Consider the following 144,179-nt stretch of genomic DNA (forward strand, 5'->3'; position numbering starts at 1 on the left):
ATACTTCTGTAGGGTAACCTCCTAAATTGCAGTCTGAAAAACTGTTTGAGGCCAGCAGAGCCTCTTCTTTGAAACTATTCAACAGAATTTCCACTGCAGAAATATAAACTCAACTTGGTTTTATTAACCATTAACCTATAAAGATAAAACTACAACAAAACACACAGTCTATAAATATATATATGCTGTTGGGAGGAACGCTAATCCCAGGCCTCCCTAGTATGAAAACCACTGTACAAATCCTGTGCATTTGGCAGTATTGTTTGAGGACAGAGGGGCCAAGGTGTTTTTTAGCTTTAGGGGTGGCATGGTCTGTTGTCAAGCCCCTCTTGCAAGGGCACCTGCCCCACCACCAGGCTTCTGTCTGTGATGGCTTTCCCTGGCAGGCCCCTGCCAGGAGCTGCTGAGGAGTGTGACACAAGCACTGATTCATTGCCACCTGAAGGCTCTTTCGAGCACCTTCTGCTTCTCCTGCTCAAGAACAGGCAGGGTGAGATTTCCAAGTGATAAAGGGTGATGTTGGCAGAAAGGCTGAGTAACACTGAAAACCCCCAGCGCGATGGTGAAGCCGAGGCTTACCCTGCCTCTCAGGAAAGCTGCTCCAAATCCACTTTAACACAAATAAGTGAAGAAGCATCAAACCTGTGAGCTTTGTGCTGTTGTGTGGCATTTAAAAGACCTTTTGATTGATTTAAGTCCCTCTTAGGAGTGAATCAAGATAATTAAATGCACAGAGGCCCCGGCAGCTTCGCTCTGCAGAGTCTGGGACTACCTTATGCAGCCGGGATCCATGACCACTGGCTGCAGAAAAGGGGCAGCAGATGGGAGAGGTCCTCACATCTCTGCAACCCATCTTGGGCAACATTTGTCCTCCAGCAATGGTGGAGGGTGGCACCACAGATTGATCTTGTGGTGGTACCCATGGACGTGTCCCCATTACACAGGGCAACACTCCATGGATGGGCAAGCAGGGCAAGTGAGACCATAACCTCTCATCCCCTTTAAAGTCCTGGTTTAAGTGACTGTCCCAGCAAAACAAAGGTGGGCAGTGCCTGCATCTTACTCCTATGGAGATTTTTGAAAAATGTCAGCCACCCCACCAACTGGAAGCACAGGCCATGGAGAAAAAAAAGAGGCAAATTAAAAAGCCAGGTTCCCTCTGTGTTCCTCAGGGCTAACAGAACAGATGATGGCATCGCTGGAAGCTGCGTTTGCTTTTAATTGTCCTTGTTCCACTGAATAACTAATTCTCTCCTCCTCCCACACAACAGAAAAAAAAAAGCAGCACGGGTTTTTTGGAAAGGATGAGTTGACTCAATTCCTTTCCTACAGCGCATGACAGCAAGCTGCAGTTTTTAGCTTTGCATCCAGGCAAGTTTAGAATATCTCTGCATGCATTTATTTTGTTTAAAATCTTCTGGGATCAGCTAAAAATAATATTTTGGAGAGAAGAGGATATGGAAGTACTAAAGGCTTCATGTTCATTTAGCTCTTGAATTGCAGCCAACTGAAGGGAATAGCACGGGTAGATCCCATTTGTAGGGCAGTCATACTTAAAAGTTATTTGGAGTGCTGAGACATGAGAGGTGCTGAGACTCTGTGAGATCTGAGCATCACCCAGGGAAAGAAGTGGATCTCCTCAGCCCAGAGATGAAATGCTCATCTTTCATGTGGCTGTTCTCTAGGAGTCCAGGAAAGCCATTGCTCTCCCCTCCAGCATTTTCCAGGACAGACTCAAGGGGAACCCTAGTGTGAAGAATAGATGAGCAAAAAAACCCCAAAACACATTCTGCAGGGCCTAAGCCCAGCCAGTATGTTTCAGTGCATTAAAAAAAATCACCTATTTCAACAGAAACACTTGAAAAATCGTAACCATGGCAAACACAACTGAGAAACTGTCAGACAAAACAACTGAAGAGGAAAGCAAATCTGATTTTTAAATTTTTTTTAAGCTGTGGAGGGGAAACTTTTTAATGAAACATTTCCATTAGGAAAAGAAACTGATGCTGACTGTCAATCATTACACCAAAGTCCTTTTCTGCCAGGCAGCTTTCCAGCCACCCCTCTTCTCCAAGCCTGTAGTGTTACCTGGGGTTGTTGTGACCAAAATGCAAGACCTGGCACTTGGCCTTATTGAATTTCATACAAATGGTCTCAGCCCAATGATCCAGTCTGTCCAGGTCCCTCTGTAAAGCCCTTCTACCATCCAGAGGATCAATACTCCCTCCCAACTTGGTGTCATCTGTGAACTTCCTAAGGGTGCATTCAATCCCCTCATCAAGATCATTAATGTTAAGCAGGAGTGGCCCCAGCACTGAGCCCTGGGGAACACCACTCGTGTCTGACTGACAGCTGGATTGACCATTGACCACTCTTTGGGCTCAGCCATCCAGCTGATGGTTTAACTCAGCAGAGTATATTCCCATCCAAGCCTTGGGCTGCCAGATTTTCCATGAGGATGTTACGGGGGACAACGTCAAAGGCTTTAGTGAAGTCCAGGTAGAACACATCAACAGTGTTTCCCTCATGCTCTAAGCAGGCCACATTGTCATAGAACAAGATCAGGTTTGTCAAGCAGGATCTGCCTTCCATAAACCCATGCTGACTGGGCCTGTTGTCTGGTTGACTGCTCTATGATGGCTCTTGAGATTATCAATTCCACGACCTTCCCTGGCATCAAGGTGAGACTGACAAGGTAGGTACTGGGATCTTCTTTCCAGCCTTTCTTGAATATGGGTGTCACATTTGCCAGTCTCCAGTCCAATGGGACATCCCCAGTTAGCCAGGACTTCTGAAAGATGATGGATAGAGGCTTGGCAATCACATCTGCCAATTCTCTTAGCTCCCTAGGGTGTAAACCCTCTGGCCCCATTGACTTGTGAGTGTCTATCTTATGAAGCAGGTCCATATCCATTTCCTCATGGATTGGCCTAATCTGTTCCCCATCTCCGTCTTCTATCTTAAGAGACTGTGTGCCCAGTGAACAACCAGTCCTACTATTAAAGACTGAGGCAAAGAAAGCATTAAGCACCTCAGCCTTTTCTTGATCCTTGCTCACTGTTTCCCTCTACATCTAATAAAGGATGGAGATTCTCCCTAGCCTTCCTCTTGCTGTTGATACATTTATAGCAACATTTATTGTTATTTTTCACCACAAGTTTTGTTCCACTTGGGCCTTGGCCTTCCAATTTTCTTTTGGACAGATTCATCCTTGCAAGTTGCCTCTCTTTCATGGACCATAAACTTTCTTTTTGTTTATGAGTTACAGCCAAAGCTTTCTGTTCAGACAGGCTGGTCTCCTTCCTTGTTGGCTTGTCTTCCATGCCTTGAGGACGGTCATATCTCTAAAATTACCTCCTTAAAGGACGCCCAGACTTCCTGGGCTCCTACATCCTCCAGAACTGCCTTCTCCTAAGGGACTCTCTCAACAATGGTCCAGAAGAGACCAAAGTCTGCTCTCCTGAAGTCCAAGGTGGCAGTTCAGAAGACTCCCCTCCTTGCTTCACTAAAAATTGAAAAATTTATCATCTCATAGTCACTTGAGCCAAGACAGCCTCCAACCATTACATCCCCCACAAGATCATCATGGGAGTTTGCTACAGATAACCCAAGCAGGATGGAGGGGTGGATAAGGTACTTTATAGGCACTTGGGTAAGGGTATGATGATGTCCATCTTATTGACCTTTCCCTTGATTCTAACCTGTAAGAAGCTCCCAACCTTGCCATCACCATCATTAATAACAATATTGCAGGCATTGCTATATTATCAAGCACTTGCCTCTGCCAGCAGGAAAGTGCTTTCCTAGCTGATCCATAAAGTCATTCCTGCCCACACAGAGGATGTGAGATGTCTCAGCCCTCTGCATGGTGGTGCTGGGCCTTTGGCAGGGATGCCAGAACAATTATTTGCTGGTGCCTTTGCTGCTGCCACAAATCCATCCTCACCAGCGGAGCCAGGCAAACACTACAGGCCAGAAAATAGGGTGATGCTGGTGCTGGTTCCCATTTGCTGCTGTCCAGCCCTGCAAGAGGGGCAGTTGGATAAGGACAGAGAGGTGGGAGCACAAGCAGCAGAACAAGGAGTGGCAGGGAGTGAGCAGACAGCTCCTGACTGCCAGAGCTGACACTTCACCTCCAGTTGCTCGTCTTCCCCCAAGCTCAGCCTCGGGGGACACAGCCCTAGCTTGATGTCTAACCTGATCTCACAAGAGCTTGTGCCAGGCAAGGCAAACACCATCTGCTTCTGTAAAATCTCCTTCCTGCTGGCCACAGACACAGAAACTACTGTAACTGCTGGGGCTGAAGAGAGGAGGAGAGGATGGGCAGCAGCTCACAGTGGGAACAAGGATTCAGGCACTGGGTTTTATGGCTAACATTGTTCCCTAGCACTGCACTGCTGCACAGCCTCAGGCACCTCTGAAGCCACTGGTCCTGCTGCAGGCTTTGCAGTCTCCCAAGGTTGCATTGAGGCTGGCTGCTCTCACAGGGGCAGCTGAGGTTGGAGGGAATATTAGCACTATTCTTCTCCTCTTTAACTCTGCCACCCCTTTGCTTTCAGGAGGGAGACAGGACGAGGCCAATGACCAGAAGCACCCTGTGCAGCTGAAGCAGCTGGCTCTTCACTGTGCAGCAGCACTCATTGGTGTTTCCCCTGCTCAGCTCGTGTCACTGGGTATGTTACCATGGGATACCACATCCCAGCAGCACACTTTGTCACAGTGCTGTTCTCTGCAAAAAAAAAAAAACACCAAACAAAAAACAAACCAAACACACACACACACACACACACAAAAACAAAACCCAGCAAAAAACCCCTACAACAACAAAAAACAACCACCAAAAAAACCCAGGGGCCTGATCTGCTGCTGCTGCTGCCCTGGAAGCAGCAGGCTTGCTGTTGCCTGTGCAGAGCCCATACTTGCCAAAAAGCCCAACCCCACAAGCCACAGGCAACATCACAGCTCCCGCAGAGATGCTTTCCCAGTTCTTTTTCACAGGGTGCACGACAGCACGTGTACAAGTGACCTCCTATAGCCACAGAAGATCACAGCCCTTATGTTAAAGCAGAGTACTACAATTAAAAATAGATGAGCTCTGCCAGTGTTTTTACAGAAAAGGAAGCAGGGATTACACGAGCCAAGACTAGGACCAGGAAATTTAGTCTAATTCAGAAGCAAGCAGACCTAATCCAGGCTGAAAGACAGCATACAAGTAGGTAGCTGTAGTCATCATGACATCATGCCAAATGATGCCAAATTAGAAATGTATTTTTTGAATTGGGCCTGGAAAGTGTCTCTTCAGAAGGAGATCAAGCATATTACAGCAGGGTCATGATGGGATTTTTGCAGAGCACCTTCAAATACATAAGGCCTGCTGGGGCAACTTTATCATGTCTTCAAACCTTTCAGTATAACAGCCTTATTCTTGCAGGTGAAACAAGGCTGGCACAGACAGAGTTGGAAAACCTCCTCCCCAGCCTCCATGACGTGTTCCAGAGCTGCACCACGCGCTTGTGATGCTGCTTGAACCCCGTGGCTGAGTCAGCAAAGGGAAGGGAGGACGCTCCATCTGTGCTGGGCTATCCACTGCCTTTCCCAGGAAAAGCCCCCAGCAGCTTCCCCCGTGAAGATGCCTCCTGCCTGGCTGTTAGACAACAACATACCAAGCTGCCCCACTTCTGCTTCAGGGAAGAAAAAAAAAAAAAAAAAGAAAAGGCTTCATTAGACAGCTGCTGTGCCAAGCTGCTGCCTTTTACCAGTGTTAAACTCATGCAGTTTCCTACAGCTGAAAGGCAAAGCAGCTCATTAAATCACCTGTACTACACACGGAACAGCCATGCATGTACCAACTGCGGAAAGCTATCTGTCTATCTGCAGATTTCCAGGCACGCTTCTGCAGATTTTCATAAAACCTTAGGGTTAGAAAAGGGCCTAGACTTACCTCATTTCCACATGCATTCCTTCATCAGTGCCATATACCTGTGGTGACCTCCCAGGGAATAGTCCTCTCCCCTCTGCCTGTTGCATTATCGATGCCTCTTTCCAACAAACCTTTCAGAGCACACATGAAGGCCACAGATCTCACTTGGAGCTGGTTTTTTGCAACTACAAAGGGTTGAGTTAGGCTGCACACAAATGGAGCTGAACTTGTCTCAAAGGCAGCACGGTGCAACCTCTTGCACTCCTCGCGGCTCCCAAATTTGCTCAGAAGCACAGGCATTCAAGTTCAGAGCGCTTCAGTCAGCTGGTCGGGTCAAAGGGATAATTTTCCTTTTAATCTGACATTCATTTTACAGAGTACAAGACCTTCTTATTTAAATTGTTTACTAAAGAACAGAAGGTGAGCTCAAATGAGGAACCACAGCCAAAGCTACTGCTTTGTTAACTTGTATCTTGTATGGAAAACTGTTCCTCAAACTGCTCGACCGCTGCTATCCTGCTTTTGACAGTGGGATTTCCATGTCTCATGCATTTGAAAGCCCTTTTCTGCCCTTTTAAAAATGGCATTAACAAACCCAGCTTGGGTCAAGGAAAGCATAAAACAGGCAGAGACCATAGGGTAGACTCCAAAGGATTATCTTAGAATAATGGTAACCAGAGAACAGCTAGTTCACCTACTACGGTCTTCTGAGGTGGGTTTTTTTTTTGTTTGCTTCTTGGGGATTTTTGGAAGTGCTGGGTGTGGCAGGGAAGGAGAAGCATAATGAAAACAATGAATAACCCCAGTGGGGTAGAGACTTGACTTAATGACATATGTTGGGTATGAACCTCTCTTTTCCCCTCTAAAGTCAGATGTGCATGCACCCAACACTGCACTATGGGCTCCACACCAGCACCCAGCTGTGCCTCCAACATGGAGCACTTTCCACGTCTGCTACCATCCAGTTATCGTCTGTTTTCACAATTTATGTTGCTCACACTGCCTTGTAGCTTTCACTATGTCCATTTCTGATTTTTCACATCTCCAGTCATTAAGATCAGGACCAGACAAGCAGCGCCAATCAGATTTTGTGGAAGATAGAATCAAGAGCTCCAGATGTTTTATGAGCACAGCCATTTAGCTAAAGTTTTTGCTTACATTTACTTATTTGTAACTTACTCGGGGAAGAAATCATTTTACAAACAGCAATCTTGCTTTTGTTCATGTGTTAAATATAAAACACATTGAAAGGTCACATCTGAAAGGAGCCATTCAATCCATGACCAGGATGACATGCAAACTCTTTACAGTTGCTTTTTTTTTTTATCTTAATCCACATGTGCAGAACAAACACCTTAAATGACATCAGAAGTGTCATCTCCATCCAATTTTCCCATCTCTTGGAAACAAAGCCACAACAATCCCAGAATTTCTATTTTTGAGAAGTGTTTACTCACGTAGTTTGAATAAATTAATTTGCAAATAAAAATTAAACTACAGTATAATATTGTTTGAATAAAATGATTAGAACAACTACAATACAGGGTTTTCTTGATGCATAAGCTTCATTACTTGATGCATATAATCTGGGAAATGTCAAAATCAGTTATATTTCTATGGAAAGGGAGTAACAGCAGTTACTTGTACATGACAGCTAACTGAACTTATAATACAGGTTTCCTGACACATGCATTTCCTGAGTGAACCAAACAATATACATAATTTCTTTTTAAAAATGGAGAAACGATTGACAAAGCAAATAATTCATGACATCTAAGCAACACAGGTCTCCTCTTTAAACCAAGAAAATTTCAGAACAGCTTTGAAAGAAAAACTAAAGCTATGCTATAAACTACAGAAATTTGCTACTGTCAATTATACAGTACATATTTTTGAGGGGGGAAAAAAAAAAGTACGAAGCTGGCCAAAAAAGCTCAACTTAATCCTAAAAAGGTCAGGCTGTGTATTTGCCATGAAGCACGTTGAGTTAGCAGCAAAGCTGGACGTAGTGCACTGGCCTTTTCTGGTGGATACAGAAGGGGAAGGAATGGTAGGGAGGGGGGAGAGCAGGGAGACCATGACCTAGAGCCCACCAGATGGTGAGGAGACCTTGCACAAGCATCCTACACTGAGATCTGCAAGTCCAGTCCCCACTCAAGCTCTCCCCTAAGAGAATGCCAATTGTGCCAAGTTGCACAAGGATGCCAGGGCGCAGGCACGCATCCCCTGGGTACCAGGGTACAGCTTTGTTCTGTGTGGGGCCTAGATGAGTATTTGTACCTTGCAGCAGGGTCAAGGCAAGCATGTGGAGCCCGTGGCTCCCACACACCAGACAGAAGGCAGAACATCCGACTGACAAGCCCAGCACACACTGGGGCTGGGGCTGATTGGATGCATCTGCCCCTCCCCTCACCCCCTGCCCCAAACAGCAAGGAACAAAACTGGCCTCATCTTTCAGTTTTGTTAATGTTTAACATCGGAAAAACCCTCACAAATGTCACTAATGCTAAATAAAGAGAAGTGTTAGCATGAAGGGAGAAAAAATCCTTAATCTAGACTAAGTTGCATATTCAAAGTCTGGTAAATATTCTCCTCATAACCAGACCTTAAGTACAGTCCTACCAAAAAGACATTTTAAGAAGTCCTTCTTAGCTACCTTTCAACATGGTTAAAGCAACACCTTTATGCCACCGTAATTTGCATTAGCTTTGTTTAAAAAGCCTTTTAACTACTCTAAGAACTCTGTATTTTAGATTAAAAAAGATTTTTCTACCATTTCCATCTCATGTCCTTCTCCATCCAGAGCTACTCTACACATCCAATTGCTGGATGCAACACACTACGACCATGCTACTCTCTACACATTCTATGTATTTTCAATAATAAAGATAAATAGAAAAGAGTTAATATACATGTTATATTTTACAACGTTTGCATCCAAGCTGTAAACTAATGTTCTTTGAACTATTTACCCTCCATATACAAAAAGAATGAAACAACTTTCAAACACTGTGGGCATGTGATTGAAAACCATTAAATGGAAAGCATTGAAGTTCACTCTACAACACTTCCTTCACCCCTTCAGTAGTAGTTATTGATTAAAAAAAAAAAACAAAACCCAGGAGTTTTCCCCCTTCTCCCCATTTGTTCCATTTCCAGACTTTTCTCATTAAAGAGGGATTTAGCTGTTGTAACAAAAAAAAACCCCACAAAAAAACAAACCCAACAAAAAAAATTCTTCATCTTAATGCAAACCAGCAAAGCCCAGAGAATACGAAAAAGAGTTGGTTTAAAAATGAGAATCGCTTAGCTTATCAGTTTACTGCAGTCCTCAGTAACCCATGTGTTAGTCAAGAGGTCCTTGGAAAATGAGTCTGATGTAACCCTGCTCACCAGCCAGCTGATGCGCACAGAAGGGACAGGCTGCGTGAAAAGTGTGAGTACCATGAGGAAGAGGGATTTGGGACCAATATGCAGTTGTCTTTTCCGAGCACACGTGTCCACAAGGGCTGAATGCATGAGTTGGAGGTCCTGCATCCACATAAAATCCTGCTTCACACCCAAGCCACAGAGGCACATAGGGGCCGACAGAGCGGCACATGGGACACTCGCGATCCTTGCCGTCTCTCTCCTCCTTGTTTCCCCAGTTGTGATAGCCGTGGACGTGGCCGCAGTTCAGATACACCCACGGCTGCTTTTCATCTACAACATCTTTCCTCTTCATGCTGGGGAACGCCAAGGTGTTAAACCCCACGGGACACTGGGGCCTCGCTGCGTTGATTTCCTGCCTCAGTGCCTCCAGGTGCTTGACTGTCGGGGTGCGCGCAAGCCCTTCCGCAGTGCGCCACAGCAGCGTTGCTCCACACAGGTCAATGAGAGAGCCATCCTGGAGCTGGTTTGTTTCATTCTCGACCTTGTGATGGACAAAGAGAAAGAGAGGTGTCACCCAGGGTTACCTCGAAGAGTAACGTAATGAACTTTCCTAATACAAATCCGCCTGGAAGACCCAGACAAAAAATTCCAAGTAGCTACCAGCTGTCCTCTACAAGATACCCACAGAGAGCCCAGCATCAGTATCTCCCTCCTCTTTTAAAAAACAAACCCAAAACCAACCAAACCCAAAATCTGACAAGTCTTCTTTACTCCTCCAGCATATTTTGTACTGTTTTCCTCAAACACACCTTTGTACACAGCTCCCCGCTCCTCCACAAAAAAAAAAAATCAGCCGTCAGCATTTCTACCTAAACTCTTAAAGTAAGTGTTAATGTAGCACTTCCTTTTGGTAAGAGATCCCAAAGGAAATAATCTCCTGGAAATGTCACCAATGCTTTGGAAACAAAAGGAAAACTCAGAATATCAAGGTGGAAACAGATAGCCAGGTATTTAGGCATGTGCCAATAAAACTACAATTATTCCTAATTATTCCAGAAAAAAGTAGGAAAACCTTAAAAGCATAAATTCAAGAGAGATAATCAGAAAAGCCCACTTTACAATGCGTGCACGACTATGACAGTTTGCAGAAGAGCACAACGGACTGGCAACTCTATTTGGGAGAGCTGTCTAGATCTACAGCTAAGTACTAGCTTGCTGATAAATTTTATCAGTTATTCAGGTTGAGTAAGAAATCTTCATATATGAACACAGAGACATCAGAAGTCAGCACAACGAATTACAGAGGTGACATCCACACTGACCGAGGAAGATCCCAGCCTCTGCTGAAGCCCAAGCTGTGCCATTTACAGTTGCACCCATTCTAAAAGGGCTGCATAAAATATTGGTCACTTCTCTTACCATTTTTCCCCTCTGCTGAGCTGATCTGGTTTCACGGAGGCTGAATACATTCCCACACACAGATATCTCTCTCCACACCCCTGGCTTGGAGTCTTCTGTAAATCCATTACGAGGATGCATAACAAGAACTCCATTTGTGGTGAGTCCATCCATTTGCCCGTCTGATGTCTTCCACTTTGCAGCTTTCTCCTAAGAGAAATTAGAGTTACATCAATGAAAACTCTAATTTGGCTGAAGTGCAGCTACAAATTAGTTAAAGAATAAGCTTTCACTGAACTTAGAGGAAAAAAAAAAAAAAAAAGAAAAAAATGAGCTCCCTTACCCCAAGAAAGATATTTTTTGAGGAGTCAAATCCTGCAGCATATATTCTTGCTGTGAAAGGAGGGTTACGTTCACATATGATTCTGCAGGCAAACCTTGATATAGTGCTCTGCACAGACTGCGTGTCTGAATTACTCTGACTTCCAGGAACTGTGTCTGTCACAACAAAGTCTATAGGACTCTCCGTTGAGCGACCAATCTGGAAAGGGATTTAAAAAAAAAAACAAAAAAACAAAACACCAAACCTGTTTAGAAGTCTGCCTATGGGTCTATGAATATTCAAACATTTGAAAGTGATCAAGAAAAGATCATGACATTCCAGTCTGAAATATTTCTCTCCACCAATCTAAATTTAGGTTTCTAAACCCTAATCTGAATTGATGAATTATTCCACCTCCATGCGATCCAAGTTATTCTGAAGGCTGAGCACAGCCAACTGGAGGAAGGGGAAGTAAAATGATGTAATTAAGTCAATTCTGAGATGATTTCCCATTGAAGGCCTTCTCATCAGAAAGGTTACACTTGGGTCAGCTGGACCAGCTGCAGTAGCGGCAAAAGAGCCAGGAAACAGCAGTTAGCTGGAAGAAGAGAGACATTCCACCACTCTGCATGCCCAGAATATTCTGAACAATGCCAGACTAGGTGGAGATGGAGACGTAGGAAAATTAGATTACGTGAGCTGACTCTCCAGCTCCAGTGAGGCACTGAGAAGCAGCAAATCTGTCAGGAAAGACCAGCTTTGTGGCAGGGAGGGTTTTCATTAACATGCACAGAACACAACAAGAATGCAATGTCTGACTGCAACCAGATTTTTCTAGTAGGGGCATTGCCTTTTCTGGTTGCATGGGAGAAAGAGTTTTGCAGTCCCACACAACTCCACTGGGTTTGATCAAATTGCATGGGTTTCACAGCTTTTGCAGTCAAGCCATCTTATCCTTTTGATATCATAGAATCATAGAATTGGCTGGGTTGGAAAGGACCTCAGAGATCATCGAGTCCAACCCTTGAACCACCGTTGCGGTTGCTAGACTATGGCACTGAGTGCCACATCCAGTCTCTTTTTAAATATCTCCAGGGATGGAGAATCCACTACTTCCCTGGGCAGCCCATTCCAATGCCTGATCACTCTCTCCGTAAAGAAATTCTAATATCTAACCTAAGCTTCCCCTGGCACAACTTAAGACCATGCCCTCTTGTCTTGTTGAAAATCGTTTGGCAGAAGAGCCCAACCCCCACCTGGCTACACCCTCCTTTCAGGGAGTTGTAGAGAGCGATATATAAAGCATGAAGTTATATTCCTTTTACAAATATCCACACAGTCAGGCTTAAAGCCTGCTTACACATTACTACCTTAAACTCACTCCCAGGGCTCTCAACAACCTCTTATAGAACAGCTGGTTAGCTTAAGACTGATTAACTGCTGGGCAGGATACCCAAAAAAGCCTGAGGTGCATTTTGGTGACAGCTGGATGGAGAGCTTGCATGAGACTGAAACTGCTTTGTCAGTGTGTATTTTTTCTATTGCCTCTTAGGCAAGATAACCCATCAGGACACAGGGATTGCCACTGGCAATTTGAGAGCAGCGTGCAGGCCACAGCATGCCTGAAGAGACAACGCTTACACAAACAATAGCTTATGCTGCAGCTAGTTCATCACAGCCCTTTTGCTCTCTTGTAGGTATTTGCAAGTTGCACAGCAGCTTTCTCCACCACTTACCAAGACCTGCCACCTCCCTTAGGTCCTGCAGTGGCGTCACAGCTAAGTGCTGTGACAGCAAAACTCCATAAATTAGTTTGCCATAAATTAGCAACAACAGAACCAACTATAGCAACAAAAATCAATGCCAGATCAATCCAGGAATCAGAAGGAACAAAGCAAAAAACAAACCAAACCAAACAAGCAAACAAAAAGAAACAATCAACAAAAAAACCCAAACAAACCCCAAACCAAAAACCAAACAAAACCTTTTAAGAAGAACAGGAAACAATTGCAAGACATGAGTGCACACTACAGCAGCATAAGTGTTTGTGGTTCCTTCAGATACACAGAGGAACTGCAGCAAAGTTGCTCTGAACTGTGAAGCACATCCCCACATTTTTCATTGCTTTAGACTTATTTCTGGGTTTGCTTATAGCAGTTAGGGATATTTTTCGTATTAGTTGTATCAGTAGGTTTTCTGTATTTTCGCACTGTGTTTCTTATACCATGTCTCCAACTGGCTGATCCCAAAACCCTCTGTAAATTCTAGAAGCAAAGTTCCAAGTGCTTAAAGGGAAGAGCGTACTTGATTCTTATTTTAGCAAGGAGTGATCAGGAGAGAAGTTATGTGACTTGTAGACCAGCAGTCAAAGGCACAATCATAATCCTGTCCATTAGTCACCAAAAAAGCCCTTTCACCTCTGACCAAGCCTAAAAAAGATGCACGGCCATACAGCCTTGTTCATATTGTGGCCTTGGGAATGAGGAGAATTAAACAGTTCTGCATAATGAGGTGTAGGAAGGGTCACATACAAATTTTTGGGTCTGAGGGAAAAAGACTGAAAAGATGTCTTGTTAGAAACCACCAAAAGCAAGAGTACATTCATATATATATATATATATCAAATCATATTTACTTTACATACCTGGAACATATCTGTGTTGCTGTCATGTGTATATTCAACTACTACTGTCTGGGCCCGAGACAAAGTGTAAGATATGCTGTGTTGGTCCTTATTGCTTATTGCCTATGGAAAAAATGCCAAAAGATTATTGGACCAGTGAACAATGTCTCTACTGAATACAGCAGCAAAGCAGACAATATATATAACCAGGCTCCTCTTCTCCATAAACACACTAAGGCAGATGGTTGTTAGTGACATACCTGTAGTTAAACTTCACAAAAACCAGTCCTGGCTATTAAAAAAGCTGCAGGACTGATTCAGCAACAGACCAGACTGGTCTCTTTACCACACACTGCAACAAAATACATGTAACCGAGACATACTATTAGTCATACTTTGTGTTAAAGCAATGCTGGCCTTGACACAAAAAGAGCAAAACAACTGAGTGCAAAGGCTAAAACTCAATGTAACGCCATCATGTCCTTCTCAGCCTGAACTTTGCCAATAGCCAAGTGATAACAATAACTTAGGGACTTCACTCTAAAAACAGGACTTGAGTTCATACTACAAATCAGTGATGATTGATGAGATACACAGACAAAAACCTGCAAAAAGTAGTGGTGGTAAACAGGGTAAAATGGAGAAACTGAGCATAGGTTGCAGCAGTTGTAGTGAAGTAATCTAGATTTCAGTTTGTTAGTCTAGATTTTCATTCTTGCTACTACCTACCAGCAACTGAAAACACACTTTTAGAAAAGTGCTTCTAAATAGAGTTTACTTGAATACCATAAAGAATTAGCAAAAATAAATGTTTTCTTCACAGATCACCTATAGATGTAGTTCTGTCACAATATCTTTGGTTAGCAGAATGGTTTTGATTTCAGAATATTTTATGCCATTCTCTGAATTCAGGAATCAATATTCTGAAGTGCTAAGGTATTTAGGGAGTTAAAAACTTAACGCTACTGTATTTGCTCAAGAATCTGATCTCAACACTGAAGATTTCTAAAAAAACACTTTGCATTCTCAAATTCCACTGTTTCTTAATAGAAATGCTCTGTTTATTGTGAAACATAATTACACATACTCAGAAATCAACACAATACATAAGTATCTTATGGTAATACCTTAGCTATATTAGTTTTGATATGAAATACTATTTAACTTCAGGACCTAAGGTTTTCCTTTACTGCATCTTAATAGGAACTCCTAACTTGATTACAAGCAGTACAAAATGTGCCCTGCAAAACCCACCTGTCCTTGCCCTTGGGAAACACCCACCCACTGGACAGAGAGCTCTGGCAAAGGATCATTTAAAAGTCAGTTTTATGTAAAGCAAAGTTAGCCTTAAAGCACAAATGAGAGCAAAACCAGGAAGGCTAGAACAGATGTTTGTAGCAAGTTTAAAGGAAAACAAAACGTGAAGTGTTTTACATGACTAACCTGTGCCCTGAACTTTCATGTTTAAAAAATAAACATTTTTCTTTCTGGACAAGGCAAGGACTGGGCACCAGATTTGTTTTGATGAATGGTTTCTTGCTAACCCTGACAGGTACCAAGACACCCTGGATAAACATGAGCCATTCTTTTTGCAGCCAGGACTTCATGCTTTTGACATAATTTCATCTCAGCACAACAGCACTGACTTCACTGAACTCTTTAGATAGCACCAGGAGAAATAAGACTTAACTAGAAGAACTGAACTTACCTTTGCTGCTTGAGGGGTACAGGCAATATGCACAGTGCTAGGTTTCACCCCATTTGCCTTGGGCCTTTTAAATAATGCAAACCTACTTTTTCTTCTTCCTCTATCTCCATTTGGGAGAGACCCATTGTACCTACCAAAAAGCACAGAAAAAGAACAAAATTCATCTTCCTGTATTACTTAGTTTCTCATGAGATCCAGACCTACAAGAAATTTCATTCAAAGCACAAGGTCTTCTTAATTACCACAGTAATAATAGCTACAGACTTCCAATTAATCACATTTATTCAAATCTAAGAATAGATAAACACAATACAGAAATATGCCCACAGAATTACAGTGTATACACTCAAAGACTGTAGAGCAAGGAGCATTATTCAGATTAATTTCAAAGCTACTATCCAGAAGCAAAAGAGACTTGGGTCTCAAATACAAGTCACAAAATCACAGGATGTTTGAGGTTGGAAAGGACCTCAAAAGATCATCAAGTTCCCAAGTGGGTTTATCTGTTGCTTCATCTCTAAATGATGTGTTCACACTGTAAATGAAAGATTCTAAATACTTATCAACCCTGGTGGACAGCTAGCATTCTAGAGAATTTAGGTTGAAATAAAAACCCATAGGAAAGAGATACACTGTCCTCTGACACTCCTATTTAACTCATTAGAAAATCCTCAGACCTTTACTTTGAACATGTCAAAATAAAAAGTCCACCCAGCAAACTTTCTTTATTAAAATCTTCTGTTTGCACTTGGATATTATAGCATCAGTGACCATGTTCTTACAAAACTTTTTTTCATTTTACTTGAAATCTTATGGAACGTCTCCTTCCACATTATCACATTAGTCATCTATCTTGGTACAAACTGGAATCAACCTGGAAAGCATTCCCAAATTGGCTGCCTTCGTCATAAAATGCTTACCTGGGAAGAACAAGGGCCAAAAATAAACTTACATCTAACTCAACTGTTTAGAGCTCCACACCAATGCTCCCACTGCCACAAAAAAGTGTGCATACTGCAGTGCCCTTTTCCAATATATCACGTTATGTGATATATTGGTTACCACTGAAAAAGGCAGCCCCCTCCCTCCTTACACAAGATCAGCTACCAAAGAAAACCTGATCAACTTACTATTCAGTTATATGTTTGCTAGATACACAGCAAAAGCAAAGCAGTCCAAGTGAGAGGCTGTGAGACCATCTCTCACAGCAACCAGCATTTGATCTGCTTTAAGTCCACTAAGAAATCCTACCCTTATTCTCACTTCCAACCAAGTCAGAAACACTTACCCTAATACAATCAATTCACCATATTTTACTGGTGCTTTTGATGGATGATTTTCTTGATCAGGAGAAAACATGAGCTTAGCTAATGAATTCTTCTCAAATTTCAGGTCTCTGATCAAGAGCTGTGGCACACTTTTTTCATTATTTCCTGGAAGAACAAAAGATATAATTAAATGTAAGAGAAAAGACTCAAATCCAGCAACTACACAAACCTTCACACTGGCATGATACAGTAGATATATTTTTCATTTTTGTATTTTGGGTTTCCTTGAAATAATCTTAAGAACATACACAAAAAGCTATATCAGTTAAGGGTGAATGGCCTGCAAGATCCTCCACAAAACCACACAGTATTGCCTTGATATAACATCCACAGCTTTTTCCCTTCATGCTACTTCTTAGCTTAAGTTATAGAGAGCTTCATTTAGTATATTTTGTTCCACTATCAAGAAGCAGAGCCAGATAGGGATTAAATTTAAAGAAAATAAAATAAAATAATAATAAAAAAAAAATGAGGACCAGAGAAGTAGATTTTTTCATGGAAAGTGTCTGACTAACATCCTCCCAAGAAATTTCTGGATTTGCAGATGGAAGTTGCATGACAATTTGATACTGAGTCTACCATCCAGGTTTGGGGTGTGCAGCATGACTGCATATTTAACCAGCATCAGAAGTCATATAAACAGTTCTGAAGAACAGTTCACACTATCTTTTACAGCTTATCATCAGTAACATTTCCTGATACTTCTGGCCTACCCAACCCTCCCCTGAACTTTCTATAGAGCAAGCCCACCCAACAGAGCACTTGCTCAATAAATATTAAAACTGATGCAAGACTATTTGACACCTCCTTTAACAGAAAAAAGAACATTCCCTTGGTTCTTCCAAGCAAGTTTTCATACCAACTCAAAAAGATAATGTTTTTTTTAGTACCAGTGGTTAACATTGTCTTCTTTTCAAATACACATTTTGACCCACATAGTATTTCTTGTTTCCTGTCATCTACTTTGATTATGACTACAATGCTGTGTCTTAGTTTTCTTTTACCTTCTATTTATCTAGACTGTAGATACTAGCAGAAGACATCAATGTGAGGATTTTATCTACCCTCGCCTTATGTCCTAACAAAGAAAAGGATAATGCATAGAAGATAATACAGAAGATAATTCTTTCACTGACCTCATCTCTACTCTCTCCCAGTCTTCTCTCCTCCTTCACAGAGAAGACTGGCTTTCAGCATCTCCTCTCAATCTACCAATTTCCTCATCTCCACCTTCAGTCACCTCACTGTACCATGTGAAAATTCTGTTTACTTCTCCATTGCCTTATGTGCCATCCCATCTATCTGGGAGACTTAAATCAAACCCTTTCATTTTTCTTTAATTTCTCATTATTTTCCAAATTTCCTTCACTCTCAAATCTGAGTACTGTGGATTTCAGTGCTTGGAATATGTAGTTAGCTGAAGACTGTCTCTGTGATCAACGCAGGTGTAAGATTATCACAGTGGTATCCTGCACCAGTGCACTATAACAAATCTGACATGCACAACACTACTGGGAAGTGCCTGTGTCCTGCCTATGTAACAGCTACAGGGATGTTTTTCTTGCAGAGGAAGCAGTGTGCATGTTCACTACACAGCTACCCTGGTTCAAGTTTTATGGTATCCCATCACTTAACTGGTGTAGAAAGTGCCTTGTACTGACCCAGAGGTCCCACCAGGAAGAACGACAGCAGCACGGGAGAGAGCAGAGCAGTACAGTTTGTTCAGAAGCATTTCTAAATTGCTGACCCATGTCTAGCAATGAATTAACTGGGATGGCAAGGGCACTTATTGCTTGTTGTAAGTGGGGTCCAAGGTTTTGTCTTCAAAATTCTAAAATGAAGATTATAAAGCAAACTGATATGCACACGTGACCTCAAACTCCTATCATGCCACTAGCCACAACACACCAAAATGCATGTTGCCCCATTTGATAAGTGGAGCCCACAACATTATTGTGCTCACAGTTTCCATGTTTGCTGTGGCCACATATGGGGTCTTGCCTCCTGGTACCACAACCCTCCTTGGACCACCCCATCAGCAATCCTCTGAAACTCTTCTGAAGACACTGCCAGGGTGGTTAACTGAAACCAGACCTATCTAGCTCTTAGTGCCTAACAGTGCTTGCTTCTCTAGCCAAAGAGAAGCCTTCCTGAAATGTTTTTACTTGAGTATAAATCTTAAATATTTATCTGTATGTAGATATACATGCATACATAATTACCATGAAGTATTACTAACCACTTGGTTTATTTTAAAATCTTCTGGCATTATATTTGCCTATACATTGTCTTCCTAAACCAGCTCCTAATGTTTTAATCTCCTCCCCAAATGATTACCTATTTTCTACTTGAGTATTGATCTCCTCAGCAATCTCCTCCCTGCATTTCAGTCTTCTCCACATACAACTCATTTCACCTTGGCCCTTGCATTTCACATGGAATGACACATTTATTTGCTAGAATACATACTGGCTGTCCTTTGAATCAGCATTTAAAAATTCAGAAGAAATACTGCTATGAAATTTATAGCCTTACCCATTAGGAAATAGCATAGGAGTAGTAAATACCATGATAACATAAAAAAAAGTAATTTAATAGCATCCACTCAACACTATGGTGTTTGAAAAAGGAGCTAATCCATTCATTTAGAGAAAGTGGGAATAGCAGCATTAAGAATAACTAACTTTTGTCACTAATAAAAGAAAAAGTTTGGCATAACTTCTCTTCTGTTTACTCAAGTGAACAAATTTCATGGAAAGCTAAAAAATGCATGTCCCAATTAAAGAGTCAGCTTCTGAGTCTCATTAAAAGTAACTACACATGAACAGTTAGAGGAGACTCTGAAGAGGTGTCCAAAAACCTCCTCTTAGGAAATAACTGAGCAGAAATCATAAAAGGGACCAGCAGTTGCAAGTGACAAACTTCTGCAATACAAGAGGTTAACTTGAACATCATATGCACTATAAGGAAAAGCATCCAATATTTAATAGTTAGCTCTCCCTTAATACATTTTTTGTTTCACATTTGAAGAAATCCAGAAATTTATTTTGGGACCAGCACATAGGATGGAAACTCACTTCCTATTTGACTTAAGGAAGGTTCAAGAGTTAGCAATCTAGAGCTACCATTAAGTAAAACAGCTTGTTCCTGCATTTTTGAAGGCATGGGTTGAATGTTTGAACTTAGCTTTTTAAATATGTCTCAGAACCTTTATGAGCTGCTCACATCACTTTCATAGCTACTGATACCCAGTAGCTTCAACTCAAGCACATACAAAATTCAGTGCCCCTAAAAAAACCCTGACAGTGCTACTTGCATGCTGCTTCTCACCCAGTATGATCTGCCTGATCCACTGCAACCAACAGGAAGCCTCATTTTGTTCCCAGAAATAACAAATATTCTTCCAATGAGGTCCTAAAGACTAATCAAAGTAAGTTTTGATGTCTGCAAGTAAGACTTGAGTGCTCTCCCAATGAAGAGCAGTCTTACAGGCCATGAGATGACATTTTCACTTCTTAAAAAGAGCACATTTACAGATCATTTAAAGCTAGATAAAGAATTTTAAGAACTTACAGGAGGAAATGCTCCTGAGCAGAGGGGAAGGATCCACTGACTTGTATAATAAGCCTTCTCTTGTAGAATAACCTGTCCGGTTTTTATTTCTAGAATACTAAAAGAGACTTATTAAAAGAGTTAGGAAAGGCTAATTAAGTTACAAAAGGTGACGTGGGCTTGTAATGCCAGTATACAACTCAGCAACTGACTGCTTAATCACAACCTTTTTTGCAGCCACAGCAGCATCTCTGGCCGCCGATGGAGAAGGCTTCACTGAAGCAGGATCTGAACAACTGACTGTTCCAAAACTCCTCCAAGACCCTTTCACACTGATGGAGTAACAAGTTATTAATTGTAAAATCCCACTATCCTACACTCTTCCAAAATCATAGCACTGACAGCAGCAATTTTTCACCTCAAGGTCTCTGCGTCTGATACAGAGAAGAAACCAAAGCCTGAAAACCCCTACCTGTGCAGAGTCCTATACTGTGGAAACTAATATAGCAGATTTTGTGAATAATTCAACTTTCACACAGAGAAACAGTTTCAGAAATGCAATACTTGTTTGGATAAGAGGTACAGACAACTATTAGCAGTTAGCACAAAAAATCACAGGTACCAACCAGTTAGCACCTTTTTGTCTCAAAAATAAGGAACTGAACAGAAAGAACTCTCGAACAAGTAACACTCATTCCTCTGAAGCCAGGAGAAAGCTAATGGAAGGCAACTTGCACAATACTGTCACGTGGAACTGTTTGGAATGTCTGGAAAGAGATCTAAACTAAACTAAAAGTATATTTTAAAATAACTGTTTTAAGAATGGAAATGGAGTTTCTTGCAAGCTTTTGTGTTCAATATTCACTTGAATAACAGAAGGCAAAGATTGCTATGACAGAAAGCAAGCCACAGATCTCTGATTACATTCAAGTCGAAGGAAAAGCTGTATTATTTTACATATTTGTAAAATTGTATTATTTTGCATATTTGACATCCTCAGTCATCCAGCTGCCTTTTTTGGCCATAAGACTCGTACACAATTAGACTTTGGTGGCTTCTACAAAAAGTCCTCACATCTTTTCTGCACTGAGGTGCAGCACCTTGTGAATAAGCCCTCTATTTAGTAGACTAAGTACATCATTTGGAATCACAGCAAGAACAGCAGTATCTTAATGGTTAAAACGGGGCAGGGGGAAGGGAGAACATAAATTCAATGAGCCCAGGCAGAAATTCATTAAACACTCGGCTGCAAGCTAAAAATACTAGAATAAAAGTCTCTTTGTAATAAATTACCATCATTTTCTAAACACAGAGCCAGCATTATAGGCTGCTAGCAACTGTAGCTAGTGCCAGACTAGCCCTTTTCTAAAATACTGCATAAAAACCTCACTTTCACAGTATAAAAAGAAGTCCTCTGTCAATGAGTATATTAAAGTCAAAACATGCTGATTCACATGCAAAAATTGGATTTCCCTCCGTTTTTATTATATCGCCTTTTTTGTGTTCTCTATCTACATATTCTAAGGTTTGGATTTGTTGAGGTTTTTCTTCTAGAAATAAAGCTTTTAGAAAGAGACAGCTTATCTAGTGATGGTTTTACTTTTACGCAATTTGCTATCAGCAGTTCTCCACTTACTATCCTTGCAATTCTCATATCCAGCTTTTCCCTTGGCAACTCTGTGTTAAATCAGGGGTAACATGGACAAAACATAATCCATCCCTTCTGACAAGTATGCAGTGACAAGACAAGAGAAAATAAACAAGCTGCAACACACAGAATCTTGATTAGCTTTTAAGAGGAAAAAAATAAACCCAGAGAAACTGAGGGATCTCCACCCTTGGAGATATTCAGACCTCAAGAAGTTTTTCTGTGAGAGACTGGACAAGACAATCTCCCAGCAACATTTTTTCTACAAATACAATTAATTTTAAGAATAAAATGTTCTTATCAACTGAAACACACACCTTAGGTGCACTTTTGATCAGTTAGATGTGAACTATGAGCAACTCCTTTGACAATGAAACAAATTTTTAGCCTCATCCTCCTGAGACTTACCTATTACCATCTACAGCTTTATTTGGATTTAAAACTCCATACGGCCCTTTAAGGAAAGAATTAACTTTGAATAGTGCGGTTACCTGACAAAACACAAGTAGGACCCAAGTCTGCCAACATCCATTTACACATTTAAGCCCTTTAGCACTCCAATTTCCACTAGGCAATCATGCACAGCTGCAAGATCAGAAAGCAAAATTCTCTGAATGCACATACAGTAATTCAGAGCTGCATATTCTCTTCTATGGTTATTTGTCATCCATTCAAAGGCAGTCTTTACTTCCAGATTAAAAGCACCAGAATATCACAGCTAGAGTCACTGTGAAACACAAAGGATCCACGCAGCATAGCAATCTCTTAAAATGAAGATATTTGCAAGCATGGAAGCAGGAAGAGGCAATAAATAATGAGAGAAATAAAAAACCCCAAAGTAATTCCCAGCAGACTGCCTTCTTGTTTGATGATGAGTCCCCATCAACTCCAGGCTGCCAGATTTCACAACCAATTACAGTAGATCTACACTGATGCAAGCAAAAAGGAATCAGCTCCTTGCATCTTTATGTTTCTGAAAGCTGAGACAAAGATTGAAAAATCACTTTCTTCTAACATAATGGTTAAATCACTACTGGAGAATTACTCTTAATTGTTTTGTTGTTTTTGGTTTTTTCCCCCAGCAAGCTTTTGGGAAACTTTTAAAAACAGTTTTTACTATATACTATAGGAATAGTTTTTACACCTGGGTAAGAGAATATAGAGACAAGCATGTGCTTATCAGCCGCCATTCTCACACTTCTCCCAGTTTCCAGTTTAAAAAACAAGTTCACATATCCTTCACTCGCATACCTTGAACTTTATGTTTACCAGGTTTTCTATTCCACTTTCAAGATTAGTCAGATTCTGTCTACAGTGTGCATCCTCCACAAGAGGTGCACAGGAAAGGTACAGCTATGCAGCTGTTATGTACACAAATTGCATTGTCACCTCAGATCAGTAGCCCTACTTGACCTTTCTAAGGAAGGATAACTTCTTTTCTCCTTTATAGAAAAGGAAGCTTTTCAGCACCAGAAAAAAAACAAACAAAACCCAAGCCTTGAGAGTATGGAAAATGAGTCCAGACTTTTGCTTTTGTATGGCTTATTCTTTCCTTAGTCTACACTCTTCACCTGCTCCTTTATAACCTCTGAATAAGCTTAGTCATCCACACAAGAGTGTCTTATGACATGAAAACACTGAAAAATAAGACAAAGGGCGAAGCTCGAAAATGACCAAGCAGTCTATCCTGCACAGGACACCAGGCATAAAACAATACAAAACACTATCTGCTGCTGTGCCTTGAAATCATTTATAGAATCTCCATATAGGGGTTTTCTATTCTCAAACACAATGAAAGCATCTTCTTACCACTGACATCTGCCATCAGTAGGGTTGTCATCCTGGAGAGAAGTTCTGCAAGAGTCACAGCACACATTAAAAAAAACAAAAAAACCCACGTTGCCTTGTAGACACTTTCAAAGGGGCATTAACTTGAGACAGAAGAGCAAGCCTTCTGCTTTGCACCAAGGCTGCAGCTAACGTTTCAATCTGAGAAACAGCAGTTTGAGTCAGGTTAGCATCCCCTGTTCTGCTTCAAGTTCTGATTCAGTCTCAGAAGCAAGTCTGAGCAGGTCTGAGCAATTTTAGTGAAATTATGAACAGTGCTGTGAGGACAAGCACCCTTGTTCAATGAACAAGGAAAGTGTTTTAAAGCAAGGCTTCTACTATAGGCACCTATATGAGAATCCGTACTCCATGACAGTACTCAAAAATATGATTTCTGTTCCGAGATGGGGAAAAAACATCTAAGAGCAGGTGCCTCATTTCAGTCTGAGATTTGCTAATTTCAGTCCTGCTATTCTGAACTGACATGGATGGGGTAACAACATGGCTGAGCATATTAAGCCTGAAAGATTTATGTAATCACTAATGATCTGCTCCAACAGATTGACAAAAATCAATTCTGAAAATATTCCCCAGGGGAGGGGGAAAAAAAAAAAAATCAATTTTTTTCAGTTACAGAAAGTAACAGCTGATCCTCCCCTGAGGAAACCACGATAGCCTCCTACAGGTTACAAATGATGTAAGTCAGTCTGTGTGTGGGAAGCTGAAAACATTTGTCTTTTAGCACAAGGTGTCTATTTTAAAGCTGTCACTGCAATTTTATCTATAACCTTAATTAGCTGAGAAAAAACTCTTCATCAGTTAAACCACTACATGTACATATGAACAACACCCCCTTACCACCCCTGTCCTCCGCATCAGCTTTCAGGTGTAGCAGTGATGAAGCACAAACCTTGCAGGAGGCAAAGCTCCCCCACTGCCTACCCCTGCAGCACAAAGGCCAAATGCTACAGGTGGTACTTGCTTAATCAGCTGAGCTACCTGTGAAAGTTATTCACACAAGCTACTTAAGATTAATTTGCAGCTTTCTACATGTTTGGGGGTTTTTTTGGCTGTACTTGCTGAAGTTACTGGCTATTACTACAACCTTTGTGCTTTGTTAAAAAAGGGATAGTTTAAGTTTCAGATTATCAGAGAGAGATTATTTAAACAAACTGTACTGTGAGAAGCCATAAAATGATAGAATAGCAGATAACACAGTGATATTTTCATTAGCCAGAGTACTACCTATTTGTATCCTACCTATTTGAGTGCCCTGCCAAAGCAGAAGCAGGACAACAAAAAACTTTTGCCACACTGTACTACTACAATGTGTAGAGAATTTTACAGTCAGGATCCTCTGAGGTTTATCCTCGTTAGTGCCTTCTGATAAATTACACAGTATTTCCTCAAATATAAGCAGTCCCAACTTTCATTGCAAGTCAGTGACCGTAGCACAACTTCCATATATAGATTAAGGGTTTATAACAAAACAGAGGCATCCTATTTTTAAAACAGTCATTAGGCAAATAGATGGAGCTTTTTATGCCTTGATGACTGAGCCCAGGGAGATCTACTGTGTGATGTACCTGAACACAGAGGAGAACCCTGTGCTTGCAGAAAACTACAGTGATTTCTTTTACAGACCTAAACATTACCATTTTGCTTTTTATAACCCTCTGAACTTCTTGATGAGGCAAGTTTATGTAACAAAGTATCAGCTAAATAGGTGTTTGTGTTCTACTAAAGGCCTTTCACATAGCATAGCAGATCAGCTTGCAAAAACAGGCGTTGGAATTATATTTAAAGCCTTTTATTTTGTTTAGAAACCATAAATATTTAACAACTCTAAGAGAAAGTCCCCTTGGTATATAGTTTTAGATAATGCTGACATTTAGATAATGCTGAGGCAGCTCGCTCTGCACCCTAAGAACAAGAAGCAACTGACACTTCTTAAAACCAAGCAGCATTTATTATTCTGTGTCTCTTTGAACATCTCTTCTTATTTTCACAGAATTACAGAACCATCCGGGTTGGAAAGGACCTCTGAGATCATCAATTCCAACCCTTAATCTACTACCACTGTGCTTACCAGACCATGACACCGAGTGCCTCACCAGTCTCTTCTTAAAAACCTCTAGGGACACAGAATCCACCTCCTTCCAGGGCAGCTGATTCCAATGCCTGATCACCCTCTCTATAAAGGATTTTTTTCCCAATATCCAACCTAAACTTCCCTTGGCAGAACTTAAGTCCATGCCCTCTTGTCTTACTGAGAGCTGCCTGGGAGAAGAGATTGACACCCCCCTGGCTACCCCCTCCTTTCAGGGAGTTGTAGAGAGTGATGAGGTCTCCCCTGAGCCTCCTCTTCTCCAGACTGAACACCCCCAGCTCTCTCAGCCCTTCCTCACAGGACTTGTGCTGGATCCCTTCACAGCCTCCTTGCTCTTCTCTGGACCTGCTCCAGGACCTCAATCTCCTTCCTGAACTGAGGGGCCCAGAACTGGACACAGGACTCAAGCTGTGGCCTCACCAGGGCTGAGTACAGGAGAAGAATCCCTTCCCTGGACCTGCTGTCCATGCTGTTCCTGATACAGGCCAGGATGCCATTGGCCTTCTTGGCCACCTGGGCACACTGCTGGCTCATGTTCAGCTTCCTGTCAATCCAGACTCCCAGGTCCCTTTCTGCCTGGCTGCTCTCCAGCCACTCTGTGCCCAGCCTGTAACGCTGTGTAAGGGCAGCCCAGACACGCTGCCTGTTCTGAACCATCTTTCAACTTCCCACTGAAAAACACTGCAACTGAGGCAGCTTTAGGAAGAGAGACTGAAATGATGCAACACTAGAAAGGAAAAGCGATGGCATGCAGAGCACTTACCAGTAGCTTTTCGTCCTTCCAGTACTTCAGCACAGCAGAGAAGAAAAAAAATAACAAACCAAAGCCAAAAAAACCAAAAAACACTCCTTCAATCTTGTTTAAGACCAGACAAAATCCACCAACTCCTTCAAACCCCAGCAACTGCCAGACTGAGTGCCTCTGCTCTGTGTGCTTTCACTTAAGCCGTGGGTAGCCCCTTCTGACTGAAGAGGGGCCGGCTCTGCCTCCGTAAGCTAGGTAAACACCACCGTGCCACGCTCCATTGGCTGGAGTCAGAGCCTGTATCCTGCTTGCTGCTCCATAAATTCATCCACTTCTGGCCCCAAAAAGGAAAAAAGGAAGCACAGGGTGTGTTGAGAACGATGCTGCAGCCCGGTTCCCCGGCAGCTCTGTGGATGAGTTTCTGGGAGAAACACTGATCTATTTCCTTCTCTGCTTCTCTTACATAACTGTACCCGTGCATGCTATACCTTCTTTCTTCCTTCCTCCAAGCTCTCCCCCCCCCCCTTTTTTTTTTCTTCTCTTTAAGTCATCGCTTATTAGCCCATCTAGCTTTCCTCACCTCCCACACAAAAGGTGATTTCTTAATACAATGAGAAGTAAACCAGCAGAAACTCTTTGGGCATTGCTACCCCCATTTTTGCTGATGCTATAGGATCAGACACTTGCAGACACCAGTGGCGTGTTCTGGACTCTCACGGCCAACCATGCTATCACAGCTGATTCCCCTAGGATGCACGTTTAGAAAGGCAAACCTGCACGTGCCAGACCAAGCTCTGAGCTCAATTCTTTTTCCACTAACACGAAAAATCACCTCACCGAGCCAGTGGGTGGGATCATTCAATTGTCTGAGCCATGAAACAGTGATGAAGTTACTACAGCTTCCAAGTTACCGCCTCTTAGAATTGATCACGCAAATGTTCCAGGGCTGCTGCAAGCGTGGGGTAGTAGCTTAACCTTTGAATCAACTTTTGCATCACAGTTGTAGTGGGCTAAGGAAGCGTGCACAGCTACCCTGGCTCAAGCAATGTGTACTCAGGCTGATGTTTGACAGCTCCAAGTCCCACAGGTGACTATTGCTCTGCTTCCTGCTGCTCTTCCCCCAGCTTGCCAACTCACTTTTGGAAGCACAGCTTCATGGACTTCCCCCATCCGCCCATGTTTTTACAAGTTGCTTTTCCTCTCTCAGCTGTTTCTCAGCTGGATCTATTTCCCAGTTCAGCTCACGGCATAGCTGTGCAGTTGTGCCAATAGAACTGAAGGCAGGAAGGGCATGCTCAGAGCAAAGTAAGCACTGTCAAACAAGCTTTCTGATCACATACCCATAAACCACAACAAAAGCTGCAACTCCACCCAAGTCACCTTCACTGCTGAGAACAAGGTGAATGCATACCTGTTTTCTCTTTCCTTGACCTCTGCTCCATAGACAACCTTCCCTCAAGCAATACTGTAAGGCTGCCCTATTGCAGGATCTTGTCACCTACTCGATAAACTCAACAGCAAAACACCTTGCCAGAAGATATTCTGGGTAATAAAGCTGTACATAGGCTCAAAAATAAACACCTCTTATCATAGATTTCTAAGCACAAAGATACCATTTTGCTCCACAGAAGCAACTGGGCCACAGCTGCTGAACACTAAGTGCTTTTAGAAACATTAATGTACTGGTGCTCTCTTGTTCCCATTCACTTCTGGCCACCAGAAAGGGTCTGCTACTAAATACGGATCTGAGGTACTGTGGTCATTATCACAGCTGTCAAATTACTAAACTGGTAAGGGGCCTAGGGAAAAACCAAAACACAAAACCTCAACTATTTAAACCCAAATAATTTTGCTCATCTGTTTGTGAGCTTATTGTGTAAGCCCGCTATCTAAAAGCAAGTGAAGGGACAGGAACCTTCTGAATCAATCTCATCCATAAAGCCACACACCCACCAAGCTACATCTTGAGATTGAAGTTGAATAATCCTCCCTTCCACAAATCAATGGTCTCACTCTATTGGCACATGAACCTAGCTTTCCCAGTGGTACCAGCAGAACCTGAAAATAGCACCAGTCACTGCGGTAGAAGAGTCGCCCTACCCCATCTGCCACATCACCTTCAAGTATTATATTATACTTCATCCTAGCCTATACACATTTGGCAGCTTTTTTTTTTTTTAATCAGAGCTATAGGTTGGTTTTTTGGTCATTTTGGTGTTGTTTTTTTTTTTCTTAAAAAAATTAAAAATGCATTGGTATCATTTAATACAGATACCACAACAGGAGTATAAAAAAGTGTTCTTCTGTATTTCAGTATTTAACTGTATTAAGTTACACTGGTATAACCACTCCCAAGTTGCACTACTTCTGACACAAGCCTCTGCACTTGTGTTGCACTGCTTCAAAAAGCATTCAGTCTGAAAATCAGGACTTAACACTAATTTGCTTTTAAGAGCTCCTTTATTTTCTCTTATTAGATATGCCACTGTCAGAGTCCAGGTTAATAAGCTTGTGGATTACTTTATGCTGCAGACACATAAGAAATACTGAATGAGGAACTGTAGGTGGATATATGCCTTCTACTGCCTGACCCAGCCTGCCACAGCAATTCTTATCTCCACGTCCTCACCTGCCTTCATATTAGTGACCCCCAGTAATCTGGAGTGTAGTCTTCTGCTATCTTCTACTACACAATCCCCTTTTCTTGGTTAACCATGCCTCACCTTAAAGCCAGACATTTCGGGGTTTGTTTTGCCCCTAGCAGAACTGCTAAGTGGCTGCCTCACCCTACAGACTTTAAACCACTTTGATTCCCTGCCCGTGTTTACTCATAGCCACGCTCTAACTCATCTGTTCCTGTATTAACACTGTCCCTCACTTTTATTAAGAGGAGGTTTTAATGATTTCCACTCCACAGAAGAACCGTGTCTGCCCTGAAAACTCTCAAAAGCCTCAAGCATGCTGTCACTGGGCAAGCTATTTAACTTTCCCTGTGACAGAGACGGTGCTGACCATGCCAGACTGAAACAATGAAATCTGTAGCTCAAGATATTGCTGCTAATTTCATGAAGTGATGAACTGCAGGGGAGGTTTTTCCCTTGGAGTTGTTAAAAAAAAAAAAAAATAAAGGGCTGTATCGTCATGTTCTTCTATCTGACTCACAAGCAGATGCTGTACAGTTTGATATAATTACGTGATTTCACATGACATTCAAAATGAGCTTTGAAAAGAAATGCATTTCTGGCTGTATCAGTTAAAGAGACAGCCTTGAAGATACCCACAAAGGGCAGGCAATGCTATGTCCCCTAGCATGCAGACAGCCAAGAAGCCTGAGCAGCAAACTCTTCATCTAGATTTCAGCTGACCAGTATATTACCGCTAAATTTCAGGTGGACATTTTAAACACAGTTCTGTGGATAAATACATTTAACAAACCAGAAAGGGAGAGAAATAAAAAATCCACACAAGTGGTCTAAATTAAAGGAGACCATAGAAAACCCTGAGAACAGGGAGCAAAAACATGGTAGAACAGGATTTGTAATGGTCCCAAGGGGAAGTATATTAGTATACTCAATACACATGCGCTACACACCACCTTAACTCTGCTTCCTGGGAAGTCAGTGGCTGAACTCTGATGAAAGCCAATGATACCCAAAAAAAGACAAATATTTCATGCGTTGGAAAGTGTGAATGCTGTAAAGGGGTTCCCAGAAATCTAACCCCAGGTGCACAGGGTAAAGGAGTGAAAGATTACTGACCTGCCAGACCCATTTATCTTTCACTGTGTTATGTCACCTGTAATCTTTGAGCAAGGAGTTCCCATGTTACACAGTTAATAAAATCACACTACAGTGTTTTAAGGAGATTATGGGGGGAGGAGGAGTGGGGGAAAGCAGCCTGAAGCCAAGAACATGCTAATTAGAGTATACAATAGAAATGTTAATCAAATAATCTGCAGGAAGAGGAGGGGGGAAGGAAATGACCTAATCCCCTGCACTACTGTGTGGTGCCTTGTGGCAAGAAGAAAGAAAATTCTTGTAAGGGCCAAGCAGACAAAGGTCCATTGTTAAAGCTACAGCTTTCAGAGACCCCTTTGCTGCATCTCAAGTTGCTGCAACATGAAGAGTAGATGGTACTTTATGAACTCTTCCACACAGACCACTTCTGGAAGGGGTGGGAGGGGCTAATTAGATTTGCAGGACAACTGAATAAAAGAGATCACTGTAGAATCTCAAGTTCTTAAGGCACAGCAAAGATATTTGCCAACTGTAAAATGCCTGTCATCCAACAGCCATGGTGATCCTTAGGCAACCGTGGAGCAATTAATCACTGAAGGTGCAGTAGCCTAGTTACAGAGCAGCAACAAATCACCACGCTCCAGAGGCATTTCCCGTGACACCAGTCACCCTTTGCCAACAGACAAACCTAACAAGCATTTCTTATGAAGTCCTCATTCCACCCATAGATACTTGTTTACCTGCTCTTCAGGTACACCCTTCTACTCAAGGATAGCAGGCCACCATCAGTGTACATCCTGTTCTGTAGACTGAAAAACAGCTGTCCCTCTGTCTCCAGCTTGATCTCTGCTTTAGTAGGCACACGTAGCTTTTAGCACTGTACCAACCCAGTAATTCCTATAGGAGGGAGACCCCACTAGGAAAAGTGTATGCAAGATTCCTGGTCCTTGCCCCAGGTACGTATTTCATAGTTAAGCTTAATATGAGCTGGAGGAATTTCAGGCAGGAATAAAGAAATACCTACAGAAGAGCAGAACTACTTTTATTTGCTTATGTGCTGTCAAGAGGCTGAACCAACTCCTTTCGTGATAAGGGACTTGACAGAACCAACCACAGGATAACTCAGGAGGTCATTTAGTCCAACCTCCTGCTCAAAGCAGGAGTTGGCTTCCCAGATTTTGAACTATTACTACAAGAGACTGGGAGATGCAAGTATGAAATGGCCTCTCAAGACATGCATTCTCTCAGTAAATAGGATGCTGGAGAACTTGAGGACAAGCAGTCTTTCGGACCAGTCTGGGGCTTCATGTTTTGTTCACAGACATCCTATGATTGCTTGATACAACATTTGCTTAAAATAAAACAATTGGCAAAAAAAATACAGCAGAGAACTTGCTGTAGCCACACCAAAGATTGTTTGGGCTGATTAAATGCTTGGAAGGGTGAGAGCCACAACATACCCTGCATTTTACATTCTTCAAGAGAAATATGTCCCAATGAGCAGTTCAGCACTGACACTGTGTTACTCTATTTACAACCATCATTGCCCAAGTAAGACTTTCTAGAACTGTGCTCCTTTTAGGATGGTCCTTTGACTGACTGATCAAGAACAGTCTGAAGCATAAGCCATGCTGGATTCTTAAAAATCCGAGACTTAAAGGATGATTGGTAAGGCACCACTCTGAAAAAAACACATTAGTTTCCCAGAAGGTTAAACTGATGTAAGTCATCTGCTAAGTCAGAAACATGCAGATGTGGTAGCACCAGGCTTCTGTCCAAGATAGTAAACTTGAGTTTCCCAGATACCTGGAAACAGCTACTGTGAAAGATTTTAAGTTGTCCAGGAACATTTCTAGATCTTGAAAACTCTGCAAGACAAATACTGTATCTGCAAGTTCAATTAACCCAGGCTATGCCTAAGCACTTCCTCAAACAACTTTTTAGCTGTATATTTGCATTCTTTGAACAGTAGAATTCAGATTCACTGATCTTCAGGCATTACGGTTTTCACTAAATAAAGGGAGGTCCCATCTGAATCGTTTTCCTGCTTGCAAAACTTTTCAGGTACCTTCCAGCAGAACTAGGTGAACCTGCACTGCCTGAAAGATTTCATTCTCATGAAGCTAGATTGTTTGACCATGGATGACTTCAGAGAAAGCGAAGGCAGAGTCACTGGAATTAACACATCTTTGCCTCACTTTCACTGATGAGATTAGCAAAAAAAGGACAGAGAAAGTATTCGGTTATAGAAATTCAGCTACAATTGGCTGGATTCCCACACTCACATTCTAGGATTAAAAATCTTGAGATAAAAGTTAAAAAACTATTCAGTACAGTTTCTATTCAACTCCCACATCACACAGATGGATATCTTAAAATAAGGCAAGAACCTTTTTACTTGGAGAGGTCGTGAAGTGCAGAAGACAAGTTTATCCAATAGATTCCCTCTGCTTTATCCTTAATTCCTCACCACATTGTTACTACACTCTCAACACTCACCGTTTCGACTGTAGTTCATCAGTAATTCCAGTAAAAAACTGCTGGATCACCTCCACACTGCTCTCCTCACCCCTGCACGTGAATGTCTGAAGTCTGTGGTTCATACCTGGTAAGTCACTGCTAACAAATGTACCGTCTTACTATATACCACCTAACTTCAAACTTCAGACGGTCCTTTCCAGCCTTTGGACAGGAAAACCTGGCCCTTTCTAAACATATCACCTCCAGTATTTACATATAAAAGCATATGACCTACATACCTCTGGGTAGCTGTCAGAGATCTGCCTACTCTCTGCAGGCCAAGTGTCACATTTTTATAGTGGCCTGATAGGATACATTACAGCCCCAAACATAAATGTTTGGTTTGGCACCTCACTTGCCTCTATTTCTGACACTCAAGCATGTCTTTTGAGGAATATGTTAAATAGTGAGGTATGAGCTCAGGTACAGAACAAAGGTTAGTTTAGGCAACAACCCAAGAAAACAACAGTTGATTACTTTGCATATGCAATAGGTTTCTAATGGAGGTATACTGAAGTATGTCAAGAAGCTGTCTCTTAATAAGTGAACCAGCTTTTATGCTAATACAACTTGTATTTATACATAAACACAAAAGTAACTTTTTGAACATTTTTCTGTGTCAATCACCTCCTACAGCCAGCAATTCAAAGGGGACAGCATGCAAGTGTCTCCTCCACCTCCTCATGTTAGATCACCTATGTGTTCCCAGCTTGTTACTGCTCAAAGAAAAAACATCCCATGCTATGGGAAAAAGATTGTATCTTTTTCCTTCCTTTATAATCCTATGGCCAACGTGTGAATTAGGGTATCTAGAAAGGAGAAATACTTTACTTCCTACACATCTAATCCAATTTGGATAAGAGGTTTGCTGCTTATAAAAATAGACAAGCAGTTCCACTTTTCCTTTACCTCTGTGCAGTCACTAATACCTAACAACAAAAAGGTCATTCCCAGAGAGTGGCAAGAATTCAGTGCTAGGGATGCCATCCCTAAATTTTAACCCCTGGTTGAGAAAGGAACCCAGTTTCTTGTATACAGGTACGAGGTGAGAGCTGGTAGGTACTCTTGGCTCTTGTCACATAGGACATTTGGCATTATTGCACGAAATATAGCTCATCAAAAAAAAGCCAAGAATGGAATACCTCAACCATTAAGATGGAGCTGAACTACTTTTATAGGGACCCAGGGGATTCTGGTTTGGCCATATGGTCCAGTTTTAGGTAGCATTTAAGAAACTGTTATGCTTAGCATTTGACTTATAGTGGGAAGCTTTCAAGAAGTCACTAATTCCAAGTTTTCAATTTGCTACGTACACAGGAAAATGTTACCTTCAAACAAGAGAAATCATCCAGTTCAATATGACAACTTTAAGTTAGTTTAGTCTTCCAGTTACAGCCAGAAGAACTCTGATGGAAAAATATTTTCAGGCTTGTGGGTCATGTAAGATACATTTTTGAAAAACACCAGAAAGTGTTTTTGTAGCAAGATAGTCTCATGGTCCTTATTTTAAAATAACCACGCTCTTCAGAATCTGTATTTGTTTTTTACTCTCTCAGAGTATGCCACCAAGGAAAGAAAAATCAGAATAAAATCTAGCGTATGAAAATAACAGTAATTTTAAATCAGTACAGTACAGGCATACTGACAGTCACTGTGGCAGAGCACTTTTTCAGCACTAGTCAAAACGTGCACCAATTGCTAGACAGCATTAACATGTTCTCCTGGTAGCATCATGGACTGCTCTTGCTTTTGCAATGATGCTAAGTCGTATCACTAACTCTAATGAAATTACATTAACAAGACAGCAATTTGACTCTTAGTAATTCCACCAGTGAAGAATGTGTTCCCAGTGACAAAAAAACAAATTTCTTCCTTGATGCACTGATCAGAATTCTGTCTGACTGCAAGCCTTCAAGATTTGGCCTAGAAATTGGTAAGAATCCTAAAACTGAGGTGTGGGGTCACAAGCTCAGAGTATTTCTCAACATCCAATGCAAGTTTACTCATTTCCCACATAAAGTTCTGAAGAAAAATAGCTCAGTAATGTATTCTGAAAAAGCACATGCTTGAAGCTGTACCCTGGCTAGGCCTCTGGTTCTCTTCAGATACCATCTCATATTTCAAAGTTACCTGAAGAAGCCCCAAAACCATGTGCAGCTGAACAGTTACAGATTGGGCTAAATTTGAATTAGCACACTTGTAAAAGTAAATCTACATCTCTTTCCCATTTCAGGTATTTCTCTGACATGCAAAGATAAATGCAAAAGTATCTTAACACTTGCAAACTAATTTCTATCAATTGCCTTGGCTTTGAACTCTCTACCTGCATGCATTGAGAGGCGAGATTTAAGCAGCAAAGAATTACTCATTTTCTCTCAAAGAAAAATTTTTCCATTCAGGAAACATGGTTGGGTAAAGACCAGAGTCACAAAAAGTTGCAGTTTTGACAGCACCATGACCAAGTAATTTTTTAACAGCACCAATACAGTTCAGAACACAGAAGTTCAACAGTTTTGAAATCAGTTTCACATGATTTACAGCACACATTTATTAACCAAAGTGACTGGTTAATATAATACAGATTTCTTTCCTTCTAAACCTTTGGAAAGAGGTTGAGAGAACCCTTGACTTTAACCCCTGGTGTGCACTCCAGATACCTGCACAGGCTACCAACAGAATACTGGCTGGGTATCTTCAAGTGCACCACAGAAACATTAGGTCCCGGTTTTCTAGTACAGGGAATTTAACAGCAATAATCTAGTATGGAGGAGCTGTTTCACTTCCCTTTTTTTGTCAGCTGCTCAGTGCAGACTGATTCATCCCAAGAAATCCTGCCCTCCAGAAGTAAACTTTGCAGGTTTTTGGGGGTAGACTGGCCCTCTCAGGGCTGACATTGTTTATGAACATGTCTTCAAATTACTAACAGCTGCTCATGCTGAGCACTGTGGTGCCTCGCTCACACACATCCATAAACATTTGTAGAAATCCTGCTCACATTCAATCTGCTGCTTGTCATTAGTTACCCTCCTGCTCAAGGATGTCTTATGTCATTCAGCTGTGGAGCAGAAGACGACCTTACAGCTGCAGAGGGTATGAACAGTCACAAGCAGCCAAGTTGCCACACATTAAGCAATTGCTACCCAGACTCAGCAGAGATGCCTGACCACATTCAAGCTCCTGGACCAACGCGAATTCAAAGTCAAGGAAGCATTTAAGGAAGCCCATCCAAGGAATTAACCACACCACAGATATACCAAATAAACCAGAGAACTACCAGTACTGCAAAATCAGTGCCACAAATTTGACACTAAACAACCAGAATGAGTTTATGAAGGATCAGGCAAGCGGGACAAAGGCTACAAGTCTGTCAGGCTGATCAGCTGAGAAAACTTACACAGAAGCTGCTGCCTTAGCAACATGTATTGCTTTGATGGAACTTTGTGGCTGGGTTGTTGTTTTGGGTTTTTTTAATACAGAAAAAAAAAAATACAAGCATGCTCAGTCTCACTTTAGCAACTTCAATACTAGCTGTGGAAGTAATATATATATTTTCTCTAAACACAGAGGAAAGAAAAGACTTTCTCTGGCTTTGCAGCCACTGTTGCACTTAAGCTCTTTAAAACTCTGAAATCATTCTGTACTTACAGCATTTCACTTACAGAAGTGTGTGAACTGCGTGTCCCCAAAATAAACTCTGAACTATGCAAATAAATACAGCACTGTCACAAGCTCACTCTCTTCTCGCCTCTCTTTTTAAAAAAACTTATTCCTTGCCTTTAAACATGACTGCTAGGACAAAAAGATGCAAGATCAGCAGCATCAAGTAACTCAAATGCTATCAACAGTGAAGAGCATTACCATAAAAATGTAATGGGGGGTGTACAAGCTCCAATTTCATTAGTTTCTGAGATGAAATATTTTTCTTGTAATAACCACTTCCAAGATGACTGAAGCTTTTTTCCTTGTTAGAAGAGAAGCACTTGGTTTTAATTTCAGGAAAAAAAACAACACCCAAATTTCACCCCAAAACCCAAATTAAAATCCCAATAAAACTAGACAAATGCAAAAAACCCTTTCTTCTAAAAAAAAGCCTTCACTTCAAAGCCAACCTGTGACCAGATATACAATTATATCATTTCATCGCACTGTAAATCTAAATAAGTTATAGAACTTTTTGTTAAGTTATAAATGAGAAACAGAAAGAATGATTCCAAGTAGCTTTAAAACAAAACACTTGAGAAAGATACAAACATCATAGCCAAAGTGCAGGAGTGCAACAGTTTAGACAAAGCTTCAGTCTCGAAACCCGCCGGACCAGAACTGTGGGTTGGAGCTCAGTTCCAGACTGCAGTGCCCGTGGAGCAAGGCACCACTCCTGGGAATAATTGCAAGTTCTTAGTTTTGCTAGAGAGAGCTATTTTTTTACTGCTTCTGGTATTAAAAGTAAGCATGCTCCTATCTGCTGGGCTGGGGTTTGCAGAAGTCCAAATGTGGGAGTAACTGTGTTTGTACTTGTTCTAAGTCCTTCTTTTAAGAACAGGAGTTTAACATCAAAGGGTGCAAGTTTAGGAATTGTATCTAGACCTGTCTTTTCAAGTAATCCTCACTCAGCAAAATGAAAAGGTTAATAGAATCACCAAAAAAAAAAGTGTTTCCATCCTAACATCCTCATGCAGGTTACTACATTTTTTATTAACAGATCTAAATACCGAAGTTACAACACAGTGCCTATTCCTTTTGATACAGAAGTCTACCTAAAATCTAAAAACTGGATAAAAAGAAAAAGACAGGCTGCAATCCTCACCCCCAAAACCAATACCACTGTAGTTGTATACACTGAAGCAACAAAACTTGCCTTTATGTGCAAAAGTAAAGGTCCAGTTAAGCAAAGGCAACAGAAGACCTAGCACAAATACTGAAATATTACAAAGTGAAACTGAGTGAAGTGACAGCCACCTGAAATCAAAGATCCTAGGAAAAGCTCTCATTAACTGGAAGCAATGTGGAATCTCTTTCCGAAAAGAAAAACATAGAATAATCTGAAACAGCTCCAGTGTACAAAAGACTATGTCTTTCAGCCTTTCAGATAATGGCTTGCAAAGTCAACATGCTCCAAAAATGGTTCTCACTATGGCACAAACGAAGACTCCCTAATGAAATAAAAAAATAAAAAATACTTGCAGCCTCCCAGTTTAGCTCAGACTGGAATACTGCAACAAGATCCTCTTCCTTAAGTGTCTTTTTAAAGTGTGCCAAAAACATTAGTTAGAAGGATAATCTAAATAAAGCCATTGTTAAAAAAATAAACCTACATCATACCATGGCTGGAACAGCTAAGGAACTGGTCAGGGAGGAAGGATTATTTCCTGGCACAGCAATGCAGCAACAGACTGAGTTCTCTCTCTCTATTAAGTTCTCTCTCTATATTAAGCCTTCACAATGTTTCACAAAAAATAAAACTGAGGTTTGTAGCTCATCTGCTTAACAGATGAGCAATTGTATTGAGCAGCAGGACTTTGCTTCTAGGGGTAATGTGCAAGGAAAAAGAAAAAGCAGTTAGCTGATCAGCAACATCAAACAACTCAAATGCTATCAACAGTGAAGGAAAAGTATACTTAGCAAGGAAAGGAAACAAAGTGTAGTTCAAATTCTGCTTTTGTTCACCTACCAGGCCATCTCGTCAAACCTGATACCCAAGCTCAATTAATGCAGGTGCAAGTGAAGCCAACTGAATTAATCAGTCTAAGCAAGATCACTATCAGCCTACCTAAGCAAGACTGTACTAGAGCAGATCTGGTCTGCATGTGTAATTTAATTCACCACTGATTTTGGATAAGCCCCAGACATTCAGAATAATTACAGTGCCATCAGAGACAATGCTAAATGCCAGTTATAGTATTTAAGTTGGTTACTGCTTGTCTGAAGAGATGAAGCACTCAAATGCCAGGTACCCACCAGCTTCTCAAACCATCAGCTTCAATTGTGTTCTACAACTCTTCAGGAATGACACTATTACTAGGAGTCTGTTGCAAATACTTTGGCTTACACACAAGTACTTGAACACAGTTAAGTCCTCTCTGACCCACAGCATTTCATCACATAGGAACTTCTTCCTAACAGATGAGACTCTGGAGTTGAAAATACAAAGCTCTAACAGCTCCACGACTACTAAAGATCCAGACCATAGTGTACTACTATCTGCTGAGCTTCCTTGAAATGCACTGGCAGAGCTAAGTAATTTTGAAGTAAGAATTCACTCGTGATAGACACTTGACAGAAAACCCAGAAGCACAGTGGAATGTACAGCTGATTAGAAACTAGGAGGAAATATGCAGCATGATTCCAAGTCAGCAAACCCATGTGAAATAAATAATGGAGTCTTCTACACTTAAGATGTTTCAGGCTCTTAACCACCAATACTGAATGCTCATAACCTGTTTTAGGACTTTGGCAGTTTAAACAATAACATCAGCCATGGAAGTACTAATCTCTTTGATGACAAAAAATATTATTATGATTAGTATCTCATGCCTATTTGCTGAAATCCTTCAAGATGCAAAATGAACCTGTAAACTTTTTCAAAGTTGTATGCCAAAAGTCTTCTCACTATTAACCACTCCCATTGTACTGGAGGTTATACTCTCAATTTTACTAGCATTAACTTGGTATGAAAACTGGTCCAACCAAGGGAAAGTTAACGTCCTCACAACACCACAGTATTTCTATTTCTTTGGTGTAGAGCAATAGGAGGCAGCAGCTGTTGTCCTCAAAACAGAGGGCTAAGGAAAAATAACAAGCCTCAGATACATCCACAAAGATACAGAAAGCAATGCAACAGCCTACCACATCAGAAGGATATATATATAGTCAGTCTAATAACAAAACTTGAGACAGCTCCCTCAACCTCTTAGAAAACCCCTGTTATTAGATTTGTTTCTCTTGGGTTAGTGAGAAAAGACAGCTCATGGACAAACACTGCTCAGCAGGTCTGGAGCAAAGAAGGGTGCAGGGCTCAACAACTCTGATGTGGTGAGGGGGGGGCTGTGTGTGTGGAAAGGCCACCGGGGATGAGGAAAAACCATTACTCTCAGCAGGCAGTAAATATATGAGTTCAGAGCCTCTGGAAACAACCTTCAATGCTAATCCAACATTATGGCATGTGAAAGTACAATTTGGTACAGGTTAGCATCCATCTTTCTAATACAATTATCTGCAGTTTAATAACAGCTGGGGTAGTTGCTCTAAAGAGACAGTGTCCGAAGAACAACTTAAAGCATAAAAAAAGACAATATTGAGACAACAAATACCATTATGGACAATACCAGCAAGACAATACCAATAGTTTGTATTGTTCTACACTTGTACTTCTTGCAACTACTCTCAATCAAAATCCTAAAGAGGTAAAGAAAACACCTGTCTTGCGGGAATTCTACATGTAGTTACTGAATTTTCAGGTTGGTGTTTTCTGGTTTTTTGTTGTGGGTTTTTTTTTTTTTTTTTGGTATAGAGAAATTTAGGAGCAAGTACAAAAGTTTGTTCTCTTATAGCAACCGTGTAGAAGTAAACTCACCGTGTCCAAGAACCGCAAGATTGTAACCGCACTTCCACTTGGATTTACGATACATAATCAAAAGCCACACTCGCAGAGGGAAAATGACCTGTTGATGATGGTGGCTGTCAACAATGGGTTCAGATCAGTTAGCTGCTAGTGCAGACAGGACAACATTTTTCAACACTGCGAGAGAAAGCGAGAGCAAGACCATATGGTTAAGCCCCATCCACATGAGCACCAAACGGCATCAGCAATTGAGAACTGTCAGCTGGGAGAGGCAGAGGTGGGAAGTCTACCTGTTGCTCACTGCTCCTGTTAAGAGTGATTCTGCAGAGCTTTATCAGTGGAGCTTTACCAGCATTGGCTCAGTCTACTGGAATAAATCCAATTTGAGGAAAAAAAATAAAAATAAAAAAAATAAAAATCACAAACGACACGGCATAGGCTTGAGTCCAGACAGTACTCCTAGCACAGAGGAACTCAAATACTGTTGCTCAAAGTTATTCAAGGAATTCAGATACCAGTCAGTTTGCTTCAGCATAGTCCAGATTCACTGAAACTTAAACATGTGTTCTGGAATTACATGGGGTAAGTCTAAGTTTTACATGCACAGAAGACTTAGAGTTAAGAGTTGGAGGTAAGCATGAAAATAGTACTGTCAGCAGACACCTTGCCTGTATGCAAAAATAAAGGGATGCAAAAGCTGTCTTTAACTTCAAAAGTTTCTGAGTAGGGTGAGCTGGTCCAGATCTCCCGAGTTCCCATTCAAAATATATGTTTTCAGTGACAAACCTCACCACTAACACAGAGGCACGAGCTTTGCATACAAAGGCAGAAGCACCGCATCACAGAACTATTATTTATCACCTCACAACCTGCAGGAATGCCTGAACTTGGTTATTACCACTCATATAGGAGGAGCACATTCTGTGGGTAAACAATTTTAAGGCAGCATAAAATACCACTGCCTGCAAAAGCAGCAGTCCCACCTGCTGCCCTGTATTTACAAAAGGTTTTTGTACAATCACGGTGTCCGCAGATTTGTACCCCAATCTGTTCCTCAATTTGATGTACAATGTTCCATGTGTGTACTGGAACACAAAAGAGGAACACAGAGGTGGGCCCATCTTTCAGCCAGTAGACTCCGTGTCCAAAGAAAGAGCTAAATCATGGTATTTTTTTTTAATGTATGGACATATATTAAATTAACAGGGAGATGACAGGAAACAAGGTTTGTTCCTCAGCAGCTCTTAAAAGCTGTGTTTAGCCTTGAAAAACAAGAGAACATAACCACTCCTATCTTAACTTCAGAGATAATTTTTGCTTTCTTTATACTCACTCTTCTACTCAATTTACCTGTTCCTTTAGGTAACAAAAGCTACATTCATCAGCAAAAGACAGCTCAGCACAGCAATAATCTTAGAAGCATGCACATTGAGTTAATACTAAGCTTATATCAAGGATGCTAGAAAATGAAGTTGAAAACAAGCACAATAACAGCAATAAACTAAGAATTTCAAATTCTGTCTCTGTTACAAAAGCAGACTTGCAACAACCCTTTATTCTGTCTTCATCAGGTTTAGTCATTTCCTGTGCATTTCTCCTTAGGACAAGCTTTCTATTACAGTTTTTGCTATGCCAGGAGGTCTAGGACTTGAGACAACTGAGAGACAAAAGGAAGATGAGTGCCATTAGCCTGCTCAGTTCCGCAGAAAGGCATAGTATCAATTCCTCTCAGGAGGAATGACATCAAGATAAAAATTACCAAAATAACTTAGGGAGGCAAAAATAAGGCAGTTTGTCTGCTAACATTAGTGCAACTTACCTCCACAACCAGTTGCTATAATAAAATTTAAGGTATACTAACATTAATACATCTTGGGGTCCAGTTTCAAAAACTCTTCTACCGATAATTATTGGTAGAACTCTTATATCAATAATTATTCCAGGCAAGCTGGGAAAGCATCTTCCAGCACTGCCTGGAAAAATTAAACTGCAGAAACTAAACGGGCCACAGCAGAAACTCCAGCGCACGTGTGCTGAGTTGCAATGAGAAGGCAGGAGGTGGACAGAAAATACAGCCTCCGAAAACTCTTGGATGTTATCTGAAGACTGTAAAAGCTTAAGTGATGCTTCCCAAAGACTAATCAGCATCCTTAAGCTGAAGTAAAATTGAACTATGGCTGAGGATCGAACAACTGAAGTTTAGACTTAAAACCATGCTCAAGCCTTCGGTGTAAGCATTAATACAAAAAAGCACTGTGTGCCATGGTTAAGCCTACAATGAAGGCTAACTAGAAATTCCCATGTACTTCAGCTCCAGTAATGACTGTTAACAGGGAGTGCAGAACTCCTTGTGGTTTTCAAGTCTTTCTGTAGCAAGGGATGCCTCTCTGCCACACTTAGATGCATGTCCCTGAAGAACTGAGCACTGTAGCATTAGTTAAAGACACAAAGCAGAAACCGAACCCCAGGTTTCATCACATGCCATGCTCTTCCACACCAGTACAATGGAAGGGAATCCTGCACCACTCTTGAGGGCTGTGAGCCACCTGGCCAGAAGCCATGGTTATGCACAGCTACTTGGCCCTGAGGGTTGAAAATAAAAGATGAACAGCCAAAATATGAGGCCAGCAGACACAGCTGTCAGGCAGGGATCAGCAGACCTGACGACTGTGACTGTAGCATTATGAATGCTCCAGCCCATGTTGGTTTGCTCTTTTGTGCTATACCCTATTCTTTCCCTCAGTCACTTCCTTCCTCTCTTTGTCTACCTACTCTAACTCGTTCTCTCTCACTCCCCTGCCTCTGCCCATTTTCTGTCTCTTCAGAATCTAACATCTTTCAGGCAGACTTCTACTCATACAGCACACAGGCACAGCAAAATGAAAGTTAACAGGTTTTAGTATGTTTAGCTGACTGTAATAGTCCTTTCCCATCTCAAGTTTTCATAAAATTCAAATTTCTTGAAAGACAGTTGATGGACGCCATCCTTAGTCACAGCATACCAGTCAGTATTAAAGGTAGGAATTCACAAATAATGCAGTGTGATGATTTAGCTTCATAAATGGAGTCTGTCCACTGCAGGAGACGTCTGAACTACAGCTTTCACTCACATAAACAGTCCCTAGCCACACAAAGATAGACTGTCAAGCTCCTTCCACAAATTCCTGCAGGAAAAACAAATTAAAAAGATAGCAGATTGGATGGAACAGCTCTAAGAAAAATCAATAGTGGTAGCTGTAAAATCTAAAATTAAAGTAAGTCTGGTTTTGATGTTTTCAGTACACACAGTACATTAAATTTGGCATAAGCCCAATGGAACATGAAGTACATGTGGACAATGTCTGCCAAGTGCTAGAAATATAGCACTTAAAGTCTTTAAAGAACAGAGACTCAGACCATTTCTACTTTATGCATCAGAAAATAAATTAAATCAAGGTGATCTGAGGGAACATTTGAATTAAATCTAATTAGTGTGCTTTTTGCAATGCTGAATTGAGCATGTGCCGATTGGCAAACAATCAGCATTCGTCATTTTTTAATCTGTTCCACTTGTGACAAAGGTTACAAACAGATGTTCTACCTCCTCATATTCCAAATTGCTGTGCTTTCCTCCTTAGCATCAGGCTTGTGTCTCTGGTAAGGTCTGGACCTGGTCTTTTGTCATGCTAGTGCTTCTAAACATCTGACACAGGAGAAGCAGAAGAAAGAAATGGGAAGCGTGAACTCAGGGAAACTGCACTGCACAATCAGTTTTTTCACCCACCTCCACATTTGTTGGTACTTCATTAGTTTACATGCCTCAGAGCAGAGCAAGATTTGATTAGTAACTGAATGCTAATTTGCATCTCTGCAGCAGCCCCCAAATATTAGCAAATTAAGCATCAACACACCTGGGAGTTCCTTACCAATAAAGGCAAAAAGAAAAGAGTGAGACAAGCCTCATGGTTAAGCCCACATGGCTTTTTTACCAGACATCATCCACCATACCAGCCCATTCTCCCTACTATCTCCCATTCACTGCATTCCTTTGGAGTTGGACAGAAGTGAAGAGCCATTCTAGCTTCGTTAGGTTTTCTGCTATTATTTGTGGGAGGACTTGCACATCCTTCCCCACATCTCCCAAGGATTCTGGAAGGAACACACCCCTCCTTGTCTTTAAGACCATATGAGGTCCATGCTTCTCCCTGTGATTGGTCTCCCTTGGCTTTAAAGTAAACATTAACTCTTCTCTCATTGCTTGGATCAGGCTCCTATCTCTGCTCCTGTTTAGAATCTTAGAAAGTTTTTGGGTCAGAAGGGATTTTTCCTATAGCCCCTTCTGTACTGGAAGGCACTGGAAAGCTGCTTTAAGGTCTCTCTGAAGCCTTATCTTCTCCAGGCTGAAAAGCCACAACTCTCAGCCTGTCATCACAGAAGAGATTCTTCAGCCCCCTGATGATCTTTGTGGCCCTCCTCTGGACTTGATCCAACAGCTCCACATCCTTCTTGTGTAAAGGGCTCCAAAAATGGACAGTACTCGAGGTGGGGTTTCAAGAGAGCAGAACAGAGGGAGAATCACCTCCCTTGACCTGCTGGACATGCTGCTTTTAATGCAGCACAGGATATGGTTGGCTTTCTGGGGTGTAAGGACACACTGCTGGCTTGTGTTGAGCTTCTTATCAACCAGCACCCTCCTCCAAGTGCTTCTCTTCAGGGCTGTGCTCAATTCATTCTCTGCCCAGCCTGTATTTGTGCTTGGGATTGCCCTGGCCCAATGTGCAAGACTTTACACTTGCCTTTGTTGAACTTCATGAGGTTTGCACAGGTCCACCTCTCAAGCCTGTCAAGGTTCCTCTGGGTGGCAATCCTTCCCTCTAGAGTGTTGACCCCACCACACGGTTTGGTGTCATTGGCAAACATGATGAGGGTGCCCTCAATCCCACCATCCACATCATGGAAAAAGATGATAAACAGCAGTGGTCCTGGTGCCAAGCCCTGAGATATGCCATTTGTCACTGATCTCCAGTTGGACATCAAGCCATTAACCACGATTCTTTGAGTGTGACTTAAATTAGGTCCTCCCCAAAGTTAGATTAAGGGAAATACTACAGGAAAAATGCTTGTTAATACTTGTCCTCTAGAGCTAGGAGTTTCCCTTGATAACTTTGCATATCTCAGAACAGTAAAATACTGTCAATGAGCAAAAAAGTTATACAGCGTGTATACACTGGCATAAAAACTCAAAAGCAGTTGCTATACCTAAGTCACAGGTGGCTTATAAGTGGCTAATAAGCCCTCACATTTTACTACAGCATCCTGGCCTTTCTCAGCCAGCAGTGAGAGAGGTAAAAGGACCTACTCTATGTTCACATCTGCTACTCAGAAAGCCTTGGACAAAGCTAATATACTGGCCACAGTACCGACTGTAAAAATATGCATACATACAAAAAAAAAATATAATAAAAGCTACTTGTGAATTTATCTGTTTGAATGATCAAGCTGAGTTCCTCAACTTCAGCAGGTGGACAACCACCTTCATGGAGTAATTCATTGCATCTTTTAAAAAACAAAAGACAAAACCCATGTAGCTGCCCCCTGCTACAGCCCTGAGTAGCTTACAGAAATCTTAACCAACAGTTCATGCTGCAACACAAGGGAAAGCTCTACTGGAATGATATTTCACATCCACCACATACAGCACCAAATGAATGTTAAAACAACAGATGTGGGCTATCAGCAGCATAGTAATTACCTTATTAAAGGGAAAAAAAATTTAAAAATCAAAGAGCAAAGATCCAGCATACGGATCCACCTACCACAGGAATCAAGAGAAGATTACTTGGCTATGAAAGTCATCTAAGCACAAAGGTGTGATCAACTGTCTTCAGATTAAGATGAATTACAATATAATTAGTCAAACTTCATTAATCTCAGCCTTTGAAGTACACAGTTATATATACACACTTCAATATATCTGGCTTACATATATACATATACTAATCTGATGGTTTAAATACAAGGTGCAGGGACAGCATATTGGATGAAAAAAGCAGTCTTCATCTGAAGCATCTAGCACCATTATTACAAATTTGCCAAAAACATTATCACACAAGAAAAAGGACAAACAAAACACCTCAGAGGCTACACTTTTGGGCCATCTCATTCTCTGTACTACCTATCTGAAAAACTGAGTACACGGTTAAATCTTCTACTGGTTACCCCCGTAAGTTTCAAGAATTTGAACTGGATCTCTCCCAGCCCTTTGTGGAAGGCATAGTCAACAAATACCCCTGTAACACACACAAATAGCAAGTGTTTAAGCTGGGTGTTACCAAAATGACATGTTTTACACTTTTACTATTCTCCCCTCTTAACTATTCAACTTTTGATCATCACTACTAACGTTCATTAAGCAACTTTTACCATTACAATGCAAATTAAACCAAACCCAATATCAAATGTGAGAACAAGCTGGAAACATTTATTGGGTAAAAATAGAAATGGCTTCACACGTGGCTTTAATTCCTTCTTTTAGAGTAGAAAAAGAGGAAAAAAGCATGAAGTCACTTGAACATACCAAATTTTTAACAAGCATACAGCAAGCTGTCTTCTCTCCAGTCTCATATGGGTTGACCATTCAAGCTTAAGTTGCATTCTAGGGCCAAGGTCAGGTCACCCACCACTCAAGAACAGAAAATAAATTATAACAGAGTGCATCTTGTTTAAGAAAGCCATACACTGCCAGCACACACACACACACACACACACACACACACACACACACACACCACTTGTGGGCATCATAATGCTTTTTGTGAAGTTCTGAAAGCAACATTCCTAAATCTGAAAATTAATTATCACCAAGGTTTGATCATGCAGATGGGAATAATATTGACTGAGCAGTCAGTCCATAATCTTAGTTTCCCATACAACTAGTCAACAGCTCTGGTTTCCTATATCAAATGAACTGCCAGTTTCTACCAGAAGATTTTCATCCTTAGCAGCATTTTATATTGTCTTCCCTAAATTCAGAACAGAGAACTTGCCCAGCAGAAAGGAGCCAGATCCAAGAGGAAGCAGATACACCACCTGAGACATTACCAAAGGGTTGAGGCCTCTGTACTCCCTTTGACTCCAGAACTGAAGTTCCAAGTTATCTTCCGCTAGCCTTGAAATACATCAGCAATCTAAGTACCTATTTGCATTTATTTTCTTCCATGTTGAGCATTCCTCAGAGTAAAGTGGCTCAGGGAAGAAGCAAACCAAAGCAAAAAAATAATTAGCAGGAAATGGCGTAACCAACTTATTTTTAGAATTAGCCAGCTTTTCCCAAGAGGTGCATTACAGAAGGAAAATGAGCAACAAGTTCTTTAAAAGGAAGTTAACTACTTTATAGTAGGCTCCATATGTGATGCATTTTGGATTTTCCCCCTTAACTTCCTACCAAATAGTTCAGCCATATTATATGACAAAAGAACCATTACTTATTTTCTCAGCTGAACCTTGCATTAAACAACTAGTAAGGCAATATTTATTCTTGTAAAAATACTTCACTGAACTACATCTGCTTCAGATAAGTGGAAAAGATATCAAGGTAGCATCAAAAAAATCTCAGTATACATATCAACACTTAAAGAGAAAAGGAGCCTTGAGATTTCTTACCAGGAAATCTCAGGGACCACGTTTTCATACAACGTGAAAAATTTGTCTTAAGCCAAAGAAAATACAGATGAAGTGTTTAAGTCTGTATGATTTTAAAAAAAAAAAAAAGTTGTAACTATTTAATACTGCTTAGTCATTAAAAGCAGAAGAAACTGAGGGAAAGCAGGCACTTTGGGGCAGATTTGTAACCATGAGAGAGGCATGGTCTTAACAGAAGGAAAGGAACAGCAAACACATGTAACCCAATGTCTGGTTTTGCTGGCAGTTCAACATTGTCTTACAATGTCCCAATGGACTGCATGGTCCAGTGGGCCAGATGTGCAAGCTACACAAGCACAGTAGTTCCCACACCTTAAGCCCACGGTTCTGCTCCAGCCACTGCTGGGCAAAGAACCAGCAGTTCTTCTTGGGCAAAGCTGACCAGCTGGACAGAAACATTTCAAACAACACCTAACCCAGAGATGCCAGTTTGGCTGCCCTGACCCAAAGAGTAATCAAGTCATTTGTGTTGTTGGACTATGCTGAGGGGTGACCATCCCAGAACACAAGCTAGCAGAAGGGAGGAAGAAACTATCAACACAGCTGCTACTTCCCAGTTGTTTGCTGCTCCATTCAGATGAACCCTCAGACAAGTAAGCAGGAGCACTGAAGATGCAAGCAGGCCAGATCACTAAAATCAAACCAGATCACTTAAGTTTGCTCTCACCATGCATCCAGAAACTCCTGCAGGCCTTGAGCTCCACCAATGCCACAGGCAAACCTCAACAGTCATCTTAACAGAAAACAAACCAGTCCCTTCAAATTTCATCTCTATCCCCCACCCTGCCCATAAAGTAAGGAAAATCCCAGCTCGGGAAAGAGTAATTTAATTGTTTGTAATGAAGCCAAAAGGCTTATATAATTGCAGAAACTTGAAATACAAGCAGGTAAGTATGTCCAGGCAGATCAATTGGCAGTGGAAAAAAAAAATCATCCATGGTGGTCTGCTTAGAAACTATTTTGGCTAGGCAGGGATTTGTGTTTTGTTTTTTGGTTTTCTGGTTTTGGGGGGATTTTGCTTGGGTTCTCCCCCCTCCCCATCATCAACTTTTCAAGTCCTAGCTCCAATAAACTATCTTCCAAAGAATCTTACCCTGACCATATCTTGCAAGCATCTACAAAATATTTTTGTTCTATCTCACTCATCAAATCAGCATTCTCCTATGGCTATCACCTATGAAAATAATAATAAAATCTTCCGTAGTTCACTCCTTTTTTAAGTCTATTTAACTTAAGCATTTTCCTACCTTCCTTGCTGTTCATTTCCCTACTACACTGTAGATTTGTCTAGAGCCTCAGTCATGACAGCAAATGACACAGACCCAATAATGGAAATCCAGCATTTAGTGACAAAGGTTTTTCTGCCAAAGATGGCATGCTTATCTCTCTGAACAACGAATATGTAAACTAACAGCCTGACAAAAACACTCCATCAGCAAAAGTGTACCTACATCTGGGATGTTTATTAACTTTTATCAATAGATGGTGCAATTGCTTCCACCAACACAAACATGCCCACTGTATCTAGTATAGCCAGACCAGCACCTCTCTGGCCCATATATCTCTGTACAATTAAATAACTTCCCCTCAAAAGAACCCTTTCGCCCCTTCCAGCAGAAACACATTAATGCAATTTACCTGCTGCAAGCAGGGTCAGCACAGAAAAACATCTGGTGGGCATAACTGTATAGGTAACATCAAGAGTATTTTGGGCCAGGATATCCAAAGTCTCCTACAAGATACTGAACTGGTGAACACGGAAAGTACTTCAATGTGAGTGTGAAAGCAACAAGACTTCTCCCTGACAGGAATACAATTACAGAGCCAGCGTACAAACTTTTGACTGCTTCTTGACAACTGCCATATACCCTAAATTAGGATAGTAAAATTACAGGACACTCCTGATCCTGAAACCACAGCCGGAAATACACTGTGAAGATCAGTCCTCTTCACTCTCAAGTAGGTGAGATTTGAGCCCAAAATTCAACATTTACATAAGTAGGTACCAGAGGTGACAGTCAAGTCACTAGAATTGAATGCAGCAGCAAGGATTAAGAAACAAGGTCATCAGATTAACTTTTATTACCTATTCACAAACTGGACTGTGCTCCTGCATAGCAGGGGCTGGAGAACATCATCAATCTTTAACCAAACACTTCCACCAAAGTGCTGTGTCCAGTCTGAACCAAACAAGCTGCTGACTAGTTCATGTCCTGAAACACCATCTTCACCACATTTATACCTAGGTATGCCAGCCAGGACACATTGCAGGGGCAAGAGTGATAGTGATGACCACCTACCTTCAAGCACAGGGTTCTAGCAGAGGACAACTGACTTCTCCTGTAGAGTCTGTGGTTTCCAGTCAACTATTTTACATTCATGACTGCAGGTTTATTGCAGAAAGGTCATTTTTAGCAGCTAACAACATGAGGTGCTCCCAATCACATGACAAAGGTCAGAAAAAGAAGTCCATGGCATAGGGTTCATCTAGGTAGCCAAATAAGCTGTGCACTTCCTCATGCAAAGCATCAAAGCACCTCTTCCTGCCTGAATCAAGATCTCTTTTCCAAATCAATATAAATGCAGGACACTATAGGGCAAAGATCCAATTTTTCTGCAAATGAAGTAACTGTCAATAGTTTTTACTGCTTTTAGAAGGCAGCAGCAACAGGGGACAGCTTGCTTTTTTTGTAGTTTCAGAATGCTTTCTAACATGACAAAGAAGTTTCTTGGGTTTTTTAACCTGGAAGGCAGGTTTTTGACTACCTTAATTTAAACATTTTAAACAAAACCCACAATCAAGTGCCACATCCACTGCAAAACATTAAGGCCACAAAGAACGCACCATGATGCTACCATATTGCTCCAGCCCACCTCCAGCCTCCCACTGCAGAACCCACAGCAGCACAGAGGGAAACCCATCCCAGGGGCTGCCCACAACATCCTGGGAGATACACACTTGAGCTTGGCCCAAGAGGTAGGATTTGCACCTCACTGGATCAGAACTAAATTGCTATTTTACTTCCTTCCCCGTGAGCTTTCCCATCCAGGTAGACTAACTGGACCTGACTGGGGATGCAGTATTAAAAATTAATACTGGGAGTTCTACAGTAGGCCTATGAGATGCACTGGTGCTTCCTGATAACCAGCAGATTGAGAGGAATCAGAAACTAGATCAGATGGAAACATGCTTACTTTTTTCCACTGAAACTCTCAGTATTTAGTGGCGCTCGACCTACTTCCTACACCATCTCTTTGCTGTCGCTTCCTTTGACAGTTTGTCGGCTCACCCATGAATCTGGAGATTAAGGAATGAACCTCTGGGAATCAAAAGAGCTGGACTTTTTCCTCTTGATGCCACCTACAGTCAAGACTTTTACGATCTAATCAGCAAGGCACCCACTGACCAGCTAGCAACAAGTACCTCCAATAATTGTCATCCTGCAGGAATTCCTAATCAACTGTGTAATTTTGCTATAAGTATGCACTTAAAGGTGACTTAGACTTCTCATGAAACACCCTCATTCTTCCTTTTTTAGCTCAAGGAATGGATTAGCATTTACAAACGGCTTCAGGTTTCTTGTTTTCCTGTATTCCCAAGTTCCTGTCTGAGAAGACATTTTATATTAAATATACTTGTAATTAGTTCCTTCCAAAGGAATAAGAGCTTTAAATATCACTGGCTCCAAGCAGATGATGCTCTATTTTGCATCTACAAACACACAGTCCCTAGCTATAAATCCTGAAGTGAAAGGACCCTGTTGTTTTCCATGCCTGGTTTCTTAATAGAAACTACTATTGATACCAAAATACAAAACGGTTGTAGCAGACAGGCTCTGTACTAATATCTAAGAAATACTGAAATACAAGGAGTTACTCAAAAATTTAATTTCCGAGATGAACACTAGCACGGTGACCTGCTGTGTTGAGAAATACCTTTCAGTGTTTAGCAAGAATGGAAACATTCATTAGGCACACTTCATAAGACTACTCAGCATTATCGTAGGTGCTCCTACAAGTTTAATTCATTTGCAATATAAGACGTTTTAAGCTTAAGGTACCCAGTAGGTGCCTATATACAACTGAAATGCATTCCTAAAGCTTCCTGCCTGGCCATTCATCCCACTACCAAAGGAGTTAGGGCACTCATCTTACCCAACCCGGTCTGATTTTCCAACTCGAAGTGCTCAACTTTCTACAAACCCTGCTTTTTCTCAGGGGGGAGGGGGGTAGGGGAGAGGAGATGGGATCGGGGGGGGGGGGGGGGGGGGGAGGAAGTGTTCTGAAATCTGAACTTTTACACTACATCACTCACTCTGAAATCACTGGCCTAAAACATTACAAAGCCACATGGACCACACAATGATGCAACATGCAAACAAAAATCTGGGCAGCTTGTTCACTGAAGCTTTCATCTCCACTAACCTACAGGTGCCTTTCGGCATAAAAAGTGACAGAACATGTATCATCAACAGGTCACCTGGCTGCTTCTTTAAAAAAAAAAATAAATATACATATATATGTGTGTGTGTGTCTGTATAAAGCTGCTGAACAGAAACCGGAAACAGCCTTTTCCCCCCAAGCTCTCCCCCTGCCCCCTACACACGTTCAAAATGGGAAAAAAAATAAACCCTTTGGATGCAGAACTGCCAGCTCTGTCTGGTTGAAATATTTTGTAATTTTACTCTCCAAGTAGCGTGCTTTCAAGGCAGAGGAGTCCCAGCAAAAGCAAATGGGTGGCCTTTAAAAGGTAAGGCCAGAAACATGAGCATTACAGTTAGACTGCTTTTTTCTTGCATGTGTTCTAGAAGCTGCATTTTGCAGAGGTGAAATAGCTGCAGTTTTGGAGCGGGTAGTTAAATCACATACAAAAGGAAAAAGAAAAAAAGCTTTCAGTATAAACATATAATAACTGTTTTAAAAGTATCTTTATCCCTTTCAAGAAGCAAAGAAATTGCTTCAGTTGAAAACACAACCGCTGCTCCTCTCCCCTGCCTTTTAAAAATCTTTTCTATGGCTGTTACAGGCAGAAATGTCCCCCCGCCATTAGCTCTTGTGAAACCGCATTGTTTAACTACGTGAAAAAAAAAAAAAAAAAAAAAAAGTGAAAAGAAAAACCCGACTAAAGTTGCGCCAGGTCGCAGTCAGCTCACAAGACAGCCAAGACTGAGGATACAGGAGAGAAAACCTTGTCATCCCCCCCCCCCCCCCTCCTTCTCCTCGAAGCTTAAAATTAAAAAGAGACAACTTATCTCTCTGGATTCTTCCAGAGTAAATCAACATGAAATTTAGAAGAGCTAGAGGAAGAAAAAAAAAAGAAAAAAAAGAAACAAACAAAAAACAAGCATCAAACCCAGAAAACAACAACAAAAAAACCCCAACAAACAACAAACCCACCAAAGCCACACACACACACAAAAAAACAAAACAGAAAAAAAAACCCCCACGAAGCTTTCCCAAGATTTTTGCTTTGTTAACAGCAGTAAAACCAAATGCCCCTTTGTTTTGTTTTCAGCCGGCTGCGTGCTGCTCCCATTCAGCGCCCAGGCACTGGGGGCTGCGATCGATGGAGCCTGGACCTCAGGCGCACTCCCTCCTCCGCGAGAAAAAAAAAAAATAATAAAACAACAGAACCGCAAAAAGCCCACCTTCCCACGCCACCCCGAATCATCGGAGTCCAAAGACTTTTTTTTCGTTATTTTTTTTTTTCTAAAGTGATGTTTTTCCCCAGGGCAGGCGGCCCGGCAGCCGCTCCATGACAAAGAGCCTCCCCAGCACATCCAGCCCCGCAGCGGGGCTCGGCCAACTCCGGGTTGTTGGGAGGGGAAAAAAACCCCAAAAAACCCAACCGAACAAAAAAAAAAAAAAAAAAACACACCACACCAGCCAAAAAAACCCAGCCCCTAAACCAAAAAAAAAACCCAAACAAGATCACAAACCCCCCGAATCCTCCCCCAAAAAAAAGAAAAAAAAAAAGAGAAAAGAAAGAAGAAGAGGAAGAAAAAAAGGATTATCTCAAAACCAGCAACAATAAGGCAGCGCTGCGGAGGAGCAGCACAAAGCGCGCAGGGCGGCGGGGGGAAGGGGGGGTGATGAGGGGGGCGAGCAGCCCGACGAAGCGGGCAACCCCCCGGCCAGGCCCCCCAGCCCGCCTCCCCCCTCCTGCCACGGGCGTGCGGATGGGGCTCTGTCGCGACAGGCGCGATACTCACCCCAGGGAGGAAGGAAACCGGCGGAAGAAGCACCCCGCGCCGGCAGCCGCAACACCCCGAGGCGGAGGGAGGGAGGCTGATAGCGGGGAGAAAGGGAAGGAAGGGGCTGCCTCTCGTCCCCGTCTCCTCACGGCCGCAGGGCGGGCGACAGCCCCGGTTGGGCGAGAGGGGAAGGAGCCTCCTCAGCGCTCCCCCCCTCTCCCGCGGACTCCGGCGTGCCGGGACGGCGAGCGACAGGCCGGGAATAAACGGGAAAACGGCGGCACTTCTTCTGCCGAAGAAGAACAAACCCGATGGACGCCGGTTCCGCCGCCTCCCTTACCACAGCCCCCGCCTCTCCCGCTCCAGCCGCCGCGCCGCGCCTCACCGCCCGCCCTAATGGCTCGGCGGCCGCTCCGCGCTCGCGCACCCCACCGGCGGGGGCGGGGCCGGGGCGGGGCAGGGCCCGTCAAGGGGACGCTCCCACCCCCGCCCCCGAGGTTCCCCCCCCTCCCCTCATGGCATGCCGGGAGTTGTAGTCCCGCCCCGCGGCATGGCGGGAGTTGTAGTGCCGCCCGCTCTCTAGTGCGGGCACGGAGGGGGTATGCGGGGGGATGCGGAGGGATGCGGGGGGATGCGACGGGATGCGGGGGGATGCGACGGGATGCGGGGGGGGGCCGCGGGGGGCCGTGGGCCCGCGTACGTCAGTGTGAATACGCACATTTATTTATGTGCCTACCGCAGAAACGCAGAGTGGTTTCGTTTCGGGGGGGGGCCCATCTCGTTCCAGCTGCCCCGGATGGGCAGAGACACCTCCCACCAGATAAGGTTGCTCGGTGCCCCATCCAACCTTGCCCTGAGCACTTTTAGAGACCGGGGCATCCACAACCTCTCTGGACAATCTGTGCCAGTGTCTCGTCACCCTCATAGCGAAGAATTTCTTCCCAATGTCCAACATAAATCTCCCCTCTTCCAGTTTAAAGCCATTCCCCCTTACCCTATCACTATGTGCCCTTGTAAAAAGTCCCTCTCCAGCTTTTCTGGAGCCCCTCCAGACACTGGAAGGCCTCTGTAAGGTCTCCCCAAGACCTTCTCTTCTCCAGGATGAACAACCCCAACTCTCAGCCTATTTTGTAGAAGAAGTGCTCCAGTTCCCTGGTTACCTTTGTGGCCCTCCTCACTTCAACAGCTTTGTGTCCCTATTATTTTGGGAACTCCAGAACTGAACACAGGTGGAGTCTCACAACAGCATATATATATGTATGTATGCATATATATGCATATATGTATGTACATGTGTCTACATATGTATAAGTCTATGTGTGTGAACATATTCATGTCTATATGTATGCATACCCTTATGCATAAATGCACATTTGTGTATATATAACACATACAAATATATGGCTGTATTATATCTATGGTGGGGTGCCACCATTTTCACAGGGTTTCAATGAGGTACCTGCCATCAACAAGCCAAGCTCCAGCAAGGAACACCCAAAACTCAGCCTTTTACCCACCATAGTGCAGCTGGGCCATGCTGGGAGCTGCAGCTCATCCCCAGGGCAGGGACACAGAAAGTGTTCTTCCTTCCCCCAGTAAAAAAAAAAAAAACTGAATACAAACTGGATGAAGTGGCTGATTCCCAGTGTGAAGGCCCAAAGCCACCCAGTCCTTTGCTCAGTGCTGCTTTGAAGGTTTTTAGCTTCATTTCTTATAGCATGAGAAAGAATAAAGAATTACAACCCATGAGTTGCCCTGATCTTGTCCAGATACGCCTGTTATATGCATGGGGGTGCTTAAATAAACATATAAGAATGTATCTCAAGCAAGACAGAGAGATCACTCTGTATTATAGGCTGTTCCAGCAGTGCTGTCAACGATGATTATTCTAGTGGCTTTCCAAGAGCACTTATTTGGACAAAATCTATTTGTGAAATAAATACCTTGAAAAAGTATTTCAGCTGAATGAGCCTTCTAGCCATGGAAAGAAAAGCTATGTGAATTGATTTTGTTCTGTGTTTTCTGTAGCTTAAGGAAAATCACAGCCTGGATGTAACCTTCAAGTTTCTTTTTTTTTTTTTTTTTTCTTTTTCTTGTACATGGGGAGAAAAATTAAAATGAAGCAGGTTTTTAAGGTAAAGAGAGGCTTTTACCACCACATCATTCAGAAAACAACATGATCCTGCCCTAGCATGACACACAAAGTCAACGGTGATGTTTTCCTTGCCATCACACCCGGAAGTGCTGAAGAATTAGCAAGGGTTAGAAATAATTAGTGGTGCCAAGCTGTGTAAGCACAGCTCTACTAGTAAGCACAGCTCTAGTCGTTAACCTGAGTTTCATTGGCCATGGGATTTTAAAAGAGAGATTAAGAGATATAACTCGCAGCACCCAGATTATAAGAACGAAAGGTACACGGTGATCATCTCCTCTGACCTCCTTCCTGTAACCTGGGGCATCCTGAAAATAGCTTTCACCTCAAAGGTGGTATTTCTTTCAAAGCAGCTTTGACACCTGAGATAAAAATTGTGATGTAAATCCACCCCTGCCCTTGGCAACTGCTGCAAACAAAGCCCAGTGCTGAGGCAGAGCTCTCTGCCTAGTGAGCGAGTGCCTATTGGTTTGCCTTTGGATTTGCTGTATCTTTGTTTTCTGTGCTGGGCAACACATTAACTCTTCTTTGTTTCCAGCCTAGGTCTTTATAACCCTGTGGCTGAGGCATCCTCTAATCTCTTTGCTGAGCTACCAATGCCCGCATCCCCTAATCCTTTGCTACCGGGCAAGTCTTGTGGTCTGCCTCCAGCAGGAGCATAGCCTGCATCTCCCATAGCTGCTGGAGGCATCACTTCCCAGAGGACTTGGCCATGAGGGAGCAAGGGACATGTGTGCAGGCACGTGGAATATGAGTGGCGTGTGACAGCGGTGCGGGGGAGTGGGTGGAGAAGCTCCTGGCATGAATACTCACACCCAAAACCCGCTGGATCCTGCCTGGGGTGAAGCTGTGTCTCTCCTCCCAGGGTCCCAGGCACTTCATTCACTGGGATGGGAAGTGAAAGCTGAGGGAGATGGGATGGGGTAGAAGGCGAGGGATAGGTAGAAAGATGCTGCAGTCACGGAAAGGCATCGTGCAGGGATGAGCCCAGCACTGCATGACCCTTGCCCGCTGCCTTATGTTCTGAGAACGTTGCGTGTGCTGAATCACTTGCCACACATGTGATGTAACATGACAGTGCTAATAGATCTCATTATTATCCAATTTACAAGGGGAAACTGAGGTGTGAAGAGGTGAATATTGCGCCTGGGGCATACTGGGGCTAGATTGCAGGAGGCCTCGTGCTGCAGTCTCATGTTTGCTATACTAATCCGTATAGGAATTAGGTGCAGCTGCCAGAAGCACTCAAGAAGGATACTGGAGAGAGCTTGGAGGAAGAGGATAATCTTGGGGTTCACTGTACCAAGTCTTGCCCCTAGCATTCATGCCCGGATACAGCACATAACCCATCTTGCCATGTTGAAGGGGATCCTGTTTGGCTCCCAAGAGCTGCTTCATGTTGCTCTCACCCACTGTACTCTTCTGTAGTAGCTGGTGGGTCTGTCGATTTGACCCTTGGGAAGCTCTTTTCCAATTTTGCCCAGCTTTGCTGCCCTCCCACAAATGCCAAAGCACTGCTAAGGGATTTCCAGTATCCCAGCATCCCCACCTCAATCTCTTCCCTGCTGCCTTTGGGACAAGTCTTGGTTTCCAGCAGTGCCAAAGCTGAGCCTGGCCCTGTCACAGGAAAGAATCTGCAGCATCCTCAGCAGGACCAGGGTTCTTGTCCCATCTTTAATTTAACTCTGAATTGACACCTTCATGATGAAAAAGCCTGATGGACATCTGTTTCATTTATTGGCCCAATCCCTTCTTAAATCTATGCAAGCATTTATCCTTCACACAAATGCCTGGCTCAGCACCACTTGCAGTTTCCTTTCCGACCTCCATCCTGCCTCAGGGTTAATTTCTTTCTCAAACACAGTTCAGAGGAAGCTGAAGAGACAAAGCAGCTTTACAAAGCATTCCTCTTGTAGGAGGAACAATTTTCAAAAGCTTTTCTTTTCCCACTTGAAAAAGAAAAAAATAATGAGGAAACAGCTGAATTTCGTGTCTGCTTCTGGTATTTCCTTACATTTCCTTGCTATGGAAAAAAGAGCAACCACGACTCAAGGCTGACAGTCCTCTGTGACATGCCCAGAGGTCTGGAGAAGCTGGTGCTAAAAACTGGACTTCACAACACAGCTACTTGCTGGCAGCAAGCCTGGGGGTTGGTTTTCTCTCTGATCTTTCTACATCCCCTTGTCCCATAAGATTGTACCACTCTGTGGTGAGACAGCAGGGATCTAAAACATAAAAGACTGGGCTCTTTGGGGGGAGCCAAGCTGGCCTGAGTTGACCCAGCACCATGCATATTTGCTTGGGGAAGGGAGGGTGGCTACGTAGAGCATTCCCTCTGCTGATCCATCTCTTTTCAGACTATTTTTTCCCTCTCAGCACTGAAACGTGGAGCTGCCTCCCAGAGAAGCAGAGCTCTGAAATCATCTTTGATATTTAAACAACTATTTTCTGTTTTCTGACAGCCACACACTGTTCCAGTGTTCGTGTAGAACAGCCTTTCTGAGTCATATGCAAAATAAAATGACACATGGTCCCCTCTAATGTTCCCATCAGAGCACGTATGGTCCTGTGATGTCTCCGCAGCAACAAAGAAACACTAGAGGCTCTTGGCTGGGTTTCTGTGCTGCTCTAAACTTATATGGCCCCAACAGCCATGGCACATCCACATTGCACTGCCCAGCCTATATTATTAAATAAAATTACTTGGCTGGGCTCATGGCCGTGCTGCTTAACACCCCAAAAACACATGGCCTGTCCAAAACTCCCACTCTGGCTATGGACAGACCACCTTGTAGGCCTGGGATGCCAAGTTCAGCCTGCCAGGATACTTTGCCAAGTGCTCCCCAAACCCTTGGAAATGCCCCTCCTTCCTGGGGGGGAACCTGTGTCCCCAAGGGGCATCTTTTAAACCAGCCATCTTCCCAGTCTGTAAAACAGAGGTTAGCATCTCCTTTCTCATCCAGACTGAAGATTTAGAGGAATTCAGACCTACAGCTTTCAAACAGAATTCATGGACGACCTAAGATGCTTGGACCAGGTGGGATGACAGGGTGACTGGCAGGTGCCAATGCCACAGTGTGCTGCCATGCGTGCCTGCAGGGGTAATCACTGTGGCACAGTGCCACGAGCTGTGATTAAGTCATTAGTCAGACTTCAGTCCCGTGGGAATATTTGAGATTACAAGTCAATGCTGAATTTCTTCTTTCAAGGGTTAAGCAGATCAATATTTGGTGCTGGTTGATGGGAGGTCATAGGATGTCAAACATAAGATATGCTGCTGTAACCCATAGCAAGGTCATCGCCCCAATCAACAGATCTTGGGTTTTTCAAAAGGAGCATGCTAATTCCTCCAGCTTGTTAAAAACTCAAGCTTTGATCCAGTAGGGACTCAGTGTTAAATCACTCTGGATAAAAATGAACAACCTTGAGCCTGGCAGTGGGTTCCTTCTTCTCTATGCCCAGCAATGGGATCGTGTGCCTGCACCTGCTCTGCCCCGAGGCAGAGCAAAGGGGTGGCTGTGCAATCGCTCACAATCAATCAGGCTGATCATGTACGACGATTAAATTATGTTCTTCCACCAGTTCTTTGAAATGTAATTTGCTTTAAGTTAATAAGCAAACATCTATCCTCTCAAAGCATATTTGCAGATATGTAAAATCAAGGGGCACTTGATCACGGCAGAGAAGAGGGAGGGATGGAGCTGTTGTACCATCACAGCATTTAGTGAGGATGCTGCTAGCACTTGCATCGCCGTCAGCCATCTGGATGGACACATCAGTGCTGCTGATGTACATTAATTAACAATGAGGGACAAAGACTGCAGTCCTTTCAGAGGACCTCTCCTTGAAGACAACTGCAAAAGAGGACCTTAAGCAGCACATGACGTCTTTTGATGTCCCTCTGCTGAGGATGGAACTGCACCCTGTGGGCTCTGGTGTGTATTTTGTTGCTTTGCCTGGCACATGGATCTACAGGGCAAGTTTGTTCAGCGTTTGCTGTGATTTCCCCACCAACAGTGCCCCAGTAGGTACAGTCAGCTCTCCACCAGCAGCACCCCAGGAGCATCTTGTGGGTTGCTCAGATGGGAGAAGGCTGCTGCTCAGCCTCAGAGGTCCTACCATAAACAATGCAAATACGTCTCAGCTTTTCCAGATGCCCACTCTCAAAATTTAAGGGTGGTTTGGTTTTTTTTATCTTCTTTTTCTTTTGTTCTTCTCTAAAACACAGTCTCTGAAGCTGTTGACTGTAAGGACATCAGCCTCATGCATGTTCCCAGAGAGAAGGATGTGGTGGCATCTCCCCCTCACCCAGCCCATGACACAATTAGCAAAATGGGGGAGGCAGGAGTTACTTCAGCGAGGCAGATTTAAATACATAATTAGGTGAAATGAAAACACCACACGTTGCTCATTAGAGCTAGTCTATCAGACTGGAGGGTGAAGTAATGTGAAAACTAGCACATAAACATCAGCTTGTGAGTGCTCCTGGTGCCCATAGGATGGGTCCATTTCAAAGGTGACCTCCATTGCTGCTTTTACACAAGGAAACTCATAGAATGGTTTGGGTTGGAAGGGACCTTAAAACCATCTAGCCCCAATTCACCTTCCATGGGCAGGGACACCTCCCACTAGACCAATTGCTCCAAGCCTCATTCAACCTGGCCTTGAACACTTCCAGGGGTGAGGGCAAAGGTCCTCAAATCAAAGGTCCTGGCCCAGAACATTATCAGCATCGTGGCCAGCACAGGAGCATGAGTCAAGGATGTACTGATATCGCACCTTGCTCATATTTTAAAAGGATTGGAAAGAAGTGGGGACATTCATAGTACCCATCTGCCATCCAGATGATTAAGCTTTCTCTCTTTTACTTTCCTTTGAGAGGAGCAGCCACCCTTTCTGTGCTGATTTAAATACCAGTCCACCCCACATCCGAACCCATGCTGTCAAACCACAGGTTAGTTGAAGAGACAAAGCAGCTTTTGAGTCCTTGAATCCCATGGAAACACACAAAACCGCAGATGTCTATATATTTTTGTTTGCATTCAACATGGGCAGCCAATATGATTTTTTTTTTCCCCCTCCTTTATGGTATGGAAAAAATCCCGTGCTTTCTGTCTGAGAACTCATATGCCAGAAGGCCTGTTGTAGTTATGATTTAAGCCACATGAGCTGGCTGCGTGGTAACAGACTAATACTCTTTCCTTGGCTTTCCCACTCAAAAATTGTGATTAACATGGTGTCTTCTTGCTGGCTGAAGGCTGACAGACAAGGAGAAAGTTAAAGAGAAGTCTGCCACCACTGCCTCTGTCAAAATAAAGTTTGTTTAATTATTGCTAAAGGGGAATTTGCATCTAGAACCTGATTAAAAGTTCCCTAGGGCCAGCCCAGCGCTGCCATCTCCAACATTTCCACCCATTTTAAGGGTGGTGAGATATATACAGAAAGAACCATTGTGGTTTAACTGGGACCAGACCTCCCAGGTCTCCTCTGAGGATCTTCAGCACTACCTGAACAGAGGCTCAGATACCACCACTGATATGGGTACTGTGTTTGGGGGAGGAACTAAAATGCTCTCACCAGCTGCAGAAGTGCAGAGCAAAGATCTTTCAGGGCTTTTATGCTGAATATGTCATATCCCTCATTTTCTTTGCTGGACTAAAGGCTTCTGTGGGATGGGGTCAGCAGCAGCTCTTGATCTTTCTTCTCTAGATCATGCAATGGTCATTGTGTTTGCCCCTTCCCTAGGATCCAGGGATCCCTGGATCCTACTACTTGTTTGGGTTTTCTTTTTGCTTTTAGGGGCACTGCTGGTTTTTGGAGCCAAGACTCAGATGTTCATAGCCATGTTTCATTTCTGAATTGATACAGCTCATACCAAATCCCCTTGTATTCACCTAAAAGGTCAAAATGTTTCCTGCCATTGTACTTTAATTAGCATTTGCCATCACTGAACTTCATTTGATGTGATCTTGTCCTTCCACCTGGGAAAACTTCCCTTCTGTAACCCCTTCAGTTTTACGTGGTCATCAGAAGCGAGACACTGTGATATTGGTGAGGAAAAAGCCTTGTTCTGAATATTATCCGGGAGATGAAGAACACTATGTCCCAGACTGGTGTCTGCAGGCTCAGGGTATGGCAGCTTGATGCAACCCAGAATGAATCAGAGCTGTGAAAGCACAGCCTCACAAACAGGAGTCAGCATCTCCCACCTCCTCAGCAAACACTCAGCTCTGCTTGCCCACCAGCCCAGGCTTTGGTGGCTCCATCATCATTGTCCTGCGTGAATCCCGAGGAATTAAATTATTTCACCCAGCACTGCTGGTCTTTGCTAGGACCCTGTTACCAGATAGTCTCTAATGACTTGGTGATAAATGACCCCTAGAACATGTTGGCTGTGTCTGTGACAATAAAATAAGCTGTGCCAGAGCTTCAGAATCCTTTTGGAACAGGCCAACAAGACTGAACATTGCTTAAGCATGGTTAGGAAATTGCATGAGCTGGGGACGACTCAGTGGAAGTAGCTTGGTTGAGGCCACCTTGCCTGGAGCTGCAGGAAACTTTGACAGCTCTGGTACATTGCCCCCTGACCTCAGGACCAGGAAACCACTCAGGACACACTTGCTTTGTCAAGTGTGACAAAGTTTGATCTCTTGTCTTGGAGGCTTGATGCTGGTTTGAGAGCCACTGGTGTAGCTTCAGCTCACCCTGCTTCCTCTCTGCCGGCAACACCAGTGCTCCCTCAGGGAATGCAACTGGGAGTGACCAGAGTGATGCCCACCAAACCAGCATTCACAGCCACGGTAAACAAGGCTTTGTCAGCAGGAAACTAGGAAACGGGGGGGTGTGGGTGTGGTGGGGGAGGGAGGGAAATGCTATTTTTAAGAAATTCATACCCCCGTTTTGAGAAAAGGGGGAGAGAAATGAAACTCTGCTTGTGGAGTGCCTCGTGAGTCACTCAGATACTAAGGTGTGGTATCACAGCCTGCAGAGCTCGGCAGGTCCACCCTTGTTTCACTGTCTCTGTGGCAGGAGCCAAGCAGTTTTTCAGGGATGGGTGTTGACACTCTTTCTGGGTACAGCTGATCACCCAAGGAAGATGGCCTTGCTCTGGGGCCATCCAGCATCGGGGGCCCAGTAAATCCCAATGGGACTGAGCCATGCTGTAATGCATGCTTAACCATGCCAGAACCAGCTGCTGCCCAAGCTCCAATACTGGTAGAAACCATCTCTTGTGTTGCTTTGGGATGGAGCACACACAGACACATCTGACAGCCCTGCCTTGCACCACCCAGTATAGCGAAGGGAGAAACAAAAGCCGCAGAAGCAACATGAGCAAAGCACCAGAGAGGTCAAAAGAAGGATTTTTACTGGCTGCGTGCTCATAGCCAAGCTCAGCTTTGACCTCTGCAAGGCCAGGAAATGTAGGTGCGGTGTCCACGCCTGGATCTGGCAGCAGGAATTTTCCCTACGTAGCAACAGTTGTTATGTAGCAATAATACTTGGCAATATTTGAGGCACTTGAGAAATATTAATTAATCTGCACATCAGCCTTGTCAGGTAGGCAAGCTAAGTATTTTCATCTGTGCCTTACAACTCGGGAAGTGAGACTCAGGAAAAAAAATGAAGCTTCTTGTCCATGGTCATGGCAGGAGCAGCTGCCAAGATGCAGGCAGCAAACGACTGCATCAGGAGGAGAGGAACGATGCAAAGAAAAGCCAAAGGAAAAGCAGCACACCCACAGGTGTGCATCAGGATATTCAAAGGAAGCACCTGGTTTTCAGTCCAGAGAAGAACCCATCAGAAGGACTTTTCTGCTGCTTGTGCGCGCATCTCACAGTTTGGTTTAATTATACTAATCACCTTGATGATGACTCCTGACATTCACCTTCATTAGCCACCGGCGGCCATGCTCAGCTGCCTCGACTTCAGAGATATCAATGTCTGCTTTAAATAACCCATGAGTAAAATCAGCTGGGAGACAGTGTGTCTGAGCTCTCCTCTGGCATAGCCCACATGGAGGTGGCTGGGAATGCAAGACCGAAGCCAAAACCGCAGTTTAACTCTGGCTGAGCTTGGGCATGACCTTTTTGTAGGCATCTTGGAGTGGGGAGAGCTTTTCTCTTTGGCACTGAGGGTGATTATTGAGTGGAAGTGTAGATGGGGGATGTCATGCAGGGAAGACCAGGTGTAGTCAAGAGGTTCAGACCATAGAACTGTCTTCCCAGCTGGCTTGGGAATGGTGTCATTGCTACACCTCCGGTTGCACAAACACGTGGCTGATGCCATAACCAGACTTCAGCCAAAGGGTATTTTTGCCCCAGTGACTCTTTTCCCCAAGCAAACAGAAATTCAGGTCACGCTGGGGGTAGCAGCATCCTAGAAGCAGGCGGTGTGACAGATGGAAGGGCAAAGTAAAAGTCAGGAGGACGTGTGGTGTCACTTCTCAAAGTGCAGGGCTTCATGGACAGAGAGCAAAATGTCAGGCAGATCACAAAGACAATTAGGTGATGAAGCTGCTTCATTTTTCCTTTCTTAGGGTTTAATGTGGTGTTTGCAGTTTGTGATTCCCATTTTACTGGTTATGCTGCTCAAGGAACACACAAACAAAACTTTCAGTGATGGCATTTGTCAAAGCAGAGGAATTTGAGGTCTGCAAAATAGAAGGAGATAGAGAGGTGAGGTATTGCTGCTTTGTAGTTAAAGATGCTGCAGCCATACTCAGTGCGGTTTGTCACTTCTGCCTGAGGGATCCCAACTAAAATCCCCCAAAAGCTGAAGAAGAGGATGATTTCAGCCTGCTGGCAAGTGACATCTCCCAATACTGACTGAACTCCAAAAACCTTTTGCTGCAATGTTTCTTTACAAAGGTATTATTTTGCAAACTAATGCCCACAATAAATCCACTCGTGCAGATTTAATTAGCAGGGACCAGTCACTCATTAACTGCTATGGCATGCAACACTTGTTTAAAATATGGCAAGGCACCTGTTTATAATTAAGAATAAATAAAAAGCATGAGGGTTTTACATTGTGAAAGCAGGATCATTTTAGTATGAGTAGAGCTGGTCAAGATATCAGGCATGAATAACACTCTTTGTGCCTGTGGCTCTCTTGAATGCTTGGTGGTATGCTGCATTTAGGAACGATGCACTTGGTATGGTACTACTGCCATGGGCTAGCTAAACACTTAACTCTCATTGTATCTTTTGTGCTTTGCCATGAGATGACTGTTGCTTAAAAAGAAAAAAACCAACAACAAAACCAAAAGAAAGTAAGGAAGAAGTGAGAAAGTTCCACTATGAAGGATGTGATTTAAGTATTTCTGCAAGTCATTCAGCCTTTCTAATTGGCTTTTTGCTGACTGTGAAAAAATGGTAATGTTAAGATTGTGTTCTTTGGGAAAGAGATGGCCCAGGGGAGGTCCTGAGTTCTCATCTCCACTTGAAAGTCCTTACTTTGTATCAAGTTAAATTTCTTGGTGCTGGCTTTAACATGCTGTATCTGCTGTATATTTTGGCTGGCTTCTCTGTTGTGTGCCTTATTTTTTACTGTGACATGCAACACAAGGACTCTTAGGAACACAATGGACTTTTGCACTCTTATCGAGAAGGATGTTGTCACTGCAAAACCCTCCCATGTAGCCACAGGAGTGTCACTGAAGGCTCCTCTCAGGGGAGCACACTCCCTCCTTCCCAAAAAAGACCATTCATGCCCCATTCCTGCGGTGAAACTACACAAACACAGCTCCCTCTGCTTCAAAGGTGACCTTTAATTGCTGGAACAGATGCTGCCCGTGACCACACTGGTGGGCAAAAGCCACAAGAGAAAGGGATATGGGACCCTGGGCCAGGTGGCCATGAGAGGAGACACATCTGCCCCTGAGAGGGTCCTGCTTTGCAGAGCAACCAGCTTCCTGAGCTGCTTTAAGTGCTCTTCCAGAGGCAAGACAGATAAAAACTCTTTCAGTTTCTAAACACGTAGGAGCCTGCACCCCACTGCCACTGCCCTCCACACCCTGCAGCAGCGACTGCACAGTGGGAAGGGAAGGGGTGTGGGACAAACATGATGTACGTGATCCCTCAGCCCCCTTCAGCACTGCCAGTAGAAACCAGCAGTGGTTCTGGTGTTCAGACAGCAGCAGAGGTGGTGGCAGAGCAGTGGACACATCCAGGCGTTGCTCTCAAACAGGTGCCAATGGGGACAGATTGGAAAGGAGAAAAATGGCTTTCACTTTGGATGCTGGCTGGTGGCTCTGTTTATGCCAGGATGGGGAGGAGAGGACACAGCATCCTCTCAGCTTGGCTCTGGCTGGGGAGGCCCAGGAGGGGACCACCAGTACCAGGCTCATCCTCTCCAGCATGTTGCTGCTTAATCCAGCAGCCTCCTCCCAGTTCCCCTTCAAAAAAAGGGGGAAAAAAGGGGGGGGAGAGGGGGAACGCTGATGGAGTCTTACAAACTCTGAGTTTCTGTATGTCTTCCTGAATATGTATACAGATTTTGATAGAACAGACACACTATTTTTAGTTTCCTTTGGGGTATGTTTGGGAGCAAGCCCTTAACTGTTGCTGTGCTGCTATAGAAACTGTATCCATGTACACTGACATGTTTACAATTGTTTTAAACACCATAAACTTTCAAGGGCAAAGTCAAGCAGCTTATTTCCATTAAAGTCACTGCCTTGGTGTGGGTTTCTTTTACTATTAGATTTGTTAATTTAGGACCCTTTTCAGCTTTATCCAGCCCCACAGAACTTTCTTTTCGAGAAAGGCTCTACAGCTCTCACTGCAAACCCACAGCAGAGCGGCTGCAAATCTGGCTTCAGGAAGAGAAGATGTTTTTGTTAGCTCTCCCTGACCTCAGCTATAAGAGAAGTGCTTAGCAGATACCAGGGCACTTGTGAAAATCCTGCTCTGCAGCTTGCCTGCTGCTTCCCTGTACTCTGTCCTGGAGCTGGAGAGCCACCACAAAGGGTTACTCAGCACTTGTGGCCAGCTCACACCTACCTGGGACAGAAGAGCAGTGGCCTGATTTTTTTTTTAATTGATTTTTTTTTTTAATGTGAAAGAAAAAGGCACTAACAAAACCTTTTAGGTTTGGCTTTGGGAAGAAGGAAAAAAAAAAAGCACTTTTAAAATTTATTTTTAAAGATATCCTGAAGTTAGTTTTCCCCATCCCTATTTGCTTTGAAGCTACAATCTTTCTCCAACAAGATTAGAAAAGGGGAGAGAAAAAGTCTTTTTTTTTTGTCCAGATTCTAGGTGGGCATCAGATTCGACAGGGTGGAATACCACATCCTTTTCTGAACTCGAGATAAGTAATTTAAACTGGATGAGGAGTGAAGCTTTCACCCCATACTCCTTGCACCCCTGGAAGTCACAGCCATCACCTACAGGGTGGGTCAAGGGTGCAGATGGAGCTTCCCGTGGAGCACCAGCCCCAAAATCACCATGGCAGGACAAGGCAGCTCCATATGTTGCCAGGGCAAGGATGGATGGCATGGGACACCTTGGGGTGGCTCAACACTCACTGGAGCACCCATGCACCTATCTCTAACCCCCTGAATGCTGCTTGAGCCCCATTGCTTTGCCACACTGAGCTCAATACCCCAGTACAGGGAGACTCTCACAGGCTCAATTGTAGCAAACTGTTTTTCTCTCTCCAAAAGCATCCACAGGAGAGCCTGAAGTTGGATTTGGCCTCCAAGGTCTGTGTCTGCATTAAGTGCTGCCTGGTTTTGGAGGTGTGAACTTTGGAACTGGCTCTGTAGAGCTCTGTAAGAGCTTTTCTAAGCCTAAGCCAGGTTTTCCTGAGTTACTCAAGATCAGTGGGAATCAGGTCTACATTGAAGCAAACAAATGAGGCTTTGTGCTGATTTTCTTCTAACTCAATTTAATGTCTCCTGTGTCGGCACCACCTACTTTGCCTCTTTCTTGTGCAAATATGCCTGCACTTACCTAGTTATTATTTGTCATTTCATCCCTGCCACAGTCAATTATTTGTTTACTAGGTCATGCAATACAGAACAAAAATGACAACCAAATAATTAGCATTCGCAGTAACACCCAAAGAGGTAAATAGAAGCCAGTGTGAATGCTTAGCTGTGGGTTGCCATTTTCCTGAGACAGCAGTTTCACCTTCCACATGTCTGCAGAGAGTGAGAAAGTGGCCATTTGACCCAATATCTGCCTCGGTGAAACGTCCTCCACGGTGTTGTGCTATGCAGAAAACCCTGGGATGAACCAGCTGACCCTTGTTTGATGCTCATGGGAAAGAGGCAGTTGTGTGATGATGCTCTGACCCCCACGAGTTAAAAAACACAGCAACCAAAACTCAGCCCAATGAGTGGCTGAATAATGGCAGTTTCTCCCTTGTTGATGTGCTCACCACAAAGCAATTAAAAGTTGGCAGCTGGAAAAAAAAAACCCAGAGCTTGTTGTCTGAAGAAAATATTTGCCTGCAGCTGGAGTTTGTATCCCCACCAAAGTCCAGGCTGAGGAGGGTTGTAAAGCCTGTCAGGCCATGGGATATGCCACCAAACCCATCCTGGGAGCTGCGTAGAGGGGAAAAAAGGCATGAAGAAGGGGATGACTCCAGAGGTCCCATTCCCAGCAGTCTCACTGTGGGAGCCCCCTGATGCCAAGCAATGATCCCAGTGTCACCATCAGGACAAGACCTGCCTCTACCTCCTTTCAACCCAACTTCAATGGCCCAGCAACAGATCCTACATGATGGTGCTCTGCTGCTGCCTGATAAGGGCTCAGGACAACCTCAGGTAAAACAGCCTCAACTCAGAGACTTTTGACTTTATTTATTTTACTGCCAGTTAACACAAACTTCTCATCACCCTTTCTGACACAGAACTGATTGTGTGCTCAAGCATGAACTGGTCCGGTGATCATGCATAAATTAATTTGATGTGCATGCATAAATTAATTGGGTGCCCATGCATGAGCTAATCAGGGGCTCATGCACGAGCCATTTGGGTACTCATGCATCAACAGAAAGAGTACTCATGTGTAAACTAATCAGGCACTCAAGGGTGGATTAATTGGCTACCCAGGCATGGATCATCTGGGTTCTTGTGCAGGCACTAACTGGGTGTCATGCATGAATTAATAGGGTGCTCATACATGCACTAATCAGGTGCTCTTGCATGAGCCTATTGGGTGCTCCTGTGTGAGCTAATTAGTGCCTGTGGGTGAATGCAGTAATGCCTGCAGTTCATGCCCAACTTGTTCCTCTTCTTGAAGCTCACCTTAAAGCCATTCAAACACAAATCCACTATCAAGTCTACTTTCAATATCATAATCTTAGTACACATCAACCACAAGCTTCACTATTCCTGCAGACCAGACAGAGGGAGCAGCACTAAAGAAACACCTGCATACACTCTCTAAAGTTTCACTCCTTGCTCTCAGGAATCAGACTGCGGGTTATCCTCATCACAGGCAGAACCTTTATCTGTTACAAGGTCCACCTCTTGCACATTGGACTGCATCACCACGGTCAACATTGTCAAATTCCAAATATTCCTGTTTGGGATTACTTCATCTCTTATCCCCAGGAGTCAGGCTGAGGGGTTAACATTGTCAAAACCTGAATACAATACCACAGACTTTGTACCTTGCTTCTGCAAAACACTAAGCCAGGAAGGCCACAGTGGTCTGAGCATATATCCATTGCAAACTCCACCTCCTGCACTTGTGATGGATGTCAGGCCTTGTCCCTGAAAGACAAAACCAAGGTCATTATGGCAATTCCAATATGTGCCCATTACAAATATGTTCCCAGATCCATGCTCTCCCAAGTCCCCAACCTCATTTGTCCTGCCTCAGCACTACAAGATGCTCACTGCCCACCAAGGTCCTCCCTTTTGCACAGAGTGCTTGTTAACACATCTGCTCTCATGCATAAGTTGTTCAAGTGTTAGTGCATAAGTTAATCGAGCACTTAGGCATGAATTATTATGGATTCAAAAGCACAAATTCACTGGTCACTCATGCATAAATTAATAGGGTGCTCCTGTATGGGCGCCCTGAAATTTATACCCAGCATGGGCAGAGGTTGCATGGCAGCCAGCCTTGCACAGCTGTTCACATCATCAGCAGTTCTGCTGTCCAGATTGGACTATTTGGCTTCTTCTCCCATCTTCTCACAATGCTACAACTAAAAGCACAGGACTGGCATCTCCTAATTTGCATTTTAAGTCATGCTATTGGTTTTTCACCATCTGCTTCTGGGCCTCAGTGCACATGGACAAGTGAGAGGGGGACAAAAAGGGAATGAGGTATCAGATCTTGGATGGTATTTTCCATGGCCACAAGATATTAGTAAAAACCACTATGCATTTCTAGTCAAAGGCAGATATTTGGAAAACCCCAGGACCAGCTCTGGATTCCTTAGTTACTGTAGTTAGCACTTTGCTTGTCAAGCATCAGTGCAGACACTTGGAGTTATAGCATGGCTCCTCATTGGAAGCACAGGGGCACTGAAGCAATGCCAAAAAAATGGAAGGGGATGGAAGCCGAATCTGTTCACATTGAGCTGCACAATTCATGCACTCCTTCCTTTTGGAGCCTGATCCACAGCCAGTTCTCCATTCAGGGGGCTTAATATCCAAGAACCCCAGTCGGTGTGACCCAAGAACACAGATGTTCGGTGGCTTCTCAGCTGCTGGCTTTCCAAGAGCAGAAGTGTTGGGGTTGGGATTCCCAGTCACCACTGGGCTTCAAAGGTGAGGAACAGTCTCACTGACCCAGAGATGTCTCTGGTCTAGATCTGCTTGACTTATGAGGTTGAGTGACCCAGGGACTTGGCCTGTTAACAAAAAGCTGGTGTCCTTCCAGAAGGTCAAGCCAGTTAAACTGCAGCAGGTCATCATTGGTACAAGACAAAGTCAGGGCTGCAGGCTGGAATCTTCTCAAGGCTTGGGCTGCATCTTCTTGTGAACTGCACGTGATGCTGAACATGGTGTTCTAGGTGAAGAACGCAATGCAACAGCTAATTCCCTTAATCCCTGGGCTGTGTGTGAGTTAAGCCCTTCTCCAAAGGGCAGCATTTGATTGGCATCACAACTGGGCATGTGACACAGCCTCTGGATTTGTACATCTGGTGATGGCACCATTAGGAGACAATAAAACCACCCTGTCGCAGACACAGGGCCTGTAGCTCAAAACCAGAAGTATTTTGAGTCTAGGACCACTCGGCACAGCAGGAATGTGAAATGATCACCATGAAGAAGTAGCCTCAATGCAAAGCGTCCCAAAATTATTTCCTCTACAGCTCTGAAAATGGTTTCCAGAAGCCATAAACACATCACATACAGAAACACACCTGGTGATGGGGTTGCTCTGTGTGAATACTCAGGGAGGAATTCCTCAATGTGTGAATTGCTCAGCAGGCTGCCTATCCTAAGCTCAGCAATATCTACACAATCTGCAGCAGAGTGTTTGGGTGTGCTACTGCCTGATGCCACTGACATCTTGTCTCCAGAGTCACCTAATTCAACAAAATTAGGTCTCTGAAAGACTCCGAAAGACCAAAATGAGGTTTCTGAAAGACTCTTAAATGACCTCATTGAGGAAAGCCATTGGTTCTGGGGAGCTCTGGGGAATGCCTGGTACACCATAGCAGGATACAGCCTATCCCCTGTGCCTGGCCACCATACCATGCTTAGAAGAAGCTCTCAGACCAGGAACTTTGGGGAAGCTGAGCATTAGGGATGGGTCGGCCAAGAATCAAATGGTTTTCCTTTTTTCATATGATTAAAAGAAAACAGCTCTAATGGGGAGAGAAGGAGCTATGCTAATAGAGGGAAGTCTGAGGGCAGGCAGGGATCTGCTTCCCATTGCAAAACGCTTTGGGAGGGGGTTGCTTTGCCTGAAGACAGGATTAGCTGGTATTGCAAGAGGAGGTGGCTGAGGGAAGTAGTCAGTAGGAACATTCACATGCTTCAAGCACATACTGAAGTTCAGGAACAGTTTTCATACACCTCTGAATTTTTTCCTGCTTGACAAAGCCACAGCAAGTCCCAACAATAAGCAGAGGAAGAGGCTGGTGTTGCCTTGTGTGGCATCCCTTTAAATAGCTCAGGAGTGCTCTAGGGGAAGGACTCAGAGGTTGCCAAAACAGGTATTTCTTGCTGCACTTTCTCCTTGAAGCAAGGATGTCTCTTCATATGCACTGGTGTACACTCATACCTGTTGACCAGGTAGGCCTGGTAACATTGCATGCAGAAAAAAGCATGATACGTGCAAAGGGCATGAAAAGGCTTGTAAAGCAGTGGTAGTGGCTACTTGCTCAGAGGCTGCAAAAAAAGAGGCCTGTGAATGCCAAACTAATTCATCAGGTGGGAAGAGGGAAAACTTAAATACTCTGAAGCAAGATCAGCCACTGAGGGAGGGTTGAAGAGTCCTGCAATAAAAGATGAGTATTAAAAAATTGCAGCCCAAGGCAGATGGTCCCTGTGCAAGCTGGTGCATCCTGATGAGTCTTTGCTATTGGTCCAACATTGAATTTAAACCTCAAGCTGCTCACAGCTGTAACAGCAGGAGAGGTGATCCAAATAACTTTCACAAGAAAAGTTGTCACTCACAGCCTCCTCCACATTATCCACCATTTCACTGTGAAGGGGGGGGGGTGATTAATTTTCATTCTTTCCCTTAGGAAGGGAGGGGATCAAGATGCACTTTGCACTGGCTTTTAGATCCTAATATATCTTAAGCAGATCTGTCCCACCATGGGCTGTCCAAGCATTCAAAGCCAACTCTTTTATTCCTCCTGCCTTTGCTGGAGACTTTTAAAACCATTTGAAAGGAGCATTTCCAGAGGACAGGCTGCTGTTCCTCATTGATTTTGGAGGGCTCGCAAGCACATGTTCCCCCTTGCCAAAGAGCACAACCCCTGAACAGCTCAAATGGGGATGCACGCAGCAGGACAGACTTCAAAACTCTTTTATGAGAGCTATGGCAATAAAAGATGCATGTCAGGACAGCAGATAAAACACTTGAAAAGCGATCAGAGTTGAGTTGAGATTGAAGCTGCTGGAGTTTATTGTGTTGGAAAGCAGCCACCTGTGGCTGGGTGAAAACTCCCAGATTGCAGAAAAACTCTCAGGATGCTCAGAGCATTTTCTTCTTCCTCTCACTCTGGTGCTACAGGAAAAGAACCCAGATCCCCTATCCTGGGCTTGGTTTAAAGTTTTTTTGGTGTGAAAAACACCCTCTTTTGGTTTTGTTTTGTTGGCTCAGACATTTGTGTATAACTTGAAGCAAAGTAATTTCACCCCGTTTCCAAGTCATTTAACACATGAAAACCAACTTTTACTCCAGTTTCAATTGAAACTGAAGTACTTTTTAAAAGAAAAGATAATTTCAAAAATGAAGATACTTTAAAGGCTTTTTTAAAAAAATATTTTTAATAATGTATTATTTAAAAAGTTGATTTGTTATGAAAAAATATTTTCATAGGCCACATACAATGAAAAAGAAGCCACAATGACACACTTTGATCATTTGGGGATTTCTCACCCTTTGCATGGAAGCTATTTGCTGGCCACAGCTCTGTTGTGGGCCCAGTTTTATTTCTTGAATACTGATTTCACCCTGACTTCACTTTTTCCTGAAGCTTTCATTTCAGGACATCACCTCTAACGTGGTGGCTGCTGTGCCTGTGCAGCACAAATGTCAGGTGGAGGTGTAAGGAGTTTTTGAGGAGCCCTGTGCAGCTGGTGGGGGGTTTTCCCCTGCTCCTCCACCCTGCTGAGCCTGGGCTGCTTCCTCCCTCCTGAGCACCAGCAAGCGTGTGGGTGTGCACTTGTGCGTGGGGCACGTTGCTGCTTTCTCAGAGCAAGCAGAAACAATTTCTAGGAAACGAGATGAAAATACACATTTACCACAGTGTCACCTTTGTGTCTCTGCATATGCAGTCCCCAAAAAGGTCCTTCAAGTGGCCCCACTGCCACCCAGAGTCCCCTTTCCCCCAGGCCAAAAATGGAAGATGGGGAGATAAAACGAGATTTCAACACGTGCAAGACAGATACATCCACAAAAGCATCTGCAAGGCAGATTTCCTTGTGCTTTCCTTGTCCTGAGGGGCAAAACCAAACCAATTATTGCTGAAGGGAATTCACGAGAGCAGCATACCTGGTGCCCCAGGAAACCTTGGCAGCTGCCTGGCTGCTCCCACCAGACCAAGGCAATCCCATAAAGTCTGGGTAATACAGTAACGTCATTCCCTCAGGAGCTGCTTCAGGAATGCGCTTAAGCGCTCATTAAACCTTGGATGTATATTTAAATCCCCAGGGTTTTATTCCCTTAAGCCTTGAGCACTTTCTCCACATGCTGAGCTGGGATGCTCATGCATAGGGTGGGAAAAGGTTGTTCCGACCAGCTTCTGATATTCGGGATCAATACCTGGATGGAGCATCTCTCACAGATGAACCTGGCAGAGCTCTTCGGCGTGAAAAAGGGCAAAGCAGGTTCTGCTGAACCCTTCCACTAACACAATCCACTATGTAAAAACAGACTGCAAACCACTGCCTGGACAGATGCTACATTTATTACTGCAAGCTACTGTTATTAAATGCAGGGTCAAGAAGGAGAGGGAGTAGATGGCAAAGAAGATAAAAATATAATATTTTGTAACTTCCGTAATAACAATATATGAGAAAGAGGAAGCAACCAGGCTGTCTGGAGAATTTATACCTACAGTAAAGATGTCAGACATATGTTTTTTATTAGTGCTTCCCTACTTCTCAGTGGAGGAAGGAGACCCTCTCAGCACATTAAATTATGCAGCATTTCCCCACCCAGAGATGCTGGGACTCCTGGAGAGACAAGCAGGTCCCCAAGTACTGCTGGACCAGTGCCTGAATTTGCCAAGCACTGACCTACAAGCTGCTAGCATGTGAACAGGGCATCTTTTGATGAGTTTTCTGACACAGGGGCAGGACAGGAGGTAGAAACCCTGCTACCATCCTTCAAAGGCAAAAAGAGAAAGCCAATGCTGAAGCTTTCTTCTGGATGTCTCACTCATACCATGGGGTCACTGAAGCATCTAAACCTCATCTTACAGGTGAATCATGCCCTGGGGACCCTGGAAGAAGGACCCTGTCCTGAGGCACCGTAGCAAGTTGATACCCAGTGAGCTCTGCTCATGGCACTGCCAACTTAGACACCCCAAAACAGCTCCCAGGATCCATCAGCTGCAGCAGAAGTTGTCCACAAAGGAGGGACGAGAGGTGCCTGCAACACCAAGATGCTACGAGGCCACAGGTAGTGACGCAATAATGAAGCAACATTATTCTTAGATATATAATAATGGAATATTAATAATTAATAATATGTAATTATTATGACAGCTGACTGAAGCATCCAAGCGGGGGGAACAAATTCTCTGTCTCAGCAGAGAATTTGATAACTTTTCTTGAACACAGGAGCTGCTGTTGCCACCCCCCTACTGCCAATCTTGCTACAGGGCTTGGCTCTTCATGCTGCAGCCTCTTTTGTGGAGGTGCTGCGTGGGAAGCTGGGGTCTGCAATGGGTCCTGCCCCCTCCCAGCATCTCTGGGGGTATGGCTGGGCTTGCAGCAGGGCTGCTGTTCATCTGACCAGTGGGCTGGAGAAATAGGCCACTGAGGTGTAGGACAAAAACAATATAGGGGTACAGGGAAAGAGCAGCACCAGGCATAAGGTTTTAAACAACTTCGGCATAGATGGAAGTAACCAGAGAGCTTTGTTTTTAAACAACTTTGTGCAGTATTTTTCTTCCACCCATATAAAACTGTGGGCAAATCTAGAGGAGGGGATGGGGAGCTGTGCTTTGCTTGATGCCCTCAAGAAATGGTCGAGCAGGGGAAAAGCCTCAAGTGCTGATGAATGAATTCACCACTGGGAGCTGATGAATTATTTGCCAAGGGTTGGAAACCAGGACAGCGTCCCAGCTCTGATCACAAGGCACAAGAAGCAGCAGGGAAGGCTGTGGCTCTCAGTTGCTTTTTTGGCCCAGGTAGCTACCTGGACACTCGGAGACTTGGCACAGCCTGTGAGGGCAAGGACTTGGTGCATTTGTTGTTTTTTTTTCAGAGGGACAAGCTAAAGTGCTGCTTCCCTCTATTAAACCATCTCCTCCAGAGCACTCCCTGAAGCAGTGATATGTTCCCTGTCTCTTCCCCTCCCCTCCCCAAGCCTTCCTTGGACAGCATTTCTGGTGACTTCTTTGGATCACACTGAATTTGTCCCCATACATTTATTTCATGCAACAGTTTGCTTGCTTTGCTCCTACCTCTACACATTTCTCTTCTCCCCAGCAAAGCCCCCTGCCCAAATAGCCCAAGTGCCATGGTGTAACCCTCTTGATAGTTGTCTAGAGGAGGGTGTTTATGCCAGCAAACCAACCACAGGACTGTGCTCACCTCATCTGCAGCATCAACAGCCCAAGTCCCTACATCTGCTTTGTGGGATCTTATCACCTCACCATGAATAACTGATCTTGTCGCTGCTTTCCTCCCCCATCCTTTTCCCCATTGCAGCCACATCAATCACATCCTCCTATGTCAGGGTATGAACTGTGCCCATGGCCCCACGGGTCCCATGTCCCCTCAGATATGCATAGCTCACCTTCTTCATGGTCAAAAAAATTATCCCTTCTGCTACCACATATCTGCTTAACTTTATAATCTTGCAGTGTAAAAAAATGAGTGCTCTCCGCCCAGCTGGCATCATATAGATATGGATAATACTGTTACACAACCTAAACTCTTTTCCCAAGGGTGTCACCCCAAAAATTCACATGTTGGGGCAGAAACAGGAGGAGGAGATACAGCATGTTTAAGAATAGAAACAGCTGATGGGAACTGTGCACAAATGGGTTGGTAGGAAGGTATGGGGAAAGAGAATGGTGCTGCATTGGGTTGGGGGTGCTCCAGCTGAGATAAACCTCTCCTCTGCCTGCCAAAGAAGGGCTTCACATCAGATCCCTGCTGTGTACCCAGGGCTGTTCATTATCAACCATCTGTGCAAGAGGACTCACAACCACAGTACCTTTTAACTTCCTTTTGGGAAGTTAAAGGGCATAGTTCTTTTTGGGTGCCTAAGGTCCCCTCCATCCATCCTGGGTGCCCTCTTTCCTTGCCTGGACTCATTCCAGGACCATGAGAGTCACTGAAGAGATGCCCAGGCACAACCAAAATGCTCTTTTTATCATGCTTCAACATGGAACTTATCCCTGTGCACATTAAGGACCAGAAACCTTTATTGCAATTAAAGCAGTGAATGCAAATTTCGGAGCTTTAATTAGCTGAGCAGGGAAATACTTGCTGTACCTTTAAAGCAATCTACGTATGTTTAAAGGGACAAAAAGGGCTTTGAAATCAGAGATTAAGAGATAGCAGAGCTTGAAATCATTGTATTGTTCACTGGCATTGTATTGAAGGCAAAGTATTTGGGGGAAAAAAGCCATCCCGACTGTCCCTTTTCTAAAAACCAGATCTTGGGGGCATCAGGACTCGCACTCATGGGAAGCTCCAGCCTGCCAAAGGCATCAGGAATTGCAGAGCAGGTAGGTAGGGATGGAGCACCATCCCTCAATGGAGAGCTTCCTGAGCACTGCTGGACCACAGCCTCCACCTCTCAAGCTCTCCCACACCTTCATGTATCACACCAAGAGCTGTGACCCACAGTGAAGCTCTCCATCCAACAGCATGAGCACCACACAAGTTCCTTGGGAAAGGCTTTCATCCATTTTTTTGATACCTTCTCAGTGCTGGGCTTTTTTTAGTGTAATAGCTCATTTATTCATGTGTTCCTCATGCATTTAGTGGCAGCTAAGGAATCAGTTGTGCCATCTGCTGTAATTAAATGTATCAAATCAAATCTCAGCTGTTATTACAGATGAGGCAGGTGAGATTTTTTTTTTGCATGGAGTGTATAAGAAAATGACTACATTAAGATCTACACCCAACAAGACACAAGCCTGAAAGTGGAGCTGCACTGCAGAGAGGCCTGGAAGATCAAAGGTTTTTCTACCTTCCTTGAAGCTGTGCTTGAAACAAACAACAATTTTTCCCCAAATCCGACATTTTATATAAAGCTCGATGGGAGCTGATGTCTTGCCTGTTTATTTTCAGTTGCTAGCAGTTTGTTTGCAACCAAAATGAGTCTTTCCTTAACCCCTTCTCTGCAACATCCCTCAAGGCATGGGAGCTGTACATGACCCTGGGCCAGATTGCTGCAGCACCATGGGCTCAACCCACCCAAGACAGCCCTGAAGTCTTTCATGCAAAGTCCCCTGATACATTCTTGGGGATGTGCTTTGAGCTTTTACCACTGCAAAGTCTCACTGTTGCTGCTGGGCTGAATTTCCTCTGCTTGCTAGGCTCAGCCAGAGGGAGCTGGGTACTCACTATAACCTTGTACAGTGCCTGGGGTTTGATTTTTAGCACTGAGTTCCATTTTAGGCAGAACCCATTAAAATCATTACGTGACACCATATAAATCTCCATCTGCCATGTCACACAGTGAGCAATAGTTCCCGACAGAGTGATCCATCATGACAGAACCTATTTTTAAAGCTCTGATATAAAAGCATCAGTGACTGTTACGTGGCTGAAACCACCTCTACACCCGAAACTCAAAGGTTTTGACTTTTTTATTCTGTCTCAGGAGGCACCTCACCACTCGCTGCTCTGAAGGGCTTCAAGGGAAGCATCAGCATCAACCATCATTTTTGGTTGCAGAAGCTTCTTTTAAGAATTACAGCTTCTCTGGCATGTACCTGCTGGTATGATCCTGCTGTTCCCATTAAATTGAGGCACTTCTTGCCTAATTTCAGCAAGCTGCAGCAGAGGGTAGTGCTCTTGAAGAGAGTTATTAAGGCTCCACAGGTTTTCACAGGTAGTGGTGGGTAGTTAGTAAATTAAAATTAGCCCTACCACTGGAGGGAAGGTTGTAGATTAGCCCAATCCATATCAGGCATAAGAGAATCCACATGAGAGAGCTGTTGGAAATCAAGCTTTTAAGGACACTGAGCAGCTGGCTACTGAAAACCATCTCAAGTTCAGATTTACACTTCTACTCCATTGTCTTTACATGAAAAGGTATAACAGGGAAGCAAGAAATCAAAGTTTCCTTCTATGCAAGGGAATGGGGTAAATCAGGGAGTGCTAATCCAGACAACTAGAAACAAGGAGAAGGTGTATGTGTGGGCCCAGCCCTGTCTAGACTCCGTAAATGTTCACAAAAGGAAGATAAGAGGCAAAGGAAATGAAGGGACACACTCCTCTCACTATAAACATCCCAGTAATTAAGCAGACACATCTTTAAGCTACTGTGCTCTGGCACCTCAAAGCCACACCAGCACTTTGTGCTGAGCAGCCCAGGTGGGAAGCAAGACTCCTCCAGCATAATCCACGCTGCCTTCCTCTTCAATCTCCACAGGACACAGACAAAAAAAAATTTCTTGATGATGTGTTAAAAGGAGAAGAGACCAAATAACACCACTGGTACAGCCCAAGGTATCGTGAAGGAGCAGCCCAGGTGTCTGCATAAAGCTCAGACCTCTGGTTTAGGAAAGACAGCAACTTCATGCGCCACAGCAAAAAGAAGTAAAACTGATCCTAAAGAGGGAGGGAAAAGAAATGAGCCAGGCTTAAGAGTAGTAGCTCCCTGTGAATCATTTCCAGCCATGAGACTTCGGGTAAGGAGAAGAGGTCAGGCTGTATCTCCAGCACATTTAAGCTAGTTTTTGTCAATTTAAAAAATGAGAAAATGATGGGTTTTAAATCCACCAAAATGCACTTGGGCATTCCTATTGACCTCTGAGATACAGAAATCAGATAGTCCAGTTTAAAAGAAAAAAGAAAAAAGCATGTGAATCTTCTGCTATTTTGTAGGACAACAGACATTTCTACAATTACCTGACTTCAGTTAGAGGTCTTTATGATCAGGAGCAAAAAATATCCAACCTAGAGAGGCAAGGAGCTTCACTCATTACCGACCACTGAAATTCATCATGCCCTTAATAGAAAATGAAATAAAAAATGAGAAGTGTTAGATGGTTTATATGAAGAGTCCTTCAAAACACTGCTTCAAATCATGATGCAACTTTTAAAAAGAGTAATTTTTCCCTAGAAAAATCAGTGCAAATCTGGATGGCAAGGCTGAATATCTGTGCTGACATGAGGCTTCCTCTGTGTGAAACAGGCAGCCCTTTTGACCCCGGGGACTTTTCTTCCTACGGAGGAAATAAAGAAGGAATAAAGTTCACCAGGATCACAAGTCTTTGCACAAGACTAGATTTGCCCTCGGGTGACTGTGAGGGAGGGTGGGAGGCCCAGCCCCACGGGACAAGCATCCCGATGGCAGATGGGTGTTGGGGTGTGATAGCAGGGCCAGATCTGCCACCTGAGAAAACTGAGGATTCGTTTCCTCAAGTGCTGAGTCACTTCTGATGACTTCTGCATCAGCTGTGGGTTTGGGAGTGACTCACCCAGCACGGGGCTGGAGAAATGCTGAGGAGAAGAGCGGGGCAGCTAACAAAGCTCAGTGTTCAGTGGCTGAATGAATTCGGCACTCAAATAGCAGCCAGCACTACTTAGTAAATGCATTACAGTTGAAGTGATGAGACACGGTGATGCAGTGGCATGGGAGATGACAGGGGAGGAAGGCAGCAAATGCTCATGGTTCTTCACACTGGGCATGAAAGGGAGTCACCATAAGCAGATATGGGACCTGCCCAAATGAAGCAGCTGATCAGAAAGATATTTTCACCATGACATCAGTTTTGCTCCCTTCCAAGGTTGCCTCCAAGCAGAAGAAAGTGGGCACTGCATTTCAATGAAGATCATTAGTATAGCCCCAACCACTACATGGTGCTTTTGAAGGCCAACAGTTAGTGAGAGTGCAGGATGCTCTTGTGGTTGGTTGTTTTTCTAAGATATCATGGGCTATTTTGAGGAAACTGCCTTGGTCCTGCTGCCTTCAGCTAGCTGCAAGGCTTTGCTATGAGCATTTGTTTGTACCATCCTGGTGTCTGGGTTACTGCAGCCACCACTTTGGTGCTTGGGTCAGCATCTCTGCTGGCATCCCTGTGTGGCTGGCAGGATGGGTGTCAGTGGGATGAAGTGCTGCAGATAAAGAGGTTTGGAGAGGGAGAAAGCAGGATGTAATCCTCTCTCCTTCCCACCCTGCTGGCCAACAGAGCAGAAAGAAAAGAGGGTTGTGGGAAAGGAAGGGAGTTTGAAGGTACGTGTTGCGTTCACTCTGCTGTCCCAGGATGGCTGGAAGTGGATGAGAAGCAAAAACATCCACTGCCTCCCACACCATGGGGAGAGGAACACCCAATTGACCCCAGAAATGAGAGCAGTTACACAGAATTTTGGGAAGCAGGCACAACATGCAGTGGATCTGCCTGCCTGTCTGGCACTGGCAAGTGATGGGGGGGGAGCAACTTGTGACTGAGTGGTGGCCAAGCCCTAAGAACAACTGGGGGAATAGAGAGAGGAACCCCTTTTGTAGGCACTGACTGCTATGTTTCCCACTTTCAGAGCAGAAAATTGAGCAGCTGCCATTGCTGGGACTGCAGAAAAGCATCTTGGTGCCACTTGGCATGGAGGGAGGGAAGTGGGTTCATTCGCAGGGGACTCCTGGAAGGAGCTGGGCTCTTCTCGTTGACCTTTTTATTTTGCTTCCTTTAAAGGCTGGGGGGCACAGGGGGGGAAAGGAGGAGGGTTTAGGACAACTCAGTCTGAAAGAAAAAAAAAAAAAAAAAAAGCCAAGTTAGAGATGTGGAGTGCTTGGCAGAGACCCAAAGCACAAGAGCACAGAGACCGTGAGAAAAATGTCAGTTTACTGTCCAACTGGATGGAAATCAGATGTTGCATTAGGACATCACAGGACTTGTAAATGAATAAAGGACTGGGAATGAAATGAAGGAAGATCCAGCTGGGCTGGAGGAGGCAATCCAGCAAGGTCTTGATCCCAATATGGTTAATATCCATGAGATCTATTCCTACTTGCAGCCATGAGCCTGCTGTCACAGCATAAATCCTTCACCAACAGCTAAGCCAGATCTCCTGAGAAAGGAGGAGTGGGTACTTCAGGGCTTTGATGTTGTAAGTAGCTGAGGAGGAGGAGGGAGGCGTGAAGATGGGGAAGAAAGTCACTGCAAGCCTTGCTGGAAGAACCCATGGGCAGAGTCCAACTGGTAAGTACAGCCCCTCCAGTGGCACAGAACAGCATCCATTGCTGTTCCCTCTTCACCCTGTGGCTGCTTGGCTGCATGGCCTGGAGATGCCAGGATGTCTGCTGAGGATGGATCAACCTGAAGCCCAGAGTGGCAGCAGGAGGACAAAGAGGTGGCAGAAAAGATGAAACACTGCCTGGGGATCATTTGCAGCAGGATAGGCACCCAGCCACCTTCAGAGCTCAAGCAGCCTTTGCCACTTAATGTGCAACCAGACCACAGTACACACAAAAGATTAACGGAAGAAGTTGTCCACGACTGTGATTTTATTACACACACAAGTCCTGCCCTGGATATTTCCCTCAGGATACCATTAGACACAGCATCACCTGTGGGACCTCCTGTTTGCACTTACTCGTTAAAAGGTGAAGCCAATGCAAGAAGCAGCCAGGACAGCTAAAGAAGCCTTTGTGAGCCCTCTCTCAATCATGCTAAAAAGGGGAATGCCTAGAGATTTCTGCTTGAAACTACTCATGATAGCTCTTGGCTGAACACCCGGATGGGACCAGCTCCTGCCTAAGAGCTAAAGTGACCCATGACGATCCATCACTGAGTGGAGTGAGCAGCCCAGGGGTGGGCAGTGGCTGGAAACCCAGCATTCAGAGCATCCTTTTTCACACACCATGCTCTGCCTGCCAGGCAGGGACAAATGGCCAGTCCTCACTATTCCCCAGCAACTTGCCGTGGGAAGCTCACTCCTGCTTGCCCGGGGCTGGCTGTCAGCATGGGCTGGGAATGCAGCCACTGTGCTGGGATCTGCAGGGCCCCTTTCTGTAAGGAAAACAAAGCCGTACTCCTCGCACAGGAGCACTGTGCAGCTCACTAATAACCATCCATGGGCCAGGGCCCTGCTGTGCCAAGAGCTATAAATATCAAAAAGGATGTCCGCTACCCCAAAATGCCCCGAATCCCTCTCTGACATGAGAAAGGAGTCGTATCTCCTGCTTGCTGGAGAGTTTTCCATGTCAATTGCTGCAGCATCCTTCCCTGACACCTCTGCCGTGTGCAGCCTCTAACTTCGGCATTGAAATGCAGGGTGAGGACCATCATTTCTGCAAAGCTGTGGCCCCCCTTCCTTCTGTGGACCAGCCCTAGCACGAAGTAGACAAACGCAAGTTAGGACAGAGCTGCCAATAGATGTTATCGTGGGAAGCCTGACCACAGGCAAAAAAGACCCCAACCACTAGCTTCAAGAATCTGCAAGATTGAAGATTTAATGGCTTTAAAGTCTTTATGGCTTCAATGGCATCCTCAGTTGGAACAAGCACACAGACATGACAAGCATGTTTGCTCTGCAGTGCATGTGTGTCATGTACTACCCCACGCCAGCTGGTGGGAATTAATCTGAGCAAGCTGAACTGCATGGGACTGGTTGCACAGCATCCAGAGTGCTCCTCATCTGTCCTCCTTCCCAAAAATATACAACAGCATCCAGCTTTTAAAGCTGGATCTCCTGGCTATTGCAAGCAAGTAAGCAGCTAGCAAGGATGACATCCCAAGAAGCATGGGGTGGGCTTTGCACCCCCCTTTTCTCTTTCTCTGGCCATAGGGGAGCCCTGAGGAGGGGTATGGCTTACAAGAAGCATGTTTAGCTCAGCCTTTCTGCAGGTCAGGACTTGCACAGGAGCATGCTTCCTTCCAGAGAGGATCCTGGACACCTTGGAGGCAGGGAGGGGAAAGGGAAAAAACATGAACACTTAGAAAATGCAATTTTACCTTAATGGGATTTACGTTGTTCCTATGCTCTCCCTGAAGTGAAAACATCACATAACAGATTGCAACTCTTTAGAGGCAGAACAAGGCCCCAGGGGAAAACCCCCACCTTTAAGCAGTGCAGAGGAGATCATGCAGTATGCTGCTGGGCCCAGGAGGGGAAGGACATGCAGCAGAGAAAAGCTTTTGACACAGGACTTCAACTAAGTGTGTAGTGAAATGAGGCAACCAGGTGCCACTAATTCCCAGGGAGTGGCATGAGCTTGTGTCAAGCCCACCTGTGCCTGATTAGGGTGGGCCCCCACTGAGCATGAGCAGGATTAGGGGGCCAATAAACGGGGTGCGGGGGGCCTACCCTAATTAGGCACAGGTGGGCTTAACACAAGCTCATGCCACTCCCTGGGAATTAGTGGCCCCTGGTTGCCTCATTTCACTACATAAGTGGCCAGTGAGCAAGGAAAAAGGGCATTTTTTTCACAACTGGCAACTGTGGATGTTGCTCATGGGAGAGAGCTGGTGGGCCTCTACAGAGGTCTTGTTGCATCCAGGGGCTCTGGAGTCAGAAAGCTTGAGCTCCATCCCATTACCTTCAAGACAGGAGAAATTTTCTTTGCCCCTCTGTGCTTGGAAATTAGGTTTTGGGTGGCCCATTGCCATGCAGGCTAAAAGAATGGCCTGGTGAGCAAAGACCTGGAATGCAAAAGGGTCCCCATGGTCTGATGAATTCTGGGGGGCTTTGCACACCCAGCAGCACCCAGTGGATTGCTGAAGATGCTGCAACTACCATGGGTGGCTTCTGGGGCCAGGGCAGTATGGTGCCAGCCCTCCATAACTGCAATGTCCTTGGAGGACACCATGGGAGGAGATTTGTCTGTGCAAGAGCAATGTCCCCCCACAGAAGATTTCGCCCCACTTTCAGTGAGGTCTGAGAGAGAGAGAGATGCTGAAGGTGGGTGGAGAGGCATCTGGGGAGGCAGGAATCTGCAGAAATGTTCAAGGAGGGAAAGTGAGCCCATAACTGTGGCTGGTGAGGCCATTAAGGCAATGTGGAAACTTAAAAAAACCCAACCAACCAAACAGACAAACAACAAAAAACAAGCAAACAGAAACCCAACCAAAACCAACACAACAAACCAAAACAACAAAATTCCCACAAAACCTTTATCTGGACACCCACAAAGCATCTTTGTGGCCCTGTGGGACCTTGGCCAGGGATGTCTGGGATTGGGGCTCCCTCTAGAGGGTTTTGCACAGCCAGCAAGTGCCTCAGGAAGAGGATGGGATGGGACACCAGGACACAGTCCTTTCTTTTCCTGAGATCCTGCTTTGAGTAGGGTGGTGTTAAAAGCATCCCCAAATTGCCCCGAGTCAATGTGACCATCTTCAGCTCTGCCGAGAAGGAATGGCAGGGTCAGAGAACCAGCGTGTCCCCAGCTCTGCCTCCAGACTTGGTATCTGCCAGCACAGAGCCCAGCTACCAAAAGGCCTTGGAGCTGCACAAGGAAGAAACTGTAGGTCTGTCCTTTATGGCAGCTGACAGCACTGGTGCCATGGTGCTTCTGGTCAGCCAGAGATGGCAGAAACCTTCAAGGTGAAGTAGTTGGGGCCCATGCATCACCAAGGCTTGTGAGAAGGGTTTTTACATTGATTGCTTAAGCCAAGAGGGATTTGGGGAGAGGAGTGTTGGAAGTGACTGTTTCATTGCTGTAGGCAGAGCTGAATGCATGGTTTGAGAACCTGTTGGGGTTTGGGATGATTTAAGGCAGAACACCATGTGCTGAGGTCAGAGAAGCACAGATACAGCCAGGAGATGTCTAAAGACAACAGACCTGCACCTCTGGGGGAGGAAGGCTTAGATGGGCAACTAGACACAGAGTGGGCACTACCAACAGAAGACACATCCTAACATGAATTTCAGACATCCTACCTGCTTTCAGACAAGAGCATAAGCTCATCATCAAAGCAGTGCTGGGCTACCATGAAAGAGCAGCCTTGGAGGATGACTCAGCCAGAAACCTCTCCTAGCTGGGAGAGATGGCAGTGGTTTACCCTTACAGACTTGTCCTCAGACATCTGTGGCTGCTCTTGCAACAAAAGGTGTTTTCACCTTCTACTAAACCTGCTTGACAACCCTCTGAGATATTTTATCATACAGGGTGATCATAAAGCTCATGTTTTGTTGCTAAAACCCTTCATGACGGTACAAACTTCCCAAGGCAACGCGATAATTCAAACATGTCCCAAAAAAAAAAAAAAAAAAAAAGAAAAAAAAGAAAAAGGAAAAAAAAAAAAGGTATGTTGACTCACTCTTCAGATTTTAATTAGAGTGACTACAGGTGGCAGGTCTGCAGCATCTCACAGCCTTTACAAGGGGACCTCAGCTCTCCAGCTGCTCAGGCCAAAGTCACAGGTAAAGAGAGGTCATGCATCAATAAAGAGCAGAGTAGTTGGGCTGTCTGAGTGTTTTTAGGATCTCAGAGAACAAAACCTCCCCTACTGTTCAAGGTCTAAGCACAAGAGGTAAAGCTGGAACTCCTTGCAGGCCCTTTCAGAAAAAACTCTACTCAGCTATGGCAGAGCCAGAGGAGACACTGTAGGAGTCAAGCAAAACTTTGAAATGGTCTCCTGTGTGAGGGCAGGAGAAAGCTAGAAAAAGAGGAGCCACAAAAAGCTGTGCTCCCTTCTGATTTCCACCTCTTCTGCTGCTGGGACCAGTTTCTCCCATGAAAATCATGAGGGAAGACAGGCACAGGCGGCATCCTGATGTTCCCAAGTAGCTCCGCACGGGGTTCGGAGCTGATGGCTTCCTCTCTGACCTTCACTAGATGGTGCTCTGCACCCTCCCTTGGAAACCCCTGCGCAGGCAGAGCCTCATTCTCCTGTGTTGCATTTTCGGCTGTAGACTCGGGTGGGAGGAAAAAGGGCTCTTCAGAGGCTTTTTACTGCAGAGGAAAAGCATGCTGCGTGGTAACACTGGGGTTTGGAGAAGCCTTCATCTCTCAGGATGCTTTTCAAAACACTAGGAAATGCTTAAAGGAAGGGGAGATTGAGCAGAGACAGCAAAGGCCATTTATCCCCTGCTTGGAAAATCCTCTTCTGCATGGATTTCCCCTCCACGGAGGAGTCATGTCCTGGCAGAGGATGTGCAAACTTGTCCCGGGACTGGACCCATCTGAGAGAGGACAATTTTACTGCTCCCCCCAACCATGACTGTGGGCACACACTTTGTGGGCAACAGCTTCCAAGTGTCTTGGAACCTTCAGCACCTCTGGTCACAGCAGAGGAACAGAGTGCTTGTGTCTCCTTGTCTTCCCCCCCACCCCCTTCAAAATTCGATTGTGAGCTCCAGCCAGCCCTCCTTCCACCAGCTGAAGCCATGGGCTCAGGCCAGGTGTGGTATCAAACTAAACACAGCCCCTGGTGCCTCACCCCAGGACCCTAGAGCTGCAGAGACCTGAAGCACTAAGTGAGCTGGATGAGAGGCTCTTGTCCCTGTAAAGCACCAGACACTCTCCAGCACCCTCCTGGCATCATCCTGGCAAACCGACTGACTGGGACACCAGGAGGGAAGAAGCCTTTGTCAAGCTCAGCAAACTAAGCTCTTAAACACAAGAGCTTAGTCAGCCAAGAGATAAACACACTTAGAGTGTGTTTATCGCCCTTTGACAGGGAATGTGATGTGTTTATGTAAAGCATGGAAGTGGAGAAGCTTTCTGACTGTGCCTCAGAGATACCCAGCAATGGAGATGGAGCTGCTTTGGGTGGAAAAAAGATTTTCAAGGTTTAAATAACAAGGGGGATGGAGTTTTATTGTTTTGTTTTGTTTGGGGTTTTGTTTGTTTGTTTGTTTTCCTGGTTGCCATTTCCTGCGTTTCCTTTGCCAAGGTGGGGGGGGGGGGTGTCCTTGTTTTGAAGCCTCTGACCCACGAGTCAATGTTTTTGCATTTGTTGCCCTTTTTGAAGCCCGTTCAAGCCCCTTGTGGGGAAGATAAAAAAGGCTGCCCAACACCAAGTCTGTTCTGAAAGTCAGTTTTGCAGGATAAAACCCCTGGAGTGGCTGCCTGTTCTCCATGCCCTGGATACTTTCAGCATACACAGTGCAAAATGTCTCCTTTGACAGGCTGTCAAGAGCTTTCAAGAGGCTCTTTATTGCTCTACACACCCTGGCTGGGAAAGCTTGAGCAAGCAGATGGGCTTTGCAAGAGTCAAAAGCCAGTCCTTTCCTCAGACGTGGAGCTTTTGGGCACTGCCACCCTCCCAGCCTTTGTTAGCATGATTTCTATTTAACAAAAGAATTGTGCCCAGCCTTAAAGGCATCTCAAGCTGGATCTGAAGCAGGCATTGCTGCCACAGGGGAATGAGGTTGTTTCTCTATGGTTTCAGGTAGGTCTTTCTTCAGAGGCAACAGGTCCCAGATTTTTCCTTGGTTGACCAGGTCTCTCTCTCCCTTCAAGCCTTGGCAGTGTCCAAGCATCCTAAAAAAAAAAATTTCCTGGCCATACAGAGAAATTAGCAAACAAAGCTTGGGAACCACAGTCAGAGTTAGGGGCAGTGATCTCACCTGGCCTTGTCCAGCCAATAAGTTCAGCCCAGAGCAGATCCTGGTATCCAGTGCAGAGCCCATCTGTGGAGCATTGATAATGTCCACTGAAGGTGCTGCTTGCAGCAATCAGCAGCAGTAAGTGTTGTTCCAGAAGCTGAAGACCAAATCAATTGCTTTGGTTTGTGGTTTATGGAGACTGGAGATCCTGTAACAGTTGAGGAAGAGAGCTGCCTTTCTATCAGAGGAGGGAAAAAGGAAGAAAAAAGAAATAAATCCCTCGTTCCACCAGCTGAGTTGAAGTCATGTCCCTGGCCATCTCCATCCCCATGCTGTGAAAGGCAGTGTGCTGGCATCATTTGCCTTCTGAGAGGTGGCTGAAGATCAAGAGGACTACAGAAGGGTGTGAGGATATGAGTAACAAGGAAGCAGCCTTCAGGAGGCTGCTGGGGATGGTGAGGAAGATAACCAAACCCTTTGTACCAAGTCTTGTGTCTTCCTAGAGGATTAACTGCTTCTCTATCTGAACAGTGGAAGAGGGTGAGAAGTAGAAGCTCCTTTCCCCCACTGGGCTTCTCTGCTCTGCACATCAAAGGCAATATTGCAGGGAAAGCCTGTAAGAAGCTCTAGTTCTTTCCTGGTGTGAAAGCCCCAGGTCCAAGGCTTCCTGTGAGTTGTTTCCCTGCCTCAAGGCATCAAACAGTCCCATCGGCTCAGCTGAGCCAGTGAAGGTTTGGCAGCACTGCTGCCTGCCCAACCCCCCAAGACATCTGCCTCCCCTGAGGTGAGTGGGAGGAAAGCACTTTTTAACTTAGTGATGGAGGTTTCAGGTGGGGCTAAAATTCATCTCACCAGCACTTGAGTTTCATGTAGTGCCAGGGCTGGTATGAGCCAGCCCCTGGACACCTCATGCTTCTCGTTTCCTCCCATTTAACAGACATGAAACATATAAGGACTCATTAATACCAAAAAATGTTCCCATCTCATTGCACCATCACGCCACTTGGAATCATGTCTACTGACTGCAGCAAGGTCTCTGCACCCATGAGTCGGTGTCTACGTTAAAGTTGCAAGTGGCAGATTAAAACCTGGCAAGATTTTAACCCAGGCTCGGTGTGGTGATCCTTGGGGCTCGCACCCCAGCACCCAGATTGCAATTCCTGTCTGCTTAAGATCTGCACACTTATCAGGCAGCAAAATCTCTGCTTGGCTTATGCCCTTGGGGGGAGCCTTGGGGAAAGGTTTGCAGGCAGAAAACTAGATGGTAAGCAGGGCTGGTGTCCCATAAAGGGGACACAGGGTTGAGCAACTGCGCCAGATCACCAAGACAGCTCAGCAACATAAACTGCTGCCATCACCATGTCATGGGCATTTTTAGGATGGCTGTTTGCTTTCCTTTGGCTCCTCCCTATACATGCTGATAACATGCAACTGATAATTAGAGAATCAGAGAATGGTTTGGTGATACTTTGCTGTAGGAGTAGAAATGTCCACAGCATCACTGCTGTGTAGGGCCTTTAAAGGGTATCAAGGAACAGTCAGACAATAATGCCCCATGCAGCATCTCTACTCGCTCAGTGGATGGTGGTAGACACAGGCAGCCCTAAGCCAGTCTAGCCAGTGGTGTTACCAGGCATGAACTGCAGGGTTTGCTGTCCTCACCTGAGAACTGACAATTAGGCTTTGCACAAGGGCTCCCTTAATTTATGCATGAGTGCTCTAGAAGTTCATGCATGAGCATCTGTTTAATCCCTGCATGAGAGCCCAATTAATTTATGCACAAGGGCCCAGATAGTTAATGCATAAGCACACCATCAATTCATGCATGAGCACCCAAACAACTCAAGCACAAGCAACCCATTAATTCATACCCAGGTGCTTAAGGACTTGATGCATTAGTGCCCAACTCACACCCACCGTAGCACCCACTTAAGTCATGCATGGGCACCCATTTAGTCCATGCACGGGTGTCTGATCAACTTGTGCATGACTGCTTACTTGAGTACATAACTGCTCTGTTCCCAAGCTCCTAGTGAAAAGCTATGCAACCCTTCTGCTAACAGAGACAATCCTGTTCTTCCAAAGACCTTGCAGACCACAAGGACCTCCCAAGCCCCCCAAGCTCTGGCTCCCACAGACCCAGCTGATGGCTACACGGTGACTATGGGGGTGACCATCTCCTGACCCTGCCAGGACATACCCACAAATCCCACCAGGCTTCGCTCTTCCAGCACTCCCAGTTCACAAGGATAGAAAATATGAGCATGTTGGAAAAGGATCACAACTTTGCCCCAGCTGCTGTTATCAGGGATTCAGTGGGCGTCTCCTCACGATTTCTAGTGTTCTTTTAAGGTGTCTGGGATGAGCTTTTGTCTGATGGACAAGTCTGTTGATGTGGCTGGTGGGAACTTTTACATGCCAAGGGTAGTAGGATGGGGCAGAAACACATTTGCAGGCAGAAAAGTGCCCCCTAATGAGGAGACGTGGAGTCAGTCTCCCAGGAGGCTGCATTTTGGGCAGGTACCATGGCCCAAAGGAATGACAGCACACTGATGTTTTCTCTATGCTATTTTTAATTGGATTAAAGTAAAGCATTGTGGGGAGGAAGCCCAGGATCTGGCTGCCATGCCACTCTGGCACAGCTCTTGGACGTCTCTGCTTGATTCCTCTGCTCTTCTTTCAGCCCTGGGACAAATGATTCCTTTATTCAATGATTCCTTTATTCTGTTCCTACAGAATACATGGCAAAACATGCGTTGTCACCAGGGAAAGCAGCAGCAACCACAGGCACAAACACAGACGCTTTTTTTTCTCTCTTGGATGAAAATAATGTGTGTCATGGGTCACTTAAGCTTAATACTTTCCAGTAATGGCCTCCTTTTTTTTTTTTTTTCTTTTTTTTTTTTAAGGTCAGGTTTTTATTAGAACAACACTGAGACAAACCAAGTTAACAGCTAATGTTACTGTCACTTCCAGTGCTCCCCAGCCCCAATCGGTCTCATCCCCAGAGGGCAACATCACTTTTTGGTTGGTTAAACATCACATTTTACCAGCTGCCCAGCCAAAGGTTTCTGAAGCCACTTTCTTCCCAAAGAGGAGGGAGAAAACACAGCATCCTTGTGTGGCTATTTGAGGGGTTTGAGTCAAAGATTCCAGTGGGGAATGCCCATCAAGGCAGGGGCTGAAGCATGCTCTGGCTGGTATCCTGGCTCTGCTGGGAACAGGGTCAAGCTCTTGGGCTGCTCCAGCATTTTTTCCCACATGTTCAGCCCATGCATGAGTCCCACCCAAGCCCATAACTCTCTGCTGAGACGCCTTTGACAAAGGGAACTGAGCAAATGTTCTGACATGGGGCTGTCCTGGCTCTGTGTAGATAAAAGAAATCTTGAGCCTGAAAACATCTAACAGTTTCAAAGAGCCTGAGCTCTGGCCTGAGCATGTTTAGACTGCATGCATAGCAAAGGGTGCTGATGCCTTTAATCATCGCCGTATGTTTCCAGCACTTTTATCTGCAGATCTTCACAGTCCTCCATGGAGAAACTTTCCCTGTTCATCACTGCTTTACAGATAAGTAAATGGAGGTGAAGCCAGCGAGGGCTGGATTTGCTCCAGCTTCACAGGACAAATCTTTGGGGCACCACATTTCCAGCCGGTCTCCTTTGTGTTTCCTCTCCAAGGCTGACACTCCCCCTTTGAGATACCTTGAAAAGTGACAAAGCACCAGAAAGAGTCTCATCTGTGTTTTGCTGGTGGTGACTGCCCATGTTGCTGGTGCCGCTTGTGCCCGTATCTCAGCACAGCTGCCCACATCTCACTGCACCCATTGCCCCTGGCTGCAACTGAGCAATGGGTTTGCAAAATTGCTCCAAATTGCAGACGAAAGGCAATCCTGCTCTCTGCTTCAGTGCTTTGCACTGTGGTGTAACATCTCTTCAGCAGGTTCAATGTTATTTACTTACTATTCCTTTTCACGGATGCTTTAATATAATGTAATTAGTACCAAGGGTAGCGTCAAGCCAAGAACAAATTAGGTTGCAACACATCATCTCCCCCGCCTGGATGCTCTGATTTTTGGGATCCCAGCAGGAAATCCTCCTGCTTGCACTCTGCCTGAGCTCCACAGGCAAGAATTTTAAGAGGGGAAGGCAGTGCCCCAAGGCTGCAGGGAAGATGGGTTCTGGGGAGCAACTCCCAGACTGTGATGCCACTGCCCTGATCTCAGCATCTCCTCTACTCTCACAGTGGCTGAGGAGGAGCTAGATGAGACTAATCCCAGAAATGAGGCACATTTTTCTCTGGGAGCTGAATGGGCTGTAATGAGAGCCTGATCCAGGGCCTTATAAGCTTTTAATTTTAAAAAAATTTCTTTTGAATTAACACATTTGCTCTCATAGCTCAAATGCGTATTTTCCCTGACCCACAACTCCTTCCGTGCAACATTCTTTCAAATCAGATTTTCCCAGGAACTTTTTCAGAAAACAGCTGCCTCCTGGCTTCAGCAGCTGTCAGCCCAGCTGATACAGACCTCTGGAGAAACTGCTGCTAAACTGGTAGTTCAATCCTGGATGGATTCTGCCAGGCATACAGCAGGAGGGAGACAGCCAGGAACTGACCCCAGCTTGGGGAAGGGAGCAGCCCTGCTTTACTCAGCACTGGGGTTCTCCACTCCATGGTGGTTTACAGATCACCCTCCTTTTTCCCTATCCCCCCATTTAGCTACAGAGCAAATCCTTTCAGATGACAAGCATAAACCCAGTTTTTTGGTATTAAAAACAAGGTCCTAGCAACCACATCATGCCCAGATTTACCAGCCCCATCCATCTTCCAGAGCCACAGGGAGGTGAGCAAGCCCAGGGGACTTGGGTCACATCACAGGCTGGGCTAAAAGACCTCCAAGCATTTGCCAGGGCCCTGCATCACCTTTTCAGAAACAAAATTAAGTTTTCAGGCTTTGGGTTCTAAAGGCCACCAGCTTTCCAAGAAATTTTAAAGCCAGGAAAATTCACCCAAATCCTAAATCACTCATGGAAACAAAGGCTGGAGTGATTATTTTTACTAAAAATTGGCAGGTTCCCAGCTTCATGAAATACAGCTTTTCTGAAAGAGAAATCTCTCATGGATAGACCTGCCTACCAGTGGCTTTTGAAAACAACTCATTTAAAAAAAACCCAAAAACCAAACCAATCAACCAAAAAAACCAAAACAACCCAAACCAAAGCATATAACCCTTTAAAAATAGCCTTGAGACTTATCTTTAGCTCCAAGGCTGGAAGAGGAAGGTTCACACTTACTTTTCATTGGTTTCTGCCTACTCCAGCTTGAAAAAGGGGCAGGCAGAATATTTTTAGGCTCACATTCCTGCTGCAGATGCAAGAAAAGCCACTTTTCCCAAAGATGGCTCTGAAGCTCTGCACGCTGAGACAGCTATGGAAATCTCTGCCTGTTCTAGCTCCAGAAAAATACTGCTTGAAGTGGGTTTTGGGGACCAGGAGCTTACTTGTGGGTGGCCAAATGAGGGCTAGGGACCAGCTCAGCCTAATCATTTCAGGACAGTTGCCAGGGACTTTCTTGCAGGGAGGTCTGCAGAGGATTAACTGGGTGCTGCTGTGGCACCTCATCACCACTACAATGAATTTCACCCATCACTGGCACTGTCTGCTTTCAGTTTCACAAGAGCTTTTCCCCCATCAGCCTTCTCATTTAGCATCCTAAATAACCATCCACATCAAACTAGTTTTTAATGACTACATTATTCAGCCCAGGTCTAATAACACATGTCACCACCAACCTCCCTTCCAGGACAGAAACAACTCCTCTCTTTCCCAGCTTTAATCACCTATAAGAGGACACTGCCTTTTATGCTACAGCTCTTAAGAGAGTCCTTCAAGAGGCTGAGAGACATAACTTCCTTCTGCAGGAGTCCTGGTTACTGTCCCTTGCTAATTAACACATTAATTGTATCCCATGGTGTAGTTTCTAGTTATTTGGCCAGTACAGACATCAGGTACAGACACCAAGAAAGCCCCTGAAGGCTTTATTTAATATCCTGTGGAAAGGTAGGTTACCTGCCCTGGCTCAGAAGCTGTTTGTAAAGCTCTTGCTTGGAAGGATGCAAAATCTTCCTGCACTTTTAAAACTGCAGTGCAGCCTCACACCCACTGCTCACCCTGCCTGGACCCCTTAATCCACAGGCCAGTGGAATTAATACCACTGTATTAAAGGCAGCAGCTTATGGAGAGGTTTCTGGGAATTCACAGGCTGAGCTCTTGCAAGGCAGAGCTTCTAAAACAGAAGCTGAATGAACATGGTTCTAGGCAGAGGAGTTTAAGTCATACATAGGTATAAGCATTACCCAAGTCTTTGCCTCTAAGGTTGATGAAGGCATGGATCAGTGGAAGCAGCTACACCCAGAAGCATCCCAGGGAGGGAGGGAGGGACCAGGGTCACTGCAGGACCCAGGACAAAAGTGAGGAAGGAGATACAACAATCATTTTAGATTATTTACAGCTAGTGGAAAAGTAGGGGAATTATCTGGAAATAAAACACCACTACAAGATGGTTCTGGGTTTGTTCTTTGTTAAATGTAAACAATAGCACACAATATTTTAGAAGAATTTAGCTTCATAAAAGTGTTGCAAGATATTCAGCATCTGAAAGCACCTGCCATGAAGAAGCACTTTCTAGACACCAGTGAGGCATCATCAGCTCTCAAGTAGGCACAGAAAATGGGCAGTGGTTCAACAGTTCAGTCAACCCACTTTTAGGCTTCCCAGTACCAATTCAGAAGTGGCAAAGGCACATGATAAAGCACTGGATCCAGGATGAACTCACTCTACCTGTTCAAATAATTACTTTTTTTCTTAAAACAGGATTCCTTTGAAGCAGCAGACTTTACTACAGATCAAGTATAATCTCATCTGTACATCTAACCTCCTGCCAGAGAAGCTACAAAGCATCCTCCAGCAGCTGGCAGGCAGCCAGCCAGCACAAACTGCACTGCTTGCTTCCGCACAACTCTGGGAACTGCTCCCTGACTGACCCAGATCTCATTTGTCTTCCAGGCAGAGCAGGAATAGCACAAATCTGCCACCATTGTGGGTCCACAGACAGAGGCACTGACACAGTGACTACCAGCTAAGGAAGTCAGGAAGAAGTAAGGCAGAGACCCAGATAATGTGAATGCATCTTCAGTTTCTAGAGCTGCCACAAGCTGATACGGGTTGAAGGCTCTCGACTGTGTCAGAAGTACTAATGCACTCCTCCTTCCCTCTTTGGATATCAAGCATCAGAGCTGACACCTCAAAGGTAGGTCTCTAGAGCTGTAGTATCTGTTCCCATCATGATGACAAGAAGCAGGAAAGGGAGCAATTGCTGCCTGCGGATCTGCTCACACCACAGGGGCGTGCAGATACCCAGCACCGAGCTCCCAGAGGAGTGACAGACCTCCCACTGCTCACCCTGGCTCCCAGGGACAGCTCATGTAGGGCTGCACTTTAAAAATGAACTACCCAGGGGAGAGTAAAAACAAGGGTCTGTGCAAGCCTGCCAAGCTCCTGTCAGCAGCCCTCCTTGCACTGCCTGGAGCAGAGAGCCAACAACTCAAGTCATCACAGAAGTGCACAGGGCTGCTTGGCTGAAATGACCTTTTCGTGCACTGATCCAGAGTCACACTAAATGCAGGAGGGTGCAGATTCAAGGTGGGGCTGTAAGTAGTTGATCTTAGGGAATGTGGGAAAAGAATGGGTTTGCAGACACACACCATCCACATTTGGAATGGAAAGAAATAGAGAAGAGCATAAGGCAGTCGGTACTGGAAGGAAGGACCAGCAGTTGCCCAATTCTTTTTTCTCCCTTGAAAGAATCTTCCACAACATGCCAGAGGTCTCAGAACACTGTGCCTGATGGGGCTGGAGCTTCTGATGCTTCCAGTGGTTTCGTGAAGTGTCTCCGTGTGACCAGTCCCAGACGAACAGCAAAGATCAAGCAAGTCATTGCCAGCAGAACAACTAGAAAAGAAATACAGAAGGGTGTCAGCACATGTAAAAGTCTGTGCCTCTTGTCATACTCCAACTCTCAGAACAGGGGGCACTCAGGAAAGAAGGGACACATATTCCCATCACACTCCCCTTATAGGAGCCTTTATCCCCTCCAAAGTTCTGTTTTGTGGAGTTCAGAATTTTCAGCACTATCCAGTCAAACTTGCCCATTACTTCCAGGTCAAGGCCTGTCTAAAGGGGGAAGCTTTATGGAAACAGGATTTAAAATGCATTACATTAACAAAATACAGAGAGTTTTGAACTATATAAAGAAATGCTCTACTTTGGGAAAAGTACATTCTTGCCCTACCAGCCAAACAAGCTGAACCACTAAGAATGAACTTTTGCTGGTAGAAATGCACTTACTGCAGGAACACAGCTGTCTACCAGAGATCACTTATACCTTCCTGTTTCTGGTGGCCATAAACATCATGAGATAAGTCTCCAGTGCCCTCATGCCTTTGGCAGACAAGGTCTGGCCTTTTCTGTGAGCTTTTAGGCATTGCCAGGCTCCAGCTGCCACTACAGCACACGGGAACACGTATTGGAGTGGCTGTGATTGTGGTGCCAGCCCAGAAATTATCTTTAACCACTGATACATGGCAATGGGAAGGCTGAAGAGTGGAAACCTGCTCCCCTCTGCTGACCCTACATCCCAAATTGCCACAGCAGAATTCAGAGTTCGCTCACCTCAGTCCCTTTCACGACAGCATAAAACTACACACAATGGCACAGCTTTTGCCAGGCTGTGACTGTACAGTGTTCAGACAGCTTAAGCCCTTTAACAATGGATGACTACACTCAATTCTGCTACAGTGACCTGCAGCAACCAAATAATCCTGGAAAAACTTGTTAAGGCTAGCCTGAGCTCTGCTGTGTAGGAAGAGAACACATGCAGGGTTTTGCAGTAAGAAATTTAGATACAACCCTTCCTAGGGTCAGAAACCTCTGCGCTGCTCCCAATATCCCAAATGCCAGAGAGCAAATGGAAGCCCATGCCTTCATCCCAATCCTGTGTCAGATGGAGCTACCAGCAGAGATCTCCAGTGGGTGATGGAAAATTGCAGGGCATACACATTGCACTGGGGAGTGAACCTGAGGCAACACAAGGTTTGAATGCAGCCCCAAAGCCCACAGGCAGGGCTATTAGCTCTACTCCTTCCTTTTTTATTAGGCCTCATAATAAATCCCTATTTCTGCTTTTTATAAATAAACCTCTCCAAGAGGCAAGTCTGTCTTCCTGCCCCTAATACACAGGAAAGATGTGGAAGTGTTTACCAGCCTTCTTTTGCAAGAGTTGGAAACAGTTTAAAAGGTTCACCTATAAAAATGCTGTTTGTTGTTGGGGATGAAAATGAGACGTTCTTGGATGCACTGCCAGCCAGAGCTATTATGACAACTGGGTAGATTGTGAGGTTATAACGGACATACTTGTCAAGAAAGAAGTTTTCTAGATAAAACCTGTGAAGAAAGAGATTGGCCAAAGTAAGCATTTTCTCTATATACTTTTTTTTCCCATAGAAAGTTGAAAGGCATTGGACAAATAAATTTTTTTTAGGTCAGTTTGGGCCAGGGACCAATATTGTTCACTTCCCAAAATTTAGAAAATTAATTTTAAAATATCTAACCTAAGTTTAGGGAAAAAAATAAAGCCATATTTCATATTTTTTCTGTTTTGGCCCTCACTTGCAAGTGCAGGGGAGGCTGGGCTCATGCAAGTCACAGCAACCTGCTCCTGACCCACAGCATCCACTAACTGGCATTGCTGAGGGTCAGGGAAGAAAAGCTCTCCCAGGCCCCTGTTCATCTGCAATGATATACAACAGGGGCTTTTGCATCCAGTGTTGGTACAGGGACAGACTAGAAGTGAACTGGGCCAGATAGTCCAGACTTCTGAGCTGGGGAAGGGATCTGCCAAGGCTCAATGAGAACCCAGGAGGTTGCTTACCATAGTACTAGGTCAAGAACAAGAATGCTTAGAGAAGCAGTGGTTGCTTTCTCATTGGACACGTTCCACTTGTAGATCAACACAACAGCAAAGTTCAGCAGCGTGGCGATGACGGCCCAGGTTGCGTACAGCGCCAGCCCATTCTGGACCTGACACGTAGCACAGCAATAAGACAATAACCAAGTAAAAAAAAAAAAAAAGGGCAATTCCTCTTTATCCTTTGGGACCCCATAGGTCCCGGGGCAGTTAGGCCTCCTGGACCTAGTGGCAGGGAAAGTCCCTCAACCTTGGAGTCCTCATGGTACCCCAGAGAGCCACCACACAAAAGCCTGCAGTGTCTTTCAGGGTTTCCCATCCACACCTCAGAGCTGGCTGCCCAGCCTGGCTGCTGCAGGCTGCTGTAGTGGCTCACAAAGAGTTTTGGAACTCTTTGCTGAGATTTTGGAATCTCAGCAACCTCCCAGCACACACGTTTGCTACATGGAGCCTGCAGCAGGCAATATCAAGGGCTGGAGTCACGCCTGAGTGAAGGTGGGGAGTGTGGCTATTCCCAGTTCCCTGTACTATACTGTTTTTTCAGGAACTGAAATACAAGGGGGAAAAGAACAGTGCCAGCTCTCTGATTTGTGCCAAGAGACATTTCCAGTAGGAACTTTTCCATGCAGACTCCCAGCTTTGCATACTCCCTCCTCACTGGAGACCCTCTTAGCTCCTTCAATGTGCTTTTTCAGCTGACCCACTTTGACTGAGGAACACTCACATCCAGCAAAGGAGCCAAAGGTGGTTAAAGCACACACACCAGCTATGGGCAGAACTGCAGTGTGAGGTGTCCTGGGTCAGGACAAAAGGTTGGGGCAGAGCAGGTTTGTGCTAGGAGAGAGGCAAAAGGTAAGGGCAAAAGAAGGGAATTAAGAAGTGATGGAGTAAGAGGATGCTTATAACTTTCTCCATGAAGTTTCCCAAGCAAACACCCACTCTTCTCAGATACAACAAAAGTAATTTCCTTCCAGAATTTGGCAGAACTCAAGGAGTCAGCTACATTTGAAACCTTGAGCAGTATACACTTGCCCATATAAGAAAAATTATTTTTTTGCAGTCAGATACCAGGGATATTGCCATCAGCTACAGCAACAGAACCCATCCTTAGCAACAGCTTCTCCCTCTGAAATAAATACTTTTCTTCCCATCTCAGGCACAAATCCAAGTTATGCTTTCAAAAATAACTAAAAATTTCATTGTATAGTAGCTTGGAGAAACAAAGATATAGCAGAATCATTCCCATGATGTCCAATATGAATTCATTTAAGATGCAATTAAGCCTGTGTGCACCTGCAGAAGGCACAAGATAAAAGTCAGTGCAGAAATCTTCCCTTTCCCATCTTCTGTCATTGAATCTTTCATTCTTGATACCTTCAGCACAAATGAGGGGTTTTTTGCTTGTTTGTTTGTTGTTGTGGGGTTTTTTTGTAGCATTTACCAACAACAGAGCTTCCTAAATGCCACCTACCAGGACACGGATGAGCCAGAGCTCAGCTTTGTGACCCTTGACAAACCAGGAGGAATGGATGCTCAATGCTCGGTGTGAAATGAAGAGGGCAGCACATGTAGTAAGAGTGAGGGCTGCCAGGAACACCAGTGCTGGGAGGAGGAATCTAGGACAAAGAATACATGCACACACACAGTGCAAAATGTCTTTTTCAGTTGATGTCACAATGCCTTAATTCATAGCTTTAACATCTGGCCTTTACTGACTTTAATAAAAGTAATTACTACATGCAGCCCTCACTTTAACATATTGCTGTTTTACTCTGTTAATCAAAATTTTCCTGACTGCAACTGATTTCTTCACCTCTTGACAGCAGTGCTATTATAAGCCCTTCATGTGACCATGAGTATAAAAACAATCCAAGGTAAGGAGCTTAATTGTATTTAGGAAGAGAGACGTGTCTTCTGTCTCACCTTTGGAGGAAAAAAAAAAACAAACCAAACAAACCATCACAGAAGAAGAGCAGCTTTGAGGAAATCTCAGACTTCAACAGCCAATCCAAGTGCAAGATGAAAACATAGTAATACCAAACTCTTATGAAGGCCAACTTCTGCAAGGCCTTGCTATAAAGCAAGAGCTTTATTGGTCTGATTAAGTGTTCACGCACAGGCAGAAGTGCAAAATGAAGTATTGGGATAGTCACAATGAACATGTTAGAAAGCATTTGTAATAAAAGGCAACTTACTCTCGGTCCCATAGAAACAACCATCCAACATTAAGGCCATTATTCAGAATCCACATCACATAAAAAGGTATTGGCAGCAAGTCTGGCTTTATGTAGACATATCCAAATTCATTTCTGTGAGGAAAAAGCAGGTATGGAAAAAGAAAACAATGCCTGTATAGACCAAGTTTTCCTAATCCCATTTTCCTGATACTAGCATGGAATCTGTGTAGGAGTTAAACATTTCAGCTTACATATTTCTGCTCTGCATCCTTCTCTGACAAACTAGTCTCCATGGTTTTCCCCATTAGGACATTGTCCCATGGTAGAGAACTTCTTTCTGGTCTCTGCACCACCACAGATTTAGTGGGTACTAAGAACTGTTCAACAGATGCTGCAAAGCTTGAGCCACTGGTGGTGGCAAGAATGGCATGGCCATTAGATTTTAGCCCAGTTCCCAAGGCAAAAGGCTTATGGGATTGTAGCATGGGTGCATATGTGAATTTATATGTGTGTGCATGCACATTCATGGACTTTATCACTGTTGTAAGAACATATACTTCATTCTTCCCTTAACCTTCAAGTTTGGCCAGTATCAACTAAATGACTGCTTAAAAATCACACAAAAGCAGTAAATACATGAGACTTAAACTAAGCAGTCCATGGTCCCCCTTGACACAAGAGCTGCCATATAAGTCTACCCCACAAAAGATATCACAGAATATTACAGATATTCCATGGTACTGCATGAGGCACTTAATGACCTCATAGCCCCAGGAAAAGCTTTAAGTCCACTTCAACAACTCAAGAGACTTCCCAATTCTCTGATCTCTAACAGCAAGTAGACTTGAAGCATTACCTATGTTATTCATTAATTTTGCTCCTGTGAACTCTCAGCACCTGGCAGAGGGTATGTGAAGCCACTGAATAACTCTGTCAGACTACACAAGTCAGTGGAAACCAAACCCTGCAGAAGAGTTTACCCTTTGTAACTTGTCCACACATTAGAACAGTTCACACACAACTCCAAATTGCTCCCCAGCTTTGGGTGCTGAACCTAAAATATGGTTCAGCATCAGAGCTTCAGAATGTTAAGTCAGATTTAGTCTGACTAGAAACCCCAGGAAAAGGGGTAAGAGACTGGGCTAGAAAAGGGAAGAGCCGCTGTCCCTAGGAGGCAGGGAAAATACCTTCGACAGATCCCTGACAGGGCATAGAGAAGCCAGGCAAGCTGCCAGGCATAGATGACATTCCAGATGAGGAAAGTCCAGCCAGCTGGTGTGAAGTCAGTGATGTACTCTGCAGAGATGTTTCCAGGGGTTCTCCTGAACAGACCTGTGGTGAATGTGATTGCAGGCAAAAGTGTTACTACATACCAAGGATGGGGAAAGACAGTGGATTTCTCTCACCCTGCAATCTCCCTTCAGGCTTAGTCCACACCTCGGTGGATCTGAGGTAAATGAGAGGATGCCCTTCATGAAAACAATCCAGTTTGGACAGCAATTCTGGGAACACTGTGAGGATCTCTAAGCACCTCCCATCTTACACATAACCTGAAAAGCCAGTTGCCTGTGAAAGTACAGAGAGAAGCACATCCATTTCTGACAGCTTCAGCTGGGTAGTGTCCAAACCAAGCATTCTACAAATACACAGCAGCAGCCTGAGCAGCTTCCACCAGGGACACAAGGGCAGCATATGCAAAGGCTGCCTTTCACCCACAGGTTGATACAGCTTCACCAGGAACAGGACCATTTATTTGGATTTTGAGTGACTGGATAGGGCTAAGGCACCTGACTGTGAGACCTGGAAGATGCATAAGCTACTTTCACGTTTCACAGAACATGGTGTCTTTAGAGAAGCAATGAAGTAACAAACAGATCTATCCCACCCTCTATCATTAAATGTTATAATGCATGAAAATCACTGATCTGAACGGTTTGCTTGCATTACCTTTGAATTTCCCAGTGGCATTTCCAGCATTCAGTATCACCATGACTGTGAAGGTAGCCAGAGACAGAAACATCACAAAAATCTTCAACCTGTGCATGGCGTGCATTTTACCCTGCAAAAAAATGGGATTATTGTTCAGATATCCTAATGATATCTGCTGTATGCTTGGCACGAGGCATCCAAAACCTCCCTAGGAAACCTGTGCCAGTGTCTCGACACTCTCTCACTCAAGACTTTCTTCCTAATATCTAACCTAAATCTACCCTCTTTCAGCTTAAAACTCCTATCTCTTGTGCTGCTGTCCCATTATGTGCTCTTGTTAAAAGGCCCTCTCCAGCTTTCTTCTAGCCCCTTCAGGTACTGGAAGGCTGCTCTATAAGGTCTCTGGAATCTTCTCTTCTCCAGCCTAAACAGCTCACAGCTCAGCACTTAAACTGCCTTATCTATACAGTGGCACCTCGGTGCCTCCCAGGGCTAGCAGAAATAATAACAGAGGTGTCCCAAGCTGCTCAGCATTGAATTGGAAACTCCACTTCCCACTTCAGTGGTTTGTTTTATACTTCTGGGCTTTGTCCATGGTCTGAGTGGCATCCTGATACATCATAAGGAAGTGGGAGGGGATATCCTGTTTTCTGTAAATCCATAAACTTTTTCCCTTTCCAGTTCCATCTAAACAGAAAGTCACCTTTTTAAACACCAAACAAACAAACAAAATATATGAAAACACTCACTTAACTCAAGAAATCAAATTTCACTTGTCAGTGAAAAGTATGTCAGCCAAATTCCAAACCAATATGTTGTCTTCAACAGATACACTGAATCAGCACAACCTGCAAAGAAAAATCCACCTATACTATTGAAAACATAATTTCTGACTCAAAAAATAACTGACCTGCAGATTTCTGAAAGACAGGAAAATACAGGAGAGGAAATATTACTGTACATTTGTTCTATTCTTAAGATTATTTCCCTGAACATTGACTTTTGGCCCCCCCAAACCAGTACATTGGACTAGATGTCACTGTCAAGCCAGATTTGCTTCCTCCTGACAACCCTGTAATGGCATCTAGCACCCCATTTCTTTATCATTAGCATATTTGGAAGAGACCCGATTACACATCTTCAAAGAAATCCATACTTGCTCCTGGAAGTCCAGGAGAAAAGCTTTATTTTAAAACCAGTCAATAGCTTCACTACTGCCTCTCACCTCCTTTCTCCCTCTAATTTAGTGCCGGCCATAAATGTCTGCAGTATTTCCCTGCCTGCAGTTACCAGCCACAAACATCCTCTAGAAGGATCAGAAATATTACTCACAGGGATCCACGCAGGCTTTTTGGCAGCGTCTTGCAGCTGTAGCTCAGCTGCCATCAGCGCTGAGGAGTTCCTGCCGCTCAACTTTATCAAAAGAGATTTCACACAACTTTCAGATTAATAACAGTGCATTATTAAAAAAAAAAAAAATTAAATAAAACAAAATCACAGCAGTTACACATGCTTTGTCTGCGAAGTGCAGCCTCTGATTGGCTAAAGCCTCCCAAAAACAAACACTTACGCAAGAGAAATGCGATTGCTTAATGAGGGCATTTTGTAACAGCCAGAGCAATGCACAATCCCAAGCTGATGGCAGACAAAAGCTAATGAGGGCTCTTGCCTGCTTTCTGTTTCCCTATCTCCGCCCTGCAGTGGGAAACTGAGCACTCCCATGCAAAATGTTGCATCCCAAAACCTTCGCTGGGCAGCACACCTCTGGGAAAGAGGGGATGCTTGCAGGGGTAGCTGCAGAAACAGCCTGGATTTGGGCTTGGAGGAAGCTGGAGATTCAAGGTCTGGATTTGGGCTTGGGGAAGCTGGATATAGGCAAGGTCTGGATCCTGTCAGCAGCTACAGATCTTCTGATAGCCTCAAAGGGAGCTGAAAGCTGAGTTCTTCTTAAGAATTATTTTTTAAAAGCCCAGCTCTGAGGCCAGATCAGGGGATTTTCAACAGAGTATAGATGTGAGGTATAAAAATAAAAGATTTACTACACATACACTTGCTGTGCAAGAAAAGTTGCAAATCTATAAGTGCAATGTTTAGCACTATGAAATGCCTCCCCAGAAGACTGGGGTCATACAAAGGCTGGGAATAAACCCACCCATCCTCCTCACTTGTACGAAGCAACACCATGGGGCTGGGAATGAACACCTCCAGGGGCTTCCTTCACCACTGGATGGGGGTACAAAGCCTACATGGCATAGATTTGCCAGCTGTGGGGAAGGACAGGGCATCCAGCCAGCACTGCTGTGCCTTATCTATGTAGGTCTGAGGTCCACCCTTTGAAGGTATTCCCATGAAGAAACCAGTGGCTTAAGTATAAATACTTCATATCAGACAGATATTGCATTGTGCTCTACAAACTGATCATAAACAAGAACTGCTCATATATAACATCCTCCTCGAAGAAAACCAAGGTCTGAGCTGTCAGTGTGGTTGCAGTAACAACTTCCTCTCCTTTCTTCACTTTGTGTCCCCCAGATGTGCACAAAGTGACTCTCCCCATGTCCTAGAAACTGCCTTCATCCAGGTTACAAGTTTATAAGCACTGTTACAGCAGGTGTGGGCTGAAATGAAAGCAGAACTATTACTTACATCATATGACCCACTCTTTGTTGTACATTAAAATCTACAACATACTTTCCATACTGCATGCAGTCTTATTTATGGCCCATTATATATAGGCATATATGTTTTTACTCATCAGATAGTACAAATAACCTCAGCATGATGTCAAATGCTACGTTTCCTTTCAGTGAATAGGTGGTCTGAGATTCTTTACTTATCACAGACCACTTTACCTTACACAACCCTGTCAGGCACAGCTGCATCAGATAGGTTCACGCCAATCTAAATCAAGGTCAAGTTTCACATGCTGGAAACATTGGCCAAGTGAGAGATCCAACACACACTTTGCTGTCCCATGTTCTTGCTGGTTATTTCATAATGCATGTCTTGCTTCAGTGTGACAACTGGAGACAGTGCTACCAGAGCAGCAGCCTTGTCCTCTCACCACAGTCAGCCAGGCAGAAGAGTTAGACCCACATTCTGGGTTTCAAAGGTTATTTTTGCAGAATAGGCTGCAACACAGGTCTTGAATAAAATATTAAAGATTATTTTATCATTGTAGCTCTACAGAAATCCCTCCCCACAAAGTACGTTTGAAAAATACAGAGGAATGTACTTAGTGCTCATAAATGCATTAACAGTGAATGGCTCTTGCTTTAGTAGGCTGCACAGCATTATCAAAAGTGGGAATTCTCAGGACAGCCACAGCTCAAAGATACCAGTATCAAACTCAAAGCAAGCATCTATGGAAGCCCCCACCTTTCTAGTGTATCTTCACTGAAAGAACTTTTAGACTTACATCTTCCACATGGGCTTCAGTTGATTATTCTTGCTGGCGTGTTGAAGAAGAAAAATTATATTGTCAGATGAGCACCTGCAAACGATAAATGCAATTATATACATTTCAGAGAGGGCTGCTGATGTTTGTATGCACAGCGGGAAGCACGATACAATCCACACTCATCTTGAAATCAAGATACGCAGGATCAGTGCTGAATGAAATCATTGGAATAAATTCCACAACACAGCCAGTGTTCAGTACTTTTCAAGACAATCTGCTTTGAATAAAATATAAGTTTGTATTTATTGGGGCCACGAAAGAGGAAAATAGTTCCTAGCTAATGGTTATGTTACCACCCTGGCAGTTTTCCACTGAAAAGAGGAATACACATACTCTTCCTCTATTGCCAAAAAGAAATCTTTAAAGAAGGGTCTATCTTTGGAGCCCTCATTTGTACTTTAAAAAAAAAAATAAATTGGAAAAAAGCTGTTTTTCAAGGAGAGGAGCTCTACCATGCCCATTCCTCCTGATGCACCCTCCCTGAAGCACCAAGGTGTGTTCTAGTAGCACCAGTGCACCTCAGGCACCAGTTCACACGCAAGAGCAGGACTGGTTGCACTGGGACCACAGCTCTGCCATCGCTCCCCCATGCTCTGGAAAGCAGTGTAAGCACTCACAAGGTGCTAAGCTAGCATGAGCAGCCTTTGTGCTGGAATTAATGCCCTGCTGACAAAAGAAAGATCCCCTTTTTTAAAAAACAAAGCAAAACAAACCAACACATACACACAAAAAACAAACGAAAATCAAACCATGAATCCTCCTGCTAGTAGCTGAAAAAAGACACGATGAGCACAGATAGTTTGAGTCCCAGCTCAAAAAGTGGAAGCTAATTGCTTGCTACCTAGAGGTACCACTGTAGAGGTCCTGTCCTCAGAATAAACTCATTTTACACTGTGTAGAAACTGAGACAAGTTCAGCTGTGGGCACCTCACCCACTTAATGGCACACACTGTCATTAGCGGTAAGCTCCAGAAAGCAAAGCACCAGAAAAGACATTTAACATGCACTTTTCCTCTCCAAGGAAGAGTCCAAGTTCATCTAGGACAACGGTGTTTCTCTCATCTGGAAACCAGCACAAAGAGTTGAACAAAACTAGTGTCAGGGTAGTGGTTATATTTGCTTCCAGCCGAACAAATAAAAATAAAATAGTCTGAGTCCAGTCAAAAACCCCTTTCCTCTGACCCCCCGTGAACTGCAAGACAGCTGTCACAGCTACCCTAAACACCACACTCAGTGAGGCAGGAGCTCAGCAGCTCTGGGCCAGAACACCAAAGCCTTTTGTCCCCATCAGCAGCAGTGACCTGTTTAAATCCAAAATGCATTCTGCCCACTCAGCGCTCCCATTTAATTCAGAGCCACTTGCTCTAGCTCCAGCCTCTCCTAATGCACCAGGCAAACTGGCACCCAAGAGTCAGTGACCTCATTGGAAATCATTTTCAGGCCAAGTTCAGCAAATGTTGAGATCCAAATATACTAATCTTCTAACAACAGCTCAAGCATCCTAATCCTGCAGTGGGTTAATCTGGGTGCCCTCAGTGCCAGGGATTAGCCTTTCCATGCTGCTAGGAGGGACAGGATTTGACCAGGAACACTATGATAGACACACAGTGAAGAGGACCTGTGTTAGCAATCCCCTTCGGGTACTTTCAGAAGGAAAATAATCTGCTTTTTATTGTTGGAGAACAGAACAGATCCACCCTTTGGCAGCAGGGAAAGCTCTGTAGGCTTGAGAGAACAAGAATAGTATTAGGAATCCACTACTCACTTATTTATAACCAGAACTTAATGCAGCTGCTATGCTAAAATTCATTGACTAATCCCCATCAAATCTTTTCCCTGAACTCTAGATTTAGGACACTGTTGTAAACATTTAAGTAACTCAAAACTAACCCCTGCCCCAGTCTTGTGAGAGAGAGGAGAAGAGACACAATACACTGTCTTTAAACTTCATGAGACAAACAACAGAAAATATTTTCCCCAGATGTTCTCATTTACTGATTAAGCACTGGGAGGTTTGCCTTCTTCAACAGCAGCTCAAGAGCCTGCAGTAGTTTCTGGCAGCAACCACAGCATCAAATGAGCTGCACAGCAGCACTTTCTGGAGCTGGCAGGCAAAGTACAGGTATGAGAAACCAGAAACTCACCTGTGCAACCCACCCCTTCAAACAGGATGACTGCAAAGAGATGACCAAAACAACAGAGTTAAGCGGGGATGAATACAGACACATTTATATGGCTGAATATCTTCCTTTTCTAAGTTTTATTTTATAAAATCACTTGGCACAATGGCTGCTCATGGGACTCCATGTCCTCCGTGTCGCTGAAGGAGTGACACAGAACTGACAGTATCCATTCAATACTTTCTTTGGCCAGCATCACTTATGCATTCTCATTGATTTTAGCAACAGACACATTAGCCTAATGAGTAGCTTTCTCTGCCCTCACCACTATCAGTCCCAAAGGCTTCACAAGCATTTTTTTTTTTCCTCACCCCACAATTCCATGTTCAAGAGCAAAAGGAACCCATCAAACAAGCCCCCTGCCCTGGGTATAGATTATTTCACAATCCCACCCAGCAGGGTCAGGAACAAAGACTGTGAGGGAGGAAAGGCACCTGGATTGCAGTCAGAGCACAAGTTTTTTGCTTCTTTGAAAGCAGAGAGCTGCTTTCATTTTACAGCTGCAACATCCAGGTCAGCAAGAACCTCTCATGCAGAAATCCAGCTTTGTAACTTGGGTGGCCTGATTTACTGCTTAGGATTTTTTGGCACTTTGTATGCTTACATGCACTAATGTCAACTCTAACTGACAGCATTCAATCTTTCTCTCAAATGGGCAATATGCTTCTTGAGCTAAGCATTTAGGAAATAGGAAACACATTTTGACCACAGCATCTTTCCTACAAGGGAGCAGGATAAAGCTTAAACAGAAAACTTCAATTTGAAGCAGTCGAGTGCCTGCCTGACTTTGGAACAAACACTCCCTTTAACATAGCAATTTTGCAATCTAATTATCCAGATATTTTTTTTTTAAAGGCAACTGGAGTATATATAAAATGCCATCACATGGATATATATCACCTCCTACATGAATCATTAGCAAAACTGGAACATTCAGTTCCATCACTGTGGAAAATTAGGGAAACAAAGCTCACTGCAAGACCTTGAAGACAAGGAAGGCCATTTTAAATAATAAATAAGTTGATTCTACCCAATCCCACTCTCCCATCAACATACTCACATGCACAGAGCTGGATGTGTTAGTCTGGCAGAATCACCTGTGTGCAAGTAGACACCACATGGGATAACACCATCACAGTCTCACTGCATCTCCTGGGCTACACTTCATTTTTGGATACATCTTTTGATACCTTTAGCAGTGGGCACTATGATGGTGTCTCTTACTGAGTTCACCTCCAAGCTGCAGGCAAAACTGAGTCTTTTATTATCCTTATCTGGATATTTTACAGCTTCAGTACTGTTGGCCATCCTCTCTACTTTATCTCTAAGGTTCCAGTTTGTCCTGTAGTTATCTGGTTATTTGCATGAAACACATGGGGTAGCTCTGCACATCCTCCCTTTAACCCTTTGCTTGCTCTTTTTCTGGCATCTTCAGCATTTCCATTCACACCAATGTTAGCATTTCTGTTAAAAACCTCTTGGTGCAACTTAACTCCAGCTGGCAACTAAGCCCCACACAGCCACACACTCACTTGCCCTCCCCATGGGATGGAGGAGAGAACCCAAAGAATGGAAGTGAGAAAACTCATGGGTTGAGATAAAGACAGTTTAATAGGTAAAGCAAAAGCTTTGCATGCAAACAAAGAAAAGCAAAACAATTAATTCACTACTTCCCATCAGCAGGAAGGTGTTCTGCCATCTCCAAGAAAGCAGGGCTCCATTACACATAGTGGTTCCTTGGGAAAACAAACACCATCACTCTGAACATCCCCTCTTCCTCCTGCTTTACATACTGAGCATGACATCATATGGCATGGAATATCTCTTTGGTCATTTGGGGTCAGCTGCCCTGGCTGTGTCCCTGACCAACTTCTTGTGCACCCACATGCTAGCAAAGCCCAGGAAGTTGAAAAGTCCTGGATTACTTAGCAACAACTAAAACCATCAGTGTATTGGCAACATACTTCTCATACCAAATCCCATACTAAATCCAAACCACAATGGTATCCCAGCTACTACAACAATCAGCTCTATCTCAGCCAAAACCACTGCAGGTCTTAAAACACGTGAAAGCACAACTAATAGAAGTTGAAAGCTGTTAAGTTTCTCTGGGCCAGAGCACGGAACAACCTTTTTAACAAATTACAGAGCTTTTGGTTGGCCATACAGAAACATAGAGGTTGAGAGCTACTGTATACTTTAGCAAATTTTAAACAGGAGTCCCTCTAAAACTGGTTCTCTTGTGCCTGTTTTACCATACAAGCTTCATTCACCCTCTTTCCCACATTCTTTAGCCTTGCTTATAACATCTGCTTGTCTGTCCCAGCACTCAACATTCCATCTCTCTTCCTCTTAGGGAAAATGCCATTTCCAAAGGCTGTTTCTGACAGCCTCGCCCCTCTGGTCTCTCACAAAAAATATATTAATAAGGATTTTCAGACCTATAACTTGAGAGAATTATTTGGCTACTTTTCACAAAAAAAACAAGTTCCCCCCCCCAAAACCCCACAACACACCCTTTGTACCAGGTTGATCTTCCAGCCAAATTCTCAGGCTGCCTCTCAGAATGTGGAAGGATTAAAATAATCAAACAGCTATTGCAGACAGAAGTTTGGGATAAATCATCAGTTTCCCACTAAACTTAGTCAAAACCTTTTGTACTACAACTTCTCAGAAAAAAGCAAGCCCAAGGCAAGCAAGAAACAATGGAAACCAGCAGCAACAAGGGAAAACTGCAGCCAAAAAAGAAATTTAATTGAAGCAAGACGTGAAGAAAGGAAGCCCTAGCAGGAAACATAAAGAAGCCATAAGAAAAAATGTCACTTTTACCTTCAGTAAATGCATTTAGTAATGAGGACGCATATATGCACAAACGCACATATCTAGATCCTCACAGAACACTTTGCAGCCTTTTTAGGGTCACACAACAGACTCCTTTTTTCTCATTCAAGCTGGAGACCAAGTAAACCCATGGCAAGCCAGCAGAAAACGGGGGCTTTCCATCTCGGAGAGGTGAAATGCATCAACCTACAAAAGTTCTCAGGCCCCACCAAACACTACTAGAGACCTGCCTTCTCTTGCAGTTTTAGATAAGGAGCTACTCTCATTGCATCTGATGCTTTGGGGTGATCTCCTTTCCAGACTTGAGATGCCACAGAACAGGCTTGCTCTTTGGAGGGAGTTCCTTCCTCAGGTAGCATCAAAAGGTGTCAAAAAAACAGGCATCCAAAAAGCAAGATCAGCCACCTCTTTTCAAGGCCATAAGCAAACTGATGAGAAATGAGATTCCAGGGTGTCAGAAAAAGACAAGAGGCCTGGTATTGGGCAATCTTGGGAGGGAGCATCAACTCAGTAACATCAACCTCTTGCCATATTTCCCACCAAAGGCTAAAACCTAAGTTGATTTAGTCCAAATACCCTTCAGGGTTATCAGGGTGTTACTTTTTGCAACTCAGTCTTCAAAGCACTGCCTTCCCTCCCTTCTTTTTTTCGTCCTCTACTAATTATTTTTTATTGAAACTTACAGCTTTAGCAGATTTGACCTGGTTATTCTGTTGAGGCTTGTCTGGAGTCAAAATCCACAATGCCTTAGTGCCATCACTACAAGTTTGCTCTTGTGGGAAGCCAGCTGAGCTACCAGCTCTCCAGACAACATGAAAACATCCTTTTTGTTCTTTGTTATGGCTTCCAGATGTCTGAAAGTGCCATCAGTGCAGAAATTTGGTAGCCTCACAATCTAATGCACATTACTAGTGTGTAATACAGGCCTTGCAGGTGGCTGTCTGGCCAGTCAATCCCCACACCTCTTTCATCAGCATTAGAGGCTCAGACAGTCACAAGTTTTAAACAAAGTCATGATACACCTAAAGTCTGTGGAAATGACAAGAGCTGGGTTGTACACATCTACAAAGCATCATTCTCACCAAGCATTTTTATTCTACAGACACAGAAAGATAATTACTGCAAAACAGATTTATAGGCTACATGATCTGCCAGCCTACAGCATGACCCTACAAATCTCCTATGTATAAACACTAGCTGATATAAAACCCACCTCGAACAACCATCTGTAAATAACTGGGAACCAAAATCAGGGCTAGTATTAATTATGAAAAGATTTGCTCCAACCACAGAAACTTTCTCAGTGTCCGTGTTTAGTGCTCAGGACAAAACAAATCCCGGAGAACAGAGCTGCTCCCTGTTACTCCCCCACCCACCAGGGAAAGCTAAAAAGGGGAGTAAGGAAGAGACACTTCAAGGTTGGAAATTAGAATTAGAACATGTTTAATGGAACAAAGAAAGGATAGAAGGAAAATAATGGAAAAAAAAAAAAAAAGCAAATATATTAATATACAAAATTCCATGTCAATGGTAGCTGATCCAAAAGTGGCAGAGCCACAAAGGAAAAAGGGCCAGGACTCTTCTCAGCAAAAGACAGGATCAGATCCTGCAGAGCACGTGGCAAGCTGAAGACACAGAACCAGAAGCCTCTTCCTGAGATATCTGCTAAAAGAGAGAAGGGAGCCAAGGGCCACTTTCCCACCCTTCTGGCACTTTAGGGTATGGCAGAAAATGGGTGGCAATACTAAGCTCATCCAATATTCTCTGCTGTGCCCCTTGGACCTCCCCAGGGTCCTAAGTAACACCTGTGGTCAGTCTCCCTTGGGTTTGGCCATCAGAGATCATCTCATCAATGCCAAAACAGTTTCTATCCCCTCAAACCATAACACTGAAACCTCACCAACAACATGCGAAGAGCACATGTATTCCACCTTTAAAATTAGGAAATGCACACTGAAAAAAACAAACCTCAACAGTAAATTTTTTCTTCTGCAACACAGAATAGTCCATACCTGACATGCAAGACAGTTTTCCTTTTGAAGTGGGTTTGAACCATGACAACTCTGGTGTTTTCCTTCCAGCCTATTGCATTCATCCTTTGCAGCAAGCGTAGTTCAAAGCTACCTCTTACGGCAATAAAACAAAGTAGTAACAACCAAAGCCATCATTCACTATGATGAAAGCACTATCTCACATGGCTGGATCACATATAGCAGTGTAGGCTGTAAGCTTCCTCTGATTTTACTCACCATAAAAAAAGAGAAAGTTTCCCCAGCTAGAGAAAGCTGTTGAGCCAGAGACACGCAAGGAACAGATCTCTCACTTGGCAGGATTCATCCAAAAGAAGACCCCTCAGTGATATGGCATGGTAATGGAAGCCTTCTTTTGTAATATTCCATATATAACTGAAAGTGGAAGTGTTTGAAGGAAGAGAATTTCAGTTTTCCTGAAGGAAGAGACCTCTCTAGTCATGATCACTTAATAAAAAGCCATTATTACACTATGTGTTCATACCTTATGTACACTATACTGAAGAAGTTCCACTTCTAAAGGCAGCTCAATGTGGCAGATTTTGCATATCAACGTCTACATCCATCAGAAAAGGAAGTTACTATTTAAAACCAAAAAAACCCCTTCAAACCTAGCAGACTGTCCTAGCCACACCATCCTGGCCATCCGCAGGAAGCTTCCCACAGATGCCACCAAAAATTTCTGCAGGTACTGATGGCTTACTCAGATCCTGCAGTGTGCAGACCCTTGAATGCACAGCACCACAACAGCCCAACTATTCCATCCACAAAAACCTGTGAGACCATCTCCGAGAGCAGAAGACCAATACAGATGTGGGGGAAAAAAAAAAAATCAGTGGGTTTGAGCCTTCACCTGACTGAGAGCAAAACCAGCTTGTGGGCAAAAGCCTAACAGCAAGGAGATAAACAGACTTGGGAAACCTGTGGTAGGAAACAAGGGAACTCAAGAGGCCTTCAGTAGATGGTGGTATGACAGGCTTCTCTATCTTCTTAAAATATGACAAATCAGTTTATGATCTTAATATAGATCAGTTCCCCATAGGAAAATATTACATGATGCAACTTCCGAGAGAGATATAAGCAGGAAAAAGATACATACATACATATATAACAGGAGGAACTTCTGTTGAAAAACCCGGAAGGAGATAGCTACCTGAGGGACGTGAAATGGAAGTGACAGCTTTTACCTGGGTCAGAGCAGCACTGTCCCACAAAGAGCAACAAGGAGACCCCAGCACAACCCGTGGCATCAACCACACAGCCACATTACCTGAGCAGCCTCAGACACAACACAGGGGTGCACCATGTCCAGGGTTCACCCAGGGTTCCAGTCAATGAAGAGAGCTGGAAACAAGCAACAGCATATACCCAAAGTATCTATACAGGCAGAAAAAGCTGAGTCCAAGCAAGGCAGCTCAAGAAAATGGGGTGACCACTACATGGCCCTTTGTTCTTTTTTGTCTGTCTATTGCCACTATCAGAAATTACAAGCACTGTGGTTTGTGGTATTAGTGTCAAAAGGCAGTGGTCAGAAGCTGTACCTCCTTTTGCTTTTCGATTTAAAATGCTGCATCCAAAAACTAAGAAGATTTTTTTTCTCATTGACACATAAGCCTCGATGAAAAAAAGAAAAATCATGAACATAAATGTTCTGTGTCTTGAAAGGCTACCTAAATGATATTTGATGGGTATAAAATGCCCTTCTACCCCCAACCTCACCCCACCCCCGAGCTATGGCCTCCAATTTATTCCTCACTAGTGCCTGCACACTTTTTTTCTCCCTCTTTTTATCTGTTTTTTCAAGTTTCTTTTTCCTGTCTCCATTCAAGGCCTTTTTTTTTTTGCATAGGTATCCCTTTTCCTGGTCCCACCAAAAAATCCCTCCTTTACATAACAGAGATTTTCACATGGCCCCAGGGCAGTTCCCCTCTCTCAGGAAAAACAAGCTGGACATTCCTGGAAAAGATCTGGGAAGGCCAAGTTTGTCTTTCAAATCCCAGGCTTGGGATGCAGCTGACAGCCCCGCACAGCTGCTCATCTTGGGAATAGTTAATAGGGTAAATGCCAGTAGGTGGTGTCCAAGAATAACTCCTGGGTTTGGTGATGCCTGTGAAACCTGTGCTGCACTCAGGGCTCCTCTTACAGCTGTTGGAATCTGCACAGGGGAAAAGGGTGCAGGGGTGCCATGGTGGCATCTCCACTTGGAGCACTCCCAGGTGTCACCCTTCCTCCAGTCTTCAGGCATCTCTTCACAAATGAGCACCTTTACTGGAGTCCTGAAGCTCCCTCTGGAGATTTCTCCTCCAAAGAAGGCAGCTGGGCAACAGATCACGCTACCAACAGAACAAGGAGCTAGAGTTTCTACTTCTCCCTTTAAGCACCTGAGGCAAATCCAAGCACGTGGGTATCTTTAAATGCCACCTGAGCTCAAAGCCACTAATATAAAGTCACACTGGAGAATCTGCTGAGTTGCATATACATACATGCACGTATACTTAGGCAGCATCCAAAAATGTCCATGATCACTTCAACTCAACATAGTTAGGGCAGCAAGTTTTCAAAGGTACATTTTAAGCCAGGAGAAGAAATGTCCACCACACACGTTTCTCTCCTGGAGAACACATGATGGTGGCATAACCAGACAGAGCTCCTGGCTTCTTGGCCACAGAGGCAGAACAGATCATTGCTGCCTTTGGGATCTGGCCAGGAACAGAAGGAAGGACTGGGATGGAGAAGGCAGGACAGCTCGGCTTACTGCTTTGGCTGGCAAAATGGGCAGAGGGAAGTGACTGATGCAGCAGCAGCTAAGGGTTACTTTACCTTGCTGCCAACAACACCAGCAATAGCCAGGATGGGTTCCAAGGCTCTTATGGTGATGCTCCATCAGTCTGCTCTAACAAGTAGGCTCCACTCAATGCTTGGCTTGGCCAAGTCCATCATTTCTTAAAGCCAGAAGCTCTGCCTCACCAGACCTACACAGGGAAACCCCCCTCAGCTGTGTGCATGTGTGCACCCAACCCATATCTTTCCTGAGACAGCCATCCCCTTTCCCACACCTGTGGATCAGAAGTGCTGGCAGCTGCTCATCGTAAGGAGTTAACCAGATCCAGGAAAGGGAAACCACAGCAAAGGCCAAGCAGACTTTGGCTGTGTGAGTATAGACCAATATTGGACCTGGTTGCTGAAATTGACTTGTCAGGGCTGAGCCTGGCAGGTTTCCGGCTTGTGCAAATTAACACTCATTCAGGTTTCTGGGCATGGCTTGGGAATTAGCAAAAGGCAGGGAGAGCTCCCAAGAGTTTGTGTGGAGTCAGCCATCATCTTTTGGCAGCTGAAAGAGCTTAATTGGTATGACCCTTCTCCGACTTTTTTCTAACTTGCCAATTCCTTTCTTTTATATCATTTTTTTGATTCCCTGCATAGCATCACACCTGCATATTTTCTACCCTCCTGTTGTTGTGCTCCTGCTAGTCCCTTTGCTTCAGCACAAGTTTCTCCTCCAGAAGCCTTTGGGGCAGAGGCTGTGTTCCTATTGCAGTACGGTGCCTGGCTGGAGTCCCGTCCTGCCTCACCCTTAAGCTTTAGTGGGATAAAAATAAAAACTACATTACCCTGTAGTAAACTGAGCAAATGCCAAATAGGTCTTCTGCTTGTGTCTGGAAGCAAAAATTACGATTTCTGTTTACAGGCTTCTCTCTGGCATCAGAGTCACCTCTTGCCAGAGCTGTACTTAGCTCCACTCTCAGCAGAAGCAGGTACTGCCCAGGGTGTGAGCAGCAGGCTCCCTGCTGGCTGTGTTAAAGCATGTTATTTCAGCCAGCAGCAGAAATACCTTCCCATTCGGAAAGCCTCACTTTGCTGCAATATAATAAGTCACCAGTAAAGGCTGGAAAAATCTCATCCTGGACATTTGAACTTGATTTGCTTCCTGGAGATAGACAAATGGCTGCAGACACTTGCCACTGTGCTCAGGGAACCACAGGGAGAGAATCCGATCTATTGCAAAAGCTCAAGGTCACACTTTGGACCAAAGCAAGAAAGGGATGTCACTTGTCTAGCAATTTTCTAAGATAATTTCTAACACAAAGCTAAAACAAAAAATAAAACAACAAACAAACAAAAAAACACCAAATGAGTAGACAGACCTCCAGAGAGCCTGCGGAGATGCTATGAGAGCACCCTGACTTCCAGACCTGTTAAAAAGCTCTGGGTGCATAAGGAGGTCACAGCTCTGCACAACTCTGTGCCCAGGCTGTGTAGGTATTGAGGAGAGAGTTTGAATATGCTTGGCCCAGAGTCAGCGAGAGGTGAATGAGATCCTCTGCTTTGCCACAGAACATTTTAAAGCTATCTTTCTCCTTTGTCAGGCTTTTTGAAGAACAACAGCTAAATGCTGCCTTTGAGGAATCAGTGTCTGGCTTATCTCATCTCTGCACCTCTTAGCACACCTCTTTTTCCAGGCAAGTGTCTCAGCCTTTCGGACCATGGAATCACCTCACGCAGGTCTCAGTGGCCATAGGTTGTGCCTGAGCCTACATGGATGGTGAGGGGCAGGTCAGAAGAATGATGAAGGCTGGAAAGCAAGAAGCCTGTGTGGATGGATATGGTATGTATCTCTGAGGGCTTCATCCCAGACCACTGACTTGCCCGATTAGGATAAAGCCAGAAGTCCTAGGTTGGCAGAGCTGCAGTGGTGGAAAGGCAGAAAGCAGCTGGGTGGGAGATGCCACAGCAGCAACACTTTCCTGCAAGCAAACTTCTTATGAGGACAAAACCAGGAGGAACACACTGTTCTCTCACACATACAGCATGCAGGTTCCTGATGCTGCTCTGGGTTCACTCAACAGCAGAGCACAGGCAATAGGTGTATCCCAGAGCCACTTCAGCCAACCACAGGGCTGTCTGGGTACTCTTTGGGCCGCCCTCAGCTTTATCCCATTGGAACATTTTGTTGTGTTTATCCTGCTGCAGTTGCTACCTGATAAAGATGGCACCTGGATCCAGTGACTAGGGCATGAATGTGAGACAGGAAAACTGGTTTCTGTTCCCATCTCTGCTACTGGTTTGCTGTATATCTATGAGCAGTTAATTAAGCTTTCCCCACTTCAGAACTGTGATAATTACATGTATCTCTCTGTGTGAAGACCAAAGGCTTGGAAACATTTGGATAAAAGCCCTCAAAGAACCAAATGTTGTTATAGCCAGTTATAATAATTTTGACCCTCCCTGAATTTATAAAAGTTGTCCTCTTCCAGTGACTGTTTCATATACAAGGTAGAAAAAACAGGACCATAATTATAGAGTGATTTCATATTCTGCTGCAAGCTCCTTACACTGCATTTATTTGGCTAAACCCAGCTCACAGGTCCTAAGGGAGCTGTGAGTATTGCAGTGACAGGACCATCACTGCAAAGCAACTAGTTTTTTAGTCATGCTGTGCTGGTGATTAAAATAGCATTTACCTACTAAAAAACTCTGCAGAGCACTGATCTACAGAGATTCTAGCATTGCATAAATGACCTTTTTCAGAACAAAGAGAAAAAATAAGACATTGTTCTTCAAAAGGTGTGTAGCACTCTGATTTCTCTTTAGGTGCCTAAATTTCAAGTGAAGATGTGTGCTCTACAAAGCCCAGAGTTCAAGTGGTGCTGATGCTTACTACCATGAGCCACTCCAAGTTTCATGACAGACTTCATGTCCAGTGGGGAAATCTTAACCCTAATGCTCTGTATAAGCTTGTTTCACAGACTGCAAAGTCCAAGACTAATTTTCTGTGTAAGTAATAGTCCTGTGGGCTTACAAAGTCTGAGGCAGAACTCACTGCTTTGGCTGCCAGATATTAAATTGTGAGCAGGCTATAAGCTCTATATCAACTATATTTAATAAATTAAACTGCCAGGGAACAATCCTGGGCCCTGGGAACAGATCTGTGCTGTTTAATTCCTTAGAAAAATGCCTGGCTTGACCCCGACCAGCCAGCACCCTCCCAGACTGAGCCTGAAAAACTGCAGAAATGAGCCCAGAGCACAGGCCTTTCCTAAACAGCAGTTTGCTCTGCACTGGAAGCCTAGAGGGGTTTGTAGTGAGGAAAAATCCTATAGGATGGGTCCCACAAACGGCAAAAGCTCTGTTGTGCTTTTGGACACAATAAAGGAGATAAACAGCAGTATGGGTTGATCATACAGGTCAGATGATGTGCTGCTCCAGAACTTAAAAGCTCAAAAATAAGAGGAGGGAAGTGTCTGCATTTGCAAAGGTGTGTGTGTCTCTATGGGTGTGAGTGTAAACATGCACATTCAGGGGAAAAACCTTCCAAGAAAATCACAGAATATCCACCACCAGATTACAAGGGAAAGAGATGCCAAGATCTTTGAGTTAATTATTCTCAGTGAATCATTCTTATAGTTAAAAGCCATACCAGCATTTCCAGAAGAACCTTCAGTTCAGTATATGTAAACAAATATAAAGAAAACAAACAAACAGCCAGGGAAATTGAAGATAAAAGGCTTAAGATAGTAAGATGAAAGAGATTATAAGAGACTAAGCTTCTGTGGACTTGTACATTCATAAGTGAGTTTCTACCAAATACTCCAGCTCTGACCTGCTGGCTGCAGTCAGTGTGAAGTCTGGAGACCAGAAATCCTCTTGCCACGATCCCACTCAATGTGCAGGCTTTGACTCAGCAAAATATAGAGGAGCATGTTTATGTGACCTGAGTTTTACATTTGTGCAGTCATTTAACTGCTTCAGGTCTGGGTTTAAATACATAATTACAGGAAAATATCTGCAAATGTGCTTTGAACTTGAGCAGTGTTTGAACCACACATCTTTCCCCATCGTACTGTTCTCTAGGTCACCTTATTTCTTACCAAGGATTCCAGCATCTTGCTGTTCCCATCCCTGCTTTGTACAGAATCACAGAATCATAGAATAATTTGGGTTGAAAGGGAGCTCCAAAGGTCATCTAGTCCAACCCCCCACAGTAAGCAGGGACATTGTCAACTAGATGAGGTTGCACAGAGCCTTGTCAAGCCTCACCTTGAGTAACTCCAGGGATGAGGCCTCAACTACTTCCCTGGGCAACCACTAGCCACATGGTAAAGAACTTTTTACTAACCTACATCCACTCTTCTCTAATTTAAATATATCAAGACTTAAATTTAATATCAAGACCTCCACTCCTCCATGCGCGTTTCATACACGTTCCTCAAGCGCAGTCCGTGGTTTTAGAATCTTGAACTAACCAGCCTTCCAAAATATATAAATAGTCATCACACTTTAGGCCCAGCCAGTAACAACCAGGCCTCTGCTCACTCACCCCCTACCTTACTGTGGGGCATAGAGAAGACAATCCACCTAAAGTTCATTAATCAAGACAAGGAGAGGGAGGTTTTCACTCCCCAATGACAGTCACAGACAAAAAACAGGCTCAGCTTGAGAAGGAAAAAAAAAAAATTCAGTCTATCTAGGGGAAGAGAAAACATGGTAAGACCTACCAGGGATGGGACCCCACTAGACCTTCTGTTCATAAACAGAGAGGGGCTGGTGGGAGATGTAGTGGTCAGAGGCCATCTGGGGCACAGTGACCATGAAATAATGGGAGTTTTCAATACTCAGGGATGCAAGGAGGGCCTCTACACTGGACTCCCAGAGGGCAGATTTTGGCCTATTCAGAAGATCGATTCAGAGTTTACCCTGGGAAACAGCCCTTGAAAACAAAGGGGTCCAGGAGGGATGTGCATACTTAAAGAATCAAGTCTTGAATTCACAGGAGCAGACTGTCCCTGTGTGCTGAAAGGAAAGCCAGAGGGGCTTATTGTTACTGACTTCGAGTTCTACAGAGTCAGGAGACTCTCTAACATATAGAGCCACCTCTCCACCACTCGTCCCTTGCCTGTCCCTTCTGAGGAGCTCGTAGCCATCCATGGCAGCACCCCAGTCATGCAAGTCATCCCACCACATTTCCATGATGCTGACTGCATCACAGCTTTCCTGCTCCTCTTGTTTGTTACTCAAACATCTCTATCTCCTCCTCCCTGATCCTTCACAGGCTGCAGCTCTGCATCTGGCCCATCATGGCCCTTCAAGGGCTGCTCCACCGTGCTCCTCCACGGGCTGCAGGGGCACAGCTGCCATCTCACCACGGGCTGCAGGGAGAAATCTCTGCTCGGGCACCTCCTCCCCCCCACTTTCCTCACTGACCTTGGTAGCTCTGCTCTAGCATTGCTCTTACCTCCTCTTCCTCTGCAGGCCTTTTTTTTTGCTTTTTCTTTTTCCCTTTCTTGAATATGTCCCTCACAGAGCCTTAAGCAGCTTTCCGTATCTGCTCTGCCTTGGCCAAGAGGCGGGGCCAGAACTGCAGGATCCGAGAAACCGGAGCTTCCAGCAACTTTTTGCAGGAGCCACCCATGTGCACCCCCTCCCCCGCTACCAAGGCCACTGCTGCACTAAACCAGAACAATAGTCTAAAGACTAAGTGGAAAGAACCTCTGAAGAAGTTTTATGTTGTTTTGATTTTACTCTGCGCTAAACCAAAACAATAGTCTAAAGACTAAGTGGAAAGAACCCCTGAAGAAGTTTCATGTTGTTTTGATTTTACTGTACACACTAGATTTACAGCCAATGATCTCACGGGTAGTCATCTACTATCCCTAATCTCGTTGAATGAGTAGTTTTACCTGAAAAGGGAACTGATGTATTAAAGCACTTAACCTTAATTAACCCACAGTTTTAAGCGTTATTCAGGTAGTGATAGAAAAGGCTTGTCATTTTTAAGCCTCCGTATTCCAGGAAACCACAGGGTGAGTGTGCCTACAAAAAAAGCACTCATAGGATAGGCAATGAACACATCAGGGCTTTGTGGGCATGTTGGTGTCATTTTTCCTATTCAAACAATCACGCACCATGCTATTGTAAATATGTTGCTGCACAGTTGCTTTTGTAATTCTGCGTCTGCAAGAGCTTACATCAGCCAGAATAATAAGCCAAGAAACACACTGTCTTTCCCACTAAGTTTTTCCCTCACAGGTGTTTATTGAGGTCCTCTCAAAATGTTGCAAAAGATGAAAGATTCTTCGAAAATTCAGAGTTCTCACCTTCTGATAGGGCCAAAACAGGCAGGGAAGAGGAGAAGTTTGTGCAGCAATGAGGATGGGCTAATGTGTTGCAACAAAAACATTTCAGCCTGAGAAGCTGCTGCTGCAATCTTTGACTTCCAGTGGGGCAAGGTGCCAAAAAGCTTCTGAAATTCAACTGTGGTTGTACGCAAGCAGTAAGAAAATGTCTTGCATGCCAGTGCCATCCCAACACAAAACAAAGAGGGAATGCAGATGAAAGCCTTGTGTAATTTGCTGGAAGACAGCCCTGCCACCTAAGGAAGTGTGAGACAGAAGGGGGGTGACAAAAGGATGCTTCAGCTTATAAAATAGTGAAAAATCCTGTGTTCATAGTTCTTCTAAAACTCCTGCTCCCAAAACTGCAAATCTAGCCTGATTCCTTAAGGCTCTTGCTGTGTGCTACCAGCTCTGCTTCAGACAGAGCAGGACATGGCCATGCCTCCAGCTGGAATGCCCGTGGTTTCATTACTGCTTCTGCCCCTGGCATCCCTGACAACCCTGTCCCAGTTGTGACGTCAGATGGTGAAATCTGTTTCAAGCTTGTAAAATTAAGCCTAGTTCATGCTGTGCCCCATTCCTTCTCCTGCCTGTATGTATGCTTCACCTCCCTGGGCAGAGCTGGTGCATACGTACAGTGCTAAGAGTGGAGGGAGAGGGACAGTCTGAAATAAAATCCCCACCAGTGAATACTAATACCTTTTTCCTTCCTTTGGTTTCATGTTTTTCCCTTGCAGGCTTTCCATGCTGCCTTAGCCTTGAAGACCTTGTCTGTAACCAGAGCCTGCATCAGCCATCAATGATGCTGCCTCTGAAGGGGAAGGGAATCACAAACCTTCCAAGGCAGAGCTTTTCTGGCATATTTTTTCCTTGCCGTCTGTTCACAGGGAAACATCCTCAGGGCAGGAGCCTTCTGTGTCGCAGGTTACATTCTGTCAGTACCTACCAGATAATAAAGTTGTTGTTAATTAAAACAAGGCTGAGGAGGGACTGGTGCTGTATACCTGCAGTGGGCACTGTACATGGGTGAGTGGAAGGTGAGACTGGCAGTCTGGAGGCCTACTGAGGATCTCAGGGGTCAAACATGGGATTTATATAGCCAGTACTAGATTTTTACATTGTAAGCTGCAGATCTGTTCTCCTTTGTGATCCAGTGGTTGATCTCATCCTAAAATCCTTTATACAGGGAGTCTCTGGTATCAAGTTGTTGGTGCTGGAGCTGGACAGCTGAAGGTGGTGAGATGAATCTGACTGCAACTCCCTTAGCCCACCCCCCATCCCAGTTTCTCCTTGTCTATATGGCAAGGATGTATTTCAACTGGGTGGCCTATGAAAGAAAGAGTGCCAGGCTTATTCTACGTAGGCCTATATATTCAGTTACAGTACTGGTTTTCCCAACATGTAAACAAAAAAACGTGTTCTTGCTAGCATAATTTGTACTGATGAACAGAACCATTCAAACAAGCACATTTTTATGCTAGTACAGCTAACTACATGTACCTCTGCTATGCAAAGACTTCAACATTTGAATAGCATAAAACTGTAATTAATAAGAACTTTTCCGAAGTAATGCTTTTTCACAAAAAGCATTTCTAAAGAAGCTGTAACCTTGGCAAGGAAAACCAGATAAATATCCCTCTCAGAACACATGGAACAAACAACAATATCTTTCTGACATTTTTGTGCTGTAAAGTGGATGGATGGTTTTACACATAAAAAAGCTACCCAGCTGTCCCCTGGTGCAAATCAATGTGATAGGGCTGCTCTGGTGGAATAAAAGCTCTGTACATCACAGCTGTTATAGCATATTGACCCAGAGTATCCACAGGGTCTGTCCATTGAACTGCTGTACCACTTCCAAAATGGTCCCATCATGCTGCATTTCTGTTTTTGGAAAGACTCAATGAATTATCCAAAATGTTTTTCATAAGGATGCTGAAATCACTGCAGCTCCTAAACAAGTGTCAGGAAGCATGAACACCTTGAGACTGGCCACCCTAGTGGGCCACCAACTTGCTATTCAGGTCACAGGTTCTGGGAAAATGTGGCAAGCCTGGATTTGAAGGGCAAATGGAAAGGTCAATTTTTCTGCAGATGGTTTGGTCAGTAAATGCCCTTCCCCTCCAGCACTGCTCGTTTCAAAGGCATAGTGCTTCTTTTGGAACAGGAGTGGCTAGTGACCTCAATATTTTACTATTACATATGATCATTGCAACACAAAGCAAAAACATCACTTTTTGACATAAGCAATTTTGGGAAGAGGGTTGTACAGGCAACCATTCAGGATATTTGCATTGCCTTTGGAAATCCCACTTCAGCTGGGATGACCACACCACCCTGGGAGTTGCCTGCCAGAGCTGAAACATCAGGAAGAAGCCACAGAGAAAAGGTGGGGAGATTAGGAAAGGAACAGCTGGAAAATCTGCTTTACTTGTTCAGTAGACAAACAAGGCAGCTCTTCCGTCAATACCAATTACTCACCTTGGGTGCTCTGGCCCCAGATTGACAAAGGGTTTAGGTGTGGTGACAGCAACTCCCACACCTCCCTTCTAGGTGCCCAAACCTCAGCTACTCACCTACACCTCCAACAGGAGATGCCATACTTGCTGGGTAATTGCAGTTAACTCCTAAAATGGCCAATCAGAAAAGCTAAGGAAATTAGTCCCCTCCTCCTTAAGGTGGGTTTTGAAACCCACCAGTACCTGAACACAAAAGAGGATTTCTCCTTGCTTTATCTCTCACACAGGCATGCCAAAGTTTGATGTTATCAGGAGATTGATACACTCACCAGGAACAAGGCAGCAAGGAAATGCCATATTCAGTCTAACAGAGATCAAGCTAGCACCTTCTTTCAAAGCACCTACATTGGCTAGATGGAGGGAAGTATCTCTTGGCTCATCTTGGCATCAGACTGCTGAGGAGTGAGGAATGTTGAATTCATGAAACACAAAAGATGGAGGGCCACGACCACCTAACTTAGCAATAAGGATATTCCCCTGGTGAGGTGTGAAGCAGAGGGATCTTCATGTATCCTTTCCCCACCACCATTTGTGTATATTCTCTGATTAACTCTTTTTGAACAACAATCTGTAAAGCCTTGCTAGTCTGAGGAACATCCTGTTAACCAGAGAAAAAACTCATTATTAAGAGAAGAATATTAGTGAAGCACCAAGGGTTGTAAAACATTGCATATCCAATTAATAGAGCAGAAGCCCTTCCTAATGGGTGGGGGCTTTCCCCTCCAGATAAATCATCTCACCAAGAGTAGCCAGACACACGGGAATCTCACTCTCTGCAGCTTCCAGTGGAAGTGTCACTCACAGCATGCAGAGGAAGAAACAAATTCTGTTTAGCAAACTTTTACTTGCAAACTCTGTACTGAGGTCCTGTAATTTGTATTCATCAGTGCTTTTGAAAGCACAGATTCTCAGTGTTTGGAGAGAAAGCATGTGAGAAGTAGGAGATCCAGTTTCTACAGCACTGGCTCAGAGTTTTTGCTTGGAAAATGGGCCTTGGTTTTCCTATGGGGACTACCAGGTCTTTGTGGTCTGCCTATAAACAATGCCTCTGGGACCTAAAACAACAAAAATACAAAGAGATGCTGTAATAACAGAGATGCTAACCAGTATTATGATAAGTTGAATGATACAATGTACTATAATATGTAAAACATAAAGAACAAAAGTTGGTATATTACATCTGAGATTAGTAATCTGAGCAGAAAATGTATTCAGGTCTTCTGGCAGACACCACAAAACAGACACCAAAAGCAAAGACCTTGCAGGTTTTCTACTATCATTAATCTGCATGTATATAGCATATTCTACTTGATGATTACTAGTAAGACTCCCACAACCCTCCTGTGGACTAAGAACAACACTGTTTTTTCAACTGATGGGTAACATGACCTTCACTGAGAAAAAAATATCTGAAGGTCAGAGAGAGTGAATTTCCCTTCCAGATAAATCATCTCACCAAGAGTAGCCAGACACACAGGAATCTCACCCTCTGCAGCTTCCAGTGGAAGTGTCACTCACAGCATGCAGAGGAAGAAAAGAATTCTGTTTAGCAAATCTTTACTTGCAAACTCTGTCCTGTAATTTGTACTTACAGAATTTACTGCTGCTACCTGCCTTTTGTAACTCTGGTCTGAAGAAGCAGAAAGTGGGCAGGGATGCCCTGTTAATCAGAAGGTTACGCTGCAAGCTACATCAAAGGGATTATCATGAGCAGCAACTACCAGCTGTGTAGCACAGCTTGCAACAAGGGTAGACAGTCTGTTCTTGAGCCAAGAACTGACCTCCAGAGGACAGCCCATCCAACCCCACCCTGCACACATGGAGGTGTGAGGGGTTAGCCCAGGCAAATGGCTTCACGCAGGCACAACCAGAGCATGGATGCTCTCCTACAGACAGAAGCTGGATCTTGTGCCCTGGATCCCACTGAGTTTGCTGGTTCCAATGATAGAAGTAGAGAGGAACAATCCTCCAAGTTGTGCCCTTCAGAGGCAAGTCCATTTATGAAAAACACTCTAAGATCTCCAGTTAGCTCATGGCCACATCATGCTATGAAACACTGTATACTCCTAGAGTGGCTGTCTTCTAGTCCTCAGAAGGAATGATGCTGTTTTCTTAGACATCAGAAGCACTTCTGACATACCAAGGGTGTTCTTTAAAATAATTGTTTTCATATTTTGGCCATCAGGCCTGGCATCCATGGCCTACCTTAAATGAGTCCATTAAAGCTAAGAAAACCAAACCCTTATCAGTAAGTTTGAAGTTTCCACCAAGGAGGCTGAACACCCCCTCAAAGTCTTTTCAGAGTTAACAAATCAAGAAAGCTTGAAAATCACTACTTCAGAATTTCCTAGTAAAATTCCACATTCAACCTCTCCCTCTCTGGGTAACTAGATATGACAGGCTATGATCCAAGGTAGCACAGCTGCAGGCATCAAAAAGTCTTCATGCTCAGGTTATTCATCAAATGAGTCTCACTTCACAGAGACTCTCAGTGCTCAAAGAACATGCAGTTAAGGAGTTGGAAGTCCGATTTTGTGATTCCCTTTGGGAAGCTTTTCCCCATAAGAATAAATGGTAGTGGCTACCGAATCAACATCCTTGCTGTACCACCCTTTATCCACTCTCAGGACTCCATTACAGAAAAAAAAGTTCAAAACCACAGATCTACAGTATTAAAATGTTGGTTACACAGTTCCATAGGATAAGGAACCCCCTATATTGCAATGCCAGGACAGGCATATCTGTGCATGGATGCCTGCGTACATGGATGCAAGGACATGTTTTGTGTGACTCCACTGGCTCACAATGACCACATATGAGAGAAAGGCTCAAAAATTCTCAAGTACCCTCAGGTTTTGGGAAAACAAACAACAAAGCTGAGGAAGCAGACTCCAGCAGTGTCCTTGGTGAGAAAAGGCCATAAAGGGCCAAAATCAGACAACCCTGGGCTGCCCTTTAGACACAAAACTCCCTGAAGTGTTGCTGTGCCTTTCTTGCACTTGAGACCTAAGCCACTCTATTTAGGTGAGGATGTTTTTTTTCTCCTCTGCTGTTTCATCTCCACCTGCAGTACAGGAAACTCTTGCCCTGCTTTGCCACTGACCTGCTAAGCCAACCCTTCCCCCCTAAGCACCTCTGATTTCTCACATTTGAAATAGGGATTATGACCTCTGTGAGACACTTTGGTGGCCACAGATGAAGTGTGCTGCAGCACACAGAGAGAGCCCTCTTGATTTTAAATGCTATGTAGCGTATTTTCATGGGATTTTTTTTGTTATTTGCCTTTATTATTAAAAATGGAAATCAATGAATTCCCCTGGGGAAAAAAAATAATAAAAAAAAAAAAACCAAACATAACACTATGGATTAGGCTTCTCTTTGGAAAATAATGATGGGACACAAAGCAATTTCGAAACAGAAGATGGCAAAGTGCAAGGCTGATACAGGGCAGAACATTTATTCACCTTGCAGTTTGCTGTTGAAATATTCCAGTTCCTTTCCATTTTCAAAGTAGTGTACAAGTGGTGCTTCCAAAATAAATTATTTATCTCTGAAGTGCTGCAATGCACAGCAGGATGCCTGTCAGAGCCAAATGCTGCTAATGGAGGATACCTCCAAAGATGCAGGCAGGAAGATGAGTTCAGGCTGCCACAAGTTTAGTATCTGGAGTATACAGTATCTGGAGGTAAACCTTTGCTTGGTCAGCTGCCCAGAGCAGCTTCCATCTGAACATTTCTTCTCAGGAATCACCTCATTCCATGCCTGGACAGATGTGTTGATTGAACCAGGGTCTTCTGAGGGCACTGTTGGAGGATGATAGGCAGTTATCAGTCTTGTGCTGTACCTGCAAAGGTTTGGGGTTTGGTCAGATGCTGACTCTGATCCTAATGAAACAAAAATCATTGCAGCACTTTGGACCAACCAGTGACGTCCAGCAAATCCAGGGACGTACTGTATTGCACAGATGTGATTGAGTGCAGAATTTCCTCTGCATGTAACATTAACTGGTGGGGCTGGAAATTAAAATGTAAAGATGTGATTCCCATGTTCCAGGTTTCATTTGCAAAAAGCACTGTAAAATAAGAAATATTAAAGCATGTCTTTTAGCTTACAGGTATCCATAATAATATAACAAGAATAGTTTCTGTGGAGCTTCTTAAACAGTAAATAGCCCCCATCCTGCCCTACAGACCATGCAAAGCAACAGGAAACAAAAGTGGCAGTATCATAAGCTCTTTGGATCTCTCACAATTAAAGGACAATGTGCTCTATAAATTCAACTGTATTTCATAAGATCATTGGGAAAACAAACCAAAAGAAAAATCAAACAAAAGCTCAGTACCCTTCGTACAGACCAGTCTAACGTGTGAATCCACTCACTCACCAATTAATTCATGAGATTTTGAACTCTAATTCATAAATGTCAATCTGTAACAAGTAACTTGTGTGCTTATGATAAAAAGTGTTACCTACCGAGGGTGCGAGTGCCCATCTTTCTTCCTCCATAAGGATGTGAGTGTCCCCTGAATCCCACTGGGATGTCCGAAAGCCTCAGCAGTTGGAATAACTTCAAAATATTTTGTGTCATCTGATGCATTTAGACCACTCAGCATGGAAGTTAATCTCTTTCATTGCTGTCACTTGGGTGGAAACAGAACAACAGTCAGTGTGCAAGGAGGATGGCTCAAGGGGAGAGAAAGCTGCAGATGAGGGTGGCAGCAGACAGCCCTTCCTGGCCATTTCTTGATGCACCAGGTAAGTTTTGGAAAGGTGGCTTCCTGTGAGCAGCTGAGCTACACTCACTTGTCCCCTGAGTGTTTCCATGCAGGTGTGGCAGCCCAAGGGGGGACATAACCTGGAGGATTAAGGACACCCACTGGGAAGTGGCAGCTGGATGTGCTTCTGCAAGGACACGGAGATTCTGCTGCTGCCCACAGCTTGGAGGAGGGCAGGGTGATGTCTGGGCCATGCTTTCCCCCGGCATGCCAGCTCGCACAGCCCCCGAGACGCAGCCACAGCTCCCACCGCTGGCTCCCTGCCCATCCTGCCACTCCGCTCTGCTCTGCTGGCAGAGCTGGGCAGGGCAGGCTCTGGGAGCACTGGACTGGTGGTCCCCATTGCCGGGCTCTGAACTGTTTTCCTTGGCAGCAGGAGGTATCACCAGCAGCAGCAGCAGGAGGGGGCTGCCCTGGCCCTTTGCCCAACATCAAAGCCCATCGGCTGCCCAGGCCCCAGGGCAGGGAGGCTCTGGCTGCAGCAGGGCGCTCTTTGGGCAGCCGCTGCCATTGCTCTGTGGGGAGGATGGCTCTCTGCCTCAACCCATCCAGGGATAGGGTGTCCCCAGCTCTCTGCCTACTCCACAGGCAGTGTCCCCACGGCTGGTGGAGATGAGGAACTGGGTTTTTCACCCCCACAAAGAGCCAGGTCTGGGGCAGTGCTCTGGCTGCTGCTGTTGGAAGGCAGCTCCACAGCCTCTCCTGTCCTTCTGCCTCTCCTGCAGGAGCTGCTGGATGTCCTGCACTGGGAAGGACTGACAGAGGATGGACCTTTCCAAAGAGCTGCCAGCAGGACTGCACTGCGGGAGCTGCCAGAGGCCCTGGACTGTGGTGAAGATGTTGACCTCAGAAGCCAGCCTGCCCAGCTCTTGGCTCCCATCCTGAAGGTGAGCACCTGTGACCTGCATCTGGAGGAGCTCCAGGATGGCCTGAAGTCTTCAAAGGCTCAGTTGGAGCCCTTGACTTTGCAGGACTTCCTGTGAAACATCCCCTGCAAGCTCCTCGTGAACAATCTGTTCAAGGAGAGGACAGCAGCAGTGCAGCAGATGGGCAAAGAGGAGAAGGTGGAGGAGCTGAGAGTGTGTGGCAGCAGCCTGCCTGTTGAGCAGGAGCCCCGAGTTCTGGCTGAGAGCAGCTGGAAAGTTGTGCAACACCAGCACTGCTTTGGGAAAGCCGGGGGGACAACTGTGGGCAGCATCTGCTTGATGAGCCTCGTGTTGCTTTTCCCTCAGGGTGGCCCAGAAGTTGCTGGCACCAGTACCCAGGTCCTTCTGAAGGCTGCTGGCCCTCTTGCAGCACATCGGCAACAATGCAGCCACCAGCAGGGTGAGCTGCAGGAATGTGGTTATCTGTGTTGGGCCAAACCTCCTGAGCCCACCCAATGAGGAGCTGCTGCCACATGAAGGCTCTGCTGGAGGTCATGGAGAAGGTACACTGTCTGCAGCAACCTTCCCAGCCCCTCAGAGCTTGGCTGCTCAGAGCTCTCTGGAGACTTCATCCCTTGGGCAAATAAATGCAGCAGAGGTGCTGTCTGGAAGAGCAGCCCCACAGCCACAGCCTTCTGCTGTGCACAGGCAAAGGTCAGGAGTGGGAATGGCTGCTTGGTCTGTTTTGGGCAGGTGGCTCGAGACCAAGGGTTTGATGTGCACAGGTGAAGGGGCTGGTGTTGTTCCTTGTGGAAAACTGCAGGAAACTCTTTAGAGGAGACAAGTGCTTCCAAGGAGCGTCCAGCTTCCACGGAGACATCCAGTGGTAAGAGGAGGGACTAAGGGTTGTCACCGCCTGCGGCTTGGGACTGCAGGAACCTTTCTGGCAGGGCTAAACATCAAATGCTGTACCCTGAGCTCTGCTTGTCCTGTGGCCTCTGTTTATCCACTGCCCCTGGGGCAGGAATGCTTTGCTCTGCAAGATGAGCTGAAGCCTGCAAGAGAGGGTTCAGAGGGCTGACACTGAAGGGTTTGGGGTGTGTTTTGCTGGAGCTCTTTCTTACTGCCAAGAAATCCCTTTGCTGCTGCACATGCTTTTTCTTTCTAGATGGGCCTTAGGAAGAGACCAGCAGGCAGAGGAGGCAGCATGCATTAGGAAGAAGCTTTGCCACCTGTGCCCTCCTCTCTGCCCAGTCCTCAAGGAAGCCGACGGAGACACAGCGCAGGAGTATCCTGCAAGAGGAGAAGTCCATCAGGATCCCAGACACTGTGACAGCATGTTTGGTGTGGGGGGACAGTTTCTGAGGAGGCCAAGTTGCCGCTGTGCCTGTGTCTGTCATCAGAGCTGGTGTGTGTCTTGGTTATTCCTCCTCCTGCCAGGATGGTCCAGTGTGAGGAAAACTGGCCAGGTTGTTCCTCCAGTGCACTAGGCCTGTATTTCATCAAACCCAATGCACACAAAATGCCTTCAAAAAATCAGGCTGGAGCAGCTGTCAACTTTAGATGGGTTTTGCTCAGGTCCTGCTTCATCAGAATGTTTTCAAGTCTGTGTTGGGGTGTTGTGAGGACTGTGCAAAATCTGGCTGCTGCAAACCAGCCAAAGGCATCTTCTTGGGGAAATCAATTCAGAAAAGGGGCTCCAGGTCAGGTCTTGCCACCTGCCAACTCCACCCTTTTGTCACAGGCACCTCCTGCCATCCCCAAGAGCCCAGCAACCACCACTGGACATCCAGGAGATCTGGAGAACCTTACAGAGAGCAGAAGGTAAAATGAGACGGCTTTGGTTAAAATCAGAAGTGATTCTAGGGGAGCATGGTTTTCCCTGACTAATAGCATTGTGGGGTGGAAAGGTTTGCAGTCTCTCCCCAGAACAAGGCCAGCAGAAGCTACAGGAATAGAAGACAGACCTGGAGAGAGTAGAGCAAGAGTCTCACCAAACTGAAGATGAAGAAAGAAGAAGGTTTTGGCATAGGATGACAGAAGAGTTGAAGGAAGGCCCATAGGGTCAAGAAGCCCAGGTGTGTACCAGGCTATGCCACCCATCTTCCCCAGCCATTACCACTGCTCTGAGTCAGCCCAAGTCACTGATGTCAAGGGGTGGTGAGGGATGATGCTGTTGGGCAGGGCTTGGAAAGAACTCCATGGCAGAAGCCCCAGGGCTCCTCATCTTGCCCTGCTAGTTGCTCATGGGCACTGGGCATCTATGGACATGCACAGCTGTTCAGGGGCATTCCCTTAGGCATCGGTTGCCAGAGCCAGCCTGTAGCCAATGTCAGCAAGAGCTCTCTCTGTGGGGCCATCAACTGTTCCTCCTCAGCAATGTTCCCCAAAGAAAGGGGAACTGAGTCCTGCCTCTTCTTGCCTTTCTGGGTTCATCAGAGCTTTCTGAACAAGATGATCGCCAAGATGATCAGAGGGCTGGAACACTTCTCCTGTGAGGACAGGCTGAGAAAGTCGGGGTTGTTCAGCTTGGAGAAAAGAAGGCTCTGAGGAGACTTTCTAGAGGCCTTCCAGTACCTGAAGGCCCCACTGCTCCTCAGCCTTGGGCAGAGGTTATGGACTGGATTGTGGGCACATGGTGTGGAACCTCTCCTGCCTGGCCAAGGGCCATGGCACTAGGACTCACTCAAAATCAGCAGTGCTGAAGCTGGTGGGACAGATGAAGAGGAGGAATGTCAATGTCCTCTTCACCACTCAGCACCCACAGCTGGTCCAGGGCCAGGCAGAGCTGTGGGCACAGGGCGGTGCCATGGCTGCAGAGAGGAGAGGCAGGCAGTGAGTTAGTGGTGGTGGCCTCCTCAGGGTCCCCCAATCAGGCAGAGCCCTCTCTGTGCCCCACCTGCCCTTGGGATGGACATCGGTGCACCCAGCATGGAGATGTCAAGGCCTGGGGCTGATGCCAGGTGTCCCCATGCTGGTGCCAGGGCCAGGGCTGGGGGAAAAGCCACTGGGCTCAAAGGGGCTTATGGCAACTTGGTGACCATTGGTTCCTCTGGAAGGAGGAGAAGGAACCTCTTGATCCTTTTGTGGCCCCGGGTCAGCCGCACATCCGCACTCAGCACCTGCTCAGCACCAGTGAGAGTGTCCCTGCAGAGCAGGGAGCAGTGGGCATGAGCAAGGCCGGGGAGCTGCTGCAGGGCCCCGCAGTGACAGCCCCGCGTGTCCCCGAGCCCCAGGACAGAGCCCACCGGGAGCCACAGCAGCAGATGGCAGCAGATGGCCTGGCCCATCCCACCTGGGCCCTCGCCAGGCACCAAGGATGCGGTGAGGATGGGAGGTGTAGGGTGGTTCTGGTGGTGCTGCTGGGACAGCCCCTGCCTCCTCCCAACGCTGCTGGGTGCTCTGGTGGCTGTTGGCTCCCACTGACCAACACTGCCCCTCCTAAGGAAAGCGGGGGGTCCTGAGGGGTCAGGGCCCGGGGATTGGATGCTCTCACTCCAATATGGCCACCTCTGGCTGGGGATGGGGGAGCCCTGAGTAGGACACAGCAGAGGGAAACCATCACCTCCCTCCTTCTCCTGCCCCTCCTGTGCCTTCAGGATGCACTTAGCCGCCTTTCCCACAGCAGCACTTTGCCAGCTCCAGATTGGTCACCTTGGGGGACATCGTGACCCCAGGGCTCTGCAGAGATTCACTTTGATAGGAGAGGAGGAGAAATGGAGGAGGACAATCCACATCATTTTTGGTCCTTTATCTACAGTGCTTCCTGCAGGCTATTGAACGGTGTCCAACCTGTCTCATTCTTCATTTTGTCTTCACCTCTGACTGATGTTACGTGTGACATCGGGTTGGGTTGCATGTGCTCTTGCCTAGGCCATTGTTGGTAGCCTAGGTTCTTAGTTAGCTGAAAGCAGATAATCTGCATAAGCCACACAAACACCAGTTTGCACTTAGCTCTGGAGCCAAAGGGTAAAAAAAAATCAACAGTATCTAATGAACTCAGTGGGCTATTAGCCAGCAGATAGAGTTCACCAGGTGCAGAAATTGAAAGGTGTCTCACTGGAAAGTGAGTGGGCCCTGGGGGTTCGGGTCCGTGGGATTTGATGCTCTCTGTAATATGGCTGCCTCTAGTTTGCACTGTGGAGCCCAGAGCTGGACACAGCAGAGGGGAAGGACCTCCTTCCCTCTACCTTCCGGCAGTTCCCCTTGCCGTGGGCTTCACTGCTGCCTCCTTGACTCCAACTAGACTTTTGTCTGTTGCTCACCACCATCTTGGCCTTGCTGCTCTGCCCCTTCTCCATCCACTGTGCTGTTCCTCAGCCCATGTGGTGGTTGCTTTCTTTCAGTCCTCAGACTGGAACCAGTCTTCCTTCTGGAGTGGCCTCACTAGCCCATCTGCCAGCTCCTTCAGCACTTGAGGGTACACCCCACTGGGACCCATCAGGGACCTGTGCCATCTCCACTTTTCTTCAGTAGTCTTTAACCTCATCCCTTGCCACCTGATCCTACCAGAACCTTTTGCACTAGGGGCACACTTTATTTATTCAAGGTATTTTTCCATGTCTCTAAGGCCTGGTATGTCTGAAGGCCAGTCTTGCTAGGACCAGTATGTCCTAGGGGGACTGTCCTGAGGTGCTGGCATAGGTTAGTCAAGACCAAGAGAATTTTGAGATGGAGCAAAAGGAATCCCTAAAATTGTGACCTTAAGATGAGTTCTTGTGGCCATGGGAACTGTTTGCTTTGTCTTGTCCTGTGCTTGGCCCTGACATACTTTGCTAAGCAACCATTGTCTTCACTTCTCTGTCAGCATTTTAGTAGGGAAGCAGCAGCCAAGGTTTTCTATCAGAAGCTGTGGGGTGTTGCCACCTGCTTAATGAAGAGATCCCTAAGCCAATGTGCCTCGGTCAGGGCTTCCCCTGGATTACCTGTGCCCCTGCCTGGGGCATCCACAGTGACTCTCACACTCTGTATGCCAATTCCCCCCGGGCCACCTACATGAGGAGTTTTTCTCTTTCTGAAATGGGAAAGCTGCCTCTTTAGGGATCAGGTAGAAAGAAGATGTACAGTAGTCACTAATAATTTTTAATATAGACAGGAAAACCATTGGACATGCTGATACTTATGGGTAGAAGTTGATTCTCTGCAATTACATCCTCTGGCAGATGTATAGAGGCATAATGCACCATGGTCATGAATACATCTGTAAATTCATCAGGTTTGCCTAAAAATCACAGTGTTTAAATAAATACATAAATAAATCATACAATGGTTTGGGTTAGAAGGAAACTTAAAGATCATCTAGTTCCAAGCCCCCTGAGTGAGCAGGGACAGCTCCCACTAGAGTAGGTTACTCAAAGCCTCAAAGTCCATGAACATCCATGAAGCATCTACAACTTCCCTGGGCAAAAAAACAAAACAACAAACATCGGTCCTTTTTATTTGCCACTAGATTTCAGTTCTTATGTAAGTAGCCATATTCTCAAACTTCTAGAATTTGCTTCTATGCATGAGTAAAACAAAAGCCAGGCATCTCTGAAAGGACAAGGATCTCCAAACTGAAACTGGAAGAAAAGAGGAAAATCCATGAGATTCATGACAAAATTGTTGAGATATGATAACAATAAAGCTAAAAAAGCCCCAAATAAGACCTATCAGGAAAGACCAGCCTCCAAGTCATAAAAATACAGTCTGTTTTCTTATGGACTGCATCAGCTCCCACCAAAACTCCGCAGGTATTACCTCTGCCTGTCCCATGATTTGGACATCAGTTCTCCATTGAAGAGACTGGAAGAACTGAAAGATCCTGAACATGAACAGCCTTCAACCAGCAATTAATATCTTATCTGACATACCTTTATGTACATACCCTTGGTTCCTAGTGCAGACGTCAGTAAACAGCCTGCAAGACAAGTATTTCTGATATGCATGTGTGCTGCACCAGATGTGCAACAGTTCTGTGCAAGAAGAAATGACTCAATCACCAGGACCATCTCCTTAAACACAGTCCTTGCTACTGAGAGCCCCAGACTACTGACTCCTCCACTGGATTCATGCACAGAGGGAGCTTGAATCCCTAAGGGCAAGACTCAGACCACAACAATACATGGGGCAATGAGAAGCAGGGAGTTCACATGAAATAAATGTTGGGAAGGGTGCTGCTCCTAGGCCTGGATTCCCTCCTCTGTCCATGATGATGTGAGAGCACTATCCTGTGAAAGCACCCAAGTGTGCTAAACACTCCCTCCTGCACTGACCATACCAGTGTCATTTCTCTTTCCCACAGGTGAGCATGGGAGGGCAGGATTATGGACATGTCCACAAGTACAAGGCATCTCACTCTTTAGGCTCAGTACACAGTGCCAGGGGAATGCAACCTCAGGACACTTGGAAGCCACATGGCAGAAAGGCAGGTACATCATCTCCCCCTCTGCTCTTCAGCCCCTCACAACACATCATCCACACTGTCCTCTCCCAAACCCTGTTGTGGGCACCCACCCAAAGCAAATTTATGTAAGGCTGGGTTTGATCTCCCAGTCCTCTACCTGAGGATTTACAGTGGCAAAGCTACAAAGATCAAAAAATAAAAAGTACCCAAGCCAAATAATTGTTTATCGTCACTGTAGTTTTGCTGTTGTAATTCTGAAAAGCAGGAATTCCTACTAACTGTTACACATTTGCCTCCAACCGCTGAATCAAACCAATCTCCAGACTTTCTTCTTTATCGTATTACTCAGCTTTTTCCAACTCTTACAAAAACCAGGATTTGCCTTGCCACCCAGAAACCAAAGGAAGCTTCCACGAAACCAGCAAACACCTCCCATATTCTCACCAATGTCATTAAAAAAGCAAAACAAACCAGAGAGGTTGTATAAGTCAGCTTATAAACCTAGGCATGAGGAGAGCAATGTCAGTGGTAATGGGGCAAGAAAGGCAGGGTAATTATACCACACCAAAATTGCCATCGTGCTGCATTCCTTTCTGCTGAAGGCCAGCTAAGAATTAGATACACCTTTTTAAATCATCAAAGGGAGTGGCTGCAAGATACAAGGTCCTGGGATTAAGATGAATTTCTGGGTTTGCCAGTTCTCAGCAATGGCTTTGGTGGCTGGGCTGTGCATGTCATTAACTGTTCCCAAGTAGTGTTCACACCATGCCACTTCCTTTTCATCTTTTTTTACAGTTCTCACTATTTCAGGCCCCAGACTCCCATTGCACAAAGGGCTGCATGAACCTAGAGACAGAAGACAATGCCTACCAACCCTGAGGATTTTTGTACTTGGTCAAATAGTCGAGTTCAGTACTTTGTACCTCAGCATTATTTCAGCTGAGCACAAATATTTATCGTGTTGCTCCAGGTACAACCATGAGGTCTGCAAGCTCAGGCCCTCGAGCATGAAACCTCAGGAGCTTTCCTGTCAAGAAGGCTGGTATAAATATTGAACAGGACCTATTTTTTTGCTGGTGATTTAACAAGGACTGCATGGATGAGGGAAAAGATTTGGCTCAAACCTCTCCCTTTCTTCAGAACAAGTGTAGGAGCTCAGATGTCAGCACTTTCCCTGCAGCCCTTTATAGAAGGGAACATGCTTGGGAACTGGGGCTCAAGGGAGCTTCCCCATGGGTGGAAGGCTCAGTGCTGGACAGAAAAGCAACCCTGCTCCACACACTGCTGGGCAGGGCAGAGGTACTGCTGGAGAACACCCCCTGGGAGAAACCACAGAAGCAGCCATCACACCATTAGGACAGAAGCACACAGAGGCATACACTCCCGTCCTGTCACCTTGTTTGTGGTGCAAACAGGATTTTCAGTGTCCCCAGCAGATGTCATGTCCCCAGCAGATGAGAGGAGAAAGTGACACAGAAATATAAAGGCACAGTCCACCAGCGCCTTAAAAACACGGGCATGTCCTCCCCCATCTTAACTTCGTACTGCAGGTTCTTCCAGTCAACCTTTCCATGGCCAACAAAACAAACGTCACATTTGTGCTAGTTTTTAGAAAACATGCCAAAAACCAAATAAACACAAGGCAGAGCAGCTAGCCAAATGACCAAGTCTTACTACTTAATTATTCTGAAATGAAAATGTTCAATTAAAACCAGCTACAAAACACAAGACATAATGATGACCTCCCTCTCTCCTCACAAGAATTCATGCTTTGGCACAAAAAACTGGCTGGCCTGATTTTAGGTCCAATAAATTTAATCGTATCCAAAAAAGTTTCTCCCTGTACATCAGAGGAAAAGACAAGGTGTTCTGAAAAGAGTTCTTTGGGCATCATGCAACACTACCACTAAAAGGGCAACAGAAGAAAAAGCATAATACAGCTGGCATCAGCACTGGTGAGGTGAGCAGCACATGGGAGCTGACGTAACTTTGAAGCTAACTACAGCTGATCTTTGAGGTGAGCTTGTGAAGGCACTCAACTCACCACTCAAAAGAAAGCCAACTGTTTCTAACATGTGATGGTTTCATGTTACTGCACTGCTTAAGAATTCAGCTTCCTTGAAGTATCTGTGGAAAGTGCTTTTCCATTTGGTAATGGTTGACAACCAATATTTTGGCACGAAGAAAATAGTTCAGTAGTTTTCCCAGGAAGAGACCTGGGCCACAGGGATGCCTGTTGTGTGTCCAGCTGTGCTTGTACAACTGAAGAGGCCAAGACTCCAGTATGTGCCTTCCAGCTGAGTTGCACGCACAAACACAAGCATCTATGACCAGTTTCCAGCTGGGCATCCAGAGACGAAAACATCTCCAAATTAGTGGGCACCACTGAAAAGTAACCAAGCATCCAAACACTTGCACAATCTCTACTTGCTCTCAGCAGCTCTTGATTTCTCAAATGGCATCACCTACTGATTGCAAGCATTTCCCAATGGACACACACCATTGTATTGAAACCCTAAATATTGCACTGACTTAGCTTCTTCCATTCCACTTTATTCAACATGAGTAATTAATCCTTACAACGCCTCAGAGGAGGGACAGAAACATGAACTAACCCAGCCCAATGCCCAGGTAAGAAGCACAAAAAAACCCAAGCAATCCATGTGAAGTCCTCTAGAAAACAGGCCAAGCCCAGCCACTGTGTCACCTTGCTAAAGAAATGTTCATGCCTCCAAATCTCAGCGGTGAGGAAGCGAGAAAAATACCTTTCTCAGTTCCCCCCTTCCTCCCTGGGACCTCCCTGGGTCCTCAACAAGGTCATTAGAGCATGCTTGTCGGGAACAGGTCGCTTGTGGTGAGGTAAAGGCGAGGGATTCCTGGCCTCGCAGGACCACCAGGAGCAGGGCTGGTGTCCTCGGTGGGAGCTTCATCCCGCTCTCCGCAGAGCTGGACACCCATGGGCACCACCGCCACTTTGCATAATGATGGACACGGCACGTCAACAGGAGCTCCCTCTCTGGAACCGGTCACCGGCAGCCGACCGACCGACTTAGGCAATTACCGTGCCTCATTAAGAGGCCGGCGGGGTGGATTTCAAAAGGAGCTGCTGCCTGACTTGGCTCAGTGGCTGCAATTCGCCCCGCTGCCATGGGCTGTGCCACCCTTGGGCGGTGGCGGACGTGGCCCACCAAGGCAGCCACTCGCCCCCGGGGGTCCACGACCCCAAAACACCCCACTCCCGAGGGTCCACGCCGCGGAGGGGAGGAGGATGACAGTTCCTTTTAGGGGAAGGGGGGCGGTGGGTGCTCAGCCATCTCTCCATCTCTGGAGGAGTTACCCAAGATGCCCGTCTCGGCTTCTTCGCTGGGGTATCCAAGCTCAGAAATAAAGGTGCTCCCTGAAATAAGGGGAGCGAGGCTTTTTGTGGCCCCTTACCGGCCCTTCTCCAAGCACTGTTCACCTGCAGGCCCAGGTGAGGGGTCCCTGGGTCCCCGGCAGCTCGGAGACCGCCGGGTCCCTGCCAGGGCCTACCCCGGGCACCGGTGCCCCCTCCCCTCCTGCAGCCGCCCACCCTCAGCGGACCAGGACCGCTGGGCCGGGGTCTCCCCGCTCAGGTCCGGGCCCCGAGGCTCTTTCATCCAGACCCCGCCGCGGGGCACGCTGCGGAGCGAAGGAAGCGGCAGGAGCAGCCCCCGCCCTGCCCAGTTCCCCCCCGGGCCAGGGGCTGGGCTACCCGCCGGGCGAGGCAGAGCCGGCCACCTCCCCTTCTCCTCCACCTCTTCCTCCTCCTCCTCCTCCTCTCCTTCCTACTTCTGCACCGGCTCTTGCTCCCGCTCCGGCTCCGCCGCTGCCCCTCAGCCACCGGGGCTACCGCACAGCCCCATTCCCTCCCTCCCTCTCCTCCTCCCCCTCCAGTCCCCCTCCGCCCCGTCCCCGGCGCCGTCGCTGCTGCCGCTTCCACAAGATGGCGGGGACCGTGGCCGAGCGGGACGCGCTGGTGAGTGCCGCTTTGCCCCCTTCCCGGGGCTCCGGGACGGGGTCCGGGATGGGGCTGGGAAGGAAGGACAGAGCAGGCCCCCCACGCCGGGCACCTGCGGAGTGGAGGGGGGCGGCGGGCGGCCGGGAGGGGCTCCGCCTGCCCCCGCCTCAGCGCTCTCCTTTCTACCTGCAGAAAATAGAGGACGGGCATTTAAACAACTCCCTGGGATCCCCTGTGCAAGCTGATGTGTACTTCCCTCGCCTGGTAAATCACCTTCATTTGTGTTTCTTTGGGATTTTATTTGATTTGGGGTTTTTTGAACACCTTTACCTCCCCTCCTTCCCCCCTCCCCCGGCTGCACAACGGCGGCCGCTGCTGATGCCGAGTTGACCCTCGCCATCCTCCCCCCTGTCCTTTCCAGATCGTCCCCTTCTGTGGGCACATCAAAGGAGGAATGAGGCCGGGAAAGAAGATCTTAGTTATGGGCATAGTGGACCTCAATCCCGAGAGGTAATACCCGGGCAGGGCGGCCCGCCCCGGGGGCGCTGAGCCTGGGGAGGGGGCGAGGGGGGCAGGCCACACACAGGCACACATACACACGGATCCCTCCTTTCTGGAAAGGGATTATTTTTATCATTTTAAATATAGCGTGCTGATTTCTCCTTTGACCCATAGAGGGGGCATTTCTTTAAGGGATCCTGTTTTCCAACATGTCACTGGGGAGTAAAGGAGCATATAGAACATATATATATATATACACATATATATACACATATATGCACAGCGCACATGCACATATATATATTTACATATGTGTGTGTGTGCAATAACTATGTTCTTGTCCCTGATGAGCTCTGGGATCATTCCCTGAGGAAGCTGAGCTGTCACCCCCCCGGTGCTGCTGTACTGCCAATGGCTTTAATAAGCTGAGAAATTGAGACCAGCAGCATTTGGAGCTTATTTGCTTGTTTCTGGCTGAACGAGAGCCTTTTTGTTTGTGTTGCAGCTTTGGCATCAGTCTGACTTGCGGGGAGTCGGAAGATCCTCCTGCAGATGTAGCTATTGAACTGAAAGCTGTGTTTACAGACAGACAGTTTGTCAGAAACTCTTGTGTAGCCGGAGAATGGGGGGAAGAGCAATCGTCTATTCCTTACTTTCCTTTTATACCGGACCAGCCTTTTAGGGTGAGTACCAAGATGACAGCAGCTTGTGCGTTATCTGATAAAGTGTGATATGACCAAAGTTGCAGCAGAAGCTGACTTGCCTCTCATGAAATCACAGTGTAGCCCGCAATTCTGTGGTTGAGACACCGGTTGCCAGATTGTTTCTATCTGTCAGAAGTTATGTGGAAATGCTTCTGCTGCATTCCGATGGGGCTGTGAACACCACACTGGGGTGCTATGACAAGGCAGGGACTGTAATACTGTGTGATGAAGCACTCTTCATGAGCTTAGTTTTATAGCTATAAATTAAAAAGTGTGTTATTAGTGCATTAAAAGTTATTACTGGAGAATGTAAATACTCTGTGGGGCTGCCGTATGTTTTTTTTAATGGACATGGTGTTGGCAGTTTAGTGCAGCTAATAAGGATCTTGTTCATCCTTTGTCTCCAGGGATGTTACACTGAGGTTTACTATAGCCCTTCGTGTTATCAGATTAAACAGCTAAGTAATTGTGGTATTCTTTTCTGAACCCTGGAATTAAATCTCCTGTCAAAGTTAAATCTGTAGTCACTTGAAAATGGTGTACGTGGAAATGCTGTGGTGCAAGGGATGGACTGGATTGACCTAGAAGCATATTCCCATCTGTAGTGTTTATGGTTACGTGAAGATGTCTTTGCAAATCAAGACTAACAAAGTGTGCAGCTGTGGAGGGCTGCTTCTCTCTCAGTGGCCTCACTGCACTGAGGGAAAAAAGGCTGCATGCCTTCTCCTTGCAGCTGACCCAGAAAAAACCCCCTCCTCCTCTTCACCCCTCTTACGAAACCTCGCTGGCCCCTCTGCTAAATGCCAATGCTCTGACCAGCTGCCAAACTCTCTTAATCCTTCTTGCCCCCAAGATAATCTCCCCCAACCCCAAAAGCTCACCATCTCCCCAGATGCTTTGGCTTTGAGAGGGTGCTTATGAATCGTTTTGCTGCGCATTGGTTGCGCTCTACTTGCTTCTTCAAACTCTCACATCAGAACTGGCAACACCCTTTGGTGCATGTGGGAAATGTGCTTGAAAGGGCTTGGAGGCTTGGCCCTGCTCTGACTAGAGAGCGTTATACGCTACCTGCTGCAGTGGGTGGTGGCTGGGCCCTCAGACAAGCCAGACAGATTACCCAGAGCATGTTTCGTGGGTGTCCCACTAATGACAGCTGACAGTATTGCACGCTTGGCATGAAATACTGTGGAAAGGGAAGTATTGCTATTTTTCTTTGGTTTTATGTTCTTCTTCTTTTTCCCCAAATACATAATGGAATTTAGGCTCCCAGTTGACTTTGTACCCTTGATGGTTTCTACTCTCAGTGAATTAATTAGGCTACTAAGTGTTCTTTGCCGATTACTGGTGACCCAGTCCAGTTATTGTTCTGGTGTGGCCCAGGGTGAGCTGAAAAAATGCACGGTAAGCAGGGCTGAGGCTAACCATGTATTTTACATAACCAGGCCTAAGGCTGGATGCACCTGCTGCAGTGACACAGGAGCTGTGCAGCAGCACAGGCACTTCCCCGTGACATGGTATGCTACCTGGTCCCCAGGAGCTTAAGCTCTCCTGGACCGTAGGCTGCCTCCTCTCCCACTGCAACGTGCTGTAAGTCAGTCAGGCTTTGGCTCAGTCAGTCACTGGCCCCGTTCCCATTTTTATATGCTGTAATAGCAGCAGAGTCAAGTGTCTGGAAGCAGCACATTACTCGGGACCACCAGCCTCTTGAAATGATCCTTTATTTATCTGTGGCTTCCCTGCAGATTTTATTCTTAAGCCTGCCCGGACCTGGAGGCCTCAGTGGGCCTATCAGAGAAGCGCTTGTTCTGTGAA

General features: G+C 44.9%; 3 protein-coding genes across 6 annotated transcripts in view; 1 reads left to right on the forward strand and 2 right to left on the reverse strand.

Moving 5' to 3' along the window:
- Positions 1-7,355: 7,355 nt before the first annotated feature.
- PELI1 (pellino E3 ubiquitin protein ligase 1) lies at positions 7,356-54,663 on the reverse strand. 4 transcript variants are annotated; one of them, XM_030447998.1, is made up of 8 exons: positions 54,261-54,637; positions 40,381-40,545; positions 16,632-16,776; positions 15,344-15,473; positions 13,657-13,758; positions 11,034-11,231; positions 10,712-10,900; positions 7,356-9,833 (listed from the first exon to the last, which is right to left on the reverse strand). In XM_030447998.1, the coding sequence occupies exons 2-8, from the start codon at positions 40,433-40,435 to the stop codon at positions 9,267-9,269; spliced, it is 1,386 nt and encodes a 461-aa protein (XP_030303858.1). In that variant the 5' UTR covers positions 40,436-40,545; positions 54,261-54,637; the 3' UTR covers positions 7,356-9,266. The 4 variants fall into 4 exon arrangements, with proteins under 4 accessions (XP_030303858.1, XP_030303859.1, XP_030303860.1 ...); XM_030447999.1 differs by having other exon boundaries at positions 40,381-40,468; positions 54,261-54,331; XM_030448000.1 differs by lacking the exon at positions 40,381-40,545 and having other exon boundaries at positions 54,261-54,663.
- A 41,108-nt stretch (positions 54,664-95,771) lies between these two features.
- LOC103538593 lies at positions 95,772-104,417 on the reverse strand. Its single transcript, XM_008504998.2, has 9 exons — positions 104,347-104,417; positions 103,764-103,862; positions 103,033-103,144; positions 102,273-102,417; positions 101,104-101,217; positions 100,380-100,524; positions 98,873-99,021; positions 98,246-98,385; positions 95,772-96,894 (listed from the first exon to the last, which is right to left on the reverse strand). The coding sequence occupies exons 3-9, from the start codon at positions 103,136-103,138 to the stop codon at positions 96,773-96,775; spliced, it is 921 nt and encodes a 306-aa protein (XP_008503220.2). The 5' UTR covers positions 103,139-103,144; positions 103,764-103,862; positions 104,347-104,417; the 3' UTR covers positions 95,772-96,772.
- Positions 104,418-140,877: 36,460 nt separating this feature from the next.
- LGALSL (galectin like) overlaps positions 140,878-144,179 on the forward strand; it is a 6,605-nt gene continuing 3,303 nt past the window's right edge. The window contains exons 1-4 of the mRNA XM_030448188.1: positions 140,878-141,180; positions 141,355-141,426; positions 141,584-141,672; positions 142,169-142,346. Of these exons, the coding sequence (XP_030304048.1) occupies positions 141,148-141,180; positions 141,355-141,426; positions 141,584-141,672; positions 142,169-142,346 (372 nt within the window). The 5' untranslated portion in view covers positions 140,878-141,147. The remainder of the gene's footprint in view (positions 141,181-141,354; positions 141,427-141,583; positions 141,673-142,168; positions 142,347-144,179) is intronic.

The sequence above is a fragment of the Calypte anna genome, chromosome 3, assembly GCF_003957555.1.
Source record: "Calypte anna isolate BGI_N300 chromosome 3, bCalAnn1_v1.p, whole genome shotgun sequence".
NCBI classification, from domain to species: domain Eukaryota; kingdom Metazoa; phylum Chordata; class Aves; order Apodiformes; family Trochilidae; genus Calypte; species Calypte anna.

Bases quoted from the DNA above. Each gene is read 5' to 3' on its own strand.
- PELI1 (XM_030447998.1), bottom strand. From the start codon at position 40,435: ATGTATCGTAAATCCAAGTGGAAGTGCGGTTACAATCTTGCGGTTCTT. The intron at 11,232-13,656 runs GTATGTAAAGTA...ATCCCTTTCCAG, and splicing joins GCAACACAGATATGTTCCAG to ATTGGTCGCTCAACGGAGAG. The intron at 10,901-11,033 runs GTAAGGGAGCTC...AATTTCTCTTAG, and splicing joins CAAAAAATATCTTTCTTGGG to GAGAAAGCTGCAAAGTGGAA.
- LOC103538593 (XM_008504998.2), bottom strand. From the start codon at position 103,138: ATGCACGCCATGCACAGGTTGAAGATTTTTGTGATGTTTCTGTCTCTG. The intron at 100,525-101,103 runs GTAAGTTGCCTT...TCTTTGTCCTAG, and splicing joins TTGTTTCTATGGGACCGAGA to ATTCCTCCTCCCAGCACTGG. The intron at 98,386-98,872 runs GTAAGCAACCTC...CTTTCTTCACAG, and splicing joins GTTCTTGACCTAGTACTATG to GTTTTATCTAGAAAACTTCT.